A 144,179-nucleotide genomic window follows, 5' to 3' on the forward strand; every position below is an offset into this window, starting at 1 on the left:
CTCCCGCACCAAGTAGAGATACTACTTGTGCATCCATAAACCTTCAACCCAGTTTTGCCATGAGAGTCCACCATACCTACCTATGGATTGAATAAGATCCCTCAAGTACGTTGTCATCGGTGCAAGCAATAAAAATTGCTCCCTAAATATGTATGATCTATTAGTGTGTAGAAAATAAGCTTTGTACGAACGTGTGACGAGGAAGACATAAAAGGGACAGACTGCATAATAAAGTTCTTTATGATAGGAGGCAATATAAAGTGACGTTCCTTCACACTAAGAGGACACACATCCAAACCTCAAAAGTGCATGACAACCTTGTACCTTTACTTTTTGGCCTTGAAAGAGTCATGGTGATCTACACCAATTCCATATTTCACCTTTATCTTGGCTAACGTCATATGCTAGGGAAAGATCTATATTCATATGTCAACTTGGAGGTAAGTATTCATGAATTATTATTGTTGACATTACCCTTGAGGTAAATGGTTGGGAGGCGAAACTATAAGCCCCTATCTTTCTCCGTGTCCGACTGAAACTTTGATCTGATGAGTACCACGTGAGTTGTAGCAATTGTAGAAGCCAAATGGACGATTGAGTATGTGGATTTGCTTTACAATCTCTTATTTGACTCTTTCCGATGTTATGATAAATTGCAATTGCTTCAGTGACTAAAGTCTATTGGTTGTTAATTCTCAATAAGGTTCTTGATCCATACTTTACTTTGTGAAGGAATTATCACTTTAGCATAAAAGATTATATGATGATATTGCTGTTCTGACTATGATCATGATGCCTGCATGTCCATATCTTGTTTTGTCGACACCTCTCTCTCTAAACATGTGGGCATATTTATTGATCTCGACTTTCTCTTGAGGACAAGCGAGGTCTAAGCTTGGGGGAGTTGATACGTCCATTTTGCATCATGCTTTTATGTTGATATTTATCGCTTTATGGGCTGTTATTACACTTCATGGTACAATACTTATGCCTTTTCTCTCTTATTTTGGAAGGTAAACAAGAAAAGGGAGAATGCCGGCAGCTGGAATTCTGGCCTGCAAAAGGAGCAAGTTTGGGATACCTATTCTGCGCAACTCCAAAAGCCGTGAAAATCAACGAGGATTTATTTTGGAATTTATAAAAAATACTGGGCCGAAGAAGTATCAGACGGGAGCCAGCAGGAGGCCACAAGCCTCCTAGGCGCGCCCTACCCCCCCCCCCCCCCCCGGCCGCACCTAGGGGGCTTGTGGGCTCCCTGTTGGCCCTCTGGCCCCCTCTTTTGCTATAAGGAGGGTTTCGTTCCAGAAAAAATGAAGAGGAGGCTTTTGGGAGGAATCGCTGCCGCCACAAGGCAGAACTTGAGCAGAACCAATCTAGAGCTCCGGCAGGGTCGTCGTGCCGGGGAAACTTTCCTCCCGGAGGGGGAAATTGTCGCCATCATCATCACCAACACTCCTCTCATCGGAGGGGACTCATCACCATCAACATCTTCATCAGCACCATCTCTTCTCCAAACCCTAGTTCATCTCTTGTAACCAATCTCCGTCTCGCGACTCCAATTGGTACTTGTAAGGTTGCTAGTAGTGTTAATTACTCTTTGTAGTTGATGCTAGTTGGATTACTCGGTGGAAGATTATATGTTCAGATCCTTGATGCTATTCAATACCTCTCTGGTCATGAATACGATTATGCTTTGTGAGTAGTTACTTTTGTTCCTGAGGACATGGGATAAGTCATGCTATTAGTAGTCATGTAAAATTGGTATTCGATCGATATTTTGATCCGTTGTATGTTGTTTTTCCTCTAGTGGTGTTATGTGAACGTCGACTACATAACACTTCACCATTATTTGGGCCTAGAGGAAGGCATTGGGAAGTAGTAAGTAGATGATGGGTTGCTAGAGTGACAAGAACCTTAAACCCTAGTTTATGCGTTGCTTCGTAAGGGGCTCATTTGGATCCACTAGTTTAATGCTATGGTTAGACTTTGTCTTAATTCTTCTTTCGTAGTTGCATATGCTTGCGAGAGGGGTTAATCATAAGTGGGAGGTTTGTCCAAGTAAGGGCAGAACCCAAGCACCGGTCCACCCACATATCAAACTATCAAAGTAGCGAACGCGAATCATATGAACATGATGAAAACTAGCTTGACAGAAATTCCCATGTGTCCTTGGGAGCGCTTTACCTCCTATAAGAGTTTGTCCAGGCTTGTCCCTTGCTACAAAAGGGATTGGGCCACTTATCTGCACCGTTGTTACTATTGTTACGTGCTACTTGCTGCGAATAATATTACCACACAACTATCTGTTACCGATAATTTCAGTGCTTGCAAAGAATACCTTGCTGAAAACCACTTGTCAGATCCTTCTGCTCCTCGTTGGGTTTGACACTCTTACTTATCGAAAGGACTATGATAGATCCCCTACACTTGTGGGTCATCAACGTACACCTTTTCCATTCCACAGGTGTAAAAGTCTTCAACTAATGGCCTTAGGTACACATCAATGTCGTTACCGGGTTGCTTAGGGCCTTGGATCAGCACTAGCATCATAATGAACTTCCGCTTCATGCACAACCAAGGAGGAAGGTTATAGATACATAGAGTCATGGGCGAGGTGCTCTGATTGATGCTCTGCTCCCCAAAAGGATTAATGCCATCTACACTTAAACCAAACCATATGTTCCTTGTGTCACCTGCAAAGTCCCCCACCTGCTCTCGATTTTTCTCCATTGTGACCCATCAGCAGGTGCTCCGAACTTCCCGTCTTTCTTACGGACTTCCTTGCATCATGACATCAACTTGGAATGCTCTTTGTTTCTGAACAAATGTTTCAACCGTGGTATTATAGGAGAATACCACATCACCTTTGCAGGAACCCTCTTCCTGCAGCGCTCGCCCTCAACATCACCAGGGTCATCTCGTCTGATCTTATACCGCAATGCACCACAGACCGGGCATGCGTTCAAATCCTCACACTCAACGCGGTAGAGGATGCAGTCATTAGGGCATTCATGTATCTTCTACACCTCCGATCCTAGAGGGCAGAGAACCTTCTTTGCTTCGTACGTACTGTCAGGAAATTCGTCATCCTTTGGAAGCTTCTTATTCATTATTTTAAGTAGCTTCCCAAATCCCTTGTCAGATAAACCATTCTCTGCCTTCCATTGCAGCAATTCTAGTGTGGTTCCGAGCTTTGTGTTGCCATCTTCGCAATTTGGGTACAACCCTTTTTTTTATCCTCTAACATGCGCTCGAACTTCAACTTCTCCCTTTCACTTTTGCATTATCTCTATGCATCGATAATGACCCGACGAAGATCATCATCGGGCACATCGTCTGGTGCCCCTTGATCTTCACCTTCCCTCGTTGTAGTATATGTTGGAAATATGTCCTGGAGGCAATAATAAATTGGTTATTATTATATTTCCTTGTTCATAATAATCGTTTATTATCCATGCTAGAATTGTATTGATTGGAAACTCAAATACATGTGTGGATACATAGACAACACAACATCCTTAGTGAGCCTCTAGTTGACTAGCTCGTTGATCAAAGATGGTCAAGGTTTCCTGGCTATCGTGGGTACAAGTCTGACAGTAGATGTGTAGGGTACGAAAGGATGGGCAGAGCCTTAGCTACGACGAGGTTGTATGAGTTCAGGCCCCTCTACGGTGGAGGTAATAGCCCTACGTCTCAGTGCTCTGGGAGCTTGTTGTCGAGTGGAATATGGATTACAGTGAATTGCTAACCCCTGCACCAGTGGGGAAGGGTGGCTTATATAGACTGCGCTACCCTTCACAACAGTTCGGTGCACAGGGGTGGAGTAGTGGCGAATAAATGCCTACGTTACAGGTAACGTGTGTCTTAAATGCTAATAAAGACACATGGAAACGTACGACTGTTTCCCTCCAGGGGGGTTACGATGCGCAGAGTGGAATCCAGTCGGTTACTTTGATACACTCCGAATGGTCATCTCCGACTGGTACGATGGAGGATTCGTCACCGACTGGATGATGGGAAGTCCTTAATTCAGTCGTAACTGACTAAGGGCCTTATCCCTTATGAAGGGTAGTCCTTGGGTAGGACTTATAGGGCAGGCCTATGACCCTACCCTAGGACTATAACCCCGTCATTAGTCCCCGAATGGATTGGGGTTGGAACGACAAAGCGATGCCTGGAGTACGGATCCGACTCGGACGGATTTGACTTTGGCGTTGTTTGCCTCGATCCATTTTATCTTCTTTGACCAATGATCCGAGTGGATGTATTTGCGAAACAAACTGTCAGGGACCGAGTGCTTTCATGGTGTCTTCTGACGTGACCAGTCAACTGACAGCGGTGGATTTTCCGAGATCCTCAAATTTCGGTTGCCGCGCGCTCAGCGGGGATGACGTCATCGCAATCGAGTAGTACCTGACGCCTCGATTCCCGCGCCTTCATCTTCTCCACTGATATCGCCGCGACCGGTCGGGGGATAAGATTTTGGGGCCACTTGCTAGTTACCCAGTTGGAACCTTATTTAAACCTCGGCGAGGGTTTTTTTGTTACACTCGCCGGATAACTTGCATTTGCTCCGCTTCTCTCGCCATCCCCTGCGCATCCCAAGCTCCTTCCCTCTCCTTCTCCCTCGCGAATCCGCAGCCTCCGCCATGACAAAGGGGCGGACTAGCAAGCTAGAGGTGTGGAAGAAGAAGGGGAAGGCGGCGGCCCCTGCTCAGCGGCGGCAGCGAGCGCTACCGGCGGGGTGGATCCAGGGGGATTTCCTCCCCTCTACGGTGACGGAGGAGAACTTGCTGGAGTTGGTGGAGCACGGAATGATTGCGCACAAGTCGTGGAGGTTGCCGGCGGAGGGTGAGACCGAGCCGGAGGTCGTCGGTCGAATCGACAAGGAGCTTTGGCCTGAAGACGAGTCTCGGCGCGAGATGGAAGGCTTGATGACTTGGCTGGAGGAGGTCCTGAACCGAGTGCAGGCGTGGAAGAAGTCAGCGGCTCGCTGTGGTGCGGACGTCGCTCTGTCGCTGGTCCGAGTGCACTGCAAGGAGGCTCGCGAAGAGAAGCTGAAGGCGTTGCAAGTTTCTAACACAAAAAAGCTTCGATTCAAAGACTTCATGGAGACCTTCCTGGAGTGCGCCACCCGCATCGCCGACGGGATCAACCTCGATACATTCGTAGAGCCTGCCAGTCCCAGCGCTAGTCCTGACGATGTTTAAGAAAACTTTTACCTCGGTATGCCGAGTGTTGGTTGTAAGAAACTTTGACTACTGCTGTTGTCCGTCACATTCATGGTTCGGTGTGGATAAGCTTGATCTACACCGAGCCAACTATCCTTCGGTGAACTTTGAATTTGAATCGAATCTTTTGCTCTTCTTTTGCCAAAGAGTTGTTGATACAATTTTGGCTCATGGTTTTTGTTTGACGTTTCTTGGTGAAGGCAATGGCAAACATGCATAGCATGTAATTGTCAGTTGTCTTGACATCTGCATGAGCCTCACTGAGGGTCCGCTGAGTCTCCGAGTGGATCTGTAGGATACACTCGAAGGCAATAGAGTACTTAGGCGATTCGGGATCGCGGCTAAGTCTTCGAGTGCGACTGTCAGGTCGTACTCGGAGCGAGTTTTTACTCATGTAATTGTCAGTGGTCTTGACATCTACATGAGCCTCGATGAGGTTCTGCTACTCATGTAATTGTCAGTGGTCTTGACATCTGCATGAGCCTCACTGAGGGTCTGCTGAGTCTCCGAGTGGATCTGTAGGATACACTCGAAGGCAATAGAGTACTTAGGCGATTCGGGATCGCGGCTAAGTCTTCGAGTGCAACTGTCAGGTCGTACTCGGAGTTAGTTGTTACTCATGTAATTGTCAGTGGTCTTGACATCTACATGAGCCACAATGAGGTTCTGCTACTCATGTAATTGTCAGTAGTCTTGACATCTACATGAGCCTCAATGAGGTTCTGCTACTCATGTAATTTTCAGTGATCTTGACATCTACATGAGCCTCAATGAGGGTCTGCTAAGCCTCCGAGTGGATCTGTGAGATACACTTGAAGGAAGCTTTCTATTTAAGCGATTCTTGATCGCAGACAAGTCCCCGAGTGCAACGTTAAGTGCACACTCGGAGAAGGTGTGTAGTTAGGCGATTCGTGATCGCAGCTAAGTTCTCGAGTGCGACGTTTAGTGCGCACTCGGAGAAAGTTTGTACTTAGGCGATTCGTGATCGCAGCTAAGTCCCCGAGTGCGAAGTTTAGTGCACACTCGGAGAAAGTTTGTACTTAGGCGATTCTTGACCGCAGCTAAGTCTCCAAGTGCGACGTTTAGTGCACACTCGGAGAAAGTTTGTACTTAGGCGATTCTTGATCGCAGCTAAGTCCCCGAGTGCGACGTTTAGTGCACACTTGGAGAAAGTTTGTACTTAGGCGATTCTTGATCGCAGCTATGTCCCCGAGTGCGACATTAAGTGCACACTCGGAGAAATTTTGTACTTAGGTGATGCTTGATCCCAGCTAAGTCCCCGAGTGCGACGTTTAGTGTACACTCGGAAAAAGTTTGTACTTAGGCGATTCTTGATCGCAGCTAAGTCCCCGAGTGCGACGTTAAGTGCACACTCGGAGATAGTTAGTACTTAAGCGATTCTGGATCGCAGCTAAGTCTCTGAGTGTGACGTTAAGGGCACACTCGGAGAAAGTTTGTACTTAGGCGATTCTTGATCCCAGCTAAGTCCCCGAGTGCGACGTTTAGTGTACACTTAGAAAAAGTTTGTACTTAGGCGATTCTGGATCGCAGCTAAGTTTTTTTTCAGACCGAAGTCTGCGACCGCGGAAGAATTTTGAATCTGCAAAAACTCAATCTGCTTTGTATTATTTCACCAATATTTGTTCTTTACATTGCTTCAGTCGACGGTCACGTGTAGAAGCGCTTCAGGAGACCTCCGTTCCATGCTCGCGGCTCGTCCGTTTCCCTATCGATGTTGTAGAGTCTGTATGCTCCGTTGTTCAGCACCTTGGAGATGATGAAGGGTCCTTCCCAGGCGGGAGCCAACTTGTGAGGTCTCTGCTGATCCACTCGGAGCACCAGGTCGCCTTCTTGGAATGTACGACTCCTGACGTGTCGCGGGTGAAAGCGCCGCGGATCTTGTTGATAAATGGTTGAGCGAGTCAGTGCCATCTCGCGCTCCTCCTCTAGAAGATCCACTCCGTCTTGCCTTGCTTGTTCTGCTTCAGCTTCGGAGAAGAGTTCAACTCGTGGAGCATTGTGAAGCAAGTCACTCGGAAGGACCGCTTCTGCTCCGTAAACGAGGAAGAACGGGGATCGCCCTGTAGATCTATTCGGGGTTGTGCGGAGACCCCAAAGCACTAAAGGTAGCTCGGTGACCCATGTGCCAGCGGCATGTCCCACCTCTCGCAGGAGTCGAGGCTTCAAACCTTGTAGAATAAGTTCATTCGCCCGCTCTGCTTGTCCATTTGTTTGGGGATGCGCCACAGATGCAAAATCCTCTCGGATACCTTGGCCTGCAGAGAAACCTTTAAATCTGTCCGAGTCAAATTTTGTTCCGTTGTCCGTGATTATGCTGTGAGGTACCCCGAATCTGGAGATGATGTCCCTGACAAACTTGATGGCCGTTAGGGCGTCGAGCTTCTTGATGGGCTTGGCTTCAATCCATTTTGTGAACTTGTCGGCTGCCACCAACAGATGTGTGAATCCCACTTGGCCTGTCCTGAATAGACCGAATGTATCTTATCCCCATACTACAAATGGCCAAACAAGAGGGATTGTCTTCAACGCAGATGTTGGCTTGTGGGACTTGTTAGAGTAGAACTGACAGCCTTCACATCGGTCGACCATATATTTCGCCATTTCATTCACCTGCAGCCAAAAGAAGCCAGCTCTGAATGCTTTGGCGACGATTTCTCTTGAAGAGGTGTGATGACCGTAGGTTCCCGAGTGAATTTCTTCCAGGATTAACTGTCCCCCCTCAGGGGAGATGCATGGTTGTAGAACACCTGAAACGCTTTCCTTGTACAACTGGCCATCAATGACAGTGAACGACTTTGACCTGCGGACGATCTGTCTGGCTTGGACTTCGTTTTCTGCTAATTCTTGCCTCGGGATGTATGCAATTATCGGCAAAGTCCAATCGGGGATGACAACAAGAATCTCCATGATCAAATCAACCACCGCAGGTACGTAGACTTCAGTCGGATCTGTCGAGCTCTTCGGTTGTACTGGTTCCTCTGTGAAAGGATCTTCTTTAAAAGAGGGAAGGTGGAAGTGCTCGAGGCAGACGTCACTCAGGACTGGTCTCCGAGTGGATCCGAGTTTTGCCAACTCATCAGCTGTTTGGTTCTTCAGTCTCGAAACGTGGTGGAGTTCTAGACCTTCAAACTTTTTCTCGAGCTTCCTCACTGCATTGCAGTATGTGGTCATGGTGGGGTTCCTGACGTCCCACTCCTTCATCACTTGATTAACCACCAAATCCGAATCGCCATAGACCATCAGGCGACGGACCCGAGTGCGATGGCCATGCGCAGTCCATAAAGGAGAGCTTCATACTCTGCTTCATTGTTGGAGGAATCAAAGTGTATCTGCAACACATACTTGAGTTTGTCGCTCTTTGGCGATACGATCACAACGCTAGCGCCGGAGCCATTCAACATCTTGGACCCATCGAAGAACATTGTCCAATGAGCCGAGTAGATGTGGGTCGGTTGCTGTTATTCTACCCATTCTGCTATGAAGTCAGCCACAGCTTGAGACTTTATAGCTTTGGCCTCGAACTTGATGTCGCAGTACAACATCTCCATTGCCCACTTCGCCACTCGGCCCGATGCGTCCCGATTGTGGAGGATTTCCAACAACGGAGCATCAGAAACGACAGACACCGAGTGGTCTTGGAAATAATGAGCCACCTTCTTCGCAGTCATGTAAATCCCGTAGATAAGTTTTTGATAGTGGGGATACCTCTGCTTGGAAGGAGTCAGGACTTCAGAGACGTAATACACTGGCCGCTGAACTTTGTATGCTTTGCCTTCTTCTTCTCGTTCGATTGCGAGAACAGTGATGACGACTTGATCTGTAGCCGCGATGTACAGAAGAAGGGCCTCTTTACTGAGTGGAGCAGTAAGAACCGGCTGGGTGGAAAGTAGGACTTTGAGGTCGTCGAATGCAACTTGGGCTTCGTCTGTCCACTCGAAAGTATCTGATTTCTTCATGAGTCGGTACATAGGAAGTGCTTTCTCGCCGAGTCGACTGATAAACCTGCACAAAGCCGCTAGGCAACCTGTGAGCCTTTGAACATCGTGTATTCTAACCGGCCGCTCCATTCGGACGATGGTCCTGATCTTTTCGGGGTTGACATCGATCCCTCGTTCGGAAATGAAGAAACCGAGTAACTTGCCGCTGGGAACACCGAATGAACACTTGGCCGGGTTGAGTTTGATATCGTACCTATGAAGGTTGGCGAATGTTTCTGCCTAGTCAGTCAGCAGGTCGGAACCTTTGCGTGACTTGACTACGATATCATCCATATACGCCTCCATATTCCGACCGATATGGTCGAGGAGGCATTTTTGGATCATGCGCATAAAGGTTGCTCCTGCATTCTTCAAACCAAATGGCATTGTGATGTAGCAGAAGCACCCGAATGGGGTGATGAAGGCTGTTTTTAATTCATCGGGGCCATACAGACGGACATGGTGATAGCCAGAGTAGGCATCAAGAAATGACAAACGCTCGCAGCCTGCAGTCGAATCGGCAATCTGATCGATACGGGGGAGCGGAAAATGGTCTTTCGGGCAGACCTTATTGAGGTGCTTGAAGTCGATGCAATTCAGAGCGACTTGTCCTTCTTCGGCACCATGACAACATTGGCGAGCCACTCGGAGTGGTGTACCTCGCGAATGAAGTTGGCTGCCAAAAGCTTGGCCACCTCTTCTCCGATTGCCTCCTCTTGTGCGCGGAGGATCGACGCAGACGTTCTCGAACAGGCCGAGCGGCGGGATCCACATGCAGTCGGTGCTCAGCCAACTCCCTGGGTACACCTGGCATGTCAGAAGGTTTCCATGCGAAGATGTCCCAGTTCTCACGGAGGAATTGGATGAGCTCGGCTTCCTATTTAGGATCGAGGGTGGTGGAGATGTTCGTCGGGGCGCCGGTGTCGTCTGTCGGGTGGATGCTGACCTTCTTCGTCTCTCCCGCTGACTGGAATGCGGACTCCGAAGCTGGCTTCTTCGAACGCATCAAGTCAGCAGGGTCGACAGTCTTCTTGTACTCGTCGAGCTCGAGGACAGCCATCTGCTGATCGGCGATCCTCGAACCCTGCTGCAGACACTTCTCGTCCCGCTGCCGATTGCCTGTGACAGTGATCACACCTTTCGGGCCTGGCATCTTCAGATTCAGGTACACGTAACATGGACGGGCCATGAAACGCACATACGTCGGGCGACCCATAATCGCGTGGTACGCACTCTGGAAGTCCACCACCTCGAACGTTAGTTTTTCCTTGCGGAAGTTCTTGTCGGAGCCGAAGACGACGTCCAACGCGATCTGGCCGAGTGACTTGGCCTTTCATCCAGGGACGACTCCATGGAACTGCATGCTGCTCTCGCTAAGTTTGGACATCGGAATGCCCATCCCCTTGAGAGTGTTAGCGTACATGATATTCAAACCACTACCGCCGTCCATGAGGACTTTGCGCAGTCGGACTCCTTCCACCACCGGGTCGACGACCAGAGCTTGCCTCCCTGGGGTGGGTACGTGTGCTGGATGATCCGACTGGTCAAAGGTGATCGCAGTCTGAGACCATTCGAGGAACGCGGGGTTGGTCGGCGTGGCCATGTTCACCTCCGTGTTCACCAGCTTCAGTCGAATCTTGCTCTCAACGTCAGCAAAAATCATCAGTGTTGCATGGACTTGGGGGAACTGATCCTCCTTGTCTTCCTCATCCTGCTCATTGCCCTTTTCACTCGGTTGCCCTTCGCCGAACCCCTGGATCAAGAGGCGACATTGCCGAGTGGTATGCTTCGGATATATGGCGTTGCCCTCTTCATCCATCTTCGTGTGAATCGGACATGGCTGGTCCAGGATGGGGTTGTTGAACTGCTTCTTCTTGGGGGTGAACTGAGCCTTCCCCTTGCCCTTGAACTTTGCATTGGTAACAGCTGCGGCTTCTACCTGCGGAGTGGACGGAGCTTTCTGCTTCTTCTTCCGAGTGTTATTCCCATCTCCATCGGCGACTGTTTTGTGCTTGCCGCTACGGATGCAGTCCTCTTCTTCGCCATTTGCATAGTGTGCCGCTATCTCCATCATCTTGCTCATGGAGATGTCACCTGTTCGACCGAACTTCAGGTACAGATCTCTGTACCGCACGCCTACCTTGAAGGCGCAGACTGCTTGGTGCTGTGTGACGTTCTCCACCGTGTGGTAGAGGGTCGTCGAACGCTGAATGAAATCGCGTAGGGGCTCATTCTGCTTCTGGACACAGTGTTGGAGCTCCATGAGGCCAGCAGGGCGCTTGCACGTCCCTTCGAATGTCCCGATGAACACTCGGGCCAGATCTGCCCAGCTGTAGATGCTTGAGGGGGCCAATTGGTCCAGCCACGCTTGCGCCAAGCCGTCGAGCATCAGAGGGAGGTGCTTCATGGCGATGTGGTCGTCCCCTCCTCCGATCTGGACTACCATTCGGTAGTCATCCAGCCACGTTTCTGGCTTGGACTCTCCTGTAAACTTGCTGATCCCCGTCGCCAATCGGAAGTTGGGAGGGATGTCAGCCGAACGATGGCTCGACTGAAACACTCGGGACCGGAGACGATGGTCCTGCTTCCACTCGGACGGTCCAAATCAAGACCATCGCGGTGGGCTCAGCCCCTGTCGACCCTCCGCTGGGCGATATGCCCTCTCGCGTCAGGCCTTGGATCGTAAGTGTGACCGACTGAACACCGATCATCATGATGTTGGGGCCCGTAGAGCCCACCCCGCGGAGGGGTGCATGAACGGCGACGATCTTCGGGATTTATGGAATGGCTGCCTCCCCTATGTCGCTGATGAGAACCGGGGCTGTGAACTGACCGATGCGTGTTCGAATGAACAGAACTATTGTGGATCCTGTTATGCAACTGGGAGACCGCCGAATTTTGCTGTTGCGCCGTGTTCAGCAGGGCGCGGATTTGCTCGATCCCCGTGCCAGCCTCTGAATCAGTCGGCTGAACGGAATCGGCTATCTTGGCAGCAACAGCCAGGTTGAGGATGGGTGTGCGGAACAACTCCACGTTGCTCCGCCGAGTGTGCCGACTGGCTGAACAGCGGGGCGGACGGCGAGCGTTGGATGTTTCGCCGATCTCGTGCTCGTTCCGGCCAGTTTGGCGGGGACTTTCATGGGAGTTGGCCATGTGCACTTCTGCTGCAGGCCCGCGACCCAAGTACTCGGAAGGAAACTCAGTCGGAACCGAGTCCGAGCGCTGGGACGGCGGGGCAACCACAACCGACTCTAAGACCGCCACTTGCGAAGACGCGTTCTGGCGCGCCTGGGCATGTTGCACCCAACGCTGGAGCCGCGGACGGCGGTACCGCTTGTTGCGGCACGTGACGGCGGCGTAGGTCAACACCGGAGCCGACTGCTGGAGAAGAAGAATACCGCGGGCGCTAGCACGGAAGTGCGTAGCCCCGCGACGGGGGAGCGCTTCGACGTCGAGAGGGGCGTCCCGAAGCCATGCGGTATCGTCGACGATGAAGGAGAGAGCGCCGAAGAGGATCTCGTGACCCATGCTCAAATCTCCACCGGAAGACATGACGGAAAGATGTAGTCGCAAACTCGCCGGAAGTCGCTTAGACGCCTGCCCCACGGTGGGCGCCAACTGTCGTGGGTATAAGTCTGACAGTAGATGTGTAGGGTACGAAAGGATGGGTAGAGCCTTAGCTACGACGAGGTTGTATGAGTTCAGGCCCCTCTACGGTGGAGGTAATAGCCCTACGTCTCAGTGCTCTGGGAGCTTGTTGTCGAGTGGAATATGGATTACAGTGAATTGCTAACCCCTGCACCAGTGGGGAAGGGCGGCTTATATAGAGTGCGCTTCCCTTCACAACGGTTCCGTGCACAGGGGTGGAGTAGTGGCGAATAAATGCCTACGTTACAGGTAATGTGTGTCTTAAATGCTAATAAAGGCACATGGAAACGTACGACCGTTTCCCTCTAGGGGGGTTACGATGCGCAGAGTGGAATCCAGTCGGTTAGTTTGATACACTCCGAATGCTCATCTCCGACTGGACTATGGAGGATTCGTCACCGACTGGATGATGGGAAGTCCTTAATTCAGTCGGAACTGACTAAGGGCCTTATCCCTTATGAAGGGTAGTCCTTGGGTAGGACTTATAGGGCAGGCCAATGACCCTACCCTAGGACTATAACCCCATCATCAAGTTAGGTGACTTGACATGGAGGATGAACATGAGGTGTTCAGTCCTCGTAATATTTATGTTGATATCTGTAACCCGTTCTTATGGTTATTATTTAGTTATTGATGCATTAATATCTAATTACATGACCAAGTTTATGCATTTATAACACCTACTTTCTAGGAAGGCTGGAATATACTTCATATTTCACTCAATTGCATAATCCGCGTCATGGGCTGTTTGCGAGTACATTCAATGTACTCATTGGCTTGCCACTGGTTATTTTATTGACCAGACATGGAGGAACCAGAATATGGAGAAGAATTCATTGTCGGAAATGGACACGGGAACGAGGACGCTTCCGAGTGAGAATGCGTGTTGGTTAAGGCTGAAGTCACGGGTTCACGTTTACTACCAAGAATTCTGCTAGTAGTTAAGTTGGTGTGATTGCCTTCATGGCCCTATCTATGTAAGACTTGAATGTAATGGTCATTATTTGCGTCATACGTTAATCATGGATGTAAGACTCTTGTTATTTAGTATATGTTTGTTCAGTGAGCACTGATCTCTGGGATCACTCTACACGTTCATTCGGTGATCTCGACTCATAAGTCGGGGTCCCCACAAAGCAAGAGCTAGGCTTTCCATACCAGAGTCTGAATCCTCCTCTTCCTCATATACCAAAAATTCTTCTTCAGAACCCATTTCCTTGTCAAGAAGTGTCTAAGTCTTTCTAGAACTATTCTTTCTATGCGATGAGGACTTTGAAGATGAGGACTTTGAAGATTTCTTCCTTTTCTTGGAGTCATCATAATTATCATCGTTGTATTTATTTTTCTTTGATTCCTTTTTCCTAGAGAGGGGCATCAGCAATGTAGTGTCTAAAATTCTTGCACTTGTGGTCGGTTCTTTTCTTGTAGTCTTGTGATGAAGATTCGGATTTCTTCAGATCACTTCTTGCAGATTCTCCAAAATGACCTCTTGTGTAGAACTTCTGTAATTTCCTCATGAGCATTGCTAGCTCCTGACCAAGTTCTTTAGGATCACTAAGATTGCTGTCAGATTCTTCTTCTTCAGATGAGGAAATTGTCTTTGCCTTTAATGGACGAGATCTTCCATAGCTTAGCACATAGAGATCTCTCTTTTCAGCTTGTGGAAATTCATGAGCATTAAGCCTCTCAAGAATAACAACAGGATCTAGTGACTTGTAGTCTCCATGCTCTTTAATCATGAAAGCCAGTGTGTCAAATGAGGAATCAAGAGATCTCAACACTTTCTTCACCACCTCATGGTCGGTGATGTAAGTGGCACCAAGATCCTGGAGCTCACTGGAGATATCAGTGAGGCGATCAAATGTCTACTAAAGATTTTCGTTGTCGAGTCTTCCGAAGTGGTTGAAGAGATTGTGAAGAACATCAACTCGGGAATCACAATTAGTTGGGACTAATTCATTAACTTTGGAAACCTGTCTGAGATGAGTTTTGCAGTTTCCAAAGCAGTCACTCTGTCATACTGACCTATGCTCAGATGGGCACATATGATATGCTTCGCTTGAGAGTTGAGTTCCATGAATATCTTTACATCGGTAGCATTGATAGTGGGAGGGACAGAGGGAACATCATTATCCACAACATACCAGAGATTGTTGTCAATTGCTTCAAGATGCATGCACATCTTGTTCTTCTAGTAGGGGTTAAATCAAAGGTAAGACTAACTAGAGATACCTTCATCATACATGCAGTCGACATAACTAAAACTCTAGGTGGTTAAATCAAAAATACACAGAATAAGGGAGTACCTAGCTCTAGTACCAATTGAAAGTGCGTTATATAGACTAGAGGGGGTCAATAGGCGTTTTTTCCAAATTCATTACTAAGGAATTACTAGTTGAGGAATTTCCTAAGTGACGAAATGCTAGGAGAAGAATAAGTACTAAAGTGCATGCATGATATAGAAGTAGCATAGTCATCATGCTGAAATGAAACATACACAGAGCACAAGTAGCATGTAAGTAGGATAAGTAGATGAAGATCAAGATGATTGAAGAATTTTGATTGAGGAAATTGAGAAAGTCTTCAGTCAAAGTCTTCAAATTTCAACTATCACTTTCATCAACGGGTACTCGAGAAAATGGAAGGGTTGAGGAAATAGAACCAGTTTCTCAATGAAGCCCGTGATTTGGTAGACCAGTTCCAGCTGTTGTGATAGTCGTAGATTGTGGTTGGAGCAGCTTGGTATTTAAACTTAAGGAAACATAGTCCTTACACTATTCTCCTTGAGCTAAGGTCACATAGACCTCACCCAATCACTCATGGTATGTCTTTAAGGTAGACTTCCAAACCTTCACAAATGCAGTCACCTCACAATCCACAATTTCCTGCTAGATGCTCTAGATCATGATGCCTAACCATGTGGAAGGTACACAGTCTTCAAAGGTTACATCGTTTCCACATAGGAACAATCTCTTCCATGATGCTCAATCAGTTTGTGTTGTAGGTGTTTAGGTTTTGGGTTTTTCCTCATTGATGATTTTCTCTCAAAGTCATCGGGGGATGGGTTGCTCTCAAATGGCACTTGTCAATTTCTCTCTCGAAGCAGCCAACTAGCTGGTGGTTATGGGGGGGCTATATATAGCCACGGTGCAACCCAACATGCTATGACATAAATTCTCCCAATGATATGGCTGTTCTGTGGATAAGATCTTAGGGACGGGTGGCGCGAACCATAACAATGTTCGAAACTTTGAACTATGGAAGTCCTCAGATCTAATATGTTCCTAACTTGAGGCAATTCACGCTCGCGAAATCCTAACTCCTCAGTCAGAGCAATTTCCTCAAATACTAGAAGAGCTATGTATGTGTAACTAAAGAATTTGACTGAAGTGCAAGAGATTTCCAAAGTCTTCACTCGAAGGATTGGTTATGTGTAGGCTTTGATATGAGCATTAGCTTGAAATGTTCTAAGTTTTACCTCGACCCCCTTTAAGGGTATGGTGTTCCTATGACTCAAAATAAAGGAAATGAAACAAGAAAACTAAAGTCTTGATGCTTCATAGTCCTCGCATCAATATCTTCAAGGACACACCAACTTCCTCATTTTCAAAGTCTTCAAGAAAACCACCAAAGTTTTCAGTCGCAGACATTCATTTTTAGGGGTCAACATTCAGCGGATATATCAAACTCCTTAGCGACTTATAGAGCCTCTGTACACTCACAAACACATTACTTCCTTAACCTATAAGTCTTCAATACATGAAAAATCACTAAGGGGTACTAGATGCACGTACAGATACACCGAAAGTCCCCGGAGATGTCATGAAGAGGAACCAGGAGGAAGCCAAAGGGTTCACGGGGGACTACGCCAATCATCCCTCTGGTGCTTCCAACAAGTGAGAATCACTATTACTTCTTCGTGTTGATATTTATTTACCTCAAATTGATGCATTGAATTCCATGGAATCTATGTGTGCTTAAAATACAACACTCACTCATGAAGTTATCCTGCTAGAAGAGCAGAATCACACCCTTTGGAGGATAATCAATAATCTGGAATACCTCTTGAAGAACAAACCTACTATCTCAACACCACCATCACCCAAGAAGGACCCATGAGTACATGGGTATGGGAACCACCCATAGCTTGTTTTAAGCTTGGGGGAGGTGCCCCGGTATCGTATCACCATCACATTTAGCATTATCATCTATCTTATCTCGATATTTAGTTATGCCATGATATAAATAAATAAAATTTTAGATTTGCTTTCCTTATAATTGTTGCTTCGAGATCTACCTATCCTTGTAACCGAGTATGAGAGTTATATAATAAATGATGGTTTGAGTTTGCTTGTTTTACTCTGATGCATCAATCATAGCAATGAAATAAAACAAATAGCAATAATCATATGCTAATCCCATGGGGAGTAATTACTTCACATAAAAGTAGTATGATAGCTAAAAATTGTAGGAAAATAAACAAACATAGCATAAGTCATTGATGCAATCAATGCAAAATTCTGATAGGGGAGAGGAGATTCACATACAAATACACTATCTTGGACATCTCTTATGATTGTAAGCCTGCATCAAATATTATATAATGATCAACTATTGATATTGTACATGGAAGACAACGTATGGTCATGTTTGTTTACATTCACATAGAAGTTATATGGTGTGGATCCTCTAACAAGTGGTGCTTGCTTTAGATCTTTTGCTAGCCAAAAACATTCGGCACCAAGTAGAGATACTACTTGTGTACCCATAACCCTTAATCCCAGTTTCTTGCCATGGTAGTCCACCATACCTACCTATGGTAAATAAGATCCACCAAGTATGCAAAGCTCCAGTGATCCTTCTAAGGACTGGACCAAGCATCTCAGAGTTGGAATATACGCTTTGATGAGATGATCAATGTTTTTGGATATTATACAAGGTTTATGAGAAACTTGTATTTCCAAAGAAATGAGTGGGAGCACTATAGAATTTCTGATAAATATATGTGGTTGACATATTGTTGATCAGAAATGATGTGGAATTTTTGGAAAGCAAATGGGGTGGTTTAAAAGGAATTTTTCAAAGGAAAACCTGGAATAAGCTACTTGAACATTGAGGATCAAGATCTATGGAGATAGATCAAAGTGCTTAATAGAATTGTCAAGGAAATACATGCCTTGACAAGTTTCGGAAGGAGTTCAAAATAGATCGGCAAAGAAGGAGTTCTTGGCTGTGTTGTCAGGTGTGAATTTTCATAAGACTCAAAAGCCCTACCACGGCAGAAGAAAGAGAAAGGACGAAGGTCGTCCCCTATGCATGAGCCGTAGGCTCTTTAAGTATGCTATGTTGTGTACCGCACCTGAAGTATGCCTTACCATGAGTCGGTCAAGGGGTACAAGAGTGATCCTGGAATGGATCACTCGATAGTGGTCAAAGTTATCCTTAGTAACTAGTGGACTAAGAAATTTTTGTCGATTATGGAGGTGATTAAAGAGTTCGTAATAAACGGTTATGTCGATGCAAGCCTTGTCACTAATCTGGATCACTCTAAGTAGTGAACCGGATTCGTATAGTGGAGCAGTTATTTGGAATGGTCCAAAATGGCGGATGGTAGAAGCATCTACAAGACGACGTAGAGTTTTGTATAGAGCAGTGAACCGGATCAAACCCCAGAATTGTATGGGTGTTAGATTCATTGCAATCACATAATGATGTGAACTATATTATTGACTCTAATGCAAGTGGGAGACTGTTGGAAATATGCCCTAGAGGCAATAATAAATTGGTTGTTATTATATTTCCTTGTTCATGATAATTGTCTATTATTCATGCAATAATTGTATTAACCATAAATCGTAATACAAGTGTGAATATATAGATCATAATGTGTCCCTATTGAGGCTCTAGTTGGCTAGCTCCTTGATCAATAGATGATCATGGTTTCCTAATCATGGACATTGCATGTCATTGATAACAGGATCACATAATTGGGGAATGATGTGATGGACAAGACCCAATCCTAAGCATAGCACTAGATCATGTTGTTCGTCTGCTAAAGATTTTCTAATGTCAAGTATCATTTCCTTAGACCATGAGATTGTGCAACTCCCGGATACTGTAGGAGTGCTTTGGGTGTATCAAACGTCACAACGTAACTGGGTGATTATAAAGGTGCACTACAGGTATCTCTGAAAGTGTCTGTTCGGTTGTATGAATCGAGACTGGGATTTGTCACTCCGTGTGACGGAGAGGTATCTATGGGCCCACACGGTAATACACCATCATACTAAGCTCAATGTGACTAAGGAGTTAGCCGCGGGATGATGTGTTATGGAACGAGTAAAGAGACTTGCTGGTAACAATATTGAACGATGCATAGGGATACCGACAATCCAATCTCGGGCAAGTATCATACCGGTAGACAAATGGAATTGCATACGGGGTTGATCAAATCCCCGACATCATGGTTCATCCGATGAGGTCATCGTGGAATATGTGGGAACCAACATTGATATCCAGACCCTGCTGTTGGTTATTGACCGAAGAGGTGTCTCAGTCATGTCTGCATAGTTCCCGAACCCGTAGGATCTACAAACTTAAGGTTCGATGACGCTAGGGTTATATGGGAATGGTGTACGTGGTTACCTAAGGTTGTTCGTATTCCCAGATGAGATTCCAGACGTCACGAGGAGTTCTGGAATGGTCCGGAGGTAAAGATTCATGTATAGGAAGTGAGGATTTGATTGCGGGAAATGTTTTGGGCGTCACCGGAATGTACCGGGACCATCGGAAGGGTCCCGGGGGTCAACCGGGAAGGGCCACTGATACGTCTCCGTCGTATCTACTTTTCCGAACTCTTTTGCCCTTGTTTTGGACTCTAATTTGCATGATTTCAATGGAACTAACCTGGACTGACGTTGTTTTCAGCAGAATTGCCATGGTGTTGTTTTTGTGTAGAAATAAAAGTTCTCGGAATGTCCTGAAAATTTAGAGAGATTTTTTCTGGAATAAAAGAAAAATACTTGCGCAAAGATCCACCACAGGAGGTTGACCAGTGGGCCACAAGCCCACAGGCCGCGGCCACCCCCATAGGCCACGTCGTGAGGGCTTGTGGGGCCCATGTGGCTCCACCGCCCCCAAACTCAGCTCTATATCTTCCGTCTCGCACGGACAAAAATCAGAGAGAAGGTTTCATCGCGTTTTACGATACGGAGGCGCCGCCATCTCCTGTTCTTCATCTGGAAGGAAGATCTGGAGTTTGTTTTGGGCTCCGGAGAGGGGAAATCGTCGCCATCGTCATCATCAACCTTCCTCCATCGACAATTCCATTATGCTCTTCAGCGTTTGTGAGTAATCTCATCGTAGGCTTGGTGGCCGGTGATGAGTTGGATGAGATCTATCATGTAATCGAGTTAGTTTTTGACGGGGATTGATCCCTAGTATCCACTATGTTCTAGATTGATGTTGCTACTACATCGCTTTGCTTAATGCTTGTCACTAGGGCCCGAGTGCCATGATTTCAGATCTGAACCTATTATGTTGTCGTCAATATATGTGTGTTTTAGATCCTATCTTGCAAGTTGTAGTCACCTACTGTGTGTTATGACCCGGCAACCCCGGAGTGACAATAGCCGGAACCACTCCGGGAGATGACCATAGTATGAGGAGTTCATGTATTCACCACGTGTTAATGCATTGGTCCGGTTCTTTATTAAAAGGAGAACCTTAATATCCCATAGTTTCCATTAGGACCCCGCTGCCACGGGAGGGATGGACAATAGATGTCATGCAATTTCTTTTCCCTAAGCACGTATGATTACATACGGAATACATGCCTACATTAGATTGACGAACGGGAGCTAATTACAAATCTCTCCGTGTTATAGCTGTTACATGACGAATCACATCCGTCATACTCATCCTTCACCGATCCACTGCCTACGAGTCTTTTACTATTGGTCCTTTCTACGTTACTTTGTCTAGGCTTGTCCCTTGCTACAAAAGGGATTGGGCCACTTTGCTGCTACTACTGTTGCTACTGCTGTTACTCTGCTGCTGCTGCTACTGTTGTTCCTTGCTACTTCGCTGTTACTTGTTGCAAGATCTTTTCCGACACTATTGTCGGGGAAGAATAGTTACTCGCCCACGTGCAAAACTGACGGCATTGATACAACAGTTAGGAATAGTCTGCCGTCAACAGATCGTTTCTGGCACCGTTGCTATCATACTACTTTGCTACTGATACTTTGCTTGCACACACTAATCTTTCAGGTGTGGTTGAATCTGACAAACTCACCTGCTAATATTTGAGAATATTCTTTCGCTTCCCCTTTGGTGAACCAACAAATTTGGGTTGAATACTCTACCCTCGAAAACTGTTGCGATCCCCTATACTTGTGGGTTATCAAGACCTTTTTCTGGCGCCTTTGCCGGGGAAGAATAATTCCTCGTCCACGTGCAACACTGGCGCCATTGATACAACAGTTACGAATAGTCTGTCGTCAACAGTTCTGTTTCGGACACCGTTGCTATCATACTACTCTCCTACTGATACTTTGCTTGCAGACACGAATCTTTCAGGTGTGGTTGAATCTGACAAACTCAGCTGCTAATACTTGAGAATATTCTTTCGTTTCCCCTTGAGGCGAATCAACAAATTTGTGCCGAATACTCTACCCTCGAAAACTGTTGTGATCCCCTACACTTGTGGGTTATCAAGACCTTTTTCTGGCACCGTTGTCGGGGAAGCACAGCTATATTCTCTGAGTCACTTGGGATTGACGTCTGCTGATCACTATGAGGAATCCGAAAGATCCGAGAACTAAAATCTTGCCTTCCACTACGAGGAGAGGTAAGGAACTGCCATCTAGCTCTGCACTTGATTCACCTTCATTTTTGAGTAAGTTTGCGACTTCGCCTCCTGCTAGAAATCTTTATATTTCGCCTGTGCTTGATGATGCTACTTCTGCTGCCTATGATACTTATGATGCTGCTATGCTTGATACTATGCCTGATGATGCTATGCTTGATACTATGCCTGATGATGCTATGCTTGATACTATGCCTGATGATGCTATGCCTGATACTGCTTTGCCACTAGGTGGATTCCTTGATGCACAAATTGTTAGAGTTGCTCCTAGATGTGATGATACTTCTGAAACTGCTGATACTATTGAAGTAGAACCTGCTACTATCCCTGAATTGCCTGTTATGCCTGATACACGCTATGTTATGGAGGGAGAGATGGCTGAGGACTTTCTTGCGTGTAAGGATAGCTATGATGTTGAGAAATTACTTCTCTAGTGGAAAGAAAAATTTGTGAACGCTAGGATGAAATACGACCCGAAGTTTGCTACTTCGCCTATCGTTGTGACCGATAAAGATTATGAATTCTCTATCGACCCTGAGTTAATCAGTCTGCTCGAATCTAATCCTTTTCACGGTTATGAGTCTGAAACGGTCATAGCCCATCTTACCAAACTGCATGATATAGCCACCCTATTCACTAGTGAGGAAAAGATCCGCCACTACTATATCCTCATGCTTTTTTCCTTTCTCGCTAAAGGATGATTCTAAGACCTTGTTCACTTCTCTTGCTCCTGGTTGTGTGCGTAGCCCCCAGGATATGGTCTACTACTTCTCTGAAAAATAATCCCCTGTCCATAAGAAGCAAGGTGCCTTGCAGGAAATATACAAGTTTACTCAAGTTCAGGAAGAGAGTCTCCCACAAGCTTGGGGGAGGCTCATCCAGCTACTGAATGCTTTGCGTGATCACCCTCTTGAGAAGAATGAAATACTTGATATCTTCTATAATGGACCCGCCGATGCTTCCAAAGACCACCTAGATAGTTGTGCCGGTTGTGTTTTTAGGGAACGAACCGTGGAACAAGCTGAGATTCTACTGAATAACATCTTGTGCAATGAGAATGCTTGGACTATACCCGAACCACCTCCTAAGCCAACTCCGAAGAAAAGAGGTATTCTATTCCTCGGTCCTGAAGATATGCAAGAAGCCAAGAAATCTATGCAAGAGAAAGGCATTAAATCTGAAGATGTCAAAAATCTACCACCTATCGTATAGATCCATGGTCTCGATAACCCGATACAGGTAGTAGAAGTAAATTATCTGCGTAGGTTTGATGAGAGTGGTATTCCTTTTGATAAACCTGCTAGCTTATGCATGGATGAATTTGATAACTTTGTTGCCAAACAACAGAGTTTCAATGATTATGTTAGCAGACAATTGGAACAGAATGCTCGTATGCTTAGTCATTTAAGTGCTTGTGTAGACAGAAATGTCAATGATCTTAAGCTTCTGAGTAAACATGCCTCTATGGTTACTACTGAGGTAGAACAAGTACTTAAAGCTCAAAATGACTTGCTCGATGAGTTGAATGAAAATTCTGTCAGAGTCGTTACTAGAGGCGGTAAAATGACCCAGAAACCTTTGTATCCTGAGGGTCATCTGAAGGGAATTGAAAAAGATTCTCAAGGAGTTAGCACTGATGCACCTAGTCATCCTAGAAAGAAGAAGAAAGATGATAGGAACCTGCACGGTAGCAACCCTGTTGCACCTACACCTGAGAATCCAAACGATGTCTTTGTCTCTAATGCTGAAACACAATCTGGTGATGAACATGAGCCTAATGATAATATCAATAGTGATGTTCATGAACATGCTCAACCTAGCAATGATAAGGATGTGGAGATTGAACCTGATCTTGATAACCCACAGCCTAAGACTAAGAGATACGATAAGAATGACTTCACTGCTAGGAAGCATGGTAAAGAAAGGGAACCATGGGTATAGAAACCCATGCCCTTTCCTCCGAAACCATCCAAGAAAAAGGATGATGAGGATTTTGAGCGCTTCGTTGAAATGATGAGACCTGTCTTTCTACAAATGCGTTTGACAGATATGTTCAAGATGTCTCCGTATGCTAAGTACATGAAAGATATTGTGACTAATAAGAGGAGGATACCTGAGGTTGACATTTCCACCAGGCTTGCTAATTATACTTTCACGGGTGGAACTCCTAAGAAACTAGGTGATCCCAGTGTGCCCACTATACCTTGCTCCATTAAAGGCAACTACGTTAGAACTGCTTTATGCAACCTTGGAGCCGGTGTTAGTGTTATGCCTCTCTCTCTTTATCGTAGAATTGAACTGGATAAGTTGACACCCACTGAAATCTCTCTGCAAATGGCCGACAAATCAACTGCTTTCCCTATCGGCATTTGCGAGGATGTGCCTGTTGTGGTTGCTAACGTCACTATCTTAACAAACTTTGTTATCTTGGATATAACCGAGGATGATGCCATGGCGGTCATCCTCGGAAGACCCTTTTAAAACACCGCAGGGGCTGTTATAGATTGCAACAAAGGCAATGTCACTTTCCATGTCAATGGTAATGAGCATACAGTGCACTTTCCGAAGGAACAAAATCGAGTACATTGCATCAATGCTATCGAAAAAACTTCATCGATACTCATTGGGAGCTTTGAATGCATTATTCCTCGTGTCAAGATGAAGTATGATTTGCTTGTTGGGGAGTGATACGTCTCCGTCGTATCTACTTTTCCGAACTCTTGTCCCCTTGTTTTGGACTCTAATTTGCATGATTTGAATGGAACTAACCCGGACTGACGCTATTTTCAGCAGAATTGCCATGGTGTTGTTTTTGTGCAGAAATGAAAGTTCTCGGAACGTCCTGAAAATTTATGGAGATTTTTTCTGGAATAAAAGAAAAATACCTATGCAAAGATCCACCGGAGGGGGCGTGCCAGTGGGCCACAAGCCCACAGGCCGCGGCCACCCCCTATGGTCGCGCCATGCAGGCTTGTGGGGCCCACGTGGTACCGCTGCCCCCAATCTCAGCTCTATATCTTCCGTTTCGCCTGGAAAAAATCAGAGAGAAGGTTTCATCGCGTTTTGCGATACGGAGGCGCCGCCACATCTTGTTCTTCATCTGGAGGGCAGATCTGGAGTCCGTTTCGGGCTCCGCAGAGGGTAAATCGTCGCCATCGTCATCATCAACCTTTCTCCATCGACTATTCCATGACGCTCTTCATAGTTCGTGAGTAATCTCATCGTAGGCTTGCTGGATGGTGATCAGTTGGATGAGATATATCATGTAATCCAGTTAGTTCTTGACGGGGATTGATCCCTAGTATCCACTATGTTCTAGATTGATGTTTCTACTACTTGGCTATGCTTAATGCTTGTCACTAGGGCCCGAGTGCCATGATTTCACATCTGAACCTATTATGTTGTCGCCAATATATGTGTGTTTTAGATCCTATCTTGAAAGTTGTAGTCACCTACTATGTGTTATGACCCGACAACCCCGGAGTGACAATAGCCGGAACCACTCCCGGAGATGACCATAGTATGAGGAGTTCATGTATTCACCGCGTGTTAATGCGTTGGTCCTGTTCTGTATTAAAAGGACAACCTTAATATCTTGTAGTTTCCATTAGGACCCCGTTGCCACTGGAGGGATGGACAATAGATGTCATGCAAGTTCTTTTCCCTAAGCACGTATGACTACATACGGAATACATGCCTACATTAGATTGATGAATGGGAGCTAATTACATATCTCTCCGTGTTACAGTTGTTACATGATGAATCACATCCGTAATACTCATCCATCACCGATCCGCTGCCTACGAGTCTTTTACTACCGGTTCTCGCTACGTTACTTTGTCTAGGCTTGTCCCTTGCTACAAAAGGGATTGGGCCACTTTGTTGCTTCTGTCACTACTGCTGTTACTTGTTACTTTGCTGCTGCTACTACTACTACTGTTTCTTGCTACTCTGTTGTTACTTGTTGCAAGACTTTGTTGGCGCTAACATCCCGTCAACAAGGCTTTTTCTAGCGCCGTTGCCGGGGATTACCAAAGCTTTTTCTGGTGCCCTTACTATTGTACTACCTTGCTACTGATACTTTGCTTGCAGACAATAATCTTTCAGGTGTGGTTGAATTGAGAACTCAGCCGCTAATACTTGAGAATATCCTTTAGCTTCCCCTTGTGAGTGAATCAATAAATTTGGGTTGAATACTCTACCCTCGAAAACTGCTGTGATCCCATACGCTTGTGGGACATTAGGGAGATACACATCCCCATTGAGGTGACCTAGTGACTATTCGGAAATTCTCAGTTCTCTATTGCGATTCGAAAAGGTTTGTCGAGGAGACATCATCAACCTTATTGACAGATTTTCTTTCGATGACCATGAGATGGATGAATCGAGGAGTCACGAATCTCTGTTCCAAGCTTTCACCTTCGGTTGCTTAGAAGAAAATTGATAGATTTAGTTTATTTTTTCCTGTTTTCCCTTTTAGCGTCCGGTAGAAAAGTACCGCGAAAATAAAAGTTCTCCGAACGTCCTGAAAATCAAGTATGATTTTTTCTGGAATTTTTGAAAAATTCTGAGACAAAGAGTTTGTCTGGGGGCCACACCAGTGGGCCACAAGCCCTACGGGCCCGGGCACCCCCCTGGCTGCGCCACCTAGGCTTGTGGGGCCCACAGGCACCCCCTCCACTCATTGTTGTTCTCATTTGGTCTCCTACCTCTTGAAAAAATTGTTTCGCAGCTCAAACCCATGTTCTTGCTCCTCTTGCTGGGATTTTCGATCTCTTTGCTCAAATCACCGTTCTCCGAACTGTTTTGGGGAAATTACTCCTTGGTAAGTGACTCCTCCATTGGTCCAATTAATTTTTGCTCTAGTGCCTTATACTCCGCGTATTTTTGCTGCCTTGGTGACCATGTTCTTGAGCTTTGCATGCTGATTCTAGCTGGTCCCGAGTAGTTTTGATGCGTAATATGGTCTCTAGGCACTTGTGGGAGTAGTTCCTACTAATTTAGTTGAGCCTTGTTCATTTTTCCTTTGGGTCACTGAAAATTTCAGAAAAGGAAGATGTTGAGGAGAAACTTTCATGGTGGTTCCTCAAGCAAGAGAGGTCCCCGTCTTGCGATTCGGGAGCCTGATCCTTACCAACCAAGGGACACGCAGGTACAACCATGTGAATGGCCTTCTGATGAATTTATGATTGAGGCAGGTTTCAAAGATGAGTTTGATGCACTTGTTCGCAACGCCGGCCTCGACGAATTCATATCCGATAAATGTGAACAGTATGTTGCTCTCACTGCCTCTTTTGTTCGTAGATTCAAATTTTCAGCTGGCCGTGAGACATCGGTACTGTTTGATCTCTATGATAAATCGTATACCATGGATTTAGAGGATTTCAATAGAATTTGCAAAATACCTATTTGGGGTAGCCTCAATGATCCTCCTAAATCTTCGGTTAGATATTTTTGCTCTGGTATTACTGTTGGAGAAACTAGAGACATTACGCAAGCTACCATGGGGAGTATTCATTTTCCTGCCTTGCATTACTTTGCCCTCTTCATAGGCAGATGCATTAATGGCAAGATTGAGCATTGTCACCTCTCCGCACCCGACCTTAGTATCCTTAAGAGCGCAGTGACGGGTGACAAAAGCTTCAACATGGGAGCTATTATAGCAAGGAGGCTGAATAAGAATGCTAATGAAGGGGATTTCTTTGGTGGAATCTATGCCACTTGCATAGCAAATTTTCTTGGAGTACCCATCCGCGAAGGAGATCCCCCGCTCCATACAGCTTTCCTTGACCACGTTGCTTTGACACGCTACCAGTTCCTTGAGAGGGATGATGAATCCCTCCTATACTGTTTGATATTTAACCGGCATCGTGTTTTCCATATTGCCCTTCCTTCTCCTGCCTTCTTTGACTTTCAGGTAAAACGGAGATATTACATAACCACAGGAGAGGCAGGGGAGTATGAGAGGGAGTCAAAGGCTGCTCGTCTCCGTCAGGCAGCTATTCAGGCAGTGGTTGCAGCGCTCCCGTATAACCCCCATTATGATTTTGGGTTTTGCCAGGACCATCCTTGGGAGTAGACCAAGTTAGGCCGAAAGCCTAAGCTTGGGGGAGTACGTGTTATCGCCGACTTTACATTCTTTCTTATGCTTTCATTTTGTTAGCCGGTGTTCACACTTTGCACTGTATCATCCATGCTAGTTTATTTTCTTTTTCTCGTTTTCTTTTCGTGTGTCTGTATAGTTTGAGAAAACCGAAAAAGATTTTATTTTTCTTCTTTTGCTTGTTGGGAGCTTTCCCGTGTAATTAGTTTTCTTTTTCTTTGGGTCAAGGTAGAAGATATTGGTTACAATGTTTAGTGGCTCTCGCATGCATACCTGTTTAGCTTTCATAGAGCCATATTACTTTGTCTTCTCCTTTGTGTTTGCCTGCAGATTCTAGCTTTAGTCCAATGCACGAGCACTCTTATTATTGTTCACATCGTTCGGTCGTGCAAGTGAAAGGCAATAATGACGATATATGATGAAGTGACTGAGCCTGGAAAAGCCGGTATGAACTCGATCTATTTTGTTTTTGTAAATATGACTAGCTCATCATGCCTGATTCACCTTTGTTGTGAGAGAAACATGTTTGCAATGAAAATTTAGAGATCATAGTTGCTTATGCCATGCTTACTTAGCTAGGAGCTTATAATGGTTTGTCTTGGATGCTCACATGAATGATGAGATGAATGTGTTGTAGTATGATAGGATGGTATCCTCCTTTGAATGATTCAAGTGGCTTGACTTGGCGCATGTTCACGCATGTAGTTGAAACAAAATCAACATAGCCTCTATGATGTTCATGTTCATGGTGATTTATGCCCTACTCATGCTTGCACACAATGGTAGTTAATCTCAATGCATTTTGATGATTGTTGTCGCTCTCTAGTTGGTCACTTCCCAGTCTTTTGCTAGCCTTCACTGGTACTAAGTGGGAATACTGCTTGTGCATCCACCTCCATAAACCCAAAGTTGTTCCATATGAGTCCACCATGCCTACCTATGTGCGGTATCTACCTGCCGTTCCAAGTAAATTTGCATGTGCCACTCTCTAAATCTTCAAGAAATAATCTATTTTGCATGCCCGAACCGCTCATGTGGTGACAGGGGGCTATTGGTATCTTCCATTCTAGGCGTGCTATCCTCGATATGTGTTTATTCACTATCATTCACGAGAAAGGGGTCGGTAATTGGAATTCCCAGTTCCATGCTCAAATCGAAAAGATAATTGCAAACAAAACTCCCCCAGGATTGATGTTGGTATGGACGGTACTCGAGGATTCGGCTAGCTATGGAGTGTGATTGATTGGTGGTGGGGGAGTCAAAACTTTACTTTTCTGTTTGGGAACCGCCTATAGCATGTGTAGTATGGAAGATGTTGAGAACTCTTAGTCATTGCATTGATAATGAAAGCATGTCACCCAAAATTATTGTCTCTGTTTTAAAAGCCTGAGCTCTGGCACCTCTGCTAATCAATGCTTCCCTCTGTGAAGGGCCTGTCTATTTATGTTCCTATTGAGTCATCCTCCTCTTACAAAAGCACCAATTAGAGAGCACCTCTGTCATTTTTATGCTTTGCTTTTAACTGTGCTGAGTGTGACTATGACTGGATCTTCATTGCCTTGAATTACAATGCTTAGTCAGCCCTTGGTCTTTGAAGGTGCTCTGCATTTATGTTTTGCGGTCTCAGAAAGAGCTAGCGAGATACCATCTATTCGTACTGCTTCATGTTGTTTTGATTGAAGTGTTCATGTTTTAGACTTATTATTATTTGCTCGCCAGTTGATTATGCCATTGATATGAGTTTACCGTGAGACCTAGATGTCATTTGCCTATGTGGTTTGCTTGTGATCTTGCTGAAATTCTGGTTATGGGTTAGACATAGTTTTAACAACAAGATCAAACAGAGTTCGTCAAAGTTTTTCTTTTGTCTCTCTCAGTTTGTCAACTGAATTTCTTGAGGACAAGCAAGGCTTTAAGCTTGGGGGAGTTGATACGTCTCGTCGTATCTACTTTTCCGGACTATTTTGCCCTTCTTTTGAACTCTAATTTGCATGATTTGAATGGAACTAACCCGGACTCACGCTGTTTTCAGCAGAATTGCCATGGTGTTGTTTTTCTGCAGATATAAAAGTTCTCGGAATGTCCTGAAACTTTATGGAGATTTTTCTGGAATAAAAGAAAAATACCTGCGCAAAGATCCACCGGACGAGGTGGACTAGTGGGCCTCAAGCCCACAGGCCGAGGCCACCACCCTAGGATGCGCCGTGAGGGCTTGTGGGGCCCACGTAGCTCCACCGCCCCCAAACTCAGCTCTATATCTTCTGCCTCACTCGGAAAAAAATCAGAGAGAAGGTTTCATTGCGTTTTACGATACGGAGGCGCCGCCACCTCCTGTTCATCATCTGGAGGGCAGATCTGGAGTCCGTTCCGGGCTCCGGAGAGTGGAAATCGTCGCCATCGTCATCATCAACCTTCCTCCATCGACAACTCCATGATGCTCTTCACCGTTCGTGAGTAATCTCATCATAGGCTTACTGGACGGTGATGAGTTGGATGAGATCTATCATGTAATCGAGTTAGTTTTTGACGGGGATTGATCCCTAGTATCCACTATGTTCTAGATCGATGTTGCTACTACTTGGCTTTGCTTAATGTTTGTCACTAGGGCCCGAGTGCCATGATTTCAGAACTGAACCTATTATGTTGTCGCCAATATATGTGTGTTTTAGATCCTATCTTGCAAGTTGTAGTCACCTACTATGTGTTATGACCCGGCAACCCCGGAGTGACAATAGCGGGAACCACTCCCGGAGATGACCATAGTATGAGGAGTTCATGTATTCACCACGTGTTAATGCGTTGGTCCGGTTCTTTATTAAAATGAGAACCTTAATATCCCGTAGTTTTTATTAGGACCCCGCTGCCATGGGAGGGATGGACAATAGATGTCATGCAAGTTCTTTTCCCTAAGCACGTATGACTACATACGGAATACATGCCTACATTAGGTTGACGAACGGGAGCTAGTTACATATCTCTCCGTGTTATAGCTGTTACATGATGAATCACATCCGCCATACTCATCCATCACCGATCCACTGCCTACGAGTCTTTTAATACTGGTCCTTGCTACGTTACTTTGTCTAGGCTTGTCCCTTGCTACAAAAGGGATTGGGCCACTTTGCTGCTACTACTATTGCTACTGCAGTTACTCTCGTGCTGCTGCTACTGTTGTTCCTTACTACTTCACTGTTACTTGTTGCAAGATCTTTTCCGACACTGTTGTTGGGGAAGAATAGTTACTCGCCACGTGCAACACTGGCGCCATTGATACAATAGTTAGGAATAGTCTGCCGTCAACAGATAGTTTCTGGCACCGTTGCTATCATACTACTTTGCTACTGATACTTTGCTTGTAGACACTAATCTTTCAGGTGTGGTTGAATCTGACAAACTCAGTTGCTAATACTTGAGAATATTCTTTCGCTTCCCCTGTGGCGAACCAACAAATTTGGGTTGAATACTGTCACATCCCTAACCCTTAAGAAAGATAGCATTGTGCTCATGTCTTCTTTGCATTTGCATCTAAGAAGTTTCAACAAAAACAACAAAGTGGCAAAGGAAATACTCAAAACCCTAGCCACCATTTCAATTAAAGGAAATCTCAAACTAGTTCAAAATCAATGAACCCAAAATGGCCTCAAGAAATGTTCAAACTTTCTGATAAATCATGAAAGTAAATGAGCATTGGAGAAAACTATTTTCTTGACACTTTAAGCATTTTAAATAAACGCAAAAGCCAGTGGTTTCAAATTTTAAAATTTGAAATCAGAATCTATAAATTTCCAAAAATGTTGAAAACCTTGGAAATGAGTGGGGATATTATAACAAATATTTGAGGAGGTCTAAAATAGTTTTTACTATTTGTTTTGGAGCTGAAATAATTAGCAAAACAATAATTAGCAAAACAGAAAAACAAAAACAGAGAAAATGGAAAAAAACTTACCTGTCGCCCAAGCCTGGCCCGGCCCATCTCCCCGCTCGTCCCCTCCCTCGCGCCAGTAGCCAGCAGGAGGTGGCCGCCGCCTCCTCCGGCGCGGCCACGCACCTGCGTGCCTGCCTGGCCGCCGCCTCGCGCTGGCGACGACGGGGATAAGCTCCCCAGAGCCTCCCCTATCCATTCCCCGCCTCGGTTCTCCTCCTCCTCCCGGATCTCCTCCTCCTCCTTGCTGCCGCCATTAGAGCCGAGCTCGAGCTCGAGCTGCCCGTGCCCCTGGCCATAGGATTCCCTCCCAGAGCATGCCTTTAGCTCCGCGTCGTTGCCCTGGTCATCTCTGCAGAAGCCGAAGCTTCCTCGAGCCCTGCAACGCCCGCAACGCCGTCGTCTTCCACCTCCGGCCGCCGGACCTCTCCCGTCGATTCGTCGCCCCCAGGCCTTCCCCGAGCCGTCTAAGCTCTCCTCTGCACTCCCCGTGAGCATGCAGTCGTTTCCCCTGAGTTTTCCCCGTCGATCCCCTCCTCTAGCTCTAGTTTCACCGGAGCCCGACGAGGACCGCCGCTGCCGCTCGTCGCCGGTAGCCCTCCGATGATCAGCTCGTCCTTCCGAGGGCACCAGCTGCTCCAGGACGACGCGTAGATGCCGTAGCAGCTAAGAACCGAGCGTAGATCCCCCTGATTCAAAGACCCCGACGATGCCCGAGCCTTGGCCGCCGCCAAGCTCGTCGCCGGCGTCATCTCCGGCCAGATCAGCGCCCGCTAGGCGCAGAAATGAAGTTGTAGGAGACGTGTCATTCCTCTGGTGCTCTCTGCGCAGCATTTGGCACCCTGTGCGCCGTTTCCGAGCCCCTCCGCCGTGCTGGTGGTCGCCGGAGGCTCCCCGCCGACGAGGACGACTTCGCCGCCGGTGGATGTCGACGTGGCAAGCTAACCCAGCCGATTAGTGACCTAATCACTCGCTGACAAGTGGGCCCAAGGCCAAGTCAAACCTCAGTTAGGGCTGGTCAGCGCTGGATTAGTCCCAGAGAGGATGACCAGTGGGGCCCCCCTGTCAGGTTTGACCTGAACAGGTCGGCTGACCTGCTGACGTCAGCCTGAGGCAATAAATAGAATTTCCAGTTTAAAATTAATTCAGGAAATTGCTAAAATTTGTAAAAATCATAGAAATTAATCTGTAACTCCAATGAAAATAATTTATATATGAAAAAGTATCAGAAAAATTAAAGGATTCTGATTATGCTATTTTCAACCATGTTTGAAAAAGTTACAGAACCCTAAATTGTGAAATAAGGAATAATTCAATTCTTTTAATCACTTTATAAATGGAATTTGCAAAAATATTCAAATTTCATTATATATGCAATGATCACACACTGCCCTAATTACAAATCAGTATCATAACATGACATTTCATGCATGTTAACATCAAGTTGAACCGAGCATCAGGTCGAATCAATTAAACCGGTATCCGAGAATACCCGTTTGAATTGCTATTCGAATGTGATTCAAATCAACTCTAAACCTATTACATGTTGAAAATAATAACTTATCACCTTGCATTCTCATGCCATGCTCATGCATCATTTTGAGTGCATATGATTGTTATTGAATGTTGCCATTCATTTCGGTAGGCTCCGCACCCCCGGATTCCACCGAATATCCGTCTGACGGATATCGTTCCTCCTCTGAGCAACAAGGCAAGCAACCCCCTTTGATCATTCCGATAACTCCCATGTTCTTGCTCCTACACCTAATTATTGCATTTAGGATCAAATGCTTCAACTGCTTTTGCCACGATAGTTGGACCCACTTCCTTTGCATGACTTAACCTTGTCACAGTAAATAGCCGAACCTTGCAACCTAGCATACCTGGTACTTGCTTGAGCTATGATGTGCCTTATCCTGCTATGCATGCTATGCTTAGAGTTGTGTATGGTCTGTCATCTGGGAGATGAACAGAAATGTGTAATGTGTTCGGTGAGCAAAGGTGGTGTGATGAACTTGATTTGGTAAAGGTACCGGTGATGAGCAAAGGTGTGCGAGAAATCAAGTTGTCAAAACTAATTTCAAAGTGCAAGTTGTCTAGCCACGAGTCAAATGCTGGCTTCCCGCATGAAACCCCACAATACCTTTTGATACCTTGCATGAGTAGTTAGCTCTCCTAAAGTCTTGCTGAGTACCTTCGTACTCATGTTTGCTTAATAAATTTGCAGAGGCTGCTAACGACCCTAATGGAGGGTTCTCCGTAGACATCGACGACGACGAGTAGCTGGTGTCCCAGCTACGATCTGGCCCTACGTCGGCTCTGTAGTATAGTCAGGCCATGTGCCTTCTAGTTGCCCTGTCTGTACCCAGACAGTTTATAACTCTTGCGCTGGCTTGTATTGTATGACTGCTATTATGGGTCGTGAGACCCTTAATGTGTAATATTATGTGTGTGGCTCTTCCGAGCCTCTTAAATAAAGCTTGTATGTTTATGGTTATGTTGTGATGCCATCGATGTATCTATACATATCGGTATGCCATGCGTACGTGTGTCTTACTTGGTATGTATGGGGTTCGAATACCTAGTCGTGAACTTTAGTAGCACTCCTTACAAGGAAATGCCCCTTTGTGATCCAATGAGCCTTGGTAGTTCGCTACTGGTCCGGACACATTGGTTGACCGGCATGTGTCCTTCTTAGCTGCTGTGTCTGTCCCCTTTGGGGAAATGTCACGCGATGTAATGGAGTCCTTGTAGCTTGCTACGACTCGTCTACATTCGCCGATGACCGACACCTGCTTTGTTGGGTCATGTATGCCTGTCCTTGTGCGGTACTGCCACTTTGGTTTATGACTAGACATGTCGATCCGGGTTCTTTGACATTGGATTGCTAGCGACACTATCGCATACGTGAGTCAACAGACGCAAACGGTCCCGACTAAGGTAAGGCTGCAGCCGTGGAGTTAACCGTGCGTGAGACCACAAAGGGATGCGATGTGTTACAGGCTAGATTCCTATGGCTTAGGATCGGGGTCCCGACAGCGTTGGTATCAGAGCCTGACTGACTGTAGGATTACTAAGCCAAACTGGTCAAAGTTGAGTCTAGAATTGCTTTAGTTATATATAAGGGAATTGTTTGTGGAAGGGAACGTAAGACTCTTGTTCTCTTCCCAAGTTATTCTATTCTGGTCATCCTTGTCTCTTCTGCGGGAATTAAGGACTAGGTTACTCATCTTCTCCTAGGCTCATGTTTCCGATCGGTAGCTTATAGGACTACGGGTCGAGAGATATTGGGTTTCTTTTATTCCCAGGAAGTAGGAAGTAAGTTTGATGATCAGAGAGTTGAACTTGATAGTTGAGTGGTTATGCTATTCCATTTTGGGTTGTCTCAAATTTGTTTTGAGCATTTACAGCCGTTATGCTGCCCAATTTTGCATTCACAACTCTAATGCTTTTGCATTACTCTCTATTTACAGATGCCTGGCCGTCCTTCTCGTCAGGTGGTACGTCTGACCAGGTGCATTGATGTACCGGGTCATACGGCCATGCTGGTCAGGGTGATGTCGGTGTGCGGTTACCGCTGGTACCCCGAGTACACAGTGGAGGAACAGTACCGGGACTTCAACCAGAGCCAGTGCATCTCCACTGTTAGGGTATTCCCAGACTACCCTGGAGCGAAGAAGCCAATCCATTGGTCCTATGGGTTGGGGGTCACCGTTGACATGGCAGTACAGGATGCTGCCTATTCAATGCTGACTATTATGAGAGCGAGACATGCACTGCTGCAGAATTCAGAGTTCTGCTATGTTCCGGCCTCTCAGTCTGGTGAAGAGGGATACCTAAGTGGAGTCTATTTTGATTCTTCTATGGAGGATCCACTTCTGCAGTCCACTGTTGAGATGCTAGAGAACAGAGACAAGGATGCTCGTGCTCTCCGCATGGAGCTTTATGCTACCCGTGCCCGTCTGTGGACAGCTTTGACGCAGCTGGAACCGGTAGTCCAGACAGGGTATGGAGAGATGGAGATGCTGAACCCTGTTAGGACCCATCTTCCGGCCCACGTTGACTGGCCAGCTATAGGAGGAGTCACACCTCTTCGGGGACCCCTCTTACCACCAGTCAGGGGACCAAGGCCACATCCGTGTCCTTATGGACCCCAGGGATCTCAGGCTAGAGTGTTTCCTGATCCGCAGGTTGAGCTTCCAGGTCATGGAGGTAATCTCTATGAGATGTTCTATGCGGATGCCTGAGCTGTGAGCGGAAGGATAGTATGGTAGTAGCCGTACATTCACAGTCCTGCGTGACTTGTGAAGTATGGTAGTAATGTGAAATGAATTCCGGAGGCCTAGATAAATAATGTATAGGAAGCTTGTACGCCTCTGATGAGTAGTTCCACCATTTCAGTAGTTTGCTCTTCGGGTAAGTTTGTACTGAACTATGTAAGGGTGTGTATGAACCATGGTGTATATATAGGAGTTGCTTGTTACCATGTTGTTCGGATATTCATTTCCGCATTCCGTGTGTTCAGTACATTCTTAATCCATAGCTAGTATTGATATGACATTGGTCTAAGCTATGAGTTTGTTTGTCAGGATGGTGTTCTCCAGGTTGAACCATGCCCCTGCTCATGAGCAAGGCGAGGGTAGTCAAGTGTCGCAGGAAGACCTGCCTCACCCACCTTCTCTGGTAGAAGTGATGCTTGAGGCAGAAAGAAACAAAAGGGAGACCAACCGACTGCTAGAGCGTATTGAGCAGAATATGGCTCGACAGCCTAGGAATGCTGCAGTGTCCCTCAATGACTTTGTGAAGCTGAATCCTCCAAAGCTTCATCATTCCGTCGATCCCCTCGACGCTGATGACTGGCTGTGCAGCATCTCACGCAAGATTCGCTCGGCGAATGTGTCTGAGGCCGACAAGGTGACCTTTGCGGCGTATTTCCTGGAGGGACCCGCCAATTTGTGGTGGGAGAATTTTGAAGCTATGTGTCCCGCTGAACCAGTGGCCACATGGGCAGACTTCAGTGCAGCTTTTCGTCTGCACCATATTCCAGAGGGCCTGATGGACAGAAAGAGAGAGGAGTTCTGTGCCTTCACTCAGGGCAAGTTGTCTGTGGATGCCTATAGCCGCGAGTTCGGTAACCTCGCCCGCTATGCAACAGAGGAGGTGTCTACTGACGCCAAGAAGCAAGCAAGATTCCGTAAGGGTCTGAGCCCTGAGCTCCGTCGAGACCTGCTCCTCCATGAGTGTGCAAGTTTTCAAGCCCTGGTCAACAAAGTGATCAGTGCGGAGACTGGTCATACTGACTTCAAAGCCACAAGGAAGCACTCCCGTGACTTTGGCTCATCTTCTGGTTCCGCGTTTCCAAAACGCAGGCTGTGGGTTCCAAACAGTTCTCTGCCGCCAAGATACACTCCGAGGCCATCCTACATGGCGCCTCAGACGAATCAGGCCAACCCTCCAGCAAAAGCTTATGGTGGTCCAGCTAGCAATGCTGCACCACGTGCCAACCAGGTGATATGCTACAAGTGTGGAGAACCAGGGCATTATTCCCGTGAGTGTCCTCAGAATGTGGGTGCCAAGCAACCCGGAAAGTCCGTGGGGCAGGCCAAGTCGGGCAAAGCTTATTATGTGAAGCCAACTCCTGCACGTGGCCGTGTGAACTATGTGTCAGCAGAAGAAGCTGCAGAGGATCCCGACGTCATGCTGGGTACGCTTCTTGTTAATCATCACCCAGCGTCCGTTCTCTTTGACACTGGGTCTTCTCATTCCTTCATTTCAGAAAGTTATGCACAGTTGCATAACATGTCATTTTGTGATATGCCAATCCCATTGGTTGTCCAAACCCCTGGTAGTAAATGGCAAACCTCTAGGATAACCAATGACAATGAAATTCTAGTAGACAGGCTAGTTTTTCTAGCCTCATTGATAGCATTGAAATCTTCGGATATTAATATCATCTTGGGCATGGACTGGATGTCAGCTCACTATGCCAAGATTGATACTCATTCTAGAAATGTCCAGCTTACCCATCCCTCGGGTGAGATAGTAAATGTCTCTATTCGAGTTGCCAAATGCCAGCTCTATTCCTTAAATGCCAACCCTCTTCCGGAACTTGAAGACATTTTGGTAGTCCGTGACTTCCCGGATGTTTTTCCAGAGGAACTGCCAGGAATTCCACCTGACAAAGATGTAGAGTTTGTGATAGACCTTGTTCCGGGAACTGTTCCAATAGCCAGAAGACCTTATAAGATGGCACCCCTGGAGCTAGCCGAACTTAAGAAGCAATTAGATGAGGCCTTGAACAAGGGTTTCATTCGTCCTAGCTCTTCTCCTTGGACTTGTCCCCTCCTCTTCATCAAGAAGAAAGACGGAACGGATCGGATGGTTGTAGATTACCGACCAGTTAATCTGGTCACCATTAAGAACAAGTATCCGCTCCCCAGGATCAACGACCTGTACGATCAGCTCGCTGGATCCTCAGTCTTCTCCAAAATGGATTTGAGGTTGGGATACCATCAAATCAAGATCAAGAACGTGGACATTCCAAAAACGGCCTTTGTTACTCGTTATGGCCAATATGAGTACACCGTTATGTCCTTCGGTTTAACCAACGCCCCAGCCACCTTCTCTCGGCTGATGAATTCAATCTTTATGGAGTATTTGGATAAATTCGTCGTAGTATACCTTGATGATATTCTCATCTACTCAAAGAATGAACAAGAACATGTCGAGCATCTAAGGCTGGTATTGATGAAACTTCGAGAGCATCGCCTTTATGCCAAATTTTCAAAATGTGAATTCTGGTTACCAGAAGTGACCTATCTAGGCCACGTAATCTCTGGTAAGGGTATTGCTGTCAATCCCGAGAGAGTTCAAGCTGTCCTTGATTGGACTCAACCTGAATCGGTTAAGCAAGTTAGGAGTTTTCTTGGTCTAGCGAGCTATTGTCACCGCTTCGTCGAGAATTTCTCCAAGGTTGCAAGGCCTCTAACTGAACTCCTCAAGAAGGATAAAAAGTTCGACTGGACACCACAGTGTGAGCATAGTTTTCAGGAACTGAAAAGACGCTTGACTTCCGCACCTGTGTTGCTACCACCAGATTTTTCTAAGGACTTTGTTATCTATTGCGATGCCTCGCGACAAGGATTAGGTTGCATTCTCATGCAAGATCGTCATGTGATCGCATACGCATCTCGACAGTTGCGTCCACATGAGGATAATTATCCCACACATGACCTTGAGCTTGCAGCTGTGGTCCATGCACTAAAAACCTGGCGACATTACCTTTTGGGTAATCGTTGCGAAATTTTCACTGATCACCAAAGTCTGAAATATATCTTCACCCAGCCGGATTTGAATCTCAGGCAAAGACGGTGGGTTGAGTTGATCTCGGATTACGACTTAGGGATAACTTACACCCCGGGGAAGGCCAATGTTATGGCCGATGCACTAAGTCATAAATCTTATTGTAACAATTTGATGCTACAACAAGGTCAACCACATCTCCATGAGGACTTTCGGAAGTTGAATCTTCATATTGTTCCTCAAGGATTCCTTTCTACCCTGGTGGCGAAGCCTAGTCTTAAGGATCAAATTATAACTGGCCAAAAGCGTGACAAGGGTATATCACGGATCAAGGAGAATATTTTTAGCGGAAAAGCTAAAGAATTTTCCATGAATGATCAAGGTGTTGTGTTCTTCCAGAATCGTTTAGTGGTTCCTAAGAACCCACATCTAAGGCAGTTAATCCTTAAGGAGGCTCATGATTCTCCTCTCACCATTCATCCCGGTAGTACTAAGATGTATCAGGACCTACGCCAGAGGTTCTGGTGGACTAGGATGAAGAGAGAAATTGCTGAGTTCGTTGCTAACTGCGACGTTTGTCGCCGAGTTAAGGCAGAACATCAAAGGCCTGCTGGCACCCTTCAACCTTTAGCTATTCCTGAATGGAAATGGGATAAGGTTAGCATGGATTTCATTACCGGATTTCCCAAGACCAAGAAAGGAAATAATGCTATCTTTGTGGTCATTGACCGTCTTTCCAAAGTGGCTCATTTTCTTCCTGTTCGTGAGAGTATAACAGCTAGCCAGCTAGCAGAGTTATATATCTCTCGAATGGTGTCTCTTCATGGTGTTCCCCTGGAAATTAACTCGGACCGTGGAAGTATCTTTACTTCTCGCTTCTGGGAAAGTTTTCAGAATGCCATGAGGACTCACTTATCCTTTAGCACTGCTTTCCATCCTCAATCAAGTGGTCAAGTAGAAAGAGTGAATCAAATCTTAGAAGATATGCTCCGAGCCTGTGTTATTTCGTTCGGTATGAACTGGGAGAAGTGCCTTCCATTCGCCGAATTCGCTTATAACAATAGTTATCAATCAAGCTTGGGCAAAGCCCCTTTTGAAGTTCTCTATGGACGAAGATGTCGAACCCCTCTTAATTGGTCAGAAACCGGAGAGAGGCAACTCTTTGGCCCGGACATGATCCAGGATGCAGAAGAGCAGGTTCGCATTATTCGTGAAAAGTTGAAAACAGCCCAGTCTCGTCAAAAGAGCCAATATGATCGTCATCATAAGGCTGTGACCTTTGAAGTTGACGAGAAGGCTTACCTTCGGGTTACACCTTTGAAGGGTACCCATCGATTCGGTATCAAGGGAAAATTGGCTCCTCGTTACATTGGTCCTTTTCGCATTCTTGCCAAACGAGGAGAAATTGCCTACCAGTTGGAACTTCCTCCGCATCTTTCCAAGGTTCATCATGTTTTCCACGTCTCTCAACTCAGGCGTTGCTTTTCGGATCCTATCCGTGAAGTGGACCACGAAACGCTTGATCTACAAGATAACCTTTCTTACCGAGAATACCCCGTGCGTATTCTTGATCAAGCTGAGCGTACCAATCGACGCTGAAACCTCAAGTTTCTTAAAGTTCAATGGTCAAATCATTCTGAAAAGGAGGCAACTTGGGAAAGAGAGGATCGTCTCCGACTTGAGTATCCTGCGTTATTCCCGACGACTTCTAAATCTCGGGACGAGATTCTTTTGAGTGGGGGTGAGTTGTCACATCCCTAACCCTTAAGCAAGATAGCATTGTGCTCTTGTCTTCTTTGCATTTGCATCTAAGAAGTTTCAACAAAAACAACAAAGTGGCAAAGGAAATACTCAAAACCCTAGCCACCATTTCAATTAAAGGAAATCTCAAACTAGTTCAAAATCAATGAACCCAAAATGGCCTCAAGAAATGTTCATACTTTCTGATAAATCATGAAAGTAAATGAGCATTGGAGAAAACTATTTTCTTGACACTTTAAGCATTTTAAATAAATGCAAAAGCCACTGGTTTCAAATTTTAAAATTTGAAATCAGAATCTATAAATTTCCAAAAATGTTGAAAACCTTGGAAATGAGTGGGGATATTATAACAAATATTTCAGGAGGTCTAAAATAGTTTTTACTATTTGTTTTGGAGCTGAAATAATTAGCAAAACAATAATTAGCAAAACAGAAAAACAAAAACAGAGAAAATGGAAAAAAACTTACCTGTTGCCCAAGCCTGGCCCGGCCCATCTCCCCGCTCGTCCCCTCCCTCGCGCCAGTAGGCAGCAGGAGGTGGCCGCCGCCTCCTCCGGCGTGGCCACGCACCTGCGTGCCTGCCTGGCCGCCGCCTCGCACTGGCGACGACGGGGATAAGCTCCCCAGAGCCTCCCCTATCCATTCCCCACCTCGGTTCTCCTCCTCCTCCCGGATCTCCTCCTCCTCCTTGCTGCCGCCATTAGAGCCGAGCTCGAGCTCGAGCTGCCCGTGCCCCTGGCCATAGGATTCCCTCCCAGAGCACGCCTTTAGCTCCGCCTCGTCACCCTGGTCATCTCTGCAGAAGCCGAAGCTTCCTCGAGCCCTGCAACGCCCGCAACGCCGTCGTCTTCCACCTCCGGCCGCCGGACCTCTCCCGTCGATTCGTCGCCCCCAGGCCTTCCCCGAGCCGTCTAAGCTCTGCTCTGCACTCCCCGTGAGCATGCGGTCGTTTCCCCTGAGTTTTCCCCGTCGATCCCCTCCTCTAGCTCTAGTTTCACCGGAGCCCGACGAGGACCGCCGCTGCCGCTCGTCGCCGGTAGCCCTCCGATGATCAGCTCGTCCTTCCGAGCGCACCAGCAGCTCCAGGACGACGCGTAGATGCCGTAGCAGCTAAGAACCGAGCGTAGATCCCCCTGATTCAAAGACCCCGACGACGCCCGAGCCTTGGCCGCCGCCAAGCTCGTCGCCGGCGTCATCTCCGGCCAGATCAGCCCCGGCTAGGCGCAAAAATGAAGCTGCGGGAGACGTGTCGTTCCTCTGGTGCTCTCCGCGCAGCATTTTGCCCCCTGTGCGCCATTTCCGAGCCCCTCCGCCGTGCTGGTGGTCGCCGGAGGCTCCCCGCCGGCGAGGACGACCTCGCCGCTGGTGGATGTCGACGTGGCAAGCTAACCCAGTCGATTAGTGACCTAATCACTCGCTGACAAGTGGGCCCAAGGCCAAGTCAAACCTCAGTTAGGGCTGGTCAGCGCGGGATTAGTCCCAGAGAGGCTGACCAGTGGAGCCCCCCCTGTCAGGTTTGAGCTGAACAGGTCGGCTGACCTGCTGACGTCAGCCTGAGGCAATAAATAGAATTTCCAGTTTAAAATTAATTCAGGAAATTGCTAAAATTTGTAAAAATCATAGAAATTAATCTGTAACTCCAATGAAAATAATTTATATATGAAAAAGTATCAGAAAAATTCAAGGATTCTGATTATGCTATTTTCAACCATGTTTGAAAAAGTTACAGAACCCTAAATTGTGAAATAAGGAATAATTCAATTCTTTTAATCACTTTATAAATGGAATTTGCAAAAATATTCAAATTTCATTATATATGCAATGATCACACACTGCCCTAATTACAAATCAGTATCATAACATGACATTTCATGCATGTTAACATCAAGTTGAACCGAGCATCAGGTCGAATCAATTAAACCGGTATCCGAGAATACCCGTTTGAATTGCTATTCGAATGTGATTCAAATCAACTCTAAACCTATTACATGTTGAAAATAATAAATTATCACCTTGAATTCTCATGCCATGCTCATGCATCATTTTGAGTGCATATGATTGTTATTGAATGTTGCCATTCATTTCGGTAGGCTCTGCACCCCCGGATTCCACCGAATATCCGTCTGACGGATATCGTTCCTCCTCTGAGCAACAAGGCAAGCAACCCCCTTTGATCATTCCGATAACTCCCATGTTCTTGCTCCTGCACCTAATTATTGCATTTAGGATCAAATGCTTCAACTGCTTTTGCCACGATAGTTGGACCCACTTCCTTTGCATGACTTAACCTTGTCATAGTAAATAGCCGAACCTTGCAACCTAGCATACCTGGTACTTGCTTGAGCTATGATGTGCCTTATCCTGCTATGCATGCTATGCTTAGAGTTGTGTATGGTCTGTCATCTGGGAGATGAACAGAAATGTGTAATGTGTTCGGTGAGCAAAGGTGGTGTGATGAACTTGATTTGGTAAAGGTACCGGTGAAAGGCTGTGTAGGAGTACATGGCGGGTTGTTTCATTGGAACCGTCCTTAGGAACTGAGTTCCGTGTATGTAATCCAAGACTAGATACTACCACATGCTGGGCCCTGAAATATGACCCCGCTCGGCCTATTAATCGCGTAGTACTCGGTCCAGGAGTTGCAAGTAGTTTCTGGTGTTTATAGTAATGTTGGAGGCCGTGCATGGTGGTGACCTGAGAGGTGGACCGTGATGCGGTAGGCAGTGGCACGGTGTACCAAGTGGCACCTGGATGGTGGGCTTGGGAACCCTGCGCACATCGTTTGAGGCCATGGCGGAAACCTCGGCCGGACTTCCGTACGGGTTACTCTCAGATAGGCGATAAACCTGGACTAGGTACTAGTGTGGTTAACGGTCGTGGCCGACTCCCTCGCTGGGCTTCCGCTTGAAGGTTGCCGAGGTGCATGACGTGCACATGGCGAGAAGTGGCGGGAGCGTGTGTGACGAAGTACACCCCTGCAGGGTTATGATCTATTCGAATAGCCGCGTCCGCGGATATGGACTACTTGGAGACATATGTTGTTCATAGATAACTTCAATGGCTACTCATAAAATTGTCAAGATTAGCGTGAGTGTCGTGGACGACATTTCCGTATGGAGACGGAATGTTCCACGATAGTGTATTGTTGTGGTGTTAGTGGACTCGTGTGCGAGAAATCAAGTTGTCAAAACTAATTTCAAAGTGCAAGTTGTCTAGCCACGAGTCAAATGCTGGCTTCCCGCATGAAACCCCACAATACCTTTTGATACCTTGCATGAGTAGTTAGCTCTCCTAAAGTCTTGCTGAGTACCTTCGTACTCATGTTTGCTTAATAAATGTTGCAGAGGCTGCTAACGACCCTAATGGAGGGTTCTCCGTAGACATCGACGACGACGAGTAGCTGGTGTCCCAGCTACGATCTGGCCCTACGTCGGCTCTGTAGTATAGTCAGGCCATGTGCCTTCTAGTTGCCCTGTCTGTACCTAGACAGTTTATAACTCTTGCGCTGGCTTGTATTGTATGACTGCTATTATGGGTCGTGAGACCCTTAATGTGTAATATTATGTGTGTGGCTCTTCCGAGCCTCTTAAATAAAGCTTGTATGTTTATGGTTATGTTGTGATGCCATCGATGTATCTATACATATCGGTATGCCATGTGTACGTGTGTCTTACTTGGTATGTATGGGGTTCGAATACCTAGTCGTGAACTTTAATAGCACTCCTTACAAGGAAATGCCCCTTTGTGATCCAATGAGCCTTGGTAGTTCGCTACTGCTCCGGACACATTGGTTGACCGGCATGTGTACTTCTTAGCTGCTGTGTATGTCCCCTTTGGGGAAATGTCACACGATGTAATGGAGTCCTTGTAGCTTGCTACGACTCGTCTACATTCGCCGATGACCGACACCTGCTTTGTTGGGTCATGTATGCCTGTCCTTGTGCGGTACTGCCACTTTGGTTTATGACTAGACATATCGATCCGGGTTCTTTGACATTCGATTGCTAGCGACACTATCGCATACGTGAGTCAAGAGACGCAAACGGTCCTGGCTAAGGTAAGGCTGCAGCCGTGGAGTTAACCGTGCGTGAGACCACAAAGGGATGCGATGTGTTACAGGCTAGATTCCTATGGCTTAGGATCAGGGTCCCGACAAATACTCTACTCTCAAAAACTGTTGTGATCCCCTATACTTGTGAGTTATCAGCCATCAGCCCCAAATTGCTACAAGGGCCAAAAGGTGCATGGAAACCAACCCCTAAGTTGGCTGGTGGGCCACCACCATTAGCCCAAGGCGCAACAAAGGGGTAAGGGGCCAAACCTTGAAGTGGAGGGGCTGCTTGGGTCCAAATCCCACCTTGGTGCGCCACCTCTCCACCATCTAGGGCTGCCGCACCCATTGGGGTGGAAACCCTAAAGGGTGGGCACCCTCCTCCCTCTCCTCCTATATATAGTGGAGAATTTTTGGGGGCTGCAACATACAATTCATCTCTCTCTCGGCGCAGCCCTACGTCTCCTCCTCCTCGTCCTCCGTAGTGCTTGCTGAAGCCCTGTAGGAGTACCACGCAGCTCCACCGTCACCACGCCATCGTGCTAACGGAGCTCTCCCTCAACCTCTCCTCCCTCCTTGCTGGATCAAGGCATTGGAGATGTCACCGGGCTGCACGTGTGTTAAACGCGAAGGCACCATTGTTCGGTGCATAGATCTGAATCCACCGTGATCGGAATCGCTGCGAGTACGACTCCATTAACCGCGTTCTAGCAACGCTTCCGCATAACGATCTTCGAAGGTACGAAGATGCTCTAATCCTTTGCTCGTTGTTGGTTTCTCCATAGATAGATCCTTGCATGACATAGGATTTTTTTTTGAAATTACTACGTTCCCCAACAAAAGCGTCACGAGTGCCTTCAGTGACGTATTCCCCATTTCTAGTGATTCTAAGGCTATGACACACCAGCCTTTCAACCAACTTTACCACTTGGATGCTTCTAGGCACACAGTCGGGCACCTCACATATTGTACAGAGATGCCATGATGGTTCTTGCAGATTATCACACCAGCCATCGTCTTCCGGTGAGCCACCAACCTCCTTGGAGATGAATCAGTGAGGGTCAACAGGCTGGGAAGGAAGGTGGCATGCCCAGCAGCGCCGGCTCGCAAGCAGCGAATAGCTGCTCCCGCAGCTCGGCTCCTTGGCATGGGACGACCAATGTCGCAAGCCCAGGTGGTAGATCATCAACAACAGTCGTCAGGCGAGCTCTTGGAGATGTAGGAGTGCGCTGGAGCTCATCATTGCCGGGGAGCCTTGGAGTTGGCTAACACTCAAAACTTGGAGGTCGCACCGGCGAGATGGATATTAGGGGATACAAAATGACCGTCGGCGAGCACAGCTCGAGGAGAGCTGGGCTCTATTCCTGGTTGACCAACCTCTGAGCACGGGTCGCATCCCGCTTGGATGTTGGGGAGGCCTGGAGGACCGACATCATGTAGCAAGGTGGTGAAGCTGACGGGGGTGCGCACCTCATGGGAGAGGCGTCTAGTAGCACTTGGCCGCAACTGCCTAGTGGGGTGTAATAGCCCGAGACCGACGCACCGGACGCTTTCAATTTATTTTGAATTTCCTCGTGTGTTTCATTTGGTTCTCCCATTCATCATCGCATCATCCGCATCATTCGCATTGCATCCGCACTCCATCTTCATTATATTTCGAAACTTGCATTTGGTCGTAGTTGTCAGTTATCGCTGTTTTCATCATTGACCATTTCGGGACCAACGACACAAGGACGGGCCCGCGACATCATAAAATTATTGTTTTTAGAAGTGCGAATAAACTTTCTCGGAATGTGTTGAAAGTTGGTGTGCGGTCTTATTTTAATGTAGGAAGACCGTGTGCCAAATTTCGTCGGATTTGGAGGTCGTTTGATACCCCACCCGTTAAACTTATAAAGGCACTATACCCCGTCATATCATAGACGTTTGCGTTATTTAAAACATGTGGCGGGGTTGTCCATTTTTCCTCTCATCTTCGCCTAGCCTCTCTGTACAGTGCACAAACCCCTCGTTTGTGTCAGATAACTACCTCGGATCCGAACCGGCTGTCATGACCGTTGGATCCGGATCATCCCCGAAATACCCCAAACCATCATCCGTTTCTCAATTAGACTCCGTAACCTATTTTTCTTGATCATCTAGTCCGAATCAGAGAGCTCTAATTAGACCCCATTTGGAAATCCCTTGCTATTTATATACGAAATATGGATCAATACCTAGCTTAACACTACTTAACTCATCCCCGACGCCGCTGCTACTCCTAGTTTTCCCCACTAAATGCAACACATCCACCGCGAAGTCTCTGCCTAGTCTCCCCGGGATTGCAGCGCCAGCCAAGCCAATCCTTCCATCCAGCTCCTCTGCTCGAGCGTTGCTTGGTGTTGCTGATGTGCTGGGTTTTCCCTCCAAGTGTATAGGCTGATGTAGGACTGCAACGACAAGAATTCCCTTAGTTTGTAACCAAGGTATCGAACCAGTAGGAAGATCCACAAGACTATTTAAGCAGTACGTGCACACAAAGAACAAATCGTCGCAGCCCAATTTGTGTAGGGGTTGTGAATCCCAAATAGGGTAAAAGAAAACGGTAAATAGATAGATTGATAGATATAAATAAAGTAATGGAAAATAAAATGTAGCAAGGTATTTTTGGGTTTTTGATAGTATAGATCTGAAAATAAAAGAGATAATAAATTGGAAACGTGAATAGCTAAATAGGTATGGCAAATAAATGATGAGAAATAGAACCGGGGCCGTAGGTTTCACTAGTGGCTTCTCTCGAGAAAATAGCATACGGTGGGTAACAAATTACTATTGGGAAATTGATAGAAGAGTGAATAATTATGACGATATCCAAGACAACGATCATGTATGTAGGCATCACGTCCAAGACAAGTAGACCGACTCCTGCCTACATCTACTACTATTACTCCACACATAGACCGCTATCCAGCATGCATCTAGTGTATTAAGTTCATGGAGAAACATTGTAATTGTTTAAGAACGATGGCATGATGTAGACAAGATCAATTCATGTAGGAATAGACCGCATAATTTTATCATTAGTAGCAATGATACGTGTGTGTCATGTCTCCTTCTCACTGAGATTGAGCACCGCAAGATCGAACCCATCACAAAGGACATCTTCCCATTGCAAGATAAAAAGATCAAGTTGGCCAAACAAAACCCAAATATCGGAGAAGAAATACGAGGATATAATAATAAAATATGGATATTAATTCATAGATCTGATCATAAACACACAGTTCATCAGATCCCAACAAACACACTGCAAAAGAAAGAGTTACATCAAATAGATCTCCAAGAGACCATTGTATTGAGAAGCAAAACGAGAGAGAAAGCCATATAGCTACTGCCTACGAACTCATAGGTCTGATAGGAACTACTCAGACATCATCGGAGGAGCACCAATGAGGATATGAACCCCTCTGTGATCGTGTTCCCCTCCAGTAGGGTGCCATATCGGGTTCTAGATTGGATCTCGTGGCTTCTTGAACTTACGGTGGCTGAATGATCTTTCATCGACTCCTCTAGAGTTTCTAGAATATCTGGGTCTTTATGGAGTCAAGAAGCGGTGGAAGAGGTGCCCGAGGCCCCCACTACCCACCAGGGCTCACCAGGGGCCCAGGGCGCGCCCTGGTGCCTAGTGGGCCACCTGGGCTTCCCTTGGTGAGCTTCCTTGGTTCTCACGTTTCCCTTTGGTTTCATGGCATTTGGACTTCATATGATATTGATTTTCTACGAAGTAAAATACAAGAAAAAACACAACTGGCACTAGGCACTATGTCAATAGGTTAGTCCCGAAAAAATGATATAAAGTTTCTATAAAATGATTGTAGAACATCCAAGAATGATAATATAACAGCATGGAACGATCAAAAATTATAGATACGTTGGAGACATATAGCATCCCCAAGCTTAATTCTTGCTCGTCCTTGAGTAGGTAAATGATAAAAACAATTTTTTTGATGTGGAATGTTGCCTAACATGTTCATCATATTGTTTCCTTTATAGCACGTACATATGGACTTCTACATGATTCAAAGAAATGGTGTATAATTGGACATGAAAACATTAATACTCAAGAATATCAACAAGCAACCAAGTCTTTCGAAATATCAACGCTAAGAACATTATCCCTAACCCATCATCCTCCATCATTGATCGATTCAAGCAACACACCTAAATATTAGCTACATCAAATGATCAAGTATGATACGTGTGTTCTATAGTTGGTGCTTGATAAGAGAAGATGGAGACTCAAATAAAAATAAAAATTACATAAAGTAAATAGATAGGACCTTCAAGAGGGAAGGAGAGATTCTTAGCGGTGCTAGAGCTCAAAGCGAAAATATTGAGTGAAATAATATTTTGGGTGGCATGCTTTTCCTGTCAACGAAAACGACTAAGAGTTCCCAATATCTTCCATGCTAAACAAATCATAGGCGGTCCCCAAACTGAAAATAAAGTGTATTCCTTTTTCCACCATTCTTTTAGGCTCTACGGCTAGCCACTTCCATGGGTACCGTCCATACCAACAGTTTCCAAGGAATTTATTATTTCACGATATAAAATAAATTTTCTTTGCATTTCGGGACTCGGCATCCCTATTAGCGTCATACTCTCGTGCAATGACAAGTGAATAAACACTCATCTTGAGAATAACCTATTTAACATGGAAGATATCAGCCACCCGTTGCCGCTTCATGAGCGGTACGGGAAAACAAAAGAGAAGTTTATTTTGAATATTAGAGTTGGCACATAGAAATTTACTTAGAACGACACTGAAATACCGCATATAGGTAGGTTTGGTGGGCTCATTTGGCACAACTTTGCGTTTAGGATTTGGATGCACAAGGAGCATTACTTCTTAGTACAAGTTAAGGCTAGCAAATTGATTGATAAGCGCCCAACCAAGGAACGAAAACCATCATAAGCGAACATTAAACATAACTAACACCAAATAATGCAAAACAAGTAGGATGTAATTCCACAAAATAATGATTGACTTCATGTGCATGCATCGGTAATCACAAACCTTAACATCAATATTCTTACTAAAGCATAATTACTCATCAACACAACTCACATATCACTATCTTCATATCGCAAAACTATTGCAAAGAATCAATTTTAACATCCAATGATCTTCATGAAAGTTTTATTATATCTCCCCTGGATATCTATCACTTTGGGACCAATTTCATTTAAAGAAAAATGCCATTGCTAATAACTTGCTCTCAAACAAATATAAGTGAAGAAAGAGAGCAGAAGTTTCTTTAAAATTTTCAACACTCAAAATAATATAAATGAAGCAAGAGAGGATTTCTTCAAAGTTTCTACTAACTCTCAAAATAATCTAAGTGAATCATGAGAGCATATTTCTTCAAAGTAACAGCACCACTGGGCTCAAAAAGATATAAGTGAAGCACTAGAGCAATTCCATGGCTCTAATTTTTTTAAGTGAAGCATAAAGAGCGATTCTAACAAATCATAGCATCATTTGGCTCTCTCAAATAGGTGTGAGCAGAAAGGATTATTATGACAAACTAACAAGCAAAGCAAGCAAAGACTCATATAATACAAGACGCTCCAAGCAAAACTCATGATATGTGACGAATAAAAATATAGCTCCAAGTAAAATTACCGATCGTCGTTAGAAGAAAGAGGGGATGCCTTCCCGGGCATCCCCAAGCTTAGTGCCTTGGTACTCTTTGAAATTACCTTGGGGTGCCATGGGGAATCCCCAAGCTGAGGATTATTTCACTCCTTATTCTTTCAACCATCGTGATCTCATCCACAACCTGAAAACTTCAGTCAGAAAAACTCAACAAAACCTTCGTGAGATCCGTTAGTAGAAGAAAACCAATCTTTGCTTTAAGTACTTTTGAAAACACATTCCAGTTTTTTTTTTTGAATTGTACCTATTGTATTCTAACTTTACCATGGCTTATACCCCACGATACAATCTATATATTCATCAAAATAAGTACACAATGCAAAGAAAACAAAATCTGTCAAAAATGAAACAATTTGTAAAGTTTTGAATTTTACTCATACTTTTGTAACTCAAAAGATTCTGATAAATTAGGAAAACATACGAAATTTGTATATCATTCTTTTGTAAAAAAAGTCACACACTTTCGTCGCTTTTGTGATTTTTTAAAATCCTGCTACTCGATGCAAATGTTTCTGTTTTCCAACAAGATCAAAGCAACTATCACCCAACATGATCATAAAGGCTTTACTTGGCAAAAACAATAATTAAACCATGAAAAACACAATCATAATAGTAGCATAATTCTGCAAACACTCAATAACAGAAAGCAAAAGTGACAGAGTAAATTTTATTCATTGGGTTTCCTCCCAACAAGCGCTATCATTTTACGCCTGTAGCTAGGCATAAAGCATAGATTTCAAGTATTATCATCTTTGTTGGTTGCTCCATAGGTTTCCCTCATGATTGATTAATCTAGTAATTTAATATTAGTTCTAGGGAAGTGTTCCATACCCTTTCTTAGTGGAAACTGAAATTTAATATTCCCTTCTTTCATATCAATCACGGCTCCTATAATACGTAAAAATGGTCTACCAAAAATTATTGGACAAGACGGATTGCAATCAGTAACAAGAACAATGAAATACGTGGGCACATAATTTCAATTTGTAAGAACAAGAACATTATTAATTCTTCCCATAGGGTTTTTAATAGTAGAATCCATTAAGTGCAAATGGAGAGAACATTCTTCAATATTGGTAAGACCAAGAACATCGCAAAGAGATTTCGGAATAGTGGAAACACTAGCACCCAAGTCACCTAAAGCATAGCACTCAAAAAATTTGATATTGATTTTAATGCTAGATTTCTGTTCATCATATAATTTTCTTGAAATTGAAATCTCTAACTCTAACTTTTCATCAAAGTTCTTATTACCACTTCCGAAATATGTTTAGTGAAAGCTTTATTTTGTTCATAGGCATTGGGTGAATTTATCAAAGATTGCAACAAAGAAATACACTCAATCAAAGAGAAACAATCAAAATTAAAGTCTTTACAATCCGAAATTGTGGGTGTATCACTAGCTAAAGTTTTTACCTCTTCAATCCCACTTTCATCAAATTTTTCAACAAGATTTTGTTTGAAATATGCCCTAGAGGCAATAATAAATAGTTATTATTGTATTTCCTTGTTCACGATAATCGTTTATTATCCATGCCATAATTGTATTGATTGGAAACACTAATATATGTGTGGATACATAGATAAAACACTACACCTAGTGAGCCTCTAGAGGACTAGCTCGTTGATCAAGGATGGTCAAGGTTTCATGACCATAGACAAGAGTTTTCACTTGAAACGGGATCAAATCATTAGGAGAATGATGTGATGGACAAGACCCAAACTATGAACTTAGCATTTGATCGTGTCAATTTATTGCTAGTGTTTTCTGCATGTCATTGTATCTGATCCTATGACCAGGAGATCATGCAATTCCCGCACACTGGAGGAATACCTTGTGTGTATCAAACGTCGCAATGTAACTGGGTGACTCTAAAGATGCTCTACAGGTATCTCCAAAGGTATCTATTGGGTTCACATGAATCAAGACTGGTATTTGTCACTCCGTACGACGGAAAGGTATCTTAGGGCCCACTCGGTAATACAACATCACAACAAGCCTTGCATGCAATGTGACTAAATAGTTAGTCATGGGGTCTTGTATTACGGAATGAGTAAAGAGACTTGCCAGTAATGAAACTGAACTAGGTATAGATATACCGAGGATCGAATCTCGGGCAAGTAACATACCAATGGACAAAGGGAACAGCGTACGGGATTAACTATTTCCTTAGGAGCCAATATGGGCATCCAGGTCTGGCTATTGGTTATTGAACGGAGAGTGTCTCAGGTCATGTCTACATAGTTCTCGAACCCGCCGGTTCTACACACTTAAGGTTCGGTGACGTTTCTTTATTATTGAGTTATGTGTGTTGGTAACTAAAAGTTGTTTGGAGTCCCGGATGAGATCTTGGACGTCAGGAGGAGCTTTGGAATGGTCCGAAGGTAAAGATTGATATAGAGGAAGTCCCATTTTGTCACCGAAAAAGTTTCGGGTATTTTTAGTAGTGTATCGAGAATGCCGTGAGGGCCACCGGAACGGGTCACCCACGCTGGGAGGCCATATGGGCCTTAGGGGTGGGACAACAGCCCTTAGTGGGATGGTCGAGCCAGACCCAAGGGGCCCATGCGGCCAAGAGGTGGGGAAAGGAAAAACCCCAAAGGAGGGGAAGTTTCCAAGTAGGAGAGGAATCCTACTTGGAGTAGGAGAGGAATCCTACTTGGAGTAGGATTGGCTCTTCCACCTCCTCCTATGCGGCCGAACCAAAGGAGGGCCTTTTGGCTGCGTCCTTCCCTCCCTCCCTCCTATATATACTAGAGGATATCAGGGCTACCCTAACCCTAATAAGCCACGTGATGCCCTCTTTCTCTCTAGACCGTTTTCTCATCTAGATTAGTTTCACACAGCTTGGTGAAGCCCTGCTGAATTAGTTCACCACCACCACCACCACGCCGTCATACTGCCCGAGAACTCGTCTACCTCTCCGCCCCTCTTGCTAGATCAAGAAGGCGGAGATCGTCATCGAGCTGCACGTGTGCTGAACACGGAGGTGTCGTCCATTCGGCGCTAGATCGGGATGGAGTTCATGGACGTCTTGCCATTTGCATCGCGAAGAAGTTAGAATACATCAACCACATTTCTTAATGCTTTCCACTTAGTGATCTACAAGGGTATGTGGATCTGATCTCCCATCATGTGGATGATCATCACCATGGATAGATCTTGTGTGTGCGTAGGAAATTTTTTGTTTCCCAAGCAACGTTCCCCAATAGTGGTATCACAGCTAGGTCTATGCATACATGACCTCTCGAGTAGAACACAAAGGAGTTTGTGGGCGTTGATATTCAGATTGCTACCCTCCTTAGTCTTTTCTTGATTCATCATTATTGTTCGATGAAGCGGCTGATGACGAGGTGATGTATATACTTCTCGCCCCTCGTTGGATACCCCAAGCAGAAGGTGGAGATGTAGTCAGCAGCAAATTTCCCTTACATGGAGACTGTAAGGTTTAGCAAACCAGGAGGACTCCTAGGCTCAACAAGTAGGTGTCTTCCACCCTAGCACTTGTTGAAGATGTGGACCTGCACACACAACAAATAACTTTTCTCCCAACGAGTACAGAGAGGTTGTCAATCTCTCCGGCCTTGTAGTTTGCAAAGGATCAAAACACAAGCGGAAAGGTAATAGTGATTGCAATGGAAAAGTAAATAAAGCGGAAAATAGTGGAGGTGTAAGCAATGATGGTCATCTGGACCAGAGTTACATGACGTTCACTAGTGATGTCTCTCTCCCAAAAGACGATAAACACCTATGCTAGGGTAAACAAATCACAGTTGGGCAATTGACAAAATTATGATCGCACCGCAATGCTAATTAGGCTCCTTGATAGTATGATGTTCAATAGTAATGGGAAATACGCGGAGAGAAGTAGACCGTTTATTAATCAGCATATACTTACTAATCATCCACCTTGAGATATGTATCAAGAACATCTCTCCGGTATTAAGTTGCAAGCCCCACCCAAAGTGTAATCTCAAAGCAACGAACAACTTCATTAACAAACTATGCATAAGGTAAACAATTCTTGCAACCTTGGTCACAAGCACCATCGTTTTCTCCCTGGTGGCAACAAGCACATCCCCTAGTCTCATGTTTCTGTCACTCAAGCTAGACATCGAGGGGCCCGAACCCACAATCATGCATAACGCTCCCTATTGGAGTTACGATCTGTTACTTGGCCAAAGCAATAAAAAGCAACGGAGAACATACATGAATCACTAAGGAACATAATATAAAAAGATAATCAAACATATAACTCATAACAATATGAACATAATCTCATAATCCATCGGATCCCAACAAACCGAGCATTGCAATAGCAAGAGAATTACATAGATGCCTTGATCATGTAGGGAAGCTCATAAGGACTAAGAATTGAAGCACAAGATTGGAGAGAAGACATCACATATCTACTGGTCATGGACTCATGGTCCAAGGGAAACTACTTACGAAACATCCGGGTGGCATGCATGGCAGTGGAGAAGCTCCCGGAGGTCAATCCACCCTCTGGCAGGGTGTCGGGAAGACGTCACCTAACGCTCCCGATCTCGGAAGCGCTGCGGCGGCGGAACGACGGAGAAATTTCTCGATTCCAGATAGTCACCGAGGGTTTCCTCACGGAACACTAAATATATGCTAAATGAGGGCACCGGAGGAGATGGGGCCCACCCATGCAACCTCCTGGAGCAGCCTAGGGCCAGGCCGCGCCAGCAAGCCGCCTGGCAGGCTCATGGCACCCCTCTACCCCTCTTTCGGTGATCCCGAAGCTTATGTTTCCCTGATTTTTTTATAAATTTTTCTGGATTTTTTCAGGCTTCGGAAAATTGGGTAAAAGCCCCTGCAAAAAAGGCATCAACGGACAGAAACTGGCACTGGGTGCACTAAGTTAGTAGGTTAGTCCAAATATGTGTAAAATCAAATAAAAGTGTAGCAAAACATATAACAATGTAACCCAAAAGATCATGGAACAAGCAGAAATTTCAGATACGTTTGGGACGTATCAACATCCCCAAGCTTAATTTCTGCTCGTGCTCGAGTAGATAAATGATAACACAATAATTTCTGTGGTGACATGCTAACACACATATAAGAACTTCAAAGTAAAGCAAGTGAGATATGCAATCTAGTATTGAATTTACCAAAGTAAGAACAAAAAGGTGCAAGAGCTCTCGCTGTTCGTGACTCGAATGTCTCCAAATGGTGTTTGCATGCAAGAAGTGGGAGATGGGTTCAGATATAAACTATTTTTTAATTGAGAACTCAATCTAGTAAACCTCACACTTAGTCTCCTTTGGAATCTTATTTCGAGTCATCCCCAGACCACTTGTCAGGCACAAGTCAAAATGATCATCTCCCTTTCGATTTTGGGCACTCATGCAATGGATGAGCGTAAGCAAGATCTGTTGGCACTTAGGATGGCAAATAGAATAATGATGGGGAAGGAAGACAAAAAGGTGTGAAAGCCTCACATCAATGAGGACAACCATAGGCGAGAGAAAGCCAAATGATAGATATGATGTGAGGAGTAGGGATTGCCATGTAACGGATGCACATATGAGCTAAGGTAAGCTCTCCACCAAAACTAGTGGGGGTGCATCCAACTTGTTTGATCATGAAAACCCTAGAGCTCATTTGAGGAGGCTCATCATTGGAATATGCAAACCAAGTTCTATAGTGTAAGGATCCCCAGATAGTTATGCATGTATAATAATCTCTATGTAGTACCAATGTAGTAATGGAGTACGAGTGTGGATCTTTCAAAAGGAATAGTAGTGTTGCCCCCTTCTATCTTTTTATTTCTCCTTTTTTTAATTTTCTCTCTTTTTTTGTGGCCTCTTTGGCTCTTTCTTTTCATCTCTCATTTGTCCTCTTTGGGATCTTTTGTTTGTCCTCTTTGGGATCTCTTCCTCTCTTAAGGGCAACACTCTATATTTTACATGAATATAAAGAAAAATCATCAAACTTTATAAGAAGTACTCAACATAAAGACAAGTGAAAACTATCATGATGTATGCAAATGTATGCCTCTTCTAGTGTAGCAGGATATGCAATGATACTAGCGCGTCATGTAGCAGTAATAAGGTCAAGGCCCAACTAGCATGCGGCTCTATGATCAAGCATAAGAATGTATGACATGAAGATCAAGTCATGAGATGATGGATGATACATGGCAATGTATCTCGGAAAGGCTATGGAAATGCCTTAATAGGTAGGTATGGTGGCTGTTTTGAGGAAAGATATAATGAGGCTTATGTATGACAGAGCGTATCATGTCATGGGTTTGGATGCACCGGTGGAGTTTGCACCAACTCTCAATGTGAGAAAGGGCAATGCACGGTACCGAAGAGGCTAGCAAAATATGGATGGTGGAAGTGCCAACAATCAAATACTCACATTAGTCCGAAGAACTCATACACTTAGTATCGGTAACTCTCTATCTAGTTAGGAAATTCACAAAAAGACAAGTACCCCGAGGAGGAATGTTTGGGGGTTTGGTTATCCTTGCGCATCCTCGACTCATGGTAACGTGAGGATACTCTATATATTCCAACCCCTCCAGATGTTAGCGATCAATTTAGTAGCTAGAGTTCTCAACTAATTTTTAATTTTTGAAAAACACACGGATTTCCCAAAATACGACACCTATCACTAATAGGCTCAAGCTCTTGGCACCAATAGTCCAAACATTACTCAAATCAATACCTCAAAACTATTGCAAGTTTCTACTATACTTAAATAGCAACCTCAATTACCTACTTATGCAAGACACACAACTTAGTCCAACAAGCATGGTAACTCAAGAGAGTTCCAAAATCAACCTAAATAAAAGCTCTTAAAAAGATAAGCATGAAAGCTAAGAGCTAAGAATGACAGTAGCTACGAAAAGATGAAGAACACACAAAAAGAATAAGCATGAAAAGCTATGTTGTGTTCTAGAGTGGAATGGAGCGTGTGTATCTCCCAAACAAGGTAGGCTAGGTTCCAACTTGTTATGAACAGCAAGAAAAACTAAAACAAACTAAAAAGCAAATACAGGGACGCTCCAAGCATAGCACATATCATATGAAGTGATAAAATTATAGCATGGAGATGGACGACCTGATGATTGTTGATAGAGAAGGGGATGCATGGGGGTATCCCAAGCTTAGACGCTTGAGTCTCCTTGAGTATTTCGTGGGATGCATGGGGGCATCCCCGAGCTTGAGCGTTTGACCGTCCTTTCTCTTCTTTCATCATCTCTCCCATCGCAATACTTGAAAACTCCCTTCATACAAAACTCATCATTAGCTGATTAGAGTACTTAGTTCCCTTAATAAAATAATTCAATACCTGCTGGAAATAATAATTCTCTTGAAAATCTACTGCTTCTCATGAATTCCAAAAGATTTTTTCAAATAAAAAGCAAGCTTAGGATTCGCAAAACAATGAAAACACAAAACATGTCAGAATCTGTGAAAACCAGAACAACGGGTAGTAAATAATTTATTCAGGGCACTTCTGCAACTCAAATCAAAAAACTCAGAACAGATGCCAGAAATACAATTATATAGAGCATGTTGTAAAAACAATTCAGATCAAAAAGATGATCTTGTGATGTTTGGCGAATTTTTCCATCAAGTAGACATAATCTGTTTCTGGACAGCATGTCACAACTTTTGAACTTTCTTGCAATCGGAGGCTAAAACTTGGCACAAATCTTGAAAATAAAGATACAATGATGTTGCTACAGTAGTAACAAGCATCAAGACCACTGAAACTCAAAGTATAAACTCAAAGTATAGACTCAAAGTATAACAAGGGTTGTCTCCCTAGAGCTCTTTCTTTATAGCCATAAAGATAGGGTTAAGATTTTAATGACGCTCTCGTAGTAATAAGAGTTGTAGAACAAAAGAGAGCATCAAGATGCAAATACCAAATACATTTAAGTCTAACATGCTTCCTATGCATAGGAATATTGCAATAGAATAACTCATTGAAGCACAAAGCAATAAGCATAGGAAGGCAAAACAAGTGCAGCTTCAAAACCTTCAACATAAAGAGAGGGAACTTGATATTATTGAAATATCTATAAGCATACGTTCCCTTCTCATAATAATTTTCAGTGGGATCATGAATAAACTCGAAAATATAAGTATCAAATAAAGCATTGTTACCATGATCCACATGGACTTCATGAAGAGGATAAAACTTGGAGTAAAAGAGAGACTGAATCTCTTTCCAATCCCGTAAGTGAGAATCATCTAGTAGCCTATACCATTCCAATGTTTTTTCTTTCAGTGACAAGGAAAATAATTTCCTCATGACTCCATCTCTTGTCAAACCTGAAATCTTAAACAACTCACAAAGTTCTGTAAGTTTAAACAAATGAATACTAGGATTTACTGTTCCATCTCCTGCATAACAATCATTCCTAATTATTTCAACTATCCCAAGTGGTATTTTGAATGGGATACATTCAGTAGGTGGAGGATACTTCTCTACCACGGGTGTGGTAAAGCGACCTTCCCCAAGTAGCGAACTAAGAGTGCAATTTTCCATAAGCCGAACTAGTGAAGTCACACAACTTAGTGTTCTCACTGGAACCCATAGCAGCAGCAACAAGCAAGAACAAAGCAACTAATTATTTTTTGTGGTTTTTGGTATAAGACTCTAAAGCAAAAACTAAAAAGCAAACTAACAAGACTAAAAAGCAAATGTAAAAGATAGTGTGCAACTCCCCTATCTTGAAGACTGGAGTCCCCGACAACGGCACAAGAAATTCTCTTGATGACGAGGTGATGTATATACTTCTCGCCCCTCGTTGGATACCCAAAGTGGAAGGTGGAGATGTAGTCAGCAACAAATTTCTCTTACACGAAGACTATAAGTTTTATCGAACCAGGAGGACTCCTAGGCTCAACAAGTAGGTGTCTTCCACCCTGGCACTAGCAGAAGACGTGGACCTGCACACACAACAAATAACTTTGCTCCCAACGAGTACAGAGAGGTTGTCAATCTCTCAGGCCTTGTAGTTTGCAAAGGATCAAAACACAAGCGGGAAGGTAATAGTTATTGCATAGGAAAAGTAAATAAAGCGATAAATAGTGGAGGTGTAAGTAATGATGGTGATATGGACCGGAGTCACATGACGTTCACTAGTGATGCGTCTCTCCCAAAAGACGATAAACAACTATGCTAGGGTAAACAAATCACAGTAGGGAAATTGACAGAATTATGATCGCACCGCAATGCTAATTATGCTCCTTAATAGTATGAGGTTCAATAGTAATGGGCAATACGCCGAGACAAGTAGACCGTTTATTCAACAGCATCTACTTACTAATCATCCACCTTGAGATATCTATCTAGAACATCTCTCCGGTATTAAGTAGCGAGCCCCACCCAAAGTGTAAACTCAAAGCAACGGACAACTGCATTAATGAACTATGCGTAAGGTAAACAATCCTTGGAACCTTGGTCACAAGCAACGTTGTTTTCTCCCTGGTGGCAACAAGCACATCCCCTAGTCTCATGTTTCTATCACTCAAGCTAGACATTGAGGGACCCGAACCCACAATCATTCATAAAGCTCCTTCTTGGAGTTACGATCTACTACTTGGTCAAAGCAATAAAAAGCAACAGAGAACATGCATGAATCACTAAGGAACACAATACAAAAGGAAAATAAAATATATAACTCATAACAATCTGAACATAATCTCATAATCCATCGGAACCCAACAAACCGAGCATAGCAATAGCAAGATATTTACATAGATGCCTTGATCATGTAGGGCAGCTCACAAGGACTAACCATTGAAGCACAAGATTGGAGAGAACACATCACATAGCTACTGGTCATGGACTCATGGTCCAACGGAAACTACTCACGGCACATCCGGGAGGCGTCCATGGCGGTGGAGAAGCTCCAGGAGGTCAATCCTCCCTTCGGCAGGGTGCCAAGAAGAGGTCTCCTGACGCTCTCGATCTCGGAATCGCTGTGGCGGTGGAACGATGGAGAAATTCGCGATTCCAATTAGTCTGCAAGGGTTTCCTCTGGAACACTAAATATAGGCCAAAGGACGGCATCGCGACCTACTAGCACGGCCTAGGGCCAGGCCGCGCGAGCAGGCCGCCTGGAAGGCCCCTGGGCCCCCTCTGGCCCTCCTTCGGTGATCCCGAAGCTTCTGTTTCACTAATTTATATATATATTTTTCTGGATTTTTTCGGGCTTCGGAAAATTCGGTAAAAGACCCTACAAAAAAGACACAGCAAACAGGAACTGGCACTGGGTGCACTGCGTTAGTAGGTTAGTCCAAATATGTGTAAAATGATATAAAATTGTAGCAAAACATATAAAAATGTCAGCCCAAAGATCATGGAACAAGCAGAAATTATAGATACGTTTGGGACGTATCAGCGGCCCGGACCAACATTACTCGTCCGCTTACGAGAGACTGGTTTCATCGACTAACATGCAACTTTTTCCATAAAGATGACTGGTGGGTGTCTGTTTCTCCAACTTTAGTTGGATCGGATTTGACAGAGGTGGTCCTTGGAGAAGGTTAACTTGCATATCACCGTTGTGGTTTTTCGTAAATAAGATGAGATCAAGCTAGAAACCCATAGCAGCCACGTGAAACATGCAACAACAAATTAGAGGACGTCTAACTTGTTTTTGGAGGGCATGTTGCGATGTGATATGGACAAAGATATGATACGATATATTTTATGTATGAGATGATCGTGTTGTAATAGGAAAATATCGACTTGCACGTCGATGCTACGACAACCGGCAGGAGACATAGGGTTGTCTTTAATTATTTTGCGCTTGGTGATGCTTTGCTTTATCGCTAGTCAGTAGCTTTCATAGTAACAGCAGAGATAGTGTGACAACTGTGATGGCAGCACCATGATAGAGATCATGATGATGGAGATCATGGTGTGGCGCCTGTGACGATGGAGATCATGCCAGTGCATTGGTGATGGAGATCAAGAATCACAAGTTCATGGCCATACTATGTCACATATGATTTGCATGTGATGTTAATCCTTTTATGCACCTTATTTTGCTTAGGACGACAGTAGTATTATAAGGTGATCCCTCACTAAAATTTCAAAATATAATTCTGTTCTCCTCGAGTGTGCACCATTGCGACAGTTCGTCGTTTCGAGAAACCACGTGATGATCGGTTGTGATAGACTCTACGTTCACATACAACAGGTGCAAAACAGTTGCACACGCGGAACACTCGGGTTAAACTTGACGAGCCTAGCATGTACAGACATGGCCTCGGAACACAAGAGACCGAAAGGTCGAACATGAGTCATATAGTAGATATGATCAACATAGAGATGTTCACCATTGAAGCTAAGTCAACTCACGTGATGATCGGACTTGAGTTAGTGAACTTGGATCATGTGTCACTTGAATGACTAGAGGGATGTCAATTTGAGTGGGAGTTTATTAGTAATATGTTTAACTAAACTCAATTATCTTGAACATAGTCTAAGTAATCTTTGCAAATTTTATGTTGTAGATCAATGGCTCACGCAGTAGCAACCCTGAATTTTAATGCGTTCCTAGAGATAGCTAAGCTGAAAGATGATGGAAGCAACTTTGTTGACTGGGCCCGTAATGTGAGGCTTATCCTCACGGCTTCCCAAAGCAATATTTCCTTGATGTGCCACTAGGTGAAGCACCACCCCAACCGGCGATCCCAGACATTATGAACGCCTCGCAATCGCGTCAGGATGACTACTCGTTAGTTCAATGTGCATTTTTGTATGGCTTAGAACCAGGACTTCAAAGACATTTTGAACATCATGGAGCATATCAGATGTTTCAGGAGTTGAAGTTTATCTTTGAGAAGAATTCACGGATCGAGAGGTATGAAACCTCTGACAGATTATATGCTTGCAAAATGGAGGAGAACGGGTCTGTTAGTGAACATGTGCTCAGAATGTTTGGGTACTCTAACCGTCTAGCTGAGCTGGGGATTGCTCTCCCGCAAGAAGCTATCACTCACAGAGTTTTTCAGTCACTGCCACCTAGCTATAAGAGCTTTGTGTTGAACTATAACATGCAAGGGATGAATAAATCACTCGTCGAGTTGTTTCGATGGTGAAAGTCGCTGAGTGAGAATTCGAGAAAGAACATCAAGTGTTGATGGTTAATAAGACCACTAGTTTCAAGAAAAATGGCAAGGGCAAGAAGGGTAACTCCAAAAAGAGTGGCAAAGCTATTGCCCCTCCGACGAACAAACCCAAGGCTGGACCCAAATTGGAAAGTGAGTATTATCATTGCAAGGGGACTGGTCACTCGAAGCGGAACTGTCCCAAGTATATGGCCGATAAGAAGACAGCCAACGTCAAACAAGGTATATTTGATATAAATGTTATTGATGTGTATATCACCAGCTCTCGTAGTAGTGCCTGGGTATTTCATACCGGTTCTGTTGATCACATTTGCAACTCGAAACAGGAACTATGGAATAAACGAAGGCTAGCGAAGGATGAAGTGAAGATGCGCGTGGGAAACGGTTCCAAGGTTGATGTGCTCGTCGTCGGCACGATCTCACTTTAGTTACCATCAGGATTAGTGATGAACCTAAATAATTTTTATTTAGTGCGTGTGTTAAGCATGAACATTATATATGGATCTTGTTTATTGCGAGGCGGTTACTCATTTAAGTCAGAGAATAATGGTTGTTCTTTTTATATGAGTAATATCTTTTATGGTCATGCACCCAACGTGAGGGGTTTGTTCATGTTGAATCTCGATAGTGATGATACACATATACATAACATTGGTGCCAAAAGATGTAGAGTTGATAATGATAGCACCACTTTCTTGTGGCACTGCCGCTTAGGTCATATTGGCATAAAACGCATGAAGAAACTCCATGTTGATGGACTTTTGGAGTCACTTAATTTTGAATCACTTGACACATGTGAGCCATGCCTCATGGGTAAGATGACTAAGACTCCATTCTCAGGAACAATGGAGCGTGCAAGTGACTTGTTGGAGATCATACATATTGATGTGTGTGGACCAATGAGCATAGAGGCGCGTGGTGGTTATCGTTATTTCCTCACCTTCACAGATGATTTGAGTAGATATGGTTATATTTACTTGATGAAACACAAGTCTGAAATGTTTGAAAAGTTCAAGGAATTTCAGAGTGAAGTTGAGAATCATCGTAAGAAAAAGATCAAGTTCATGTGATCTAATCGAGGAGGTGAGTATCTGAGTTATGAGTTTGGCACTCACTTAACACAATGTGGACTTGTTTCACCGTTGACGCCGTCCGGAACACCACAGCGTAATGGTGTGTCCGAACGTCGTAATCACACTTTACTAGATATGGTGTGTTCTATGATGTCCCTTATCGATTTGCCGTTATCGTTTTGGGGTTATGCATTAGAGGCAGCTGCATTAACTTTAAATAGGGCACCATCAAAATCCATCGAGATGACCCCATATGAGATGTTGTTTGGAAAGAAGCCAAAGTTGCTGTTTCTTAAAGTTTGGGGATGTGATGCTTATGTCAAAAAGCTTCACCCTGAAAAGCTGGAACCCAAAGCAGAAAAGTGTGTCTTCATAGGATAATCAAAAGAGATGGTTGTGTATACCTTTTACCTAAGATCCGAGGGCAAAGTGTTTGTCGCTAAGAATGGAGCTTTTCTAGAGAAAGAGTTTCTCTCGAAAGAATTAAGTGGGAGGAAGATGGAACTTCATGAGGTTATAGAACCTTTGCTTCAACCATATGGTGGCACGGAACAGAAAGATGTTTATGTCGAAGCTACACTAGTTGAAGAGGAAGCTAATATTGATGATCATGAAACTTCACATCAAGTTGCTATCGAACCTCGTAGGTCGACAAGGGCACATGCTGCTCCTGAGTGGTACGGAAACCCTGTCTTATCAATCATGTTGTTAGACAACAATGAACCTACGAGCTATGGAGAAGCAATGGTGGTCCCGGATTTTAATAAATGGTTAGAGGCCATGAAATCCGAGATAGGATACATGTATGAAAACAATGTATGGACTTTGGAAGTATTACCTAAAGGGCGAAAGACCATTCAGAAGAAATGGACCTTTAAGAAGAAGACGGACGCGGACGATAATATTACCGTCTATAAAGCTCGACTTGTGGCAAAGGTTTTTTCACAAGTTGAAGGAGTTGACTACGATGGCAATTTCTCACCCATAGCGATGTTTAAGTCCATCAGAATCATGTTAGCAATAGCTGAATATTTTGATTATGAAATTGGGCAGATGGATGTCAAAACAGCGTTCCTTACTGCTTTCCTTAAGGAAGAGTTGTATATGATGCAACCATAAGGTTTTTTCGGTCCAGAGAATGCTGACAAAGTATGCAAGCTCCAACGATCCATTTATGGACTGTTGCAAGCATCTCGGAGTTGGAATCATCGTTTTGATGAGGTGATCAAGGCGTTTGGGTTTATACAAGTTTATGGAGAAGCTTCTATTTACAAGAAAGTGAGTGGGAGCTATATGACGTTTCTAATATTATATGTGGATGACATATTGCCGTCTGGAAACAATATAGAACTTTTGGGAAGCGTAAAGGATTAATTGAATAAAAGTTTTTCAATGAAGGACCTGGGAGAAGCTGCTTACATATTAGGCATCAAGATCTATAGAGATAGATCAAGATGCTTAATAGGACTTTCACGGACCACGTACCTTGACAAAGTTTTGAAGAAGTTCAAAATGGAACGGTCCAAGAACGGTCCAAGAAGGTATGTAGTTGAGTAAGACTCAATGCCCAGCGACTGCAGAAGATAGAGAAAAGATCAGTGTCATCCCCTATGCTTCAGCCATAGGCTCTATCATGTATGCAATATTGTGCACTAGACCTGATGTCAGCTTTGAAATAAGTATGGCGGGAAGGTTTCAAAGTGATCCAGGAATTGAACACTGGACAACGGTCAAGAATATTCTGAAGTACCTGAGGACTAAGGAAATGTTTCTCGTATATGGAGGTGATGAAGAGCTCGTCGTAAAGGGTTACGTCGATGCAAGCTTTGACACCGATCCGGATGACTCTAAGGCTCAAACCGGATAAGTATTTATTCTAAATGAGGGCGCGGTAAGCTGGTGCAGTTCCAAGCAAAGCGTGGTAGATGATTCTACATGTGAAGCGGAGTACATAGCTGCCTTGGAGGCGGCCAAAGAAGGTGTCTGGATGAGGGAGTTCACGACAGATGTTGGAATCCTGCCCAGTGCACTAAATCCAATGACTCTGTTCTGTGAAAACACTGGTGCCATTGCTCTAGCCAAGGAACCAAGGTTTCACAAGAGGACCAGACACATAAAGCGAGCTTCAATTCCATCCGCGATTATATCAAGGAGGGGGGCATAAGTATTCTCAAAGTGCACACCGATTTGAATGTTGCAGACCTGTTGACTAAGCCTCTTCCAAGACCGAAGCATGACCAACACCAGAACTGTATGGGTGTTAGATTCATTACAATGTAAATCACATTATGATGTGAGCTAGATTATTGACTCTATTACAAGTGGGAGACTATTGGAAATATGCCCTAGAGGCAATAATAAATAGTTATTATTATATTTCCTTGTTCACGATAATCGTTTGGTTCTTGATTTATTCATTAAGAAGCGTTTGTGATTGTGAGGTGAAAGTTAAAACTAGCCGATCGTTTGGTTCTTAATTTATTCATGAAGAAACGTTTGGTTGGAGAGATATCCTTCGAGAGACAGGGATAGCCCTTCTTGTTGGGGAACGTCGCATGGGAAACAAAAATTTTCCTACGCGCACGAAGACCTATCATGGTGATGTCCATCTACGAGAGGGGATGAGTGATCTACGTACCCTTGTAGATCGTACAGCAGAAGCGTTAGTGAACGCGGTTGATGTAGTGGAACGTCCTCGCGTCCCTCGATCCGCCCCGCGAACAATCCCGCGATCAGTCCCACGATCTAGTACCGAACGGACGGCACCTCCGCGTTCAGCACACGTACAGCTCGACGATGATCTCGGCCTTCTTGATCCAGCAAGAGAGACGGAGAGGTAGAAGAGTTCTCCGGCAGCGTGACGGCGCTCCGGAGGTTGGTGATGACCTTGTCTCAGCAGGGCTCCGCCCGAGCTCCGCAGAAACGCGATCTAGAGGAAAAACCGTGGAGGTATGTGGTCGGGCTGCCGTGGAAAAGTCGTCTCAAATCAGCCCTAATACCTCAGTATATATAGGAGGGAGGGGGAGGCAAGAGGCAGCCTCAAACCCTCAAGGTTTGGCCGAAATTGGAGGTGGAGGAGTCCTACTCCAATCCTACTTGGAGTAGGATTCCACCTTCCCACTTGGAAACTCTTTCCACCTTGTGTTTTTTCCTTCTCAAACCTTATGGGCCTTAGTGGGAACTTATTCCAGCCCACTAGGGGCTGGTTTATATCTTCCCATAGCCCATGAGACCCCTTGGGGCGTGACACCCCTCCCGATGGTCCCCGGCACCCCTCCCGGCACTCCCGGTACACTACCGATGAGCCCGAAACTTTTCCGGTAATGCACGAAAACCTTCCGGTAACCAAATGAGGTCATCCTATATATCAATATTTGTTTCCGGACCATTCCGGAAACCCTCGTGACGTCCGTGATCTTATCCGGGACTCCGCACAACATTCGGTAACCAACCATATAACTCAAATACGCATAAAACAACGTCGAACCTTAAGTGTGCAGACCCTGCGGGTTCGAGAACTATGTAGACATGACCCGAGAGACTCCTCGGTCAATATCCAATAGCGGGACCTGGATGCCCATATTGGATCCTACATATTCTACGAAGATCTTATCGTTTGAACCTCAGTGCCAAGGATTCATATAATCCCGTACGTCATTCCCTTTGTCCTTCGGTATGTTACTTGCCCGAGATTCGATCGTTAGTATCCGCATACCTATTTCAATCTCGTTTACCGACAAGTCTCTTTACTCGTTCCGTAATACAAGATCCCGCAACTTACATTAAGTTACATTGCTTGCAAGGCTTGTGTGTGATGTTGTATTACCGAGTGGGCCCCGAGATACCTCTCCGTCACACGGAGTGACAAATCCCAGTCTCGATCTATACTAACTCAACGAACACCTTCGGAGATACCTGTAGAGCATCTTTATAGTCACCCAGTTACGTTGCGACGTTTGATACACACAAAGCATTCCTCCGGTGTCCGTGAGTTATATGATCTCATGGTCATAGGAACAAATACTTGACACGCAGAAAACAGTAGCAACAAAATGACACGATCAACATGCTACGTCTATTAGTTTGGGTCTAGTCCATCACATGATTCTCCTAATGATGTGATTCCGTTATCAAGTGACAACACTTGCCTATGGCCAGGAAACCTTGACCATCTTTGATCAACGAGCTAGTCAACTAGAGGCTTACTAGGGACAGTGTTTTGTCTATGTATCCACACAAGTATTGTGTTTCCAATCAATACAATTATAGCATGGATAATAAACAATTATCATGAACTAAGAAATATAATAATAACTAATTTATTATTGCCTCTAGGGCATATTTCCAACAGTCTCCCACTTGCACTAGAGTCAATAATCTAGTTCACATCACCATGTGATTCCAATGAATCCAACACCCATGTAGTTATGGGGTCTGATCACGTCTTGGTCATGAGAGAGGTTTTAGTCAACGGTTCTGAAACTTTCAGATCCGTGTGTTCTTTACAAATCTTTGTGTCATCTTATAGATGCTGCTACTATGTGCTATTCGGAAATACTCAGAATATCTACTCTACTATACGAATCCGTTTCACTACTCATAGTTATTCGGATTAGTGTCAAAGCTTGCATCGACGTAACCCTTTACGACGAACTCTTTAACCACCTCCATAATCGAGAAAAATTCCTTAGTCCATTAGTTACTATGGATAAATTTTGACCGCTGCTAGTGATTCAATCATGGATCACTCTCTGTACCTCTCAACAGACTTTGAGTCAAGGCACACATCAGGTGCGGTACACAGCATGGCATACTTCAGATTCTACGGCTAAGGCATAGAAGACGACTTTCGTCTATTCTCTTTATTCTGCCGGGGTCGGGTTTTGAGTCTTACTCAAATTCACACCTCACAACGCTACTAAGAACTCCTTCTTTGCTGATCTATTTTGAACCCTTTCAAAAACTTGTCAAGGCATGCATCTTGTTGAAACTTCTATTAAGCGCTTTCGATCTATCTCCATAGATCTTTGATGCTCAACGTTCAAGTAGCGTAATCTAGGTACTCCTTTGAAAACATCTTTCAAACAACCTAGTATGCTTTACAGAAATTCTACATTACTTCTGATCCACAATATGTCAACCACATATACTTATCAGAAATTCTATAGTGCTCCCACTCACTTCTTAGGAAATACAAGTTTCTCATAAACCTTGTACAAACCAAAAATCTTTGATCATCTCATCAAAGTGTATATTCCAACTCCAAGATGCTTGCACCAGTCCATTGAAGGATCACTGGAGCTTGCATACTTGCTAGTATCTTTAGGATCGACAAAACCTTCTGGTTGTATCACATACAATGTTTGCTCAAGGAAACCGTCGAGAAAACAATGTTTTGACATCCTACGTGCAATATTTCATAAATAATGCATCAACAACTAACATAATTCTAACAGACCTTTAGCCTCGCTACGAGTGAGAAAGTCTCATCATAGTCAACTGTTTGATCTTGTCGAAAACATCTTTGCGACAAGTCGAGCTTTTCTTAATAGTGACTTATCACCATCATCGTCTGTCTTCTTTTAAAGATCCATCTTTACTCAATAGTCTTATGACCATCAAGTAGTTCTTTCAAAGTCTACACTTTGTTTTCATACATGGATCCTCTCTCGGATTTCATGGCTTCCAGCCATTTGTCGGAATCTGGGCCCACCATCGCTTTCTCCATAACTCGTAGGTTCACTGTTGCTCAAACAACATGACCTCCAAGACAGGGCTACCGTACTACTCTGCAGCAGTACGCGACCTTGTCGACCTACGAGGTTTGTCGTAACTTGATTCGAAGCTTGATGATCACCATCATCAGCCTCCACTTCAATTGGTGTAGGCGCCACAGGAACAACTTCCTGCGTCCTGCTACACACTGGTCGAAGTGATGGTTCAATAACCTCATCAAGTTTTACCACCCTCCCACTAAATTCTTTCGAGAGAAACCTTTCCTCGAGAAAGGATCCGTTTCTAGAAACAAACACTTTGCTTTCGGATCTGAGATAGGAGATGTACCCAACTGTTTTGGATATCCTATGAAGATGCATTTATCCGCTTTGGGTTCGAGCTTATCAGACTGAAACTTTTTCACATAAGTGTCGAAACCCCAAACTTTCAAGAAACGACAGTTTAGATTTCTCTAAACCTCAGTCTATACTGTGTCATCTCAACGGAAATACGCGGTGCCCTATTTAAAGTGAGTGCGGTTGTCTCTAATGCATAACCCATAAACGATAGTGGTAATACGATAAGAGACATCATAGTATGCACCATACCAAATAGTGCGTGGCTATGACGTTCAGACACATCATCACACTATGATGTTCCAGGTGGCATGAACTGCGAAACAATTTCCACATTGTCTTAACTGTGTACCAAAACTCGTAACTCAGATATTCATTTCCATGATCATATCGTAGACAGTTTATCCTCTTGTTACGACGAACTTCACTCTGAAACGGATTTGAACTTTTCAACATTTCAGACTTGTGATTCATTAAGTAAATACTCCTGTATCTACTCAAATCGTCGGTGAAGTAAGAACATAATGATATCCACTGCGTGCCTCAGCACCCATTGGACTGCATACATCAAAATGTATCACTTCCAACAAGTTACTATCTTATTTCATCTCAATGAAAACAAGGCCTTGCTCATGTGGTATGATTTGCATGTCACTAGTGATTCGAAATCAGGTGAGTACAAAGATCCATCAGCATGGAGCCTCTTCATGCAATTTATGCTAACATGACTCAAGCGGCAGTGCCACAAGTAAGTGGTACTATCATCATCAACTCGTATCTTTTGGCACCAATATCATGAACATGTGTAACACTACGATCGAGATTCAATAAACCATTGAAGGTGATTATTCAAGAAAATAGAGTAACCATTATTCTCTTTAAATGAATAATCGTATTGCAATAAACACGGTCCAATCATGTACATGCTTAACGCAAGCACCAAATAAAAATTATTTAGGTTTAACACCAATCCCGATGGTAGAGGGAGCGCGCGACGTTTGATCATATCAACCTTGGAAACACTTCCAACACGTATCGTCACCTCGCCTTTAGCTAGTCTCCGTTTATGCCGTAGCTTTCATTTCGTGTTACTAATCACTTAGCAACCGAACCGGTATCCAATACCCTCATGCTACTAGGAGTACTAGTAAAGTACACATCAACATTATGTATATCAAATATATTTCCCTCGACTTTTGCCAGCCTTCTTATCTACCAAGTATCTAGAGTTGCTCCGCCTCAGTGACTGTTCCCCTCATTACAAAAGCACTTAGTCTCGGGTTTGGGTTTAGTCTTGGGTCTCTTCATTAGCGTAGCAACTGTTTTGCCGTTTCACGAAGTATCCCTTCTAGCCCTCGCCCTTCTTGAAACTTAGTGGTTTTACTAACCATCAACTATTGATGCTCCTTTTGATTTCTACTTTCGCAGTGTCAGGACATCACGAATCGCTCAAGGATCATTGTATCTATCCTTGATATGTTATAGTTCATCACGAAGTTCTCACAGCTTGGTGGCAGTGACTTTGGAGAACCATCACTATCTCATCTGGAAGATTAACTCCCACTTGATTCAAGTGATTGTTGTACTCAGACAATCTGAGCACATGCTCAACGATTGAGCTTTTTTACTTTGTGGACAAAGAATCTTGTTTGGAGGTCTCGTACCTCTTAACAAGGGCACAAGCATGAAATCACAATTTCATCTCTTTGGAACATCACTTATGTTCCGTGACGTTTTTACAACGTTTTCGGCGCCTTGCTTCTAAGCCATTAAGTATTTTGTACTGAACTATCGTGTAGTCGTCAGAAACGTGTATGTCGGATGTTCACAGCATCCACAGACGACGCTCGAGGTGCAGCACACCGAGTGGTGCATTAAGGACATAAGCCTTCTGTGCAGAAACGAGGACAATCCTTGGTTTTACAGACTCAGTCTGCAAATTTTGCTACTTTCAACTTTCAACTAAATTTTCTCTAGGAAGATATAAAAACAGTAGAGCTATAGCGCAAGCTACATCGTAATTCGCAAAGACCATTAGACTATGTTCATGACAATTAGTTCAATTAATCATATTACTTAAGAACTCCCACTCAAAAAGTACATCTCTCTAGTCATTTGAGTGGTACATGATCCAAATCCACTATCTCAAGTCCGATCATCACGTGAGTCGAGAATAGTTTCAGTGGTAAGCATCTCTATGCTAATCATATCAACTATACGATTCATGCTCGACCTTTCGGTCTCATGTGTTCCGAGGCCATGTCTGCACATGCTAGGCTCGTCAAGCTTAACCCGAGTGTTCCGCGTGCGCAACTGTTTTGCACCCGTTGTATGTGAACGTTGAGTCTATCACACCCGATCATCACGTGGTGTCTCGAAACGACGAACTGTAGCAACGGTGCAGTCGGGGAGAACACAATTTCATCTTGAAATTTTAGTGAGAGATCACCTCATAATGCTACCGTCGTTCTAAGCAAAATAAGGTGCATAAAAGGATTAACATCACATGCAATTCATAAGTGACATGATATGGCCATCATCACGTGCTTCTTGATCTCCATCACCAAAGCACCGGCACGATCTTCTTGTCACCGGCGTCACACCATGATCTCCATCAACGTGTTGCCATCGGGGTTGTCGTGCTACTCATGCTATTACTACTAAAGCTACATCCTAGCAAAATAGTAAACGCATCTGCAAGCACACACGTTAGTATAAAGACAACCCTATGGCTCCTGCCGGTTGCCGTACCATCGACGTGCAAGTCGATATTTCTATTACAACATGATCATCTCATACATCCAATATATCACATCACATCGTTGGCCATATCACATCACAAGCATACCCTGCAAAAACAAGTTAGACGTCCTCTAATTTTATTGTTTGCATGTTTTACGTGGTGACCAGGGGTATCTAGTAGGATCGCATCTTACTTACGCAAACACCACAACGGAGATATATGAATTGCTATTTAACCTCATCCAAGGACCTCCTCGGTCAATTCTGATTCAACTAAAGTTGGAGAAACCGACACTTGCCAGTCATCTTTGAGCAACGGAGTTACTCGTAACGATGAAACCAGTCTCTCGTAAGCGTACGAGTAATGTCGGTCCAAGCCACTTCAATCCAACAATACCGCGGAATCAAGAAAAGACTAAGGAGGGCAGCAAAACGCACATCACCGCCCACAAAAACTTTTGTGTTCTACTCGAGAAGACATCTACGCATGAACCTAGCTCATGATGCCACTGTTGGGGAACGTCGCATGGGAAACAAAAAATTTCCTACGCGCACGAAGACCTATCATGGTGATGTCCCTCTACGAGAGGGGATGAGTGATCTACGTACCCTTGTAGATCGTACAGCAGAAGCGTTAGTGAACGCGGTTGATTTAGTGGAACGTCCTCACGTCCCTCGATCCGCCCCGCGAACAATCCCGCGATCAGTCCCACGATCTAGTACCGAACGGACGGCACCTCCGCGTTCAGCACACGTACAGCTCGACGATGATCTCGGCCTTCTTGATCCAGCAAGAGAGACGGAGAGGTAGAAGAGTTCTCCGGCAGCGTGACGGCGCTCCGGAGGTTGGTGATGACCTTGTCTCAGCAGGGCTCCGCCCGAGCTCCGCAGAAACGCGATCTAGAGGAAAAACCGTGGAGGTATGTGGTCGGGCTGCCGTGGAAAAGTCGTCTCAAATCAGCCCTAATACCTCAGTATATATAGGAGGGAGGGGGAGGCAAGAGGCAGCCTCAAACCCTCAAGGTTTGGCCGAAATTGGAGGTGGAGGAGTCCTACTCCAATCCTACTTGGAGTAGGATTCCACCTTCCCACTTGAAAACTCTTTCCACCTTGTGTTTTTTCCTTCTCAAACCTTATGGGCCTTAGTGGGAACTTATTCCAGCCCACTAGGGGCTGGTTTATATCTTCCCATAGCCCATGAGACCCCTTGGGGCGTGACACCCCTCCCGATGGTCCCCGGCACCCCTCCCGGCACTCCCGGTACACTACCGATGAGCCCGAAACTTTTCCGGTAATGCACGAAAACCTTCCGTTAACCAAATGAGGTCATCCTATATATCAATCTTCGTTTCCGGACCATTCCGGAAACCCTCGTGACGTCCGTGATCTTATCCGGGACTCCGCACAACATTCAGTAACCAACCATATAACTCAAATACGCATAAAACAACGTCGAACCTTAAGTGTGCAGACCCTGCGGGTTCGAGAACTATGTAGACATGACCCGAGAGACTCCTCGGTCAATATCCAATAGCGGGACCTGGATGCCCATATTGGATCCTACATATTCTACGAAGATCTTATCGTTTGAACCTCAGTGCCAAGGATTCATATAATCCCGTACGTCATTCCCTTTGTCCTTCGGTATGTTACTTGCCCGAGATTCGATCGTTAGTATCCGCATACCTATTTCAATCTCGTTTACCGACAAGTCTCTTTACTCGTTCCGTAATACAAGATCCCGCAACTTACATTAAGTTACATTGCTTGCAAGGCTTGTGTGTGATGTTGTATTACCGAGTGGGCCCCGAGATACCTCTCCGTCACACGGAGTGACAAATCCCAGTCTCGATCTATACTAACTCAACGAACACCTTCGGAGATACCTGTAGAGCATCTTTATAGTCACCCAGTTACGTTGCGACGTTTGATACACACAAAGCATTCCTCCGGTGTCCGTGAGTTATATGATCTCATGGTCATAGGAACAAATACTTGACACGCAGAAAACAGTAGCAACAAAATGACACGATCAACATGCTACGTCTATTAGTTTGGGTCTAGTCCATCACATGATTCTCCTAATGATGTGATTCCGTTATCAAGTGACAACACTTGCCTATGGCCAGGAAACCTTGACCATCTTTGATCAACGAGCTAGTCAACTAGAGGCTTACTAGGGACAGTGTTTTGTCTATGTATCCACACAAGTATTGTGTTTCCAATCAATACAATTATAGCATGGATAATAAACAATTATCATGAACTAAGAAATATAATAATAACTAATTTATTATTGCCTCTAGGGCATATTTCCAACACTTCTATCTTCCATGCGAAGGATGCCACCAGTTTGAATCCGAAGCTTGGGAGGACACGCGCAACTAGATGCCAAGAATATTCGCCCAAAATGGGGCTGGGTCCATCGTGAAAAACTGGCGGGTCGCGGCATCCACCCCACGCGCGTCACTGCATTCATTGGTTGGCCGCTCCTCTCCTTTCTCTGCTCCGCCGACCGCTCCTCTCCTTCCTCCGCGTCGACGGCCGCTACTCTCCTTCCTCCACGTCACCGGCCGCTCCTCTTCTTCCTCTGCGTCGCCGACCGCTCCTTCCCTTCCTCCGCTCCACTGGGCACTCCGCTCCTTCCTGTGCGTCGTCGCTCATTTCTCTCTCTTCTGCGTCGCCGACCGCTCGTCTCCTTCCTTCGTGCTGCCGAGGCGGAGAAGGATTCCTTGAGGAGCGGCGCAACTACACTGGAGGTTCTCTGCACCCTTATCCTTCATTTGTATCCCTCAAACCAAACAAAACATATGATAACATTACCCTTTCAATCAAACAAAAAAAGGACTATCCCTTATCACGTGGTTGGGATACTCTCAACCACCCTAACATGTCCCTGTAACCAAACGCATCCTAAGAAAGTTCGAGAACCCATTTTGTTTTCCCACCTAGAGATGCACTACTTGCATCGTAGCAGACAAAGCAGGAAAAATATATATAGTGAGATGACACCAATATTACAAATACAGATTAGATAACAACTCAAGAATCAGTTTTTCGCATTCCTGGTAGTCTTGCATCTATCGTAGTACTATACACACAGGGAGATATTTACAGTCTCTTTCCCAGTTTTTTTCTTCTTTCCGACCTTAATCTACATAAAACTATTTAATATCGACTTAGGCCGTTAGGCCTCAAGAACTAAGAATGGTTCCAAAATTTGAAGGGAAAAAAATCAACAACACAATCTTTCTCTCGGAGAAATGCGTCAGTCAGTCAGCAGCCTGCTGGATAATTCTCGTTTTTTTTCAGTCAGAAGCCTCCTGGATGATGCTCAGAGCACGCTTCAGCCTCAGCCGCGACGGGGCGGCGAGCTTCCCGCTGCTCTTCTTCGCCGGACTTGACGACACCGCGAACTCCCCGAGCGTCCGCTCGTTAAGCTTCTCGTTGAACAGGTCATCCTCGCTGTCTTCCACCTCCTCGCGCACGGGCATGACGCGCAGGTTCTTGTTGCCGCCGCGCCGCCGCTCAGGCCTCTTTGCCGCGATCGCCGCGCTCGCGCGCACGGCCAGCGCGGCCATGTCGGCGCTCGAGAGCGGCCGCCCGAGAACCGACGCCGGGAGCAGGAAGTACATTTGTCCCGGCCGGAGCAGCTCGTCGGAGGCCAGCGCCTGTGGGGGCTCGTTGAAATAGAGCGCGTCGGAGTTGCACACGAAGAAGGAGGCGGCCTCGCCGGCGAGAACGTCGGAGACGGCGACTCGGGGGCTGGCCGGGAGCTCCTTCAGCGAGCCGTCGGCGGCGATGACCCTGACGGGCGCTGGCTGGTGTTGCTGCTGCGAGAGGGTTCCTCGGTGGGTGGAAGAGCAGGAAACCTTGGCGCCCATGGAATCTTTGCAGGTGTCCCGTGCGTGGAAGTGTGAGTTTTTTTATCGTCGACTTCGTTTCAGCTTTGGATGTAGGATGTGGAGACGAAAAGGAGGTGATGTATATGTAGAGGTGGGTGCCGTGTGCACTGACGAAAAGGCATGGGAACCCGACATCAATGACTATTCCTTCACACGAGAAAAAGGAGATCATTCCTCACTCGGCGACGAGTGGCACACACCCGAGTCAACATTCGCGAACTTCCTGTATGTCCGACCTGTCAGCCACCCACCATGGCACCGGCGTGTCCCCATCATCTCCGGGCGCATCCGTGCTCGCATCACCGCGTGCGTACGCACCTAGCCATCGAGGCCAACCGTGCGCCCCAAACAATCAGCCACAGACTTTTCGGCGGCCGTGCTTCGAACGCGATAAGAGAATGTTCCGTGCGTGAAAGCGGCGGACCGATGCGACATGACAGTACTGTGGCCGGGCGCGTTCCCAGTATAGCGGCGGCGGCGGCGGCAAATCCATTACTACTCTTCAACGCGTGGATCAACGGAAAATCATACACTGTTTTTAATTAAAAGTTTGTTTTACTAATTTTTGTTAAAGCATCTAGAGCCGAACATGTAAATCCGGTCCTCAAATGTCCACGAACGTGATCGATCATTGATCCAGCATGTTCGTTTTAAGCATTTATTTTTTTGTCCATGCAGCCGCATTTTTCATTTTTTTTATATGTCCGACCACTTGAACGTTATTGTTGAAAAAAAAACGAAAAAATGAATAAAAATAGGAAATGTGGTCCGGGATGGAATCGCGTCCTACGAAACGGATTGATCGGCCGTGCCCGGGCTTGTCCGCGAGCCCTCCTATCGTCCCCATATTTAGAATAAATACGAGGGTTGTTGGTTAGTCCAGGTGTTTGAGATGAGTATCAGGTGTCTAACTGGATTGATTTTTTATGACCGATCACTGACCGGACGGACTACCCAAGCGTTTGAGGCGGATTTAACGGGTCTAATTGTAGACGCTCTTACTAGATAATTTTGTGAGAAAAGTTGCAAGTAGAATTAGGCACAAACTTATCGTTTGGCCGACTCTTTATAATGAAGTAAACACAAAAGAATTACTTAGAAAAAAGTCTTTTCTTATAAGTTGCAATGAAAATTGTACAGAATTTCTACACCACTTGCTTTAGGACTGCACTTATGCTCAACAATGATGGCTCTAAGTCTTCCCAAAAAGAATACACACGCGTCTCTCTCTCTCTTTGATGCAGTTTCACTTCTTTATCAAACACAGCCTGAAAATATTGTCATGGACATCATTAATTTGGGCTCCTGAAATTTATGGTTTCACAGGAATGAAAAATTCTTCAAGAAATGAAATGTCAAGCCTTCCTTCTTGGAAGTTTAAGCTCAAGCAGGATCTCAAGCTCGTTAAGCACAGGACTGTTGGAATCTGATCACATATGGTCCAACCCAATTTCAGAATTCCTCATAAATTTTAGATGCACATTAAGCCTATTCATGCGAGGCAAAAGGTCTTAAATTTAGTTCCACATTGCTAGTTTGATAGGAGTTGGACCTTTTTATAAGGGAGAATGTTTCCCCACATGTATGAACATGAGAACAAGAGAGACATATGTTGGGGTTCGTAGTAATTTCAAAAAAAATCCTACGCCATGCAAGGATCTATCTATGGAGAAACCAACAACGAGCAAAGGGGTATAGCATCTTCATACCTTCGACGATCGCTAAGCGGAAGCGTTACTATGAACGCGGTTGATGTAGTCGTACTCGCAGCGATTCAGATCGCGGTGGATTTCGATCTATGCACCGAACGACGGTGCCTCCGGGTTCAACACATGTGCAGCCCGGTGACGTCTCCTATGCCTTGATCTAGCAAGGAAGAGGGAGAGGTTGAGGGAAAGCTCCGGCAGCACGACGACGTTGTGAAGATGGAGCTACGTGGCACTCCGGCAGGGCTTCGCTAAGCACTACGGAGGACGAGGAGGAGGAAGAGTATGGCTGCGCCGTGGAGAGATCAACTGTGTGTCTCCAAAAGGCCAAAACCCTCACTAGTGGGGACGGGGCCTTTAGCCCCGGCCCGTAAGGGGCTTTAGTCCCGGTTCACCAACCGGGACTAAAGGGGCGGGACTAAAGGACTAACCTTTAGTCCCGGCCCTGTTACAAGCCGGGACTAAAGGTGCTCCACGTGGGCGCCTCGTAGCGCCCCAGGGGCAGGACCTTTAGTCCCGGTTCGTTACACGGGCCGGGACTAAAGAGTTTCAGATTTTGCTTATTTTTGTGTTTTTTAATGAAATTATTTTTGGGTTTTAGGGTTTTAGGGTTTAGGTGTTCGGGAGATTAACGTGATGCCTCGTTTGGTGTTCGGGAATTTGTTTTCATATAATTTAAATAGAAATAATTATGCATATATATATAAGGTTAACTTATCTTACAAGCGAGCATATATATACAATTATATGGAGATCTGAATTATCGGGACTAGAGCCCGTCTATTCGATTACATGGACGAACATGAGTAATGGCCCCTAGCTACACTAAATCGTCCTTTGTCATCTATAGCTTCCGTCCTCAGAAAGGTCGCAAGCTCCTCTGCAACAGCAATCGCGCGTTGCTCTGGTAGGACCTTCGTCGTCATGGCCGTGTGCTATATAAGAAGAGGAGATGAATATGAATATCAATCATGATAACAAAGAATGACGGGTAAAAATAGAGGTGTGAATGTTCATTGCTTACGTCGAATGTGTGATCCTTGTGCTCAGAGGTAAACGTGCGAATGGTCTCGGAAACATAGTATCCGCATAGAAGCGTTCCCCGTGGCTGCTGGTCGCACTTTACGAGAATAGAATATATATAATCAAAATAATAATCTAGCATCATAAATGTATTGAAAATAGAAGTATATCATACTACTACTTACCTGAGCCGCTCTAAAGGTCAGCTTCTCAGGAAAGTTACCGGGAGTCACGCACTTGAACCGCTTCCAAACCCTGCCCGACAAGGATAATGATTTGCTAAGTTTTTCATTAATTGATATATCAGAAAATCATCGAAAGAGACCGATAGAGCGCAAGAATGATTGAAATTACCCTTGGAGCATGTCCTGCAGGCTTTGGAACTGTTCCAAGGGTCTCGATAATGGGTCGAAGGCATCAACTCTTCCCTTATCAATTTGAATGTCCAACAGAATCCAATGGAAGCTGCACATGTATATATAGATATGTGTGTCAGTAACTTATCAATTACACTTATAAGTGAATGGACACAACAGAGTAAAGACCCTCACCTGAAGTTGTATGGAAACAATATGTGGTCACAGAAATTTTGATATGTTAGAAACCTTAGAAGGTTTTCCTCCGTCTCCTTGGGATAATCAGTTAGCGTCGCTATATGTATTTTATCTGGGTCAATAAACCCATTATTTAGGATGCTCTTACTTTTACAATCCAGAATCTTCATTCTGCATAATAGAGTACAAGTTATATATAGACAATGAATTGAAATAACTAAACAAGTTATATGTAGACAACGAATTGAAAAACTTACAAGCAATAGCAACTCATAAGCGATTTGTCGAGGGCGTCGCCATTGTACATCTGGAAGAGTTCATCAAAGTCGATATAGATTTCTTCGGAGCGGCCGTAGTACTCCCGTGGGACACTCAGCACGATCATTGTTCTCCCATTCTTTGATTCACTTAAGTACCATTGATGCAAGTAACACATATTTGTTGGGAGATCATCTTTCCTGACCAAAGGCTCTCCCATGAAAAACTGTGGCTTAGGGGCTACCACAGCCTTGGGTATCCTGTCGTCTTGGGAAGCCAGCAAATCTTCAACCGAGACACCACATTCAGCCGCCAACTCCTTTGCTATTTCAAAAGCTAGCCCCTGCACCGGAGGGGAAACATTCTCGGTTAACACCTTGAGGGGTGGGATCGACTATTTGGCCTGTTGTCCAAGCTGAGGAACGTCTGATTTTTTCTTGCTTGTAGTTGAACTTGATTTGCTCCCACTTGCACTTGCACGTGATCTGCTCTTTTTCACTTCCTTCTGCAATGTGCGTGTATAGTCATCAGGCCTATGGTGTAAGTCATACTGTGATGGAAGGGTTATGAAGTCTTTTGCCCATGCTATTTGCTTCTCGGTGTATTCCGGGCGGGGCTCGGGTTCCTTCTTTTTCATCTGCGCATCATGATGTTCCTTTGCTATCCTGGCGTTTTCCTCGGGGGTACGATCATAAGGTCTGATAGGAAGATTAGCATGACATACCTTTGGGAGGGGCGGCCGTTTGCGCTTTGGGGGGCTCCGTGGCTTAGGAATCGTCGGCGGAGCGTTCTTGGTGGCACGCTCCCTCTTAGTATCCAGAGCGGGCGGCGGCGGAGACGGACGACCCAAGTCCGGCGGCGGTGATCGAGATGGACTCGTGTTGTGCTGGCCGACGTCATGTGGAGGGCTTGGAGGTGATCTGCTCTTTTTCACTTCCTTCTGCAATGTGCGTGTATAGTCATCAGGCTTATGGTGTAAGTCATACTGTGATGGAAGGGTCGTGAAGTATTTTGCAAATGCTATTTGCTTCTCGGTGTGTTCCGGGCGAGGCTCGGGTTCCTTCTTTTTCATCTGCGCATCATGATGTTCCTTTGCTATCCAGGCGTTTTCCTCGGGGGTACGATCATAAGGTCTGATAGGAAGATTAGCATGACGTACCTTTGGGAGGGGCGACCGTTTGTGCTTTGGGGGGCTCCGTGGCTTAGGAATCGTCGGCGGAGCATTCTTGGTGGCACGCTCCCGCTTAGTATCCGGAGCGGGCGGCGGCGGAGACGGACGAACCAAGTCCGACGGCGGTGATCGAGATGGACTCGTGTTGTGCTGGCCGACGTCATGTGGAGGGCTTGGAGGTGATCTGCTCTTTTTCACTTCCTTCTGCAATGTGCGTGTATAGTCATCAGGCTTATGGTGTAAGTCATACTATGATGGAAGGGTCGTGAAGTATTTTGCAAATGCTATTTGCTTCTCGGTGTATTCCGGGCGGGGCTCGGGTTCCTTCTTTTTCATCTGCGCATCATGATGTTCCTTTGCTATCCTGGCGTTTTCCTCGGGGGTACGATCATAAGGTCTGATAGGAAGATTAGAATGACATACCTTTGGGAGGGGCGACAGTTTGCGCTTTGGGAGGCTCCGTGGCTTAGGAATCGTCGGCGGAGCGTTCTTGGTGGCACGCTCCCACTTAGTATCCGGAGCGGGCGGCGGTGGAGACGGACGAACCAGGTCCGGCGGCGGTGATCGAGATGGACTCGTGTTGTGCTGGCCGACGTCATGTGGAGGGCTTGGAGGTAATGGAGGTGTAGGTGACCTGCGACGACTCGGAGGCGGTGTTGTCCTTGGGGCCGAGCCTGGAAGCTTGATGTAGTTCTTGTCCCATAGGATGACTCCACCCAGTACTTCTCGGAGTGTCCTCTCATCTTCGGGTCCAGCTATGTCGAGCTCCATATCATGAAACCCCATCAGGATTTCATCCACCCCGACTTTAGCAAAGCCAGCTGGAATCTCACGGCCATGCCAGCGTGCATCAGGGCCAGAAGGTAAAGCTTGTCCGACGGCCACCTTCATGGATATCTTCTTGAATTTCTGATGGAGTTCACATGATGTTGACTCCTTGATTCCATCCACGGGGTAGCCGGGACCGCCCTCTATCATTCTTCGTGCATCGTCGGGCGGGGCCTCAGATTCAGCCAGACTGCTTTTCCGCTTAGATGGGGCGCTGGTAATATCAAGTGTAGGATCTTCCTGGCGCGGTACTCCTCTAAGCTCATCAATCTTCTTCTGTTGCTCGTTAATCCTGGCAAGCAACTGGTTGAACTTGTCATTCTCCTCATCCTGCTGCCGCTTCTTTGCTCTCTCTCGGCTTCTGTAAGTGTCTTGGTGTCTGGCAAACCCAAGCCACCACGGGTAAGAAGGACCGAAGCCTCGCGTTCATCCTCCATGTTCGTCATTGTCGAGGGCCAGTGTGAGCAAATCTTTATCTCTATTCGCAGTGAACTTTCTTTTTCCCTCCTTAATTTCTTTCACTATCCTTTTCCAATTCTCCCTGGGTATCCTAAGACCGTCATTGCAGATGAGGTCCCCTGTTTTTTCGTCGTACGACCCACCATGCGCAAGGAACCAATTTCTTGCTCTCAGTTCCCACTCATCACGGAGTGGTACAGGTACGATGCCTTTATCTAGCAGATCTTGGTCTTTCTTATCCCACTTTGGGATGGCAGTCTCATAGCCCCCCGCCCCAGCTTGTGGTGATATTTCTTCTTGTCGGCATTTATCTTGTTCTTTTCTGATAATGCCTGGGCATCTTCTGACTCCTTGTACTCTTGAAATGCCTTCCAGTGATTCGCCTGCTTGGCTAGATACCCCTCGAATACTGGCACTTTCTTTGTCTTTAGATAGTTTTTCCATAGCTTCTTCTTCCAGCTACCGAACTGTTCGGCCATCTTCTTTAGAGTCCACTGCTTGACTTTGGCCCTCAATTTGTCTGCGGCGTCTTCATTCTCACGTTCTGACAGGTTGAAATGTGACATGAGATCATTCCAAAGATTATCTTTGTACCTTTCGGCGACATAGTCACTATCGGCTGCCCCTTTGCGCTTGTTCCACTCCCGAACGCTAATCGCGACGTAATCCCTAACGAGAACTCCGCATTGCTTCTTGAATGTTTCAGCAGCATTCTTAGGAAGCTTGGGTTCGCCCGTAGGCATTATCACCTCAAAGGTGTAATGCGTCCGTGCATCCAACTTTCTAGTCGGGCCTCGTTTCGTAGCTTTGCTCGATGTGGAGGCCTAAGAGGGAGAAACATTCGTCAAATGAATGTATATGTATACAATATAGAGCTATCTCCAATATTTTTCACATATTACAAGTGATTGTCGAACTTCATATGTATACCTCGCCGGACTTTATTATTTCTTCACCGGCTTTTCCACCGGCTTCTCCATCAGTGGAGCTATCACCTTCTCCGTCATTGGACCTATCTCCTGCCCCATCGGCTTCATCTTCGTGTCGCTCGACCTCCATTCCATATCCGGAGTCGTTTAGATATGACGACGGAGATTCAGCTGGTTCAACGTCGGGGCCGTCTTTGATTATATTTTCGAGAAGTTCTTCCTCTTCGAGGTTCCTGATATGTGGATCCATAGTTCTGCAAAAAAACGGACATTTGATTAACTAATAAACTAACAAACTATATAAGAGGGGTTGGAAACTTCGAAGTGTCGTTTTGTATAGGAGGACCTTTAGTCCCGGGTCTTAGCTAGAACCTAAACTCTAAAATACCAGCCGGGCGGAGCCCTGTCCCGGACACTTAAGCATATACAATAGCAAAATTAAACTAGTTCTATTAATTTTCTTGATATTAACACTTAAGCATATACAATAGCAAAATTAAGCTATTAACACTTAAGCATATACAATAGCAAAATTAAGCAATAATCTAAGAAACACTATTAACACTTAAGCATATACACTATACAATAGCAAAATTAAATGACAAAAAAAATATTTCTTCTTCTTGTAACTCTAAACTAATTTTTCCACTTCTTCTATTTCTCCTCTTCTTCTACTTCTTCTTCTACTTCTACTTCTCCTCTTCTTCTACTACTTCTCCTCTCCTCTTCTTCTATTTTTCCTCTTCTTCTCCTCTCCTCCTCTTCTTATTCGTCTTTTTCTTCTTTTCTTCCCCTCCTCTTCTTATTTTCCTTTTTCCTAATTCTACATATTACTAACCCTAATAATCTAGCAACAACCTAATAACAATAGGAATTAAATGACAAAATAAATCTTTTTCTTCTTTTCTTCCCTTTTTCTTCCTTTCTTCTCCTTTTTCTTCCTTTCTTCTCCTTTTTCTTCCTTTCTTCCCTTTTTCTTCTTTTCTTCTCCTTTTTCTTCTTTTCTTCTCCTTTTTCTTCTTTTCTTCTCCTTCCCTTTTTTCCTTTCTTCTCCTTTTTCTTCCTTTCTTCTCCTTTTTCTTCTTTTCTTCTCCTTTTTCTTCCTTTCTTCTCCTTTTTCTTCTTTTCTTCTCCTTTTTCTTCTTTTCTTCTACTGGCCGGAGTGTTCGGGAGGAGGGGGCGGGGGGCTTACTGGCCGGAGGTGTCGACGGCGCGCGGCGAGGAGGACGGCGGCGGCGAGCAGGACGACGGCGACGGCGAGGAGGATGGCAGGCGGCGGCGAGAAGGATAGCGGGCAGCCTGACGGCGTCATCGAGTTCGTCGCTGTGCCGCGCCGGGCAAGAGAACTAGAGGAAGAAGAAGAGAAATGGACGATTTGGGTTCGAAATTTTCTAACTCCCGCTTATACAGGTGGATCTTTAGTCCCGGTTCGGGGCTCGATCCGTGACTAAAGACCCCTGTAGTCCCAGGTGGAGCAACGACCCGGGACTAAAGGCCCTTTTTCGGAAGACCAGAAGGCGTGAAGCAGGGGCCTTTAGTCTCGGGGCGTGGCTCGAACCGGGACTAAAGACACCCTTTAGTCCCGGGTGGAGCCACGACCCGGGACTAAAGGCCCTTTTTCGGCAGACCAGAAGGCGCGAAGCAGGGGCCTTTAGTCCTGGGGCGTGGCAAGAACCGGGACTAAAGTGTTTCCTATATAATCCCTCGCCCCTGCCCACCATATCCCCTGTTTTTTGGTTGTTGAAGGTGACCATGCCATGCTCTTGCCACTCTAGTTCATGCACATGACGTGTTCGATGAAATGCCCGAGCCACTCTACTTAAGCTTTCTCCTCTCCAATCTCGACCTCCAAGATCCATTTTCCTTAATATTTGTCTAGGTTTGGGGGTGCACCAACTGCACAAGTGTTTTAAAAGGTTAGGTACTTCATCCTTTCATTTGTCACTGCTAGTGTAGCTCATTTCAAATGCTCAAATTAACTTCTTAGAGTCTGCACATGCGTAGGGTGTTGTCCCGTGCCCGTCCTCACCATTGTCGATCGCCTCGTGCCGATCTCGTCGCGAGCACCACCGTGGTGAGCCTCTTGTTCTTATCTTCTTTCTAAAAGAAAAAAAATCTTACTTGTATGATTTAGATACATACCTGTATAAATTACTCACTTTCATTATTTTTTGTTATTATATAGTGCGATGGTTTTGGTATCCGCCTCCTTCGGCCCTCGTCCTATCTATGATTCGGATGTGGTATATATTATCTTTTATAACTATTTGTTTTATTTAGTGTTTATGACAATTAAGACGACCAGCGTGACATATATTTTTTTAATCTAGGAGGTATGTGAACCAGAAATTCCAACCCACATAAAAATTCTTGTCGAGAAGTTAAATTTGGTTGAAAAAGAAAACAAATACTTGAAGAAAAAATTGAAAATAATTGAGGATAAGAATATGGAACTGGAGTTGCATGTCACCGATGTCATCGATGATCGCAAGATGAAGATCGATGCGATGCGGTTGAAGATGGATGCAATGCGCTTGAAGATGGATGAAATGCGCTTGAAGATTAGGAATATTAGAAAATATGCCATTGATAAAGAGGCTTGGTATCATTATGTTGTTGGGTCAATTGTTACCTTAGTTGCGATTTTGATCGCGTTTGTTGTTGCATTTAAATGTTTTACATAGTTGTATGTTGTTTTATGAGAGAACTTTATGTATTTATTTTTTGCAATAATAACATTTGATCACTACTGTTCTTTGGCTTTAATGTGATGACGAACTTGTATTAATTTGGTCATATGTTCTGCAATGGTTTTTTGATATATTTAATTTCACAATAGAGATGAATCGCCAATGGTAATATTTAATTTCATAATATGGTTTTTTGAACTCCATACTTTTTGACTTCATTTGGTATATTTCGTGCATTTACTTTTTTTTGAGCTAGTTGACCCTGAAATTGAAAAGCACTACAAATGAACTCTGAAAATGTTGAAAGTTGGCATTCTATCATCATTTCACCCACATAGCATGTGTTAAAAAGTTGAGAGGGCTACGACAAAAACTGGATGCACTTCGTGTACAAAACGGACAATCTCTCTCGAAGTATCAGGCTTTCGAACGAGAACTCATCTCTTACAAAGGGATTTCATTTTTTGAACTTATTTTAACTCCATACTTTTTGTGTGTTCAAAATGCACCATTCAAAGGCACATCACAAAATTTCAACAATTTCTGACTTCATTTGGTATATTTTGTGCATTTACTTTTTTTTTGAGCTAGTTGACCCTGAAATTGAAAAGCACTACAAATGAACTGTGAAAATGTTGAAAGTTGGCATGCTATCATCATTTCACCCACATAGCATGTGTTAAAAAGTTGAGAGGGCTACGACAAAAACTGGATGCACTTTGTGTACAAAAAAGGACAATCTCTCTCGAAGTATCAGGGTTTCGAACGAGAACTCATCTCTTACATGGATACTATGAAAATGAAAAGTGTTTGAAATTTAGTACATTCCATACATGCATTACATAAAAGGTTTAATACATTATTACATTATTGCACCAATATTCCTATCTTTTATTTATGTTTTCTTCTGGGTCGTAGCCATGGAGAATCTTCATCATTCAGTAGGATGCTTGGGTCAGTTTTCACTTTGAAGGGCGGAATTTCATGAAACTTATTATAATCTTCTGACATGTCTGTCTTGTCATCTACTCCCATTATGTTTCTTTTCCCTGAAAGAACTATGTGGCGTTTTGGCTCATCGGACGATATCTTCTTTTGCTGATTTCTTTTTCTCATTTTTGTAGACATGTCCTTCACATAGAAAACCTGAGCGACATCATTGTCTAGGACAAATGGTTTGTCCATGTATGCAAGATTGTTGAGATCCACTGTTTTCATGCCGTACTTTTGGTCTACAACTACCCCGCCTCCTGTCAGCTTCACCCATTTGCACCGAAACAAAGGGATCTTAAAAGTAGGTCCATAGTCAAGTTCCCATATCTCCTCTATGTACCCGTAATATGTTTCCAAACAGTGCCCATTCTCGTCTGTTGCATCAAAGGTGAACTAGGAGGTGTGTCATTATATTGAAGAAGGATGGCGGGAACAACAACTCAAAGCTGACCAGACATTGGACCACATCAATCTGTAACCCTGATAGAATTTCTCGATCGATTACCTTCTGAGAAATTGCATTGAGGAATGCACATACCTTCACAATTGCCAGGCGAACATTTTCCGGTAGAATTCCCCTCAATGCAACCGGAAGCAATTGCGTCATAAGCACGTGGCAGTCATGAGACTTTAGGTTTTGGAATTTTTTTGTCTTTCATATTTACGATTCCCTTTATATTCCACGAGAAGCCAGTCGGGACCTTGATACTGAAAAGGACATCAAAGAAGATTTCCTTCTCTTCCTTAGTAAGAGCGTAGCTGGCACGCCCTTGAAACTGCCCTGGATGCATGCGATCTCTTCCTTTATGACGTTCCTGGTCCTCCCGTGCTTCCGGTGTATCTTTTGACTTCCCATACAAGCCCAGGAAGCCTAGAATATTCACGCAGAGATTCTTCGTCAGGTGCATCACGTCGATTGCCGAGCGGACCTCATGGACTTCCCAGTAGGGTAGATCCCAAATTATAGATTTCTTCTTCCACATGGGTACGCGCTTATCAGGGCCGTTAGGAACAGGTTGGCTGCTAGGACCCTTTCCAAAGATTACTTTTAAATCTTTGACCATATCAAATACTTCAGCACCAGTACGGATGACAGGCTTCCCCCGGGGTTCTGCCTTGCCATTGAAATGCTTGCCTTTTTTCTTTAAGGGGTGCTTGGGCGGAAGAAAACGACGATTGTACGGATACACATTCTTCCTACATTTGTCCAGATATATACTTTCTGTCTGATCCAAACAGTGCGTGCATGCATTGTATCCCTTGTTTGACTTTCCTGAAATGTTGCTAAGAGCAGGCCAATCATTGATGGTTACGAAAAGCAACGCTCGAAGGTCAAATTCCTCTTGTTTGTGCTCGTCCCACACACGTACACCTGGTTCAGCCCATAGCTGTAAAAGTTCATCAACTAATGGCCTTAGGTACACATCAATATCGTTGCTGGGTTGCTTTGGACCTTAGATAAGCACTGGCATCATAATGAACTTCCGCTTCATGCACAACCAAGGAGGAAGGTTGTAGATACATAGAGTAACGGGCCAGGTGCTGTGACTGCAACTCTGCTCCCCAAAAGGATTCATGCCATCTGTACTCAGACCTAACCATAGGTTCCTTGTGTCAGCTGCAAATCTCGGGAACTCTCTCTCGATTTTTCTCCACTGCCGACCATCAGCGGTGTGCCTCAACTTATCGTCTTTCATACGATCTTCCATGTGCCATCGCAACAACTTCGCATGATCTTTATTTCTGAACAGACGTTTCAACTGTGGTATTATAGGAGCATACCACATCACATTGGCAGGAACCCTCTTCCTGGGTGGCTCGCCCTCAATATCACTAGGGTCATCTTTTCTGATCTTATACCGCAATGCAGTGCATACCGGGCATTTATCCATATTCTCGTACTTCTCACCGCGATAGAGGATGCAGTCATTAGGGCATGCATGTATCTTCTGCACGTCTAATCCTAGAGGGCATACAAGCTTCTTTGCTTCGTACGTGCTGGCGGGCAATTCGTTCTTTCTTGGAAGCATCTTGTTCATCAGTACCAGCAACTTTTCGAATGACGAGTCAGTCACACCGGTCTCTGCCTTCCACTTCAGCAATTCCAGTGTGCTACCCAGCTTCTTCTGGCCATCTTCACAAGTTGGGTACAAGAATTTGTTGTGGTCCTGTAACATCTGCTCGAACCGCAACTTCTCCTTTTCGGTGTCGCAACCTCGCCGTGGATCAAAAATGACCCAGCCAAGATCATCAGCGGGCTCATCTGGTTCCCGTTCTTCATCCTGATCTTCTTCTTCATTGTCTTCCATTGCGGTATCAGCATACTCAGGGAACATAGATCGGTAGTTGTCATCATCGTTCTCTTCTTCTTCATCGTCGTCTTCCATCATAACCCCTCTTTCTCCGTGCTTGGTCCAAACATTATAGCCCGACATAAAACCGGACCGAAGCAGGTGGCTCTGAATGACTCTTGAGGAAGTGTAATCCTTCTCATTCCGACATTCAACACATGGACAAAACATATAGCCACCACCATGCTTGTTCGCATCGGCTGCATCTCGAAAAGAATGCACGCCTTCTCTGTAAGCTGTTGTGCGTCGATCACCGTACATCCATGGATGGCTCATCTGTGTTATACGACAGTATATCAAATACAATCACGATCCTAAAAATTAGTACCACACGGTCTAAACGAGGAAATATAGTTGCTAACCTTTTAGAATAAGTAGAAGTAAAGAGGAAGAGGTTTAAGCGTGGCTCAGGCATCTCATATCGTAGTTGTGTTCGGTGAACTGAAGCGGCATCGCTCTAACACACATTTCAACAAACACCTCTAGTGCATCAAAAAAAGTGGAGAGCTAGCACCCACCTACAATACTCCATCCAAGAAAAAAGCAAGGAAGAGGGGAGAGGGGGGCTGTGCTATATATAGGCAGAGGACTTTAATCCCGGTTTGAGACACAAACCGGGACTAAAGGTGGCGCACATGCGGGCTGCCCACCGCGTAGCCCTTTAGTCCCGGTTTGGGACACGAACCGGGACTAAAGGCTCCTTACGGGCCGGGACTAAAGCCTCGAGGGAGGCATTGGGAATTGGGGCGACGTGGCCGGGCCTTTAGTCCCGGCCCAGAGGCAGGCCGGGACTAAAGGGTCCCGGCCAAATGCCCGTTTTCCACTAGTGCCTCCACTATATATAGGAGGAGAGGGAGGAGGTGCCCACCCTTAGGGTTTCCCACCCTAAGGGGTGCAGCAGCCCCATCTAGGGCAAGGGGGCGGCGGCCAAGTGGTCGAGGCGCCCTAGGGTGGGTCTTTGGGCCCAAGGGTGCCCTCCCACGCCTAGGGTTTGCCCTCCCCCACCCTTGTGCGCCTTGGGGTGAGAGAGGGAGGCGCACCAGCCCACATTGGGCTGGTTCCGTTCCATCTTTTGGCGAATGCAACCTTTTGGGGCTGGTGGCCCTTGCCAGTGGATCCCCGGAACCCTTCCGGTGGTCCCGGTACATTACCTATGACGCTCGAAACACTTCCAAATCCTCACTTCCTATATATCAATCTTTACATTCGGACCATTCTAGAACTCCTCGTGACGTCCGGGATCTCATCCGGGACTCCGAACAACCTTTGGTAACCACGTACACTATTTGCCTATAACCCTAGCGTCATCGAACCTTAAGTGTGTAGACCCTACGGGTCCGGGAGACATGCAGACATGATCGAGACATCTCTCCGGTCAATTACCAACAGCGGGGTCTGGATATCCATGTTGGCTCCCACATGTTCCACGATGATATAATAGGATGAAACACGATGTCAAAGATTCAATCAATCCCATATGCATTTCCCTTTGTCTACCGGTATGATACTTGCCCGAGATTCGATCGTTGGGATCCCCATACCTTGTTCAATCTCGTTACCGACAAGTCTCTTTACTCGTTCCGTAACACATCATCCCGTGGCTAACTCCTTAGTCACACTGAGCTCAATATGATGATGAATTACCGAGTGGGCCCAGAGATACCTCTCCGTCACACGGAGTGACAAATCCCAGTCTCAATTCGTACAACCCAACACACACTTTCGGAGATACCCGTAGTGCACCTTTGTAATCACCCAGTTACGTTGTGATTTTGATACACCCAAAGTACTCCTACGGTATCTGGGAGTTGCACAATCTCATGGTCTAAGGAAATAATACTTGACATTAGAAAAGCTTTAGCAGACGAACAACACGATCTAGTGCTATGCTTAGGATTGGGTCTTATCCATCACATCATTCCCCAATGATGTGATCCCGTTATCAATGATATCCAATGTCCATGATCAGGAAACCATGATCATCTATTGATCAAGGAGCTAGCCAACTAGAGGCTCACTAGGGACACATTGTGATCTATATATTCACACATGTATTGCGGTTTCCGGTTAATACAATTATAGCATGAGTAATAGACAATTATCATGAACTAGGAAATATAATAATAACCACTTTATTATTGCCTCTAGGGCATACTTCCAACAATCTCCCACTTGCACTAGAGTCAATAGTCTAGTTACATTGTGATGAATCGAATGCCCATAGAGTTCTGGTGCTGATCATGTTTTGCCCGTGGAAGAGGTTTAGTAAACGGGTCTGCGACATTTAGATCCGTGTATACTTTACAAATATCTATATCTCCATCATGGATGTATCCACGAATGGAGTTGAAGCGGCGCTTGATGTGCTTGGTCTTCTTGTGAAACCTCGGCTCCTTTGCAATGACAATAGCTCCAGTGTTGTTAGAGAACAGAGTCATCCGGCCCGACGCACTTGGAATCACTCCTAGGTTGGTGATGAACTTCTTCGTCGAGACTCCTTCCTGTGCTGCTTCCGAAGCAGCGATGTACTCCGCTTCACATGTAGATGCCGCCATGACGCTTTCATTGCAAATGCACCAGCTAACTGTCCCATTTTTCAAAATATACACATATCCGATTTGTGACTTGGAGTCATCCAGATCAGTGTCGAAGCTAGCATCAACGTAACCCTTTACGACGAGCTCTTCGGCACCTCCATATACGAGAAACATATTTTTAGTCCTTTTCAGGTACTTTAGGATATTCTTGTCCGCTGTCCAGTGATCCACTCCCGGATCACTCTGGTACCTCCCTATCAACCTTATGGCAAGGTTCACATTACGTCTGGTACACAACATGGCAGACATAATAGAGCCTATTGCTGAAGCATAGGGGATGGTACTCATCTTCTCTATATCTTCTATCGTGGTTGGTCGTTGAGTCACACTCAACCTCACGCCTTGTAATACAGGCAAGAACTCCTTCTTAGCCTTATCCATGTTGAACTTCTTCAATATCTTGTCAAGGTATGTGCTTTGTGAAAGACCTATGAGGCGTCTCGACCTATCTCTATAGATCTTGATGCCTAATACGTAAGCAACTTCTCCAAGGTCCTTCATTAAAAAACTCGTATTCAAATAGGCCTTGATGCTTTCCAATAGTTCTATATCATTTCCCATCAACAATATGTCATCCACATATAATATGAGAAATGGTACAGAGCTCTCACTCACTTTCTTGTAAATACAGGCTTCTCCATTAGTCTGTATAAACCCAAACGCTTTGATCACCTCATCAAAGCGAATGTTCCAACTTCGAGATGCTTGCACCAACCCATAGATGGAGCGCTGGAGCTGGCATACCTTGTTAGCATTGCTGGGATCGACAAAACCTTCCGACTGTATCATATACAATTATTCTTTAGGAAAGCCGTTCAGGAATGTTGTTTTCACGTCCATTTGCCAGATTTCATAATCATAGAATGCGGCAATTGTAACATGATTCGGACCGGCTTCAGCATTGCTACGGTGAGAAGGTCTCATCGTAGTCAATCCCTTGAACTTGTCTTTAACCCTTAGCGACAAGTCGAGCCTTATAGATGGTCACATTACCATCCGCGTCAGTCTTCTTCTTGAAGATCCATTTATTTTCTATGGCTTGCCGATCATCGGGCAAGTCCACCAAAGTCCAGACTTTGTTCTCATACATGGATCCTATCTCAGATTTCATGGCCTCAAGCCATTGTTGGAATCTGGGCCCGCCATCGTTTCTTCATAGATCAAAGGTTCACTGCTATCCAACAACATGATTTCCATGACAGGATTGCTGTACCACTCTGGTGCGGAATGTACCCTTGTCGACCTTCGAGGTTCAAAAACAACTTGTTCCGAAGTGTCATGATCATCATCATTAACTTCTTCCCTTGCCGGTGTAGGCGCCTCAGAAACATTTTCTTGTGCTGCGCTACTCTCCCGTTCGAGAGGAGGTACAATTACATCATCAAGTTCTATTTTCCTCCCACTTACTTCTTTTGAGAGAAACTCTTTCTCTAGAAAGGATACGTTCCTAGCAACAAAGATCTTGCCTTCGGATCTAAGATAGCAGGAATACACAATAGTTTCCTTAGGGTATCCTATGAAGATGCATTTTTCCGCTTTGGGTTAGAGCTTCTGTGGTTGAAGTTTCTTCACATAAGCATCGCAACACCAAACTTTTAGAAACAACAGCTTAGGTTTCTTGCCAAACCATAATTCATAGAGTGTTGTCTCAACGGATTTAGACGGTGCCCTATTTAAAGTGAATGCGGCATTTTCCAATGCATAGCCCCAAAATGATAGCGGTAAATCGGTAAGAGACATCATAGATCACACCATATCCAATAAAGTGCGATTATGATGTTTAAACACACCGTTACGCTGGGGCGTGCCAGGCATCTTGAGTTCCGAAACAATTCCGCATTTCCTTAGGTGTGTGCCAAACTCGTGACTCAAATATTCTCCTCCACGATCAAATCGTAGAAACTTTATTTTCTTGTCACGTTGATTCGCCACCTCACTCTGAAATTCCTTGAACTTTTCAAAGGTTTCAGACTTGTGCTTCATTAAGTAGACATACCCATATCTACTCAAATCATAAGTGAGGGTGAGAACATAATGATAGCCTCTGCGAGCTTCAACGCTCATTGGACCGCATACATCAGTATGTATTATTTCCAATAAGTCGTTTGCTCGCTCCATTATTCCGGAGAATGGTGTCTTGGTCATCTAGCCCATGAGGCATGGCACGCATGTATCAAATGATTTAAAATCTAGAGACTCCAAAAGTCCATCAGTATGGAGTTTCTTCATGCACTTTACACCGATATAACCAAGGTGGCAGTGCCACAAGTATGTGGGACTATCATTATCAACCTTACATATTTTAGCTCTCACATTATGAATATGTGTATCATCATGATCGAGATTCACCAGGAATAAACGATTTACCAGCAGGGCATCACTGATGACGAGATGACGTATATACTTCTCGCCCCTCGTTCGATACCTTAAGTGGAAGGTGCAGATGTACTCAGCAGCAAATTTCGCTCACACAGAGATTGTAAGGTTTATCAAACCAGGAGGAATCCTAGGCTCAACAAGTAGGTGTATTCGACCCTGGCGCTCGCAGAAGACGTGGACCTGCACACACAACAAATAACTTTGCTCCCAACGAGTACAAAGAAGTTGTCAATCTCTCCGGCCTTGTAGTCTGTAAAGGATCAAAACACAAGCGGGAAGGAAATAGTTATTGCAACGGAAAAGTAAATGAAAGCGGTAAATGATGGAGGTGTAAACAATAATGGTGATATGGACTAGAATCACATGATGTTCACTAGTGATGCCTCTCTCCCGAAAGACGATAAACAACTATGCTTGGGTAAACAAATCACAGTTGGTCAATTGAGAGAATTATGATCGCATCGCAATGCTAATTATGTTCCTTGATAGTTAGATGTTGAATAGTAATGGGCAGTACGCCAAGACAAGTAGACCATTTATTCATCAACATCTAATTACTAATCATCCATGTTGAGATATCTATCCAGAACATCTCTCCGGTATTAAGTTGCGAGCCCCACCCAAAGTGTAAACTCAAAGCAACGGACAACTCCATTAACGAACTATCCATAAGGTAAATAATCCTTCCAACCATGGTCACAAGCACCGTTGTTTTCTCTCTGGTGGCAACAAGCACATCCCCTAGTCTCATGTTTCTGTCACTCAAGCTAGACATCGAGGAGCCCGAACCCACAATCATGCATGACGATCCCTCTTGGAGTTACGATATACTAGTTGGCCAAAGAAATAAAAAGCAACGGAGAACATGCAAGAATCACTAAGGAACATAATATAAAAGGATAATCAAATATATAACGCATAACAATCTGAACATAATCTCATAATCCATCGGATCCCAACAAATCGAGCATGGAAAAAGCAAGAGAATTACATAGATGCCTTGATCATGTAGGGCAGCTCACAAGGACTAACCATTGAAGCATAAGATTGGAGACAAGACATCACATAGCTACTGGTCATGGACTCATGGTCCAAGGAGGACTACTCGCGACACGTCCAGGAAGCGTCCATGGCGGTGGAGAAGTTCTAAATACACGCCAAAGGAGGGCACCGGAGGAGGTGGGACCAACCAGGCGACAAAATTTGTTTCTCGACAGCATGTCACAATGTTTCGTCGATAACACTTGAACTTTCTTGGCACAAAGCTTAAAAATAAACATACAATGATGTGGATATAGTAGTAACACACATCAAGACCACTAAAAAAGAAAGTAAAAACAAATTGGGCTGCCTCCCAACAAGCACTTTCTTTTATGCCTTTGAGTTAGGCACAGTGCAAGAAGATCAAGTGTTATCAACTCCAAAAGAATAACTTGCTCGTGTAACGGACTCATAAGGTAACTTACTCTTCTTTCTAGGGAAGTGTTCCATTCCCTTTTTAAGAGGAAATTCGAATTTGATAATTCCCTCTTTCATGTCAATGGTAGCACCAACGGTGCGGAGAAAAGGACGTCCCAAAATAATTGGACATGAAGGATCACATTCAATGTCCATAATAAGAAAATCAACGGGCACATAATTATCATTGACAATAATAAGAACATCATCAATTCTCCCTAAAGGTTTCTTTATGGAAGAATAAACGATACGGACACCAAAAGAACTTGGATCATAAGGTTTCTAATCAACCATATCATACATTCTTTTGGGCATAACGGAGGCACTAGCTCCAACATCACACAAAGGAAATCAAGAGATATTATTAAATTTAATTTTGACCATAGGATCCCAACCATCTTCTAGTGTTCCAGGAATAGAAGTCTCTAGCTTGAGCTTCTCATCCCTAGCTTTGATAAGAGCATTGGTAATATGCTCGGTGAAGGCAATATTGAGTGTACTAGTGTGGGGGGTCTTTAGCCATTCTTTGCAAAAAAGTTGATGACTTGGGAGAGACTACAATTGTCAAAATCAAGGATACTACCATTAATTAAAGTGGTAGTAATGTCATCTAAGCTCATTCTTTTGGTAGTCTCTAAATTCATAGGACCTTCTTGTCCTATAGTTGAGGTATTAGTATCACCATTAATGGGTCCATTGGGACTAGGAGTGCGATGGGTGCTAAAAGTTTTGAGATCCTCAACAACTTGTATAGTAGCAATGGTAGGGTGTGTAGGAAGGCTCTTAATTCTCTCTTCCTTTTCTTGAGGTACAACCACTTCGGGTTTGGCCACCATTTGATTTATCAAAGTAGCCTGTGTGTGAGACATATTTGAACCTTGGGTCTCCGTGGTGGTGAGTCTAGTTTGAAGGTTGGAAATCTCACTATTCAGGCTCTCAAGTTGTCTTCCAATGTTTTGCAAAATAGAAGAATGCTCATCTAATTTTCTAGAGAAGGCTTTGTTTCGTTCGTAGTGAGTGTGCATATAATTATTTGTAGTCTTCTCTATCTCTAAAAGTTTTTCATAACTAGGCATTCTTCTATCATTAGGAGTGTTACTATAGGTATCGTTATTCCCATAGTTGTTGGATGGGAATGGTCTAGGATTGCTACCAAAATTACTCCTATAAGCATTGTTGGTAAAGTTGTTCCTAGAGATAAAGTTAACATCCACTTGCTCTCTTTCTTGAGCAACCAAAGAATTTAAAGGAATATCATGAGGATCAATAGGAGCTTTCTTAGTAAGTAGAGTCATGATCATGTCAACCTTATCATTAAGGGAGGAGATCTCCTCAACAGAGTTTACCTTCTTACCTGTTGGAGCTCTCTCGGTGTGCCATTGAGAATAATTTTTCATCATCTCATCCAATAGCTTTGTGGAAGCACCAAGTGTAGTTGACATAAAGGTTCCTCCCACGGCCGAGTTTAAGAGATTCCGCGAGGTAAAGTTCAATCATGCATAAAAAGCTTGGATAACCATCCAAGTAGTCAACCCATGAGTAGGGCAATTCTTAACAAGAGATTTCATACGTTCCCAAGCTTGAGCAACATGTTCATTATCCAATTGTCTAAAATTCATAATGTGACTCCTCAACTGGATAATCTTAGCAGGCGGGAAATACTTCCCAATAAAAGCATCTTTGCACTTATGCCAAGAATCTATGCTATTCCTTGGCAAAGATTGAAGCAACACTTTAGCTCCTCCTCTCAAGGAGAAAGGAAAAAGATTAAGTTTAACAATATCACCATCTACTTATTTATATTTTTGCATATCACAGAGCTCAACAAAGTTGTTCAAGTACAAGGCAGCATCATCTCCAGCACTGGAGAATTGATCTTTCATAACTAGGTTCAGCAAAGCAGATTTAATCTCATAGGACGTGGCCTCAGTGGCAGGAGCAACAATAGGAGTGCAGATAAAGTCATTGTTGTTGTGACTAGTGAAGTCACAGAACTTGGTGTTCTCAGTGGAACCCATAGCAGCGGCAACAAGCAAGACAAAAGCAACTAATTTTTTTTGTGGTTTTTGTTCTAAGACTCTAAAGAAAAAACTGAAAAGAAAACTAAGAAGACTAAAAAGCAAAGGTAAAGGATAGCGTGCAACTCCCCTATCTTGAAGACCGGAGTCCCCGACAACGGTGCCAGAAATTCACTTGATGACGAGATGATGTATATATTTCTCTCCCCTCCTTGGATACCCGAAGTGGAAGGTGGAGATGTAGTCAGCAGCAAATTTGCCTCACACAGAGACTGCAAGGTTTATTTAACCAGGAGGACTCCTAGGCTCAACAAGTAGGTTTCTTTCACCCTAGCGCTAGTAGAAGGCGGGGACCTGCACACACAACAAGTAACTTTGCTCCCAATGAGTACAGAGAGGTTGTCAATCTCTCCGGCCTTGAAGTTTGTAAAGGATCAAAACACAAGCGGGAAGGTAATAGTGATTGCAACGGAAAAGTAAATGAAAGCGGTAATGATGGAGGTGTAAACAATGATGGTGATATGGACCGGAGTCACATGATGTTCACTAGTGATGTCTCTCTCCCAAAAGACGATAAATAACTATGCTTGGGTAAACAAATCACAGTTGGGAAATTGACAAAATTATGATCGCACCGCAATGCTAATTATGCTCCTTGATAGTTAGAGGTTCAATAGTAATCGGCACTACGCGAAGACAAGTAGACCGTTTATTCATCAGCATCTACTTACTAATAATCCACCTTGAGGTATCTCTCTGGTATTAAGTTGTGAGCCCCACCGAAAGTGTAAACTCAAAGCAACGGACAAATAAGGTAAACAATCCTTGCAACCGTGGTCACAAGCACCGTTGTTTTATCCCTGGTGGCAACAAGCACATCCCCTCATCTCATGTTTCTGCCACTCAAGCTAGACATCGAGGGGCCCGAACGCACAATCATGGATAACGCTCTCTCTTGGAGTTACGATATACTATTTGGCCAAAGCAATAAAAAGCAACGGAGAACATGCAAGAATCACTAAGGAACGTAATACAAAAGGATAATCAAATATATAACTCATAACAATCTGAACATAATCTCATAATCCATCAGATCCCAACAAACCGAGCATAGCAAAAGCAAGATAATTACATAGATGCCTTGATCATGTAGGGCAGCTCACAAGGACTAACCATCGAATCACAAGATTGGAGAGAAGACATCACATAGCTAATAGTCATGGACTCATGGTCCAAGGAGGACTACTCACGGCACGTCCGGGAAGCGTCCATGGTGGTGGAGAAGCTCGCGGAGGTCAATCCTCCCTCCGGCAGGGTGCCGGGAAGAGGTCTCGTGACGCTTCCGATCTTGGAAGCGCTACGGCGGCGGAACGATGGAGAAATTCGCGATTCGAGAAAGTCTGCGTAGGTTTCCTCATAGATCTCTAAATATAGGCGAAAGGAGGGCACCGGAGGAGGTGGGACCCACCCAGGCGGCCTCCTGACGCGACCTAGGGCCTAGCCGCACCAGCAGGCCGCCTGGGAGGCCCCTGCCCCCCCTCTGGTCCTCCTTCGGTGTTCCCAAAGCTTTTGTTTCGCTGATTATTCAATATATTTTTCTGGATTTTTTCAGGCTTCGGCAAATTGGGTAAAAGCCCGTGCAAAATAGACATCAGCGGACATAAACTGACACTTGGTGCACTGAGTTAGTAGGTTAGTCCAAATATGTGTAAAATGATATAGAAGTGTAGCAAAACATATAACAATGTCACCCAAAAGATCATGCAACAAGCAGAAACTATAGATACGTTTGGGACGTATCAATGACCATAAATCATACCACTCATATAAATAGAACAACCATTATTCTCAGATCTAAATAAGTAGCCATCTTGCATCAAGCGAGATCCCGATACAATGTTCATGCTTAAAGCTGGTACTGAATAACAATTATTAAGGTTTATAACTAATCCCGAAGGTAGATGTAGAGGTAGCGTGCCGACGGCGATCACATCGACCTTGGAACCATTCCCGACGTGCATCGTCACCTCGTCCTTAGCCAGCCTCCGCTTGTTCCGCAGTTCCTGCTTAGAGTTGTAAATGTGAGCAACAACAGTGGTATCAAATACCCCAGAGCTACTACGAGCGCTGGTAAGGTACACATCAATAACAAGTATATCACATATACCTTTGACGTTGCCGGCCTTCTTGTCTGCTAAATACTTGGGGCAATTCCGCTTCCAGTGACCGGTTCCATTGCAGTAATAGCACTCAGTCTTAGGCTTAGGTCCTTTCCTTGGCTTCTTCCCAGCAACTGGCTTACCAGGCGCGACAACTGTTGTGGGAATAAACCTGACAGTAGAGGTGTAGGGTACGAATGGAGAGGGTAGAGTCCTAGCTACGACAAGATTGCACTACTAGAAAAAGGGCTATATTAGTGGCGCACCTACTTTATCTATTAATGGCGCACTATAGGTGCGCCATTATTATCACGCCACTACTAATAAATAATAATGGCGCACCCCTGGTGCGCCAGTGTTAATATACATAAAAGTGGCGCACCACTTGGTGCGCCATTACTATCCAAGACACTAATGGCGCACCAGCAACTTGGTGCGCCACTACTGTGAATATTAGTATTTTTTTTCTTTTCTGATATTTGTATAGGTTAAAATATACATTACAACACATAATAGAAACATTACAACATATATATAAACAACAGATTTATCGAATACAATAGATGATTAGTCTCCGAATACAATTCATCATATTAGTCTCCGAATTCAAAATACCGAACAAAGTTAGAACATTACAAGTCTCGAGACCGCGAGTAGCGAGTTTGTCTTCACATTACAAGTCGATATCTAAACTATCATCACATAGAAGAGGGTTGCGGTCACGATGAGCATCATCGCGATGAAACTGATCTTCATCCGGTTCCTCCTCCGCTCCCTCCTCTCTCCCGCTAGATAGCGCGCGTATCTAGCTTCTGCCTCCGCCCTAGTGGTGTACCCTTTGTAACTGTTACCACTGAAACGGTGAACCTGTCTCCGACACTCCTCCCAGTCGTCATAGACTTCGGAAACCTCACCCTTGTACATGACATACGACGGCATCTCTATGCACTAGAGAAACAAAAGCAATTCACAGATAATATATAAGCAATATATAAGTATGCAACAAAAGGATCGGAAGAGAAAAGCAACACATTAATAGCACGATTCATGGTCCTACTAATAAATAGCATCGACTACACATATATGTTCAATGACTGTCCAAACTAAAGAGACATACAAGTTCATTAAAGTTTAATTACAACATTGCATCAGTACTTTCGACTCGACTCAGGGACCGAAGCATGGATGAAGCCGCTGTCTTTCATGATGGTCATGAATGAGCGGTCGTTGTCAGCCTGCATTTGTAACATTGTGTCAATATCACTGTTGGACGGTGGACAGTTTACGTAGAACTGCCCCAATCTAGCAAGGACATCTTGATAGATGATTTCCGCCAACTCCGACTGGATGCGAAAGATTCTTGTCTGATGTCCTCGTCCTGGATTGTCGACAAGCGTGCGGCCGAATCTTTGAGCTCATTTGGTAGCATACGGTGATGCTGGTCCCGTACGATCGCTCGCATGTGATGGAGGGCGTAGTAGGCATCCTTCTGACTGTCAGGAGGCTGCTTGACGCAGGGGAACGTCGTTACGTGGGTGAACACGTGCTTGCCATACCTAAGAATTGGCCTCCTGAAGGTGCCTCCAGATTTGGCGTAGCCGGGGAGGACATCATCAAGAACTTTCTTGATATTTGTGTAGTCTTTTTTCGACTGACGGTCCGAGTCGAAATACGTGGCCATGGAATATTTCGGGCTTAAGAGGATGAGTGTGCAATGTGTGTCACTGCACAAAACACGGAATGTTAGAAAAAAGGACGATCGAAATCTAAGAAATCATATGTTACGGGGCGATAAGGGGATGACTTACTCAGAAAAGTAAGGCACGAGGAAGTTATCCTTATCTGGGTCTGCCAGAATGATGCCTTCGAGGTATGAACTCGCGACTTGCCGATCCCCAGCGCTGTCCAAGAGCTTGGCACGCATGTAGAAGGGGTCGACTATCACGATGTCCGGGGTCTTGTCTCTAATGATCCACATCTCCATACTGAGCGAAAATAGACGAATGAAGGTGTAGTGCAGCGGATAAAGGTTAAGCATAGCGAAGAAGTCATCAAACCGCAGGACGATCATATGCCCGATGTTGCTATCGACAAAGCCCTTGCCCTCTGGCACCTTGGCCACGAAAACCGAGTATGCCCCATCATTCTCGGAGAGACGCCGTTTCTCCATATAAAGAACAGCGTCATGCAGACTCCGCATAGCACTGGTTGCAGCATTGAGCATATTATTCGATAGCATCGGCCTACCCACCACATGCACCCTCCTCTCAATATCCTTAGATATTGGTGGCCCGTCCTGAGCACGGATCGTACTCGGTGCCGGCTGGCTCGCACCCTTGTTAGTTTTTCTTTTCCATCCCTTCTGCTTCTTCTGCTGTAATGGGATCGAGTTCTGCTCAGAGACCACCTTCTTGAGTATGTTGGGGCTGACAATATTTCGCACCTCGGCAATTTGAGTCTCGGCGAAGGCGGGAGTTGGAGGCGTCTCCTGAGAACTGAACAACCGACGCCTGTTGAAATTGGGTTTCACTGTGGTACCAACTAGATCGCCATTGTCTTTTGTAAGGTTGGGTTCTTGAGAAGGAGTCCCGAACAAGTCGTCACCATCACTGTACCCATGTTCGTTGATGTACTTATCGACGTTGGAAATTGTATCATCATCGTCGTCCGGATCCTGTGCCATATGCATGTCCGGATCAGCTGACGGCGGCAGCGTTGCGGCGGTCTTGTCATGGCTTGGCGCCGGCACAAATGGCGGTGTTGTCTGTGGGGTGGTGTCCCCCGACCCCAAATGACTCTGGCTCTTCGGCCAAAGCATGCACCAGTTTAAGCAGGGGCTGAGGGTCATCACATCATATTCGTCGGCCCCAGCGGGTCGATACGGAGGTGAGAAGTCGTCGCAGCCCCGCAACACCCAAACCAGTTGAACCCTATACACGGTGGGTGCCATCGGATTACCGTGGAACAGGCGATTGCCCGGTTCAACGATTTTGGCCTTGGCGACATCGATCAACTCGTCGTCCACGAAGTGCAGGAGAGTGCATGGAACGTTGGCAACGCCCTGCGAAAACATGTAGGGCGTCAGGGATGCCCTGTCAAAAAGGAAAGGAGATGAAGTCATCGGCCGAGGCTTATAGTTACCGTGATGGCGTCGAGCTCAGCTAATGTCGAGGCATCGCCAACGGCGGGCGTGCAAGTGACGGAGGGGCCGCTTGATGCCGAGGTGCCGGCCGACGTATTCTTCCCACACACGGGTGCATTAACCTCCAATACCGGCGCCGACGCCGGAGGCACCTGCAATGCCACCTCCGCTGGAGACAACGATGCCGGTGCATTGTGCGAGTTGCTGCACGTGAAGGTGTGAATCAGGGGCGGCCCCTGTTGGCCGCTCGCAATCCACCCCCATAGCCCCTCAAGCAAGGAAGGCATAATGGCGGTGATCATCGCTCCAAGTTGGTCTCACACTTGCTCTTGGACTATCTCCGGAATCCGCGCCACTTGTGCCTTGAGTTCTTTAACCTCGCGCTCCTGGCTTTCCGAGATGGTCTTTCTGTCCTTTCGCCCAGCCTTATAGTATTCCGACCATTTCGTGGACAAGCCTTCGCCGGCCAAACGACCAGCTGACGACGGCTTACTGAGCTTATCCTTGTGTTTCATTACGTTCAACACCCTATTTAAAGTGATGTCCCAAGGGGCAGACGGGGAGCTCGGAGACCCCGCACTACTGCTTTCAGTTTCCTGCAGAAGGAACATGAACCATTTAGAAATTTGGCTTCATTAATTAGAATGCAACCATATGGAGCTAATTACGCGGGGGTATATTCCTTACCAGAACACGCTCAAGCTCCTTTGTTACCTGGTCCACCTTGTACCGGGCCCTGACATAGTTCCTCGTCTGCTTTTCAAGGTATTTATCGAAGACGGGTGGTAGGCCTTGCTCGGCATGCTCCGCGTCCTCCTTGTCCCATTTAGGCTCCGCCACTCTATAACCGCCGGGACTGAGTTTGTGGATCCCTAAGTTCAAGTCCCGCATATCTTTCCCCCACTGACTTGATTACGCGGATGCATTGCAATCGCACTTGATCTTGAACTCCAGGTAGTCAGCTTCGTTGATCGAAGAATTTGTCTCCTTGATCTTCTCATAACTAATCCATCTCTTCACCGAGGCTCTCCAAGTAGCCAGGGCCATGCTCATCTTCGTGAGGGCAGCACTATTCACTTTATTCCCTGCGAGGCGTGTGTTTGCGACGTCACCGAGGAACTTGTATCGTTCGTGCAGCTTCGTGAAGAGGAGGTTGCGCAAATTCGCTCAGCCTTGATGCCTTAGGTTCTCGGTGTTGATCGAGACGGTGCTCGGGGAATGCACCCGAGTTGTCCCGCGTACCCACCGACTAATTCTTTGGGCACCGTTGGATGCCCACTGTAGGACACTGCAGTAAATTCCTCCCTGACGGTGCCGGGCATGTTCGGGCGCCGGTCCTTCCGTTGCTTCTTCGGTTGGCTGCCATCTGTGCGTTCGCTGCCATCATCAGTGGTGGCATCCCCAGCGGCACCATCAGTGGTGTCATCCCCGACGCTACTAGGGGCTGTGTAGTCATGATCGGTGTCTTCCGCGGCGTCCTCATAGCGGTGAGGTTCTTCCTCTAGCTCCTAGGACAGCTCCCAGAATGACTTTCCCGAACCGCCGGCCTCATCGTTGTTGGCCATGTTCGCTCTAAATAGGAAAAAAGGCTACTAGAGTTATTGCACAGGGTTGAATTATCACCAACTATAATTCCACCGTATTCAATTTTACTTTTCTTTTACTCCATAGGATCGCAAAACGTAACACACGAGAAGTTCCAATGTATCCATACCAAAAAGTAGTAATAGTTAGTGTTTCATTTTTAGGGCCCCTTTTAGTGAAGCAAAAGAAAACAAAAATAATGTGCTAGTATAACAAGACAACACTAATCCAGTAGTGTGGTAGTATTGATAATGTCAAGTAATCTAACATTTTAATAGATCATTTTGGACCCATTTCACTAACATAAAAAATAAACAGAAGAATTAAAAAGAAATAAGCTCTGTTTTCAAGAAAGTATAAGGATTTTGTTTCGGTTGAGAATCGTGCACCTTCTAGGTCAAGAAAATTGGGCATGACCTTTGCTAATTTTCTTGACCTAGGAGTGGCCAATTCTCAACCGAAACGGAAATTAATCTACGTTTCACGAGAAAGGGGTAACAAATATGAGTCAGCGGTTCCATCAAGCTCATATACGATTCCAATATGTAAATTATGAAACATCATTATTTTTTGGTTTTCATCAAACATCATGACTTAAATAAGAATGGACAGAAGTACCCTTCAGTTTAAAAGGATCTCTGTACCTAGTCTGGATGTCCCAGCCACAAAACAAATTCTCAAATGACAGGATTTGCTTCAACTGTGCTATGTTTCTCACACAAAAAAAGAAGTATAATTCTGCTATAATATGTAGCCTTTCACACACTTCACTAACTCAAAGTAGCTCATTTTAATTGACTAGACATGGCAGATACATAAAAAACAGATCAGTATGAATAGTGATGTTTAACTATTTTTTTTCTTCCACTGGATATTTTGCGCTAGTTTATTTGTATGATGTTTAATGAACACTATCCACTTTTGAATTATAAATATGTGTGCTGTAGCATCTAACAGGAAATTGCAGGGGATTAATTGGTTCATTCCTACTATACTAGCGGTGACCCACATTTTAACATATTACCCTATTTGATGTTGATACAGGTTAGCTTGAAGCGCCACAGGTGGCATAGGAAACTGTTGAAGACAAAAGACCCTATTGTTGTCTCTATTGGTTGGAGACATTTCCAAACAACGCATGTATATGCAATAGAGGATTGAAATTGTCGGCATCGCATGCTCAAGTACACACCTGAGCATATGCATTGCTTTGCTATGTTTTGGGGGCCACTGGCTCCACCAAAAAGTGGTGTACTAGCTGTCCAGAGTCTTTCCAGCAATAAGGTATACACATTGATGAGTTCACACCAATCCATAGATGGTTAGTGGAAAATAAGAGAAAATATGCTTAGTGTGACATTTGGACATGTTATTTCCTAGAAAATGTTCATGTTTTTAATATCCTCGAGTGACAGTGATAATCAAAATCAGAGGCTATCATAGCCGCAGACAAGTAAGTGACAATGGCATAGTATCATAATCATCTAATCACAACCAAATCGAATGGAATCTTAAATTGTTGTTTTGCCAAGGCCCTGACTTATGTCCCTGACTCGCCATTTCTCTGAAGAAGTTAGGCATTATGAATGCCATGGAAAGCTAGTCAGGAGTGACCATCATTTTATTGGATGGACATGTTCAATAATTGTCCGTCAGTGTAAACATGCATCTAGGAGTTTCGTTTTGCACTACTTGATAATAGTTTGTAGTTCCATTATGTTTTACCAATAGTCATTTTAGTATAATAACTGATATGCTTTGCAATGATGCTTGCACGTTCACACAGGTACCATTTAGAATTACTGCAACTGGTTGGGTTCAGGAATTCAACAATACTGCACGAATTATGATCTATTTCCTATTGGGTTTGTAGTTAATCTAATTAGCTATTCATACTGATCTATTCATACAAAGTAGTTCATCTAATTCCTCTGCTAGCCAGCCATGGGGGTTCCTTAGTTGGTGGCGCCACAATGCTACATTTAACCTAAAATACGAAAATTGCTACTTCCAAGTAAGAAGAAAAATGCAGAGAGGGGGCTGGGGGTGATGAGATAGCACTGTATACCGGCGGTGCAGTCACCGAAGGAGGAGGAGCAGGAGACGGGCGGGTTGTCGGAGAGGGGGCCTGTAACGACTAAGATGCGGTCCTTTCCGATTTGGGGAACGAGGCCCCGAATTGGAAAGAAGCGCATCTAAGCGTTTCGCAAACATGGTAACATAGCACATACATAATAATAGAGGAATGACAATAAGGGATTCAACTGTCATCTCACAAATATATCAGAGTTACATCACGCATCCAAACAAGGTAGTTCCGCTATGGACTACAAAACAAGGGAAATGACTATGCTACCCTGCATGCTTGCCCATGATCACGACCATGCCTCAGTCTTTTGGATAGTTCACGTACAGGCGGTCTTTCTCCTCATCATACTGCCACGCCAGCTGCGTGCCGTCGGGATCACCTATCTCAGGGGTACCTGAACCTGTTGGTGTTGTGAAGGAATCTGTGAGCCATGGGGACTGAGCAATCTATGACCTCGGTGCCAGAACTAGTCAAGTTATTAGGTTGGAGAGGTGGAGTATTTAGGTTGCAGCATCCTAAGCTTTATAAGGTGGCCAACTTACGTAGAACAAGTATTCAAGGTGGTCTATTCCAGCGGTCGATGATTAACTGATCACTAAGTGATCCTAAACACCTACTTACGTCAATCATAACCCCACCGTGTTCCCGATCGAAGAGAGGTCTTCGAAGGGGACAGTCACAGTTACGCACACAGTTGGCAATTTTATTAGCTTATGTTTAAGTTATCTATAACCGGATGTTAACAAATATTCCAAGTAGCCACATAATCGCGGGCATGGCTTTCCGAAAAGATTAAACCCTGCACGGGTGCTCCAACTAGTCCATCACAAACGTACACGGGTCGCAAAGTAATCCTCTATCACGAATCTCGTGATCTCGTCGGATTCCTTAGAGGAAAACCTCAACTCTGGGGAGAACCAAAGCTTTGCCGGGATTCCTATACGCAAGATATATCACTAAGGTAAGACAAGACTAGAAGGACCTCCCGTCGTGTCGACGGCCCTGATAAGAGCCGCGTATCTCAGTTTCAAGACATGACGGATGAGTCACACTATAGGTATACCAAACCTCAGGTTGCCCTGTGGTTGCCCCATAGTCTGCCCAGTTTGGACCAACACTCATGAGGAGCACTGGCCCGTGTTGTTGATTAGATTCCTCGGGGTAGTTATTCCCTATGCAAATTATTATTAAGTGATTAGCAAATTAACACCAATGTTGGGTCCCGCCGGACAAGTCTTAACACTACCCGATTTATCGAGGGGGTCCCCATAACAACCCTGAACGTGTTAGGAGCGATCAATATGGAATCAAACACAGGTAGCCGGTAACTATGGCGGCAATAACGGAACAAAGCACCCGGCAAAAGGCTAGGCCTTCCGTTATTTACCAAGTGTATAGGTGCATTAAATAAATAACATATTTAACATAACGATATCAACTCATGTTATCACATGAGACAAAGCACCTGCAACTACCAATGCTAACATTAGAAGCTTAGCAAAGCCTACTTAGTGATTCAAGATTTGCTAGGAAGGGATAAGTGTTTGGGTTTCATGGCAATTCAGGAGGCAATTATTTTAGTGGTAGGCAGCGAGCATATGATGGAAGAAACGTAATCTAGCATAACAAGGCTAGAGATGGAATCAAGGTCATATCATCTTGCCTGTGATATCCTCAGCTTGGAACTCCTCTTGTTCGTCCTGCACGTACTCTCCCGAATCCACGTACTCGTTCTCCGATCCTGGTGCTACCCAACATAAAAATAACATCCAATGAACAACAACACCTCAAGATGCAACAAGCACATGATGCATGAGATGAATATGAGCATGCATCCCTATTCTACTCACTAGCCCAAGCATGAGAAGTAAATACATGTTCCTGGATAGAACTGCACCATAAGTTATCTTGACATGCATGAGAATGACATGATCAGATGCGTCACGTGAAAACGACGCAAAAGCATATAAAGAACATTACAAACGGAGCTACGGGTCAACGGGAAACAACGAAACAAGAAATGAAGTGCTACGTGTCAAATTCATCACCACACACTCCAATGGCTTAACTCTGGTATTTCCAGGTTGCCAAGACATAAAACAAACCAACATGGATGTGGTGGAGCAAATAATAACACCACACCATCATCTAAGCACTCACAATCATCAAAACACCAAAACTACACAATCTGCCACAAACAGCATCATAGCACTTTGTGAGCTACATGCAAAGCACCTACAACCACCTAAACATGCCAAATAAGATATGTGGCAGAAGCTATCCAAGAGTACTACAAGCACAAGAAAAAATATCACACCAAGGAGTTATACACAGAAAGTTACATTGGTGCTAACTTGGCCAAAAACATCAGTTTTCAGGGACTTAGTGAAAATTCCAGATTCTCACTAGCTGTTTATGCTCTGAAGCATTTTGACAGCACCCAAAACAATATCTACAGGACTCCAAATGGAATGAAAATTTAGAAGGAGCTAGAAAAACACATAATCTTCGACTTTCCACTTGAAAGCTAAGGCTAAGTCACAACACATTGACCTGCACAAGCTCATCAACAGGAGAAGAAAATATAAGCAGATTCTCAGACTTAGTGAAAATCTCAGATTTTCACTAATATGGAATTTCATCCACATGCCTACTTTGAATGGGCACAACTTGCACATATGAAATCCTAAGCATGAGACGAAACAAACATGTGGTAGAGGGGGTCACCCTCTACTGCCACAACCAAGAATCAAACTCTTGTGCACACCACATCTCATGGAACCAAGCTCCAAACATAGAACAAAACTGAAATATGTCATCTCCAGAAAATGTTCCAATGGAAAAACTGACTTCACCAAAGGATTCCTGTAATGATTCTACCCCAAAAACATATAAAATACGTATGCACTTGCTTGGAACAAATGAGCACAAACTAGAAAAGAAATCTTGCATATAATCACATATAGTGAATAGTGCATCATCACATGTGCAAATCAATAGAAAAACTCCTACACAAGAACTTGCACATGACCACAACATAAATGGTGCACATGAGGGGTATACCTCATGCATATTATCTTGCACATGCCTTGGCACACCACCACACCATCACATAAGTACTTCTACACTACACATGTTATCTTGCACATGTGCTCCCCAAGTCATATCTTTCCATGACATGGGTGAGACACACACACATGAGCACACACATACCCACATACACCACACAGTTACACTAGTTAGGACAACACACACACAAGATATGTGGTGAGGGGGAAACCCATCCACACACATACACACACTTGGTGCAAGAGTTCATCACTAGGAAGAAGATCAGCACCTCACATGTCACTAGCCCAAGCATATCACACAAGTTATACACACACACATACACGACAACTATCCCACATACACACACTACACAATCCTACACATGCACACATGATATATGCACAAGCCACAATAACAGCCACAACCTACTGATTGAGGCAAGCAACAAAGCCCAACTAATCTAACCTAGCATGCCACAACAAGTATGCAACAAGCCAAGCTAAAACAGGAAATAAAAGCAACTAAAAAAATAAGGGACAGGGACGAGTCGAACGCCAGACCCCCTGTTAACACAACACAGCTACTCACCACCCTGCTACTAGCTACAGGCTCGACAGAGAAGGGAATGCTTGCAAGGTATCTTCTGTGCAGCTGCTATGCTAGTGTCGAAACTAAAATTAAAAAAGGGGGGGTTGTGCAACCCCTGGGACTCGAACCCACGATCACAAGAGACACACAAGCACCAAGTAACACTATGCCACGCTTTGGAGTCTGACAGAGAGGAAGCACTCCACAAGGTAACCTGCCGGTATGCCCTGCTCTGCCAACAGAGATGCCCGTGACAGAGAGGCCGCCGGAGCTGTACTTGCTACTGCTGCGCCTCAAGGAGTACCACTACGCCACGACACTGCTACTACGAAGGGGAGAAAGCCCCTGCCCTGTACTGACATTGACCGCGCACACCCAACACAGAACACACACATCATCTATGGCTACCTCCTCTCGGGACAGAGAAGTGTCGGCGAGCCCTAGGCCGATATGCTCGAAGGGGAAGGAGGGAAGGAGTCTAGCGCACCTAGGAAAGGAAGAGGAAGCGCCGATCGGGAAGAAGGGACGCCCTGGAGTCGCTCTGAACGGGAAGAAGAGATGCAGTGTAGAACCAAAGACGAGGACGAAGATTACCTGGTCCGAGCCGATGGCGAGCTCCTGCCCATCGGTGAGGTCGCTCCTCGACCTCAGCGACGGCGGGAATGGAGCGCGGGGTGCTCCCCCATGCCCTTGGACATGGTGGCGGCGCTGGACGACGGCGCATGCAGGGGTAGACGCCGGCGGGTGCTTCTCTCCCCTCTCTGTTTCGATCTGCAGAGACTTACCGGAGGGGGAAGGAAGGAAGGAGGGAGATGGAGAGAGGTCGCGGCGCAGATGGGGAAGGAGGAAACCTAGGAAGAGGGGGGCACAAACCCCCACGCTTTATGGGGAGGGCCTCGACGTATGTGCCCTCACGACGCTAGCTCTCTCTCTCTCTCTCGGCAAGTCTGGCGGAAAGGAGGCGCGGGTAGCACACGACGTCAGGAAGGAAGAGGGTCGTGGGAGCTGGGCTACCGCGCGGGGGAGAAAGAGATGGGCCGCCAGGAGGGAGAGAGCCCACCAGTGGCGCAACATAGTTAGGAAATAAAACCCTGGGGGTTTTTCCAATATAGAAATAGACGGAGAAAGAAAAGAAAGCACACACTAAACTATTGGGGATAAAACAAAACAAAAATACTCCTGGTCATGGAAAAATATGACCTATTTGAATAAATTATAAAAGGAATATTTGGGGCAACTAAATATTTACAAAACAGGAATTGTTTGAACTGTTTTGTGAATATTTGCACCACTTGCACACCTATTCATAACAGCAATTACACATCTCAAACTCACCACAGAAATATGCTAACTCAGGGACATTTTAAAAATAGGGTAGGCTCAAGTGAAACTTGGACTTGTTACAAAAGGAAGAGGGAAGGTTTTTAAAACCTATTACCACCACATAGTCTTACTACTAGCAATGCACCACTCCAAATCTCACACACACTATCAAGAGCATCTCATAACACATGCACACCATCATGGATCACACCAACACAAAGATCACAAGGCATCACACATGTAATGATATGGAATGCATGCATGCAAAGGAAGAAAAAAAACAAGCAGACACATGAAATCATAACACATGGAAGCTCTCATATCAAAGAAAAGTTGGACCCACATGAAGAAGGTTCCAAAAAGTGAGAGATACACTCTTGGGGCATTACAAACTCTCCCACACTACAAAAAGATATCGCCCCAAGATCTACGCCTGAAAGAACTCTGGAAATTCAGAACGGAGGTGATCCTCGCGTTCCCAAGTAGCCTCTTTATCGAAATGGTGTCACCATTGCACTTCAAGAATTTGACAGTCTTGTTGCGGGTCTTGCGCTCAGTCGCCTCCAGAACCGCAACTAGATGCTCACGATAAGATAGGTCATGCTGAAGGTCGATGTGTTGAAGATGAACAATGCGCTCGGGGGTCTTGAAACACCTCCGGAGCTGAGATACATGGAACACATCATGCACATTTGCAAAGTTTGATGGGAGCTCAAGCTGGTACGCAAGGTCGCCTCTCTTGCCAACAACTCTGAACGGACCAACGAAATGAGGCGCAAGCTTGCCTTTGATGCCAAAGCGCTGCATACCCTTCATAGGCGACACCTTGAGATAGACGAAGTCATCAAGCTCATAAGACATGTCACGATGCTTGCTATCATAATAGCTCTTCTCATGGGACTCAGCTGCTCTAAGGTTGTCGTGAATGACCCGACACATCTCCTCAACTTCTTCTATCTGGTCATTCCCAAGGATCTGACGCTCGCCGGTCTCGGACCAATTGAGCGGGGTACGACACTTCTTGCCATAGAAAATTTCAAAGGGAGCCTTGCCAGAACTAGCTTGATAACTGTTGTTTTACGAGAACTCCGCAAAAGGTAGGCAATCCTCCCACTAGATACCAAAAGAGATAACACAGGCTCTCATCATATTCTCAAGAACTTGATTGACTCGCTCCACTTGGCCACTAGTCTGAGGATGAAAAGTTGTGCTGAAGCGGATCTTCGGGCCCATTGCAGACTGAAAAGAGTCCCAGAACTTGGAAGTGAATATACTTCCGCGATCCGAAGAGATCATCATAGGCATGCCGTGCAAAGACACAATCCTGGAGGTGTACAACTCTGCAAGCTGAGCTGCCGAAATGGATTCCTTCTCATGAAGAAGATGAGCCACTTTACTCAACTTGTTGATGACAACGAAGATGGCGTCATTACCCTTCTTGGACTTCGGAAACCCGGTGACGAAATCCATCTCAATATGATCGAACGTCCACTCGAGAATGGGCAAAGGATGCAAAAGACCTGCTGGACGTTGATGCTCTGCTTTCACCCTTCGACATACATCACATTCATTTACGAACTAAGCAGTATCATGCTTCATACGAGTCCACCAGAAGGTCTGTGTCAAGTCCTGATACAACTTGGAGCTTCCAGGATGAATAGAGAGCAGAGAGTTATGAGCTTCTTCCATGATTACCTTTCTGAGATCACCATTTGGAACGACAAGACGATCCTCGAAGAACAACGTGTCTCTGGCATCAACACTGAAGCACTTATACTTGGGAAGACTCTTTGCCACACCAATCTTGACTTTCTTCACCATCGCATCAAGAAGCTCTGTTGGTCGGACCTGATCTTCCAAGGTAGGAGAGATCTGAAGGTTTGCAAGAAATCCATGAGGTACTAACTGAAGGTTGAGCTTCCCGAAAGACTCACAAAGGCCAGGTTGGAGAGGTTGCAGAATGAGACTGTTGCAGTACGCCTTCCTGCTCAAGGCATCTGCCACGACATTAGCTTTGCCTGGGGTGTACTCAACACTCGGATTTAAATCTTGGAACATTTCCACCCAAAGTGTTTGCCGAAGATTCAGGTTAGGATGAGTGAAGATGTACTTGAGACTCTTGTGATCGGTGAACACTTCAACCTTTCGTTCCAACAAGAGGTGTCTCCAAGTCATCAGAGCGTGTACCACAGCTGCTAGCCCAAGATCATGCATAGGATAGTTCTTCTATGCTGGCTTCAACTGCCTGGAGGTATAAGCAACCACTTTCTTCTCTTGCATCAGAACTGCACCAAAACCCTGGAGAGAAGCGTCGCAGAACACCTGGTAAGGCTTGGAATCATCCGGAGGAACCAAGACTGGAGTGGAGGTGAGCTTCTCTCTGAGTGTGTCGAAGGCCAACTGACACTCTGGAGACAAAGCATATTTAAGACCCTTCTGAAGAAGACTTGACAGCGGCTTCACAATCTTGGAGAAGTTCTCAACGAACCATCTGCAATAGCTTGCGAGCCCGAGAAAGCTTCAAAGCTGCTTCACATTCTGCGGAGGCTCCCAATCAACAATGGCCTGCACCTTGGACGGATCAACTTTAATGCCCTCGGTAGAGATAATGTGACCAAGATAGACGACTTCTTTCAGCCAGAACTCACACTTGGAAAACTTGGCGTACAACTTGTACTCTCTCAGCTTTATCAAGCACCAATCTGAGATGTTCTTCATGTTCTTCCTTAGTTTCAAAAAAGACCAGAATGTCATCCAGATAGAGCACGACAAAGTCATTCTTGAACGGAGAGAGTATGTAGTTCATCAATCGACAGAGTGTCGGAGGAGCATTTGCTAGACCAAAAGACATGACCGTATACTCATACGAGCCAAAACTAGTCCTGAAGGCAGTCTTCGGAATATCTTCTTCGCGAATGCGAATTTGATGATAGCCCATTCTGAGATCGAGCTTGGAGAACACCTTAGCACCTTTCAACTGTTCGAACAACTCAGTTATGTTTGGAAGTGGATATTTGTTCCTGATTGTCTTCTTGTTCAATGGACGGTAATTGACACACAGACGGTCCGTGCCATCCTTCTTCTTGAGAAACAGAACTCCACAGCCCCACGGAGACGAGCTCGGTCTGATCAGACCCAAATGCTCCTGCTCACCGAGTTGCCTCTTTAGTTCCTTCAACTCTCCTGGATCCAATTTGTACGGCCGTTTGCACACTGGCTCAGTACCTTGCTCAAGCTCAATCAAAAATTCAACTTCTCGGTGCGGAGGCATGCGTGGCAGCTCTTCTGGAAACACATCTTCATATTCGCAGACCAATGGGACTTGCGAAATAGGATTAATCTCACCCTTTTCATTCAAAGAGAACAGACGGATTGTATCATCACGCGCCGCGAATATAATCACGTCCTCCGAAGAGTGGGTAAGCTTCACTTCTTTAGCTTCACAATCAATCGATGCCTTGTTCATGGCCAGCTAGTCCATACCAAGGATCAAGTCAATGTCGGAATTGCCCAAGACATACGGAGAAGCCAGAAAAGAATAACTGCCTATCTTGATAGAAGCATCCGAAACAACCCAACGAGAACTCATAAGCATACCCGGAGAAACAATGTCCAAAGACTTAGCCAACTCTTGAAGATGGAAATCATGCTTTGCTGCAAAGGATATGACAAGAAAGAATGCAATGCACCAGAATCGAATAACACTTTAGCAGGAATATCATTGACGAGGAGGTTACCCATGATCACATCTGACGAGTTTTCTGCCTCAGCTACATTCACCATGTTGACTCGAGTTGACCTGGGGTTGAACTTGACAAGATCATTTCTTGGAGGTTTGCCTGGAGGAGGAGGCGGCAGACGAAGCTGAGAAGTGCACTTGTTGGCATAATGACCTTTCTGCCCACACTTGTGACAAGTAACCTCTGCTGGCTGCCGGTACTGAGTCTGAGGAGGCCCTTGCTTCTGATGCTGGAATCTCTGCTGAAATACTGGGTTGGGTGGGTGGGAAGAACCACGTCCACCAGAATGCTTGAGCTGCTACGAGTGCCGAGGAGGAGGAGGAGAGACCAAAAACTTATGTTGCTTCTGAACAACCTATGGCTCGCATCCTTAGGGTGAATCAACATCTTGTCTTTTTTATTTATCTCAAGATAATTTCCGTCATCTTCTCGCTTCTTCTCCTCCCTATACGCGTGCCAACGCAGGAGCTCTGCTTGCTTAGGGTCCACGAAATACCGCTGCAGACGAGGAGTGATCGGAAAGTACCACACCACTTTTCGAGGAGCTTTCTTCCTCGTCTTGTATCGAGTGATGCTGCACACCGGACATATGGTAGACTCCGCGTGCTCATCCTGATAAATGATGCAATCGTTCATGCACACATGGTATTTCACGTGTGGTAAATCCAGAGGACACACGATTTTTTGCGCCTCCTCGTAACTGTTCGGGCACTTGTTCCCCATGGGAAGACGTTCGTGCCAGAATGACATGTTGTCATCGAAGCATGTGTCGGTCATTTTGTGTTTTACCTTCATCTCCAAAGCCATGAGCGTCACTTTCAGGCAGGTATCCTCGGGCCTGCATGCTTAATACAATGGAGTAACCACGTCTATCTCCACTTGATCTAGCTTGACTTTCTCTCGGGCGGCAGCTCTTGCGTTACCCGTCTGCTTGAGAAGCAGCTCTTGAATATGAGGGTCCTGCACCCAGCCCATCGATGGTCCATCGTCGTCTGCTCCGGCATCTTCACTTTCATGATCATGCCCTTTGTCTTGATCTTCCTCATCATCATGTCCGACATCTTCTACATGAAGACTGTGTCCTACATCTACTTCGTGCTCATGTCCTGGAGATTCTTCGTCTTCTCGCCCGCCCTCGCCGCTATTGTCTTGCAACCCTTCCTTATTTCTTCCCCGACCCCCATGGATGACTTCATAATCATCTTCATCACCTTGCCACCGATCGCCATCCATGAAACCACGCACGAGAAGGTGGTCCCGCACCTGTCCGGAATCCGGGTCCATAAGGCTCTTCAGCTTGCATCTTCGACACGGACATCTTATCTCCGTCTCGTTCTTTTGAAGCATCTCGGCCTTCGCGGAGCTCAAAAACCTATTTACGATGCCTTCGGTCATCGTGCAGACCATGGTCGCCTACGGGGTAGAGCAAAACGATATGTTAGAACCAAAAAGAAATTTGACATGACTTTGCCTAAAAATAAGACCAAAAAGAATGCATAGTGCCAAATTCTCGCCGAAACGGAAATGAATCAACATTCCGGCAAAATATTGGCAACTATCGCATTTCAAATACTGGTACCTACAAACACAAACATATGCAACACCACAAACATACGTAGATCTAGGCCATAACAAGTGTGTACACGTGTTGGAGGGAGAAAAAAGTAGATCTAGAACATAAAAAAGCTTTCCCCTTACTTACCTATCAAAAAAAAAGGAAATTTAACCATTTAATTTAGGTGAATATATGGTGCAAATGAGTTGAGGAGGAGGAGGCAGCCGAGACTAGTGAGTGTGAAGTGGTGGAGAGAATGAAGTGGGGGGAAAGTGAGTGTGAAGTGAGCTGTCAAAAATATCTACTCCTCCCAGGTTACCAATGGCACACCCAGAAAAAATGCGCCATTACTAACCAGGGTTACTAATGGCGCACCTGGTAAGAATGCGCCATTAGTAGTTTTAAAAAAACTAAAAAATGTTAGCAGTGGCGCACCGTGGACGTGGTGCGTGAAAGTGCGTTATATCGACTAGAGGGGGGATGAATAGGAGATTTTTAGAATTTCATCACTGAGGAAATTCCTTTTGAGGAAATTCCTCACTGATGACTAACTTACAGCAGAAACAGTAAAGGATCAGACGTGCAAACGTTCACAACAACAGTATTACAGAGTGAAGAATGTGAAAACAGATTGCACAGTAAGCAGGCACGCAGAATACAGATGATGATTAACTATTGTGAAGAATTTGGGGTTGAGGAAATTCAGAGAAAGTCTTCAGCAAATTCTTCAAACAGTCACAGTGAAAGTCATCAACACATAATACAGAGAAAGTAAAGAGTTGAGGAATTAGAACCTGATTCTTAGTGAAGACTGTTGTTGATGACCCAGTTCCAACTGTTGTGACAGTTGTACATATGGTTTGGAGCGGCTTGGTATTGAAACCAAAGGACACCCAGTCCCGGGAGACACAATCCCTACCGTATTCTCCTTGAGCTAAGGACACGCAGTCCTCGCCCAACACTCGTGGTAAGTCTTCAGGGCAGACTTCCAAACCCTCACAAACTTGGTCACCCGGCGATCCACAATTGATTGTTGGATTGCTCTAGACCATGACGCCTAACCGTCTGGAGGATGCACAGTCCTCAAAGGTAAAAGGCTTCTGTCACACACAGGAACAACATCTTCAGTGATGCTCAATCACTAGGTTTGGTTTGTGGTTTCGGTGTATGGGGTATTTCCTCACTGATGAATTACTCTTGAAAGCTCTAAGGAATTTGGGTTGCTCTTATGACAAGTGTCAGTTTCTAACGAAGCAGCCAACCAGCTAGTGATTGTTGGGGGTGGCTATTTATAGCCTGGGAGCATCCCGACATGTTTTGACACTAATGCCCTTAAATAATATGACCGTTGAAGTGGATAAGACCAATGACTTGGCGTGGTTATCAAAACGGTCGGAACCCTCAACTGTGAGAGTCCTCATGTCACTCATATTCCTCACTTGAGGCTTTTGATAGGATTAGGCTTGGGTTGAGCATCATGAGGAAATCCATTCCATAGTGTTACTTTGACTCCCTTTAACAGTACGGTGTTCCTATTCATCAAATGCGAAGAAAGTAAAACAAAAAACGTAAATCTTCACGCTTCAATTTCTTCAGAATGATTTTCTTCAGGAACCACCGGTCTTCTCAATATCAGTATCTTCATGAGGAATATCAATTTCATCCCAGATTCCTCGCGATTCATTTCTTCAGCTTCAGACCAATTTCTTCAACTGAAGATATACATTTTTAGGGGTCGATATTCTTCAAATATGTCAAACTTCTCAATGACTTATAGATCCTGTGTATACTCATAAACACATTAGATACTTAACCTATAAGTCTTCAAACCACCAAAATCACTAAGGGGCCCTAGATGCACTTACAATCTCCCCCTTTTTGGTGTTTGATGACAATTAGGTTAAGTCTTCAACAGGGATCAAAAATATGAAGTGTAAATACTCATTTGAGGAATTTGAAAACAAGATTCAGAGAGACTCCCCTGAAGATGTGCATACCTTGAGGATTTTGCTTTTATAGCAGATGCACATTGATGATTTATATCATGGAGATCTCCCCCTGAGTCTTGTAAATCATGCATACATATAACATATCATATGAAGAAAATGAAGATGCATGATTGCAAATGGTATCTGACGAATTCCAGCATGCGTGCATTAAAACTTGAGGAATAAGCATGCGAAGAAAAACGTTCAAAAGCGTCAGAGTACCATCGGGCTTAAGTTACAACTCATTACATAAAAACTTCAGAAGAGCCAAGAGTTTGTAACTTAAATATAGTTCATAAGCCCCAAAAATATCCCGCTTGAAGACTAACTCTCGAGTTTCTCCCCCTTTGTCATCAAGTGACAAAAAGGGACAAACTGAGGACTAACGCCCGTGAAGACTTCATTTCTTGGCGGTTGATGAAGAGCCGTGACGCTTCCTGGGGGTAGTCTTCTTCCTTGGGCCGGTTGTTGTGTCGAGTTGTTCCTCATCAGATTCAACAGTGCGGAATGAAGAAAAGGAGCTGTCTTCAAGGTCTGGCACTGGAATGGGCCTGAATTTTCTCTTGGGAGGCCACGACCAGTGAAAGTCCTGCTCAAAGTTCATTTCTTCAAGCTCAGTCTGGGTCTTCAGATGTGCAAGTGTAGCCCAGGTGCGATCGAAAACCTCATGCAGATAGTGATGATTAAGCTTCACAGCGTTCTGAGTTTCAGTGAGGGTTTTCACAATGGCACCAAACTGGCGTTTGACCCATTTGTGGTTGTGATCCACCTTCTGGTGAAGACTGAGGAGGAGCTCTCTGGTGTTCAACACGCGAGGAGGAACAGGGCTTGCTAGACGAGTCTCAGTATCGTCCCATGAAGAATATGCTTCTGGCTCTTTGAACTGGCCATCAAGGGGCCTGCTTCCTTCTTCAATCACAGATTTTCCTTTTCCTTCAATGGGCTCGAAAGTCTTCTTGTTGACCCGGATAGGAGGCAGATAACCCATGTGGTTTTGGAAATCAGCATGGAAGTTGATGCCTGTCCTTGTCCTGATGAATCTCATGATCCACGGGGCATAAATCTTGTGATCATAGGGGCACATTGCATTGTCGGCCAAAGTCCTCAAGAAGAAATCATGGATATTGATAGGAATACCGTGAATGATGTTGAACGGGATATTCTTCATGAGGCCTACAACATCTTCTTCATCGTCATGGCCTTTGATTGGCGCAAGTACACTGCAGAGGATTCTGTAGACAGACCGGGGTGTGTACTTGAGCTCATGGACGAGGAATGTGTTTCTTGAGGGTTTTCCTGTAGCCAAAGGCTTCATGAGGACTTCCATCATTCCATTTGGCAGCTCACGCTCACCATAAAGCTTCACTGCCCTATCTGAGGGAATTGGTACGGACAGTTCTCTGAGGAGTTCAGAAGCAGGAGCTTTGTAGTGAGTATTTTGGGACATCCAGTCAAACACCCAAGTGTTGATGTCATCAGCGTTTCCAGATATGTGCAGAGTGGCATAGAACTGAAGAATAAGCTCACTATTCCAGTCTGATATGTCTGAGCACATAGGGAGCAAACCTGCATTGTGTAGTACATTGAGGACTGGATCCAGGCAGGGTATTGCTTCAAGATCAACATGAGGAATATGCCTGTGCTGGAATATCTTGTTTCGTCCACAGAGCACAGAGGCATAGTAGTTCATCTGAGTCCTTGTCCAAAACTTCAGATGCCTCATTTGAGGCTTGTCATAAGGGTTCTTGCCGATGAAATACATGCGTTCTTCAAAGAAATCTTCTTTCTGAAACTTTGGACGCTTGGAGAATGGCTGGCGCTGAAATGGCTTGAGATTTTGCTGAGGAATGGGGGAGGATACAACCATGGCAGTCTCTGGGTTGAGCACAATGAATTCATTGTCTTGGGCGGGTACATTTTCTTCAGCATTTTCCTCAAGTTGAGGAATTTCATCAGCTGGCACTTCTTGCTGGGGAGATGATGCTTGCTCTAGTTGAGCTTCAGGCTGAGGAATTTCTGCTTCTTTCTCATTTTGAGGAGTTGGGTCAGCCTGTTCCTCATCTTGAGGAGTCTGCTCAGAATGTACATTTTCCTCAGCTTGTTTTTCTTCAGCTGGCTTTGTGGCAAAAGCAGTTTCATCAGCTGGTGCAACTGATGCTTGAGCAGTCTCGGTCTGAGGAATAAGAGGTTGAGGACTGTCATCAATCTAGATTTCCTCATCAGTGTGTTCCTCAGAGGCGACATCCTTCATTTCCTCATTTGCCCTTGTAGCTGGATCATCAATGACGACCATTTCATATGAAGGTGCAACATTTAGAGGCACTGGGTCCAGAGGGGCAGTTTCTTCAGTTTCTTTGTGGCGCTTTGCCTCTGTCTCTTCCACTACTGAGGAGGCTTTTCTCTTCTTTGCTTCCTTTTCAGCAGCCCTTGTTTTCTTCACGTCTGATGCAGACGGAATTATCTTCTTCACTTTGAAGCTTTTGGTGAAGGTATTCTTTCTGCAGATTCTTCAGCTGGTAGTGAGGAACCAGCTGGAACAGAGTCATCAGCCTGCTTTGATGAAGCAGCTGGATCAGGAGCAGTCTCATCAGTGGTTGCAATTTCATCAGTTGCAGTTTCCGTGATGATTTCTTCAATGGCCGGTTCATCAACACGGCGCTCTTGGTGTTCTTCCTCAGCTTGAGGAGTTTCCTCCTCATCAGGAGATGCATCTTCTGGCTACTCAACCAAGGGCTGAGGAGTTGGTGCTGGGGGTGGGTTTCTTTTGTTGTAGTCATCAACAGCACTAGTGGCTAGCTTGATGAAATTGCTCTTGATGCTTTTGCGATCTGACAGCTTGGCGTACTTGTCAGTCAGTACTTGCAGCTCTGCCTGGGTTGACACCAGTGCATCAGGAGTCAGCTTGAGGAGATTCTACCTGAGGAATTTCTCCTTTTTGGCCTTTGCAACCTTTGCCTGCCGGGCCAGCTGTTCTTTCCACTTGGCTTCATTTATGAAGGTGGCCACCATGTGGCTGATGCCCGGAGGAAGTTTCAAATCATCAATGGGAGTGTTTGGATCCTCATACCAGATATTGATGTAGTCAAGGAGGACCTTGGGGTCCATGGCCAGAGGAATAGCACTGCCTGATGCTTGAGCAACCCTTTCTTGCTTGTTTCTGATGATGGCTTGCAGGGTTTCATCATCATATTCATCACTCCCCTCTGATGCAGACGGGACTGCGATGATTTTGCTGGGGCTGGGCAGAGGTGCACGTTCAGTAGCTGCCAAAGTCTTCATAAGTGGTGTTGAAGACTTTGTCTCCGAGCTAGTTGCAGCTGGGAGTAAGGAGCTGGAGCTGGCGGTCGTAGGCTTCACGACATGCTTCGGTACTGGTTTCTCTTGAGGCTTTGGAGCTGGAGCTGAGGATTTTGCTACTGAGGAGATTGGTGCTGAGGGCTTTGGCGCTGATGGTTTTGGTGTTGAAGGTTTTGGTAATGAGGGTTTTGGTGCTGAGGGTTTTGTGACAGAAGTCTGAGCAGACTTCTCTTGAGGCTTTGGAGCCTTTGGCTTTGATGGCGCAGACTGCATTTGAGGAATCTCTGAGCCTGAGGTTTCTGCAGCTGAGGAATGAGCAACACCGTGGGCAGCAACTGAGGATTCATTGAATTTCTTCATTGCAGCTTCTGCTTGCCTCTTGAGCTTGGCCAGATGCTTTTCCTTTTCATCTGGATAGTCATCAATGGTTTTGAGGCTTGATGGATGTGCTACTTGATGATCCTCAAGTGGGGCCCTTCTGCGAGGAGGCTTCAAAGCGAATTTCTTCGCATATTTGGGAGTCACAAACCTATACTCCTTCCATTCCTTCGCCCATCGGCGTTCAGTTCTCTGCAGCCGTATTTTTCTCTTGGCCATTGTCTCATGTTCATCAGGCGTACAATAGTCCAAGTATATGTCCTCAGGGATATCAGCAGCTGTGTTCTGCTCCAGTTTCTTTCCTCCCTTCTGTTTTCTCTCTTCCTCCATTTTCTTCAGTTGAGGAATTTTCTGATGATTTTGAACTCTTGAGGATTCTGATGAGCCTTGAAGAGTTTCTTCCAGAAACGCTGCAAATGAGTTAATGTGATGAGAACCGAGAGATTCATCAGCTGACATGTGTGTACCTGTGAACAGAGTATGGTTGCGAGGAATTTGGAGAGGTCATATGCGTTCTCAGATTTGAAGAAAATGAAAAAGTTTGACAGTTTGAGGAATATAACCAGTGGTTGAGGAATTTGCCTAAGCATACTGTTCTTGGGTTCCAGAGTTGTACAGATCCGAAAATTCACACAATTGAGGAATCTTGTGAAAATCTTAGATGCTTAGCTAGTTCATCAATGATTGTGGTGATAGGTAGTGTTTGAGGAATCATGTGCGCATCGTATCTTGAGGAAAAACAGATTTCACATAGAAGATGTAAAATTTCAGATCTAATCTGCTGTAAAAATGGGATATATTTACCCTCGAAGGTGCGTACGAAGAACACAGAAATTAGTGTTGGAGAGGCTCTTCGTTCGAGTGTCCAATGCACCCTAACTTGGCGGCAGAAGACGTCTACGGCGGCGGCGGACGAAGATGGTCCGACTCCGGCGTGATTCTGGCGACGAAAAGGTCGAGGCAGTGAAGCTCTTCCTCACTGGCGACAAGACTACCAGCGGTGGCGCTAGGGTTCGGTGGAGTGTGCTGTGCCAGGAGAGCGATGAGGCGAAGAAGAGGCTACCGAGGGGGATAAGGACATATTTATAGCCCAAAAGTTACTGTTTGGCGCGAAAGTTTTGGACCGAATAGCCCCTGCCTCTACGTCTCTGCAGGACACGTGTAGCTCCCGTACGATGCGGTGGAGATAGTGTAGATCGTGGTTATCCGATCATGGGAAGTGGGGGTTCAGTTACTGTGCCTTTAAAGAAAACAATTTTTGAAGATTTGAGGATTTTCGTTACAAAATCATCAGCTGACAAGGATGCAGTGAGGATTTTGAACAAAGTTTCAAATAGAACGCGTATGAAGAATTGAATAGATTGGATAAGTATAGCATAGAGGGAAAGTAGGGTCCGATCACATTCACTTAGCAGAAACATCAACTTGAAGAAATAGCAATAAGTGAATGCTGTTGAGGACTAGAAATCTCAGTCTACCTAGTCAAATGAATGTCATCAAGTGTTTTTGAAGGTTTTGTAATAGATCATCACAATGAAGAACAACTGTTTTGAAGAAGAATGCATTGTGAGGAAATTGATCATTTGAAGAAAATCAACTTGAGGAATTTCACATTGGGCGGTGGCGTTACCCACCATATAAGAATGTTGATTACAGACGCCGCGTAGAATTGTCGTAGGGCCCTCAGAATCAATTTCTTCGTTAATTTCTTCACATTCAGAGTGACATTCTTCATCAGTTGAAGAAAATCGTTTCATCATGTGTTGCACATCTAAGTCATCAACTTTGCATAAGTGTTAGGATGTGTGCATGTTTTTACAAAACATTTGAAGACTCTAAGATATTTAGCTCACACCGCAACTTGCAAAACCTTTTCTCATCCAAGGGCTTAGTGAAGATATCTGCCAGTTGATCATCAGTCTTCACATGGTCGATGAGGATATTGCCCTTGAGGACATGGTCCCTAAGAAAATGATGACGAATCTGGATGTGCTTGGTCTTCGAGTGTTGTACTGGGTTGTATGCAATCTTGATAGCACTCTCATTGTCACAGTAGAGAGGTACATTCTTCATGTTGATGCCGTAGTCCTTGAGGGTTTGCTTCATCCATAGCAATTGAGCACAGCAAGAACCAGCAGCAATGTACTCAGCTTCGGCAGTGGAGAGTGATACGCAGTTCTGCTTCTTTGAGGACCAGCAAACTAGTGATCTTCCGAGGAAATGGCATGTGCCACAAGGTGACTTGTGATCCACACGGTCACCAGCTTAGTCTGAGTCAGAATACCCTACCAGATGAAGATTGGAGCCCTTGGGATACCATAATCCTAGTGTTGGTGTGCGAGCTAAGTATCAAAGAATCTGTTTCACAGCCTTATGGTGTGATTCCTTCGGTTTTGCTTGAAAACGTGCACACATGCAAACACTAAGCATTATATCTGGCCTAGATGCACATAGATACAATAAAGAGCCAATCATAGAACGGTATACCTGCTGATCGAAATCTTTACCATTTTCATCAGTGCCGAGGTGGCCGTTGGTAGGCATTGGAGTCTTGGCACCTTTGCATTCGTGCATGTCGAATTTCCTCAGAACATCCTTGAGGTATTTCTCCTGTGATATGAAGATTCCATTGCTTTGTTGACGAATTTGAAGACCTAAGAAGAATTTCAGCTCCCCCATCATGGACATCTGATATTCCTCACTCATCATGTAGGCAAATTCATCACTGTATCTTTTGTCAGTACAACCAAATATAATATCATCGACATATATTTGATACACGAATAGCTCATTATCATAGGATTTAGTGAAAAGAATTGGATCGAGTGAACCAGGTTTGAAGCCTTTCTTCATGAGGAATTCCTTCAATGTATCATACCATGCCCGAGGGGCTTGCTTGAGGCCATACAGAACCTTTTTGAGTCTGAAGACTTTGTCTGGATTCTTTGGATCCTCAAAACCTGGGGGCTGAGCAACATATACTTCTTCCTCAAGCTTACCATTGAGGAATGCACTTTTCACATCCATTTGATATAAGGTGATGTTATGATGATTAGCATAAGCAAGTAATATTCGAATAGCTTCAAGTCTAGCAACAGGTGCAAAAGTTTCATCGAAATCTATTCCTTCAACCTGGGTGTAGCCTTGGGCTACAAGTCGTGCCTTGTTCCTCACCACTTGACCATCCTCATCTTGCTTGTTTCGGAAAATCCACTTGGTGCCGATGATGTTGTGCTTGCGAGGATCTGGTCGTTTGACGAGCTCCCATACGTCATTCAACTTGAATTGAAGAAGTTCGTCTTGCATAGCTTGGATCCACTCCGGTTCCAGAAAAGCATCAGCTACTTTTGAGGGTTCTGTGATGGATACAAAGGAGAAATGCCCACAAAAGTTAACTAAGTGTGAAGCTTTTGAGCGAGTGAGAGGAACTGGCGCGTTGATGTCTTTGAGGATTTTGTCAAGTTCAACTTCGTTTGCAATCCTCGGATGAGCTGGTTGAGGATTTTGTGTGGGCTGAGGAAGTGGTGCTGATGCAATTTGCTCAAGAACATCTTCTTGGTTTTTATTAGCGATGGGGATCGTTTCTTCATCAATTTCCTCAGATGGAACAATGTCTTCAGTAGGCTTGAGCTTTATTGCTTCCTCAGGAGACACCTTATCTGGATCAGAAGGCAATTGCTCTCTTTGCGAGCCATTAGTTTCATCGAACCGCACATCTACAGTCTCAACAACTTTGTTGTGATAGTTGTTGAAGACTCTGTAAGTGTGCGAGTCCTTTCCATAACCGAGCGTAAAACCTTCATGTGCCTTAGGTGCAAATTTTGAGCTGTGGTGAGGATCTCTAATCCAGCATTTTGCACCGAAGATATTGAAATAACTTACATTGGGTTTCTTGTCAGTGAGGAGTTCATATGAGGTTTTCTTGAGGAATTTGTGAAGATATACCCTGTTGATGATATGGCATGCACTGTTGATTGCTTCAGGCCAAAAGCGACGAGGAGTCTGATATTCTTCAAGCATGGTTCTTGCCATTTCAACCAGAGTCTTGTTCTTCCTTTCGACGACACCATTCTGCTGAGGAGTATAAGGAGCAGACAATTCGTGAGTAATACCAAGTTCATCAAGATAATCATCAAGACCAGTGTTTTTGAACTCGGTTCCATTATCACTCCTGATATGTTTGATCTTGATGCCAAAGTTCGTCGAGGCCCTTGAAGAGAATCGTTTGAAGATTTCCTGCACTTCAGTTTTATACACTATAATATGCACCCAGGTGTATCTGGAATAATCATCAACTATGACAAAGCCATATAGAGATGCTGCATTGGTTAGTGTGGCATAGTGAGTAGGTCCAAACAAATCCATATGAAGCAATTCGAATGGTCGTGTAGTGGTCATGATGGTTTTGGAGGGATGCTTGGATCTGGTCATCTTCCCAGATTCACAAGCACCGCAGAGATGATCCTTCAGGAATTTGACTGATTCGATGCCGATGACATGCTTCTTCTTCGCAAGCGTGTGCAAATTCCTCTTGCCTGCATGACCTAGTCTTCGGTGCCCTAGCCATCCTTCTGAGGTTTTTGCTAGTAAGCAAGTGGCTGGTTGAGGACCTGTAGAGAAATCAACAATGTACAAATCCCCTCTTCTTACACCTTCGAAGACTTTGGATCTGTCAGATTCCATGATGACTACACATCTATATCTACCAAAGATAACAATCATATCAAGATCACAAAGCATTGAGACTGACATAAGGTTAAAACCAAGGGATTCAACAAGCATCACTTTGTCCATATGCCTATCCTTGGAAATAGCCACTTTGCCAAGTCCCAATACCTTGCTTTTACCTTTATCAGCATATGTGATTTTCTTCAGAGGTGATGGAATTAGTGGCATATTCATCAGTAAGCTTTTATCACCAGTCATGTGATGTGTGCAGCCACTATCGAGAACCCACTCAGTATTTTTGGGTTTGTCATCGTGCAGATGAATTAGTACAGCTTACCATCTCATATGCTTCAGATTTGAAGAATATGATACTAATTTCATCAGATCAGTAATTTCATCATAACAGAAATGTAAGGACGCGTGAAATATTTCTATTTCATCAATCATTAGCTTGCGTCCTATCAAGTATTTCTTCAGGTCTCCAGCAAATTTTTCAGATGACGATTTTCATCTGGAGACCTGACCTGCAGAAGTGATTAGTTTGATTTCTTCACCACCCACATCTGAAGGGGTGGCAAAGCGTTCATCATCCTGCGAGCACCATATGAGAAAGGTGGCATTGAAGCTAATGCACTTCTCTTAACAGTAGGGGGATTAAAGTACTCATATGAATATGCAGAGAACTGGTTTGAGGATTTATGAACATAATGATTTGAGGAGTAACGCTCATATTCATATTCCTTATAGTTTTCCTGCATGTTAGACGCATAAGCACAAGTACGAGCATAGTTTTGACGAGTTTAGGACTTTGATCCTCTTGAAGACTTTGGTCCTCCTGAGGAATTTGATCTGGGGTTCAGATTCTTCAGTGGTGGTGTCATGAGGACATTCACCTGAAGATTTTCAAGAAAACTTTTGGGAACCCAGATTTTCCTCAGAGGAGGGCCATTCCTGCAGTTAGTTCCAACATATCGAGCAAATACTTCACCAGATTGATTTTTGAACAGTTTATAGTTGGAATCAAATGACTCATCTGAGGAATATGATAGTTCACATGAAAAACCAGTTAGATTAGATGGATCAATAGGAGGCCCAGTAGCAGCAACCCATGAGGTTTTGGGATACTGCTCAGGTTTCCAATAAGATCCATCAACATTTAGTTTCCTCTCAAAGGCAATTCCTTCTTTCCTCGGGTTCCTGTTCAAGATCTGCTTTTTGAGCACATCACAAAGGATTTGATGTCCTTTGAGGCTTTTGTACATGCCTGTCACATACAATTCCTTCAACACTGCATTTTCATCAGTGACATTTGTGTTTTCCTCAAGTGAGGAAATATACACAACAGGTGCAGTTGAAGAATTTGTAGTAATGGTAGCATTTGAAGATTCTGGTGAAGAATCAGCAGTTTCGCGTTCAATGCATTTTAGACATGGAGAAATAAATTCAACTTGACTAGCGTTGATCTGTTGAGCTAGTAATGAATCATTTTCTATACGAAGATCATCATGAGACATCCTCAGCTTCTCAAGATCCAGCTTCCTTTGAAGAATTTCATAGGAAAGCTTCTCATGATCAGTGAGGAGTGTATCATAATGATCCTGAAGATTATCAAATCTAGACTGAAGACTTTTCATGTCATCAGTGAGGATTTGGGTAAGGTTCATTTCATCATTCAACAGATCATCACTTTTGTCTAGCAGTTTCTGAAGCTTTTCTAGAGCAGTTTGTTGTTTAGTGGCAATAATAGCAAGTTTACTGTAACTGGGTTTCTTATAATCATTAGGTTCACAGTCACTTGAATCAGAGGAGGAGGCATTATTTGATACCTTTGAACCTTTTGCCATGAAGCAATAGGTTGGAGCGATGTCATGAGCATAGTCATCAGTATGGATGGTGCAATCATTTTCTTCAAGATTGAAGATTGACTTGCTGACGAAAGTGGTTGCTAGTGCAAGACTAGTCTGTCCTGATTCTGAGTCTTCATCAGAACCCTCTTCTTCATCACATTCCTCTGATTCTGCCTTGGAGTCCAGTTCCTTGCCAATAAGTGCCCGAGCCTATCTGAAACCGGTCTTCTTGTGCGATGAGGGCTTTGAAGATGAGGATTTTGAAGATTTCTTCTTCTTCTTCGAGTCATCAGAACTGTCATCCTTGTATTTCTTCTTCTTTGATTCCTTTCCCCAACGGGGACAATCAGCAATGTAATGACCTGATTTCTTGCACCTGTGACAGGTTCGTTTCTTGTAGTCCTCAGATGCAGATTCTGATTTCCTCATGTCTCTTCTTGAAGATTTACCGAATTGGCCTCGTCGTGTAAATCTCTGGAATTTCCTCACAAGCATTGCAAGCTCCTGTCCAAATTCTTCAGGATCACAAATGCTGTCGTCTGTGTCTTCGTCTTCAGATGAGGAAATTGCTCTAGCCTTCAGTGCACGTGGTCTGGAATAGCTTGATCCATATAGATCTCTCTTTTCTTCTAGCTGGAATTCATGAGTATTTAGCCTTTCTAGTATATCAGCTGGATCAAGCATCTTGTAATCTGGTCTTTCTTGAATCATCAGAACTAAAGTATCAAATGAAGAATCCAAAGATCTCAGCCGTTTCTTCACAACTTCGTGATCAGTGATGTCTCGAGCTCCCAATGCTTGCAGTTCATTTGATATGTCAGTGAGGCGATCAAAGGTGTCTTGGCAGCTTTCATTGTCATGTCTCTTGAAGCGATTGAAGAGATTGCGAAGAATATCAACACGAGAGTCACGTTGGGTTGATACTCCATTTACCTTGCACAGTCTCTCCCAGATCAGTGTTGCAGAGCCCAAGGCACGTACTCTTCCAAACTGGCCAGGGCTCAGATGACCACATATGATGTTCTTCGCTTGAGAATCGAGTTGCTTGAATTTCTTCACATCAGCCACAGTGACACTGGCAGAGATGATGGGGACTCCATTTTCCACAATATACCAGAGATCATTATCAATAGCTTGTAAATGCATTTGCATTTTGTTCTTCCAAAAGGGAAAGTTCTTTCCTTCGTAGGTAGGACATGCTGCAGTCACCTTAAACATGCCTGCAGTCGACATAACTAAAACTCCAGGTGGTTAAACCAAAATCACATAGAACAAGGGAGTACCTTGCTCTGATACCAATTGAAAGTGTGTTATATCGACTAGAGGGGGGTGAATAGGAGATTTTTACAATTTCATCACTGAGGAAATTCCTTTTGAGGAAATTCCTCACTGATGACTAACTTACAGCGAAAACAGTAAAGGATCGGAGGTGCAAACGTTCACAACAGCAGTATTACAGAGTGAAGAATGTGAAAACAGATTGCACAGTAAGCAGGCACGCAGAGTACAGATGATGATTAACTATTGTGAAGAATTTGGGGTTGAGGAAATTCAGAGAAAGTCTTCAGCAAATTCTTCAAACAGTCACAGTGAAAGTCATCAACACATAATACGGAGAAAGTAAAGAGTTGAGGAATTAGAACCCGATTCTTAGTGAAGACTGTTGTTGATGACCCAGTTCCAACTGTTGTGACAGTTGTACATCTGGTTTGGAGCGGCTTGGTATTGAAACCAAAGGACACCCAGTCCCGGGACACACAGTCCCTACCGTATTCTCCTTGAGCTAAGGACACACAGTCCTCGCCCAACACTCGTGGTAAGTCTTCAGGGCAGACTTCCAAAGCCTCACAAACTTGGTCACCCGACGATCCACAATTGACTGTTGGATTGCTCTAGACCATGACGCCTAACCGTCTGGAGGATGCACAGTCCTCAAAGGTAGAAGGCTTCAGTCCCACACAGGAACAACTTCTTCAGTGATGCTCAATCACTAGGTTTGGTTTGTGGTTTCGGTGTATGGGGTATTTCCTCACTGATGAATTACTCTCGAAATCTCTGAGGAATTTGGGTTGCTCTTATGACAAGTGTCAGTTTCTAACGGAGCAACCAACCAGCTAGTGATTGTGGGGGATGGCTAATTATAGCCTGGGAGCATCCCGACATGATTTGACACTAATGCCCTTAAATAATATGACCGTTGAAGTGGATAAGACCAATGACTTGGTGTGGTTATCGAAATGGTCGGAACCCTCAACTGTGAGAGTCCTCATGTCACTCATATTCCTCACTTGAGGCTTTTGATAGGATTAGGCTTGGGTTGAGCATCATGCGGAAATCCATTCCATAGTGTTACTTTGACCCCCTTTAACAGTACGGTGTTCCTATTCATCAAATGCGAAGAAAGTAAAACAGAAAACGTAAATCTTCACGCTTCAATTTCTTCAGAATGATTTTCTTCAGGAACCACCGGTCTTCTCAATATCAGTATCTTCATGAGGAATATCAATTTCATCCCAGATTCCTCGCGATTCATTTCTTCAGCTTTAGACCAATTTCTTCAACTGAAGATATACATTTTTAGGGGTCGATATTCTTCAAATATCTCAAACTCCTCAATGACTTATAGATCCTGTGTATACTCATAAACACATTAGATATTTAACCTATAAGTCTCCAAACCACCAAAATCACTAAGGGGTACTAGATGCACTTACAGTGCGCCATTACTAGTTAAAACTAGTAATGGCGCACTTTCCATGGTGCGCCAGTGATAAGTATAGGAAAGGGTGTGGGGCCAGGACAAAGATAGTAATGGCGCACCAGACACAAGGTTTGGACCTGCTGGAGACGTTTCTCAGTCGACGCATCGAGCCTCTTGAGGCAAGGGACCATACCATGTGGCATTACACTGGTTCTGAAGATTCCACTCGGTCGCATCTAGAGGAAGTCGATGAAGAGACGGTAAGCCAGTGGATCAGAAGCATCACTGATCCTTGCGACAACCCCGTGGGATCTAGACCAGTCACGCCATATTCTACTGAGAATAAGCCGTGGAAGTTGGTATGTTACATGTTTACTGATTGTATTTATGCCTTCGTCGAGTGACTTCATATTCATCCGATTGACTCCGTTATCTTTGTGCTTTGTAGGAATGGATCAACCTGCACACTCCTGTGCCCAACGGGGAGCAATTCGACCTTGGAGGAGAAAGTGAAGGTGGTAGTGTCGATAGTGAGTATGTAGATGACAACGAAGAGAGCGAAGACGCTTCAGAAAACAGTGAGGAAGAAGAACAATCTCCTCCACGCCAAGAACCACGAACTAAGCAACGCCATGACCCATCAGCTGCACCCGGTAGAACAGTCGCTTCCAGTAGCAGAAGTGTGAAGCAGGACCGAGCCATAGCACCCAACTCTACGGAGAAGTCTGCAAAACAGCCAAAGCCTCATGTGCCGAAACTTCGGAAGGCTTTCCCGTGAATGAGATTCGCCATGCCAGTTGCCTCAGTGTGAGTGTTTGTTTTTTTAATCACACCATTGTGTCTTTTCAAACTTCTGGTAACCGAGTGCAATTTGTTTGCCAGTGCTGCTACTTCGGTGTGGACTCTTGTCGAGACGGGAGAGGATCGTATCAGCCTGCACCTTGCTACCTCTTGATCTTGCGTTGGTTTTTCCCTTGAAGAGGAAAGGGTGATGCAGCACAGTAGCAGTAAGTATTTCCCTCAGTTTTGAGAACCAGGGTATCAATCTACTAGGAGAATCAAGCCAAGTGTCCAGAGTACCTGCGCAAACACAAACAAGCTTGCACGCAACTCTATAAAGGGGTTGTCAATCCCTTCAAGATTGATTGCAAAGTGAGATCTGAAGGAGGAAAGTGCAACGAAGTAAAAGTGTAAGATGAAAATATGAAGTGAAGTAGACCCGGGGGCCATAGTGTTCACTAGGGGCTTCTCTCAAAATAGCAAATATTACGGTGGGTGAACAAATTATTGTCGAGCAATTGATAGAACCACGCAAAGTCATGATGACATCTAAGGCAATGATCATACATATAGGCATCACGTCCGAGACAAGTAGACCGATACTGTCAGCATCTACTACTATTACTCCACACATCGACCACTATCCAGCATGCATCTAGTGTATTGTGTTCATGACGAATAGAGTAACGCCTTGAGAAAGATGACATGATGTAGAGGGATAAACTCAAACCAATGATGTAAACCCCATCTTTTTACCCTTGATGGAAACAACACGATGCATGCCTCGCTACCCCTTCTGTCACTGGGTGAGGTCACCGCACGGTATGAACCCAAAACCAAGCACTTCTCCCATTGCAAGAATCATAGATCAGGTTGGCAAAACAAAACCCACAACTCGAAGAGAATTACAAGGATATGAAATCATGCATATAAGAGATCAGAAGAAACTCAAATAAGATTCATAGATAATCTGATCATAAATCCACAATTCATCGGATCTCGACAAACCCACCACAAAAGAAGATTACATCGAATAGATCTCCATGAAGATCGTGGAGAACTTTGTATTAAAGATCCAAGAGAGAGAAGAAGCCATGTAGATACTAGCTATGGACCCGAAGGTCTATGGTGAACTACACATGCATCATCGGAGAGGCCATGGTGTTGATGAAGAAGCCCTCCATATCCGAATCCCCCCTCCGGCAGGGCACCAGAATGTGCCCCAGATGGGATCTTGTGTAGACAGAAGCTTGTGGCGGCGGAAAAGTATTTTCGTGGATCTCTCGCGCAGTTTTGGATTTTTCGGGAATTTATAGGCGGAAGAGGTAGGGCAAACGAGCCACAGGGGGCCCACAAGCCTGCTAGGCGCGGCCCCCTGGCCGCGCCTAGGGGTCTTCTGGCCTCCCCTGGTGGCCTCTGCCTTGGTTCTCACGTCCCCTGTGTACCTTCTGTTCTGGAAAAAAAATCTTTTCGGAAGTTTTATTACGTTTGGACACCGTTTAGAAATCTCCTCTGAAAAGGGTCAAAACACGGAAAAAAGAGGAACTGGCACTTGGCACTGAGTTAATAAGTTAGTCCCAAAAAAGATATAAAAGGCATACAAAACATCTAAAGTTTGACAAGATAATATCATGGAACCATAAAAAATTATAGATACGTTGGAGACGTATCAAGCATCCCAAGCTTAACTCCTGCTCCCCCTCGAGTAGGGAAGTCATAAGGACTGAATTTTTGATGTGGAATGCTACCTAGCATAGTTGTCCTTTGTAACTTATTTCATGTGACATGAATGTTCAGATCCACAAAATTCAAAACAATAGTTAGCTATTGACATGAAAACAATAATACTTCAAGCAAACTAGCAAGGTAATCATGAACTTTCGAAATAACAAGGCCAAAGGAAGTTATCCCTACAAAATCATATAGTCTGGCTATGCTCCATCATCCCCACACAACTAATTTAAATCATGCACAACCCTGGTATTGGCCAAGTAATTGTTTTTGCACTCTTACTTTCTCTAACCTTTTTCAACTCTCACGCAATACATGAGCGTGAGCCATGGATATAGCTCTATAGGTGGAATAGAGTGTAGTGGAGGTTGTGAGACAAAAAGGAGGAGATGGTCACATCTATGCGGCGTATCAAAGGGCTATGGAGATGCCCATTAATAGATATCAATGTGAATGAGTAGGGATTGCCATACAACAGATGCAATAGAGCTATAAGTATGTGAAAGCTCAAAAGGAGAACTAGTGGGTGTGCATCCAACTTGCTTACTCACGAAGACCTAGGGCAATTTTGAGGAAGCCCATCATTGCAATATACAAGCCAATTTATATAATGAAGATTCCCACTAGCATATGGTGGTGACAAAACGAGAGGCTCTCAATCTTGAAGAACATGGTGCTATTACGAAGCACAAGTGTGGAAAGAGATAGTAGCATTGTCCCTTCTCTCTTTTTCTCTCTTTTTTTGTTTGGGCTCTTTGGCCTCTTTCCATATCTCTCCTTTTTTTGTGGGCAACTTTGGCCTCTTTTTTTATTTCCTCACATGGGACAATGCTCTAATAATGATGATCATCACACTTTTATTTACTCACAGCTCAAAGCTTAGAACGATGATGACTCTATAGGAAATGCCTCCGGCAGTGTACCGGGATGTGCAACGATCTAGCTTGGCGTATGACGTTGAAACATCTCGCTAGCTATCTTACGATCATGCAAAGGCAATATCAGAGTGACGGCACAAGTCATGAGACGGAACGGTGGGAGTTGCATGGCAATATATCTCGGAATGGCTATGAAAAGGCCATTGTAGGTAGGTATGGTGGCTGTTTTGAGGAAGGCATATGGTGGGTTTGTGCACCGGCGAAAATTGTGCGGTACTAGAGAGGCTAGAAATGGTGGAAGGTGAAAGTGCATCTATACCATGGACTCACATTAGTCATGAAGAACTCACATACTTATTGCGAAAGTTTTTATTAGTAACCAAAACAAAGTGCTAAACGCAAACTCCTAGGGGAAGGGTTGGTAGGTGTTAACCATCGCGCGATCCCGACCTCAACACAATGGATGACAATCAATAGATCAATTATGCTCCGACTTCGTAACATAGCGGTTCACCATATGTGCATGTTACGGGAATCACTAACTTTAACACAAGTATTTCTAGATTCACAACACCCTACTAACATAACTCTTAATATTACCGAATCCACGTCTCAAAACTAGTTGAGAGGAATCAAACTTATCTTTCTAATCAATGCACATGAATATGGAAGTTTTATTATCCTCTTTCGGTACCTATAACCTTTGGGACTACTTTGATAGCACAAGCCAACTACCAAGTTATGCACCGCCGTGCTATAAAAGATCTAAGTGAAGAACATGGAGAAAAATTGTCTAGCTCAAAAGATATAAGTGAAGCACAATGAGTATTCTAGCAAATTCACGATGAGTGCATGTTTCTCTCAAAAGGTGTGCAGAAAGGATGATTGTGACACAACAAGAAAAGAGACTCCTACGATACAAGATGCTCCAAGCAAAACACATATCATGTGGTGAATAAAAATATAGCTCCAAGTAATGTTACCGATGGATTGAAGACGAAAGAGGGGATGCCTTCCCGGGGCATCCCCAAGCTTTGGCTTTTTGGTGTCCTTGAATTTGGCTTGGGATTCCTTGGGCATCCCCAAGCTTGATCTCTTTCCACTCTTTATCCCTTTTTCCATGAGAACATCACCCAAAACTTGAAAACTTCACAACACAAAACTTAAATAGAAACTCGTGATATCATTAGCACAAGAAAACAAACTACCACCTCTTGAGGTACTGTAGCAATCTTGATTTCTATTTATATTGGTGTTATATTACTGTATTCTCACTTTTACATGGCTAGTACCCCCCGATACCATCCATAGTTTCATAAAAACAAACAACCAACACAACAAAAACAGAATCTGTAAAAAACTGACTAGTCTGTAGCAATCTGTATACTTCGTATACTTCTGGTAACTCAAAAATTCTGAAACATTACGAAAGCCTGGGCCAAAGGCGTATAAACCAGAAGCAAAAAGAATCAACTCAAAATCTATTTCTGAATAAAAATGAAAATAATTTCGTGAGCGAAAAGTTTCTGTCTTTTTCCAGCGGGATCAAACAACCAACACCAAACTAGTCATCAAGGTTTTGCTTGGCTCAAACACAAAAAGAAACAAAAAATACACAATCATAACAGAATTTTGATGGTGTGGACACAACAAAACAGAAATAAAAAGATAAACTCATTGGGTTGTCTCCCAACAAGCGCTATTGTTTAACACCCTTAGCTAGGCATAAGGTGATGGAATCACGTATCGTCGTCTTTGGTACTCAAACCATAAGTAGCCCTTATCATGGATTCATCAGGCAATCTTATTTTATTTCTAGGAAAATTCTTCATGCCCTTCTTTAACGGAAATTGAAACCTAATATTCCCTTCCTTCATATCGATGATAGCACCAATAGTCCTTAGGAAAGGTCTACCAAGAATGTGATAGGGCATGTAGGATTGCAATCAATATCAAGCACAATGAAATCCATGGGTACATAGTTCCTATTTGCAATAATAAGAACATAATTGATCCTTCCCATGAGTTTTTTGACAGTATAATCTGCAAGATGCAAATTAAAAGAGCACTCATCAATCTCATTAAAGCCCAGAACATCACATAAAGACTTTGGAATCGCGGAAACACTAGCACCCAAATCACACAAAGCATTGCATTCATTGTTTTTGATTTTCATTATGATAGTAGGTTCCCACTCATCATGAAGATTTCTAGGAATAGAAACTTCCAACTCAAGTTTCTCTTCAAGAGATTTTATCATAGCATCGAGGATATGATTGGTAAAGGCCTTGTTTTGGCTATAAGCGTGTGGAGAGTTTAGCATGGATTGTATCAAGGAAATGCATTCAATCAAAGAACAACTATCATAATCGAATTCCTTGAAATCCAAAGTAGTAGTTTCATTACTACTCAAAGTTTTGATATCTTCTACTCCACTTTCAATGCTTTTAGCATCAAGATAGATGGACTCAGAATAATTGGGGCATTTTTCAACCAAGGTGGATTCATATCCAGCCCCATCATCATTAGGTTTGACACTAGAAAACAAGGATTCAATGGGAGTCACACCAAGCACTTTAAAATCTTCGTGATTCTTATCACGAGAACACGCCTTTTTAAGCCACTCATGTCTAGCACGAATTTGGGCGGTTCTTTCTTTGCTCTCATTCATGGAAACACGCATAGCTTTCAAAGTTTCATCCATATTGATCTTGGGAGGAGAACATCTAACTTTCAAAGCATCAATATCAATGGACATTCTATCAACGCTCCTAGCCAAATCATCAATTTTGAGTAGTTTTTCCTCTATGGACGCATTGAAAATCTTTTGCGAGTTCATAAACACTTTGATATTACTCTCTAGATCAGAGGGTAATTTATTTTAATTTCCATGATATTGTTGTAGGAGTTGCCAAAGTTATTAGAGGGGTTACTAGGAAAAGGCCTAGGAACATAGTTTCCTCTAAAAGTATTGTTGTTGCCAAAATTATTCCTACTAACAAAATTAACGTCCAAGCTCGCATTGCTACTCTGAATCAAGGAAGACAAGGGCATATCATTAGGATCTAAAGGAGCACCTTTACTAGCAAACAATTTCATTAACTCATCCATCTTAGCACTCAACGAGTTAATTTCTTCTATAGCGTCTACCTTTTTACTAATAGGTGACCTTTCAGTGTGCCACTAAGAGTAGTTTGTCATGCCATTGTCTAGGAGTTTTGTGGCTTCTCCTAATGTGATTTCCATGAACGTTCCACCTGAGGCGGAGTCCAAGATATTTCTAGAAGCGAAATTCAAACCAGCGTAGAAGATTTGTATAATCATCCAAAGACTCAAGCCATGAGCGGGACAATTTATGATCATCAATTTCATTCTCTCCCAAGATTGTGCAACATGTTCATGATCAAGTTGCTTAAAATTCATGATATCATTACGGATACAGATAATCTTAGCCGGCGTAAAATACTTGGATATATAAGCATCTTTGCACTTGTTCCAAGAATCAATACTATTTTTGGGCAAAGATGAAAATCAAGTTTTTGCTCGATCTCGCAATGAGAACGAAAAAAGCTTCAATTTAATCACATCATTATCGACATCTTTCTTCTTTTGCATATCACAAAGCTCAATGAAGGTATTAAGATGGGATGCGACATCTTCACTAGGAAGGCCGGAGAATTGCTCTTTCATAACAAGATTCAGCAAAGCAGCATTGATTTCGTATGATTCTACACTAGTGGCAGGAGCAATCGGAGTACTAATAAAATAATTATTATTAGTATTCGAGAAGTCAATAGTTTGGTGTTTTCAGTCATGGTGACTTCAGGAAGCAAACAAGCATACAAGCGAACAGAAAGCAAGCGAGAGAAAAGGGCGAACGAAAAATGAAAAATATTTTTGTAAATTTTTGTTTTTCAGAAGTGGGGGAGAGGAAAACGACAGGCAAAAAAAAGTAAATGCAAGCGATGAGTTTGCGACACTTACTTGGATGAGCTTCACCTAGAATAATCCCCGGTGCCAGAAATTGACACGTTGACGGGAGACTATTCTTGACTTGATCCTTCCTGGCAACGGCGCCAGAAATCCTTCTTGCTACCTCTTGATCTTGCGTTGGTTTTTCCCTTCAAGAGGAAAGGGTGATGCAGCACAGTAGCAGTAAGTATTTCCCTCAGTTTTGAGAACCAAGGTATCAATCCAGTAGGAGAATCAAGCCAAGTGTCCAGAGTACCTACGCAAACACAAACAAGCTTGCACCCAACGCTATAAAGGGGTTGTCAATCCCTTCAAGATTAATTGCAAAGTGAGATCTGAAGGCAGAAAGTGCAACGGAGTAAAAGTGTAAGCTGAAGATATGATGTGAAGTAGACCCGGGGGCCATAGTGTTCACTAGAGGCTTCTCTCAAAATAGCAAATATTATGGTGGGTGAACAAATTATTGTCGAGCAATTGATAGAACCGCGCAAAGTCATGACGATATCTAAGGCAATGATATACATATAGGCATCATGCCCGAGACAAGTAGACCGATACTGTCTGCATCTACTACTATTACTCCACACATCGACCACTATCCACCATGCATCTAATGTATTGAGTTCATGACGAACAGAGTAACGCCTTAAGCAAGATGACATGATGTAGAGGGATAAACTCAAACCAATGATGTAAACCCCATCTTTTTACCCTTGATGGCAACAACATGATGCGTCCCTCGCTACCCCTTTTGTCACTGGGTGAGGTCACCGCATGGTACGGACCAAAAACCAAGCTCTTCTCCCATTGCAAGAATCATAGATCAGGTTGGCCAAACAAAACCCACAACTCGAAGAGAATTACAAGGATATGAAATCATGCATATAAGAGTTCAGAAGAAACTCAAATAAGATTCATAGATAATCTGATCATAAATCCACAATTCATCGGATGTCGACAAACACACCGCAAAAGAAGATTACATCGGATAGATCTCCATGAAGATCATGGAGAACTTTGTATTGAAGATCCAAGAGACAGAAGAAGCCATCTAGATACTAGCAATGGACCCGAAGGTCTATGGTGAACTACTCACGCATCATCGGAGAGGCCATGGTGTTGATGAAGAAGCCCTCCGTATCCGAATCCCCCTCCGGCAGGGCACCAGAACGTGCCCCATATGGGATCTTGCGCAGACAGAAGCTTGTAGCGGTGCAAAAGTATTTTCGTGGATCTCTCGCGCAGTTTTGGATTTTTCGGGAATTTATAGGCGGAAGAGGTAGGGCAGACGAGGCACGGGGGGCCCACAAGCCTGCTAGGTGCGAGCCCCCTGGCCGCGCCTAGGGGGCTTGTGGCCTCCTATGGTGGCCTCTGCCTTGGTTCTCACGTCCCCTGCGTATCTTCTGTTCCGGAAAAAATATTTTCGGAAGTTTTATTCCGTTTGGAGACCATTTAAAAATCTCCTCTGAAAAGGGTCAAAAACACGGATAAAACAGGAAATGGCACTTGGCACTGCGTTAATAAGTTAGTCCCAAAAAATATATAAAAGGCATACAAAACATCCAAAGTTTGACAAGATAATAGCATGGAACCATCAAAAATGATAGATATGTTGGAGACGTATCACACCTCGACTAGGAATGATAAACATTAGGTTCACTCCGTTTTATATACTGGATTAGGACTGAATTGACCATCACCATTTCAGCTTCGGGTGTCATTTTCTTGGATGACGATCCAGAGCCTCAACATACAGCTACAGAACAAACTCTTGTTGAGCCGGTTACATCTACACTGGGAATGCCTGTGACGCCTGTGTCGAATGATCCTCCAGTCGGTTCGGGTGCTATGGCGATGACCCCCCACACTGGATCAACTGTCGTGACGATTATGCAGAGTGCACCTCTGGTAACCCAAGCTACCTCTGTCGTGATGCCCACTTATTCATTAGTTCCATTCTCTATGCATCGCGTCCCAGAGGAGCAGACTGGCGCTGCCAAAGAGGCGACGATCTAGGCCGAGCTAAAGATGCAACGAACGAAGGAGGGGTTCGAGGCCAGCAAGTTGGCGTATGACGCTAGCTCGGCACTCCAAGCGAACATCCGAGTAAGTTCCAATGTAAGTTATTTTCGGATTGAATCTCGTTTGTCAATCCGATTGAATGTTGTCGATCTTGTCAATCTTGCTTTATTGCTTTACACCCACTATGGGTTTGCTGCATAGTAGGTTATCTTTACTCTAGTGGGGGCAGGCTTAGTGAACCCACTGGGTGTAGTCCCCAAGACTGTTGTTGAATGTTTGCATCATCAGGAGTCTGAAGTTAAGATGTATGCTCTATTTTTGACTCGGCCAGGTCGGACCTTGTCTAGTGTTTCTGTATTTCAGTGGTTGCACTCTTAGTGCACCCACTAGGTGTAGTCCCCGAGACCATTGTCGAGTGCTTTCCTCGGCAATGGTCTAATTGAGAATGAGTAAATGCACGACTCAGGCAAACTGGTCTGGCCGAGAAATTTTGTATCCAGTGGGGGCACGCTAAGTGCACCCATTGGGTGTAGTCCCCGATACTAGTGTCGATCGTTTACGAAGGGCAGTAGTCTTAAGAACTTGGGTGCGGCGGGCCGCTAATCCAACTGTTGAATGACTTTTATTTTTCCGCTCAAAAGTAGAAAAATAATTGTGTAGAATGACTTGTATTTCTCCACTCGGAAGTAGAATTTTTTTACGTCGAATGACTTGTACTTCTCCACTCAGAAGTAGAAAAATATAATTGTGTCTAATGACTTGTATTTCTCCACTCGGAAGTAGAAAAATAATTGTGTCGAATGACTTGTATTTCTCCACTCGTAAGTAGAGGAATAATTTTGTTGAATGACTTGTGTTTTTCCACTCAGAAGTAGAGAACTAATTGTGCCGAATGAAACTTACTTTATCACTTGGATGTTTTTCAGAAGGCTTGTGAGATTGGGTCACAGTATACCTAGATGGAATCTGAGAAGAACCAACTGAAGCTGGAGTGTGATGCAATGAAAAAGATGCTGGAAGACAAGGATCTAGTCCTTGCCAAGTTGAAGGAGAAGTACGAAGCTGATGAGCTGAAACTTGCGGATTTTAATAACTTGATGGCAGAAAATGAAAAAATGAAGAAAGAAAGAGATGAGTGGGAAAAGAAGCTTAACTCTATGGCAAACAGGGGAAATGCCATAGAAAGTTTTGTAAAAGGTTTCCTGGCGAAGATGCTTGCGTCCCTCATTGGTATGTTCTCTTTTACAAGTGAGTAGTTACACTTTTCGTCGAATGACATGCAGCTGATGCTTCATTTTTGTTATTCTACAGAATTCTGCCGTGACTTCGAGAAAGAGACCTTCGAGGTGGAGCCATACTTGTGTTGGCAATATGCCCTAGAGGCAATATTTCCGTGTTCATGATAATCGTCTATTGTTCATACTATAATTGTATTAACAGGAAAGAGTAATACATGTGTGAAAAAATAGATCACAATGTGTCCCTAGCAAGCCTCTAGTTGGTCAGCTCGTTGATCTATAGATGATCATGGTTTCCTGATCATGGACATTGGATGTCATTGATAACGGGATCACATCATTAGGAGAATGATGTGATGGACAAGACCCAATCCTAAGCATAGCACTAGATCGTGTTGTTCGCATGCTAAAGCTTTTCTAATGTCAAGTGTATTTTCCTTCGACCGTGAGATTGTGCAACTCCCGGATACCGTAGGAATTCTTTGGGTGTATCAAACGCCACAACGTAACTGGGTGACTATAAAGGTGCACTACGGGTATCTCCGAAAATGTCTGTTGGGTTGGCACGAATCGAGATCGGGATTTGTCACTCTGTGTGACGGAGAGGTATCTCTAGGCCCACTCGGTAGAACATCATCATAATGAGCTCGATTTGACTAAAGAGTTAGTCACGGGATGACGTGTTACGGAACGAGTAAAGAGATTTACCGGCAATGAGATTGAACAAGGTATAGGTATACCGACGATCGAATCTCGGGCAAGTTCTATACCGACAGACAAATGGAATTGTATACGGGATTGATTGAATCCTTGACATCGTGGTTCATCCGATGAGATCATCGTGGAACATGTGGGAGCCAGCATGGGTATCTAGACCCCGCTGATGGTTATTGGCCGGAGAGGTGTCTCGGTCATGTCTGCATGCCTCCCGAACCCGTAGGGTCTACACACTCAAGGTTCGATGACACTAGGGTTATAGGTAATTGTTATACGAGTTTACCGAAGGTTGTTCGGAGTCCCGGATGAGATCCTGGACGTCACTTGGAGATCCGGAATGGTCCGGAGGTAAAGATTGATATATAGGATGGATGGGTTTGGATGCGAGAAATGTTTCCGGCACCACCAACAAAGTGTCGGGACCACCGAAAGGGTTCCGGAGGCCCACCGGGAGAGGCCACTAGCCCGAGGAGGATACATGGGCCAAGTGTGAGAGCGAACCAGCCCCTGGGTGGGCTGGTGCTCCCCCACACTCAGCCCATGGCGCCTAAGAGGCGGAAGGGGTGGAACCCTAGCGCAGGTGGGTCTAAGGCCCACCAGGGGGTGCGCCACCCCCTCCTCCCCTCCCGGCCGCCACCTCCTCCCCCCATCTAGGGCTGCCGCACCCCTTAGGGGTGGGAACCCTAAGGGGGGAGCCACCCTCCCTTCCCCCTATATATAGCGGGGATTTTGGCCATTGGCGATATGCGAATTTCTCTATCTCTCAGCGCAGCCCTGCTCCTTTTCTTCCTCCTCTCCCACGGTG

At 44.6% G+C, this 144,179-nt stretch overlaps 1 protein-coding gene across 1 annotated transcript; it reads right to left on the reverse strand.

The window, feature by feature from the left end:
* Positions 1 to 75,624: 75,624 nt before the first annotated feature.
* LOC123402772 lies at positions 75,625 to 76,576 on the reverse strand. Its single transcript, XM_045096732.1, has one exon. The coding sequence runs from the start codon at positions 76,489 to 76,491 to the stop codon at positions 75,916 to 75,918; it is 576 nt and encodes a 191-aa protein (XP_044952667.1). The 5' UTR covers positions 76,492 to 76,576; the 3' UTR covers positions 75,625 to 75,915.
* Between the last annotated feature and the right edge of the window lie 67,603 nt (positions 76,577 to 144,179).

This window comes from Hordeum vulgare, chromosome 6H, assembly GCF_904849725.1.
Source record: "Hordeum vulgare subsp. vulgare chromosome 6H, MorexV3_pseudomolecules_assembly, whole genome shotgun sequence".
In the NCBI taxonomy this organism is placed as follows: Eukaryota; Viridiplantae; Streptophyta; class Magnoliopsida; order Poales; family Poaceae; genus Hordeum; species Hordeum vulgare.

What these genes read in the sequence shown, in the direction of transcription:
- LOC123402772 (XM_045096732.1), bottom strand. Translation starts at nt 76,491, where the DNA reads ATGGGCGCCAAGGTTTCCTGCTCTTCCACCCACCGAGGAACCCTCTCG.